This window comes from Scyliorhinus torazame, chromosome 8 (assembly GCF_047496885.1).
Source record: "Scyliorhinus torazame isolate Kashiwa2021f chromosome 8, sScyTor2.1, whole genome shotgun sequence".
Classification (NCBI taxonomy): Eukaryota; Metazoa; Chordata; class Chondrichthyes; order Carcharhiniformes; family Scyliorhinidae; genus Scyliorhinus; species Scyliorhinus torazame.
Genome location: NC_092714.1, coordinates 169506951 through 169620646, shown reverse-complemented (window position 1 = coordinate 169620646; position 113696 = coordinate 169506951). Strand labels below are relative to the sequence as shown.

General features: G+C 51.5%; 1 protein-coding gene across 3 annotated transcripts; it reads right to left on the bottom strand.

Annotated features, from left to right (window-relative positions):
* Nucleotides 1-7241: 7241 nt before the first annotated feature.
* On the bottom strand, nt 7242-111178 carry LOC140428244 (cytochrome c oxidase subunit 4 isoform 1, mitochondrial-like). 3 transcript variants are annotated; one of them, XM_072514502.1, is made up of 5 exons: nt 111038-111178; nt 36027-36117; nt 29773-29937; nt 28660-28791; nt 7242-7607 (listed from the first exon to the last, which is right to left on the bottom strand). In XM_072514502.1, the coding sequence occupies exons 1-5, from the start codon at nt 111050-111052 to the stop codon at nt 7471-7473; spliced, it is 540 nt and encodes a 179-aa protein (XP_072370603.1). In that variant the 5' UTR covers nt 111053-111178; the 3' UTR covers nt 7242-7470. The 3 variants fall into 3 exon arrangements, with proteins under 3 accessions (XP_072370603.1, XP_072370604.1, XP_072370602.1); XM_072514503.1 differs by having other exon boundaries at nt 111084-111162; XM_072514501.1 differs by lacking the exon at nt 111038-111178 and adding an exon at nt 110659-110996.
* Nucleotides 111179-113696: the final 2518 nt, after the last annotated feature.

Here is a 113696-nt window from a genome sequence, read left to right as displayed (position 1 = left end):
GGGGCACAAAGGTACACATTGTTTTCTTCTCTTTGAAGTTTTAGTGTGAGTCATCCTAAAGTCTGTATAAAAGACAGACAGAAAGCGCACATTAGTAAGCATTGCGCAGGTCAAGGACACACAGCCTGAGTGAGAGAGATACAGACTGAGTGAGAATTTGGTGCAGTGAGGTAACCAGGAAAGGTAAGTGGTTCATCTAATTTTGCTGTTTTTCAGTTAAAAGTGCAGTGTAGATTAGTGTCTGATTGGCTGAAGCTGCCCCCACCCTAATTGCTGAGAGGCAGTTATCTGGCAGTCACCTGAGGCCTGTTAAGGGGCACAAAGGTACACATTGTTTTCTTCTCTTTGAAGTTTTAGTGTGAGTCATCCTAAAGTCTGTATAAAAGACAGACAGAAAGCGCACATTAGTAAGCATTGCGCAGGTCAAGGACACACAGCCTGAGTGAGAGAGATACAGACCGAGTGAGAATTTGGTAACTTGGTGCAGTGAGGTAATTCGGTGAAGGGTGGGAGAAGGTGCTTTTTCCCTACGGTTTTGTTCTCTCTCTTTCTTCGGGCCTAATTTCGGGAGCCGTTCGGAGGAGGAGCAGTCTCTGTGAGTATAAAAACCTAACGGAAACTTCCAGTTTTCCAGTTTTTTCCCCCAAAAGTGACGTCAGAGGGAAGCTGTGATCTGAGTGGTTGATAGCAAATCTGCCCCAAATTTTTTAAAAAACACAGCTAAACTCATAAACTTAAATTAAACTAATTAATTAATTAGTGATGGCTGGTCAGGTGATGTGCTTGAGCTGCTTGATGTGGGAGCTGGCAGATCCCATTGCGAGCTGCAGCGACCACATCTGCAGTAAGTGTTGGCTGCTCGAAGAGCTCCGGCTCAGAGTTGATGAGCTGGAGTCTGAGCTTCAAACACTGAGGCACATCCGGGAGGGGGAGACTTACCTGGACACTGTGTTTCAGGAGGCAGTCACACCTGCCAGAGTAAGTAGTTTAAATCCTGCCAGTGGCCAGGGACAGCAGGGTGTGACTGCAAGTCAGGCAGGTAAAGGGAACCAGCAGTCAGGAACTCAGGAGCCTCAGCCCTTGACTCTGTCCAACAGGTATGAGGCACTTGCTCCCTGTGTGGATGGCGAACAGGGCTGCAGGAAGGATGAGTCAGCTGACCAAGGCACCATGGTTCAGCAGGCCATTCAAGGGGAGGGAGTAAATAGGCAAGTTGTAGGGGATTCTATTATCAGGGGGATAGATAGTATCCTTTGTGAGCAGGATAAAGAGTCCCGCATGGTATGTTGCCTGCCCGGTGCTAGGGTGCGGGACATCTCTGATCGGCTTGAAAGGATACTGGAGAGGGAGGGGGAGGATCCAGTTGTTGTGGTCCATGTCGGTACCAACAACATAGGCAAGTCTAGGAAAGAGGACCTGTTTAGAGATTATAAAGAGCTAGGATTCAAATTAAAAAAAACAGGTCCTCAAGGGTCATAATCTCCGGATTACGGCCCGAGCCACGTGCAAATTGGCATAGGGAGGCAAGAATAAGGGAAGTTAACACGTGGCTGAAAGAGTGGTGTGGGAAAGAGGGGTTCCTTTTCATGGGACACTGGCATCAGTTTTGGGACAGGGGGGACCTATACCGTTGGGATGGTCTCCACCTGAACCGAGCTGGGACCAGTGTTCTGGTGAAAAGAATAAATAGGGTGGTCAATAGGACTTTAAACTAAAGATTGGGGGGGGGGAAGGGAAAGTCAGGGAACCAAGAGGTGAAGTAATCAGTGGGAAGCGTAGCTGCTTAGGAATACAAAAAAGCACGAAAAGACAAAACTCAGGAGAGGTTACGATAGCCCCCATCCCACAAAATATGACAGTGTATGGAAAGGCTCAGTAAACCAAGGTCCACCACACTAAGAAAACAAAAAGGGACGGTCAATAGAGAATTAAAGGTGCTATATTTAAATGCGCGCAGTGTACGGAACAAGGTAGATGAGCTTGTGGCCCAGATTGTGACTGGCAGGTATGATGTGGTAGGCATCACAGAGACATGGTTGCAGGGGGTTCAGGACTGGCATTTAAACATCCAGGGATTCACAACCTATCGAAAAGACAGGGAGGTGGGCAGAGGGGGCGGGGTTGCCTTGTTAATTAGGAATGAAATTAAATCAAAAGCACTAAATGACATAGGGTCAGATGATGTGGAGTCTGTGTGGGTACAGTTGAGGAACCACAAAGGCAAAAAAACCATAATGGGAGTTATGTACAGGCCTCCTAACAGTGGTCAGGACCGGGGCCACAAAATGCACCACGAAATAGAAAGTGCATGTCAGAAAGGCAAGGTCACAGTGATCATGGGGGACTTCAATATGCAGGTGGACTGGGTAAATAATGCTGCCAGTGGACCCAAGGAAAGGGAATTCATTGAATGTTTACAGGAGGGCTTTTTGGAACAGCTTGTGATGGAGCCCACGAGGGAACAGGCCATTCTGGACTTAGTGTTATGTAATGAGCCAGACTTGATTAAAGATCTTAAAGTAAGGGAGCACTTAGGAGGCAGTGATCATAATATGGTAGAATTCAATCTCCAATTTGAAAGAAAGAAGGTAGAATCAGATGTAAAGGTGTTACAGTTAAATAAAGGTAACTACAGGGGCATGAGGGAGGAACTGATGAAAGTCGACTGGGAGCAGAGCCTAGTGGGAAAGACAGTAGAACAGCAATGGCAGGAGTTTCTGGGAGTAATTGAGGACACAGTGCAGAGGTTCATCCCAAAGAAAAGAAAGGTTATCAGAGGGGGGATTAGGCAGCCATGGCTGACAAAGGAAGTTAGGGAATGCATCAAAGCAAAAGAGAAAGCCTATAATGTGACAAAGAGTAGTGGGAAGTCAGAAGATTGGGAAGGCTACAAAAACAAACAGAGGATAACAAAGAGAGAAATAAGGAAAGAGAGGATCAAATATGAAGGTAGGCTAGCCAGTAACATTAGGAATGATAGTAAAAGTTTCTTTAAATACATTAAAAACAAACGGGAGGCAAAAGTTGACATTGGGCCGCTCCAAAATGACGCTGGTAATTTTGTGATGGGAGACTAGGAAATATCTGAGGAACTAAATAATTACTTTGCGTCAGTCTTCACAGTAGAAGACATGAGTAATATCCCACCAATTCCGGAGAGTCAGGGGGCAGAGTTGAATATGGTAGCCATCACAAAGGAGAAAATGCTAGAGAAACTAAGAGGTCTAAAAATTGATAAATCTCCGGGCCCAGATGGACGACATCCTAGAGTTCTAAAGGAGATAGCTGAAGAAATAGTGGAGGCGTTAGTTATGATCTTTCAAAAGTCACTGGAGTCCGGGAAAGTCCCAGAGGATTGGAAAATCGCTGTTGTAACCCCCCTGTTCAAGAAGGGAACAAGGAAAAAGATGGAAAATTATAGGCCAATTAGCCTAACCTCGGTTGTTGGCAAGATTCTAGAATCCATTGTTAAGGATGAGATTTCTAAATTCTTAGAAGTGCAGGGTCAGATTAGGACAAGTCAGCATGGATTTAGTAAGGGGAGGTCGTGCCTGACAAACCTGTTAGAGTTCTTTGAAGAGATAACAAATAGGTTAGACCAAGGAGAGCCAATGGATGTTATCTATCTTGACTTCCAAAAGGCCTTTGATAAGGTGCCTCATGGGAGACTGCTGAGTAAAATAAGGGCCCATGGTATTCGAGGCAAGGTACTAACATGGATTGACGATTGGCTGTCAGGCAGAAGGCAGAGAGTTGGGATAAAAGGTTCTTTTTCGGAATGGCAACCGGTGACGAGTGGTGTCCCGCAGGGTTCAGTGTTGGGGCCACAGCTGTTCTCTTTATATATTAACGATCTAGATGACGGGACTGGGGGCATTCTGGCTAAGTTTGCCGATGATACAAAGATAGGTGGAGGGGCAGGTAGTATGGAGGAGGTGGGGAGGCTGCAGAAAGATTTAGACAGTTTAGGAGAGTGGTCCAAGAAATGGCTGATGAAATTCAACGTGGGCAAGTGTGAGGTCTTGCACTTTGGAAAAAAGAATAGAGGCATGGACTATTTTCTAAACGGTGACAAAATTCATAATGCTGAAGTGCAAAGGGACTTGGGAGTCCTAGTCCAGGATTCTCTAAAGGTAAACTTGCAGGTTGAGTCCGTAATTAAGAAAGCAAATGCAATGTTGTCATTCATCTCAAGAGGCTTGGAATATAAAAGCAGGGATGTACTTCTGAAGCTTTATAAAGCATTAGTTAGGCCCCATTTAGAATACTGTGAGCAATTTTGGGCCCCACGCCTCAGGAAGGACATACTGGCACTGGAGCGGGTCCAGCGGAGATTCACACGGATGATCCCAGGAATGGTAGGCCTAACATACGATGAACGTCTGAGGATCCTGGGATTATATTCATTGGAGTTTCGGAGGTTGAGGGGAGATCTAATAGAAACTTACAAGATAATGAATGGCTTAGATAGGGTGCATGTAGGGAAGTTATTTCCATTAGCAGGGGAGACTAGGACCCGGAGGCACAGCCTTAGAATAAAAGGGAGTCACTTTAGAACAGAGATGAGGAGAAATTTCTTCAGCCAGAGAGTGGTGGGTCTGTGGAATTCATTGCCACAGAGGGCGGTGGAGGCCGGGACGTTGAGTGTCTTTAAGACAGAAGTTGATAAATTCTTGATTTCTCGAGGAATTAAGGGCTATGGCGAGAGAGCGGGTAAATGGAGTTGAAATCAGCCATGATTGAATGGCGGAGTGGACTCGATGGCCTTACTTCCACTCCTATGTCTTATGGTCTTATGCCCCATTTAATAAATCACAGTGATACAGCCGACAGGCCATTTGGTCACACGTAGTAGCTCTTTGAAATCAAGTCGGTGTCATTCCTCAACTGTTTTCCCACAGTACTGCAAATTTTCACTCTTCACAGACTTCAAATTCGCTTTTGGAAGTTACTGTTGATTCAGCTTCGCCCACACTATCAGTCAGTGCATTCAAGATCACAACTGAGTAAATAGTCCTGCTCATTTGGGGCGGGATTCTCCAATTCCACGGCAAAGTGTCCACGCCATTGCGTTTTACGACGGCGTGGATGGGCCGCTCCCACGACTAATTCTGGCCCCTACAGGGGGCCAGCCTGGTGCTGGAGCGGTTTGCAGCGCTCCAGCTGCAGATCCCGGTGCGAACAGTGCGCCGCGGAATCCGCGCATGCGCAGTTGCGCCTGTGCCAACGAGGGCATGCTCTGGCGCCGGCGCGCGCATGCGCAGTGGCCTCCTTCACGCCGAGGTCCCGCCGGCCCAGAGCAGGTTAGAACGGTGCCAGCGGGACTCTGCTCTTTTCTTATGGCCGTTCGGCCCATCCAGGCCAGAGAATCGGCGAGCTGGCTGCGTACAGCGCCCCACGACCGGCGCCGCACCTACCATGCCGGTGGCAATTCTCCGCATTGCGGCGAATCGCGTGTCGGCGTGGCCCATTCGCGGGGATTCTCCGGCCCGGCACAGGTCTGGGAGAATCCCGCCCCATGTGTCTAATTCTTTTGCCAATTTTACCTGAGATCAGCTGATTTAGCCAACAACAGGTTTTGAGCTGTTCACCTGAGTTGATATAATAGTGAATGGCACCTTTGTGGATTAGATGAGATTTGTGCTGAGAAATATGCCCTCTGCCCCATCTCCCGTCTACATTTGGGTTCTCCATGCTATAGATGAACAGCGCTATAGTTAGGCTTTGTTCCCGGTAGTGGAAAAGTGTGAGGTTATGCACTTTAGAAGGAGGAATTTAGGCATAGATTATTTTCTAAATGGGGAAATGCTTGGGAAACCAGAAGCACAAAGGGACTTGGGAGTCCTTGTTCACGATTCTCCTATGGTTAACGTGCAGGTTCAGTCAGCAGTTAAGAATGCAAATGCAATATTAGCATTCAAGTCAAGAGGGCTAGAATACAAGACCGGGGATGTACTTCTGAGGCTGTATAAGGCTCTGGTCAGACCCCATTTGGAGTATTGTGAGCAGTTTGGGGCCCCATTTCTAACGAAGGATGTGCTGGCCTTGGAAAGGGTCAAGTGGAGGTTCACAAGGATGATCCCTGGAATAAAGAGCTTGTTGTATGAGGAATGGTTGAGGTCTCTGGGTCTGTACTCGTTGGAGTTAAGGATGAGGGGGAATCTTATTGAAACTTACAGGATACTGTGAGGCCTGGATAGAGTGGACGTGGAGAGGATGTTTCCACTTGTAGGAAAAACTAGAACCAGAGGACACATTCTCAGATAAAAGGGACGATCCTTTAAAACAGAGATGTGGAGGAATTTCTTCAGCCAGAGGGTGGTGAATCTGTGGAACTCTTTGCCGCAGAAGGCTGTGGAGGCCAAATCATTGAGTGTTTTCAAGACCGAGATAAATAGGTTCTTCATTAATAAGGGGATCAGGGAGAAGGCAGGAGAATGGGGATGAGAAAATATCTGCCATGATTGAATGGTGGAACAGACCCAATGGTCTGAGTGACCTAATTCTGCTCCTAGGTCTTGTGGTGTAGTTTGTCAATGCAGCAGCACGGTGGTGCAAGTGGTTAGCATGGTTGCCTCACGGCGTCGCGGTCCCAGGTTCGATCCCGGCTCTGGGTCACTGTCCATGTGCAGTTTGCATATTCTCCCCCTGTGTGCGTGGGTTTCGCTCCCTCAACCCAAAAGATGTGTAGGGTAGGTGGATTGGCCACACTAAATTGCCCCTTAATTGGAAAAAATGAATTGGCTACTCGAAAAAAAAATTTTAAAAATAGTTTGTAAATGCTGAGCTGTTCAAATTCAGAGGTGTTTTCTCTTGGCCTGAGTACAAGGAAATGCATTCCAATAGTTGCACCTCATGGAAAGGATTCCACCTTCTAACACAAGCAGAACGCGGCAGATGCTGAAAATCTGAAATCTAAAAGCAAAGTGCTGGAAAGGTAGCACTTGTGAATAGAAATTGTTCTGATGAAGGATCAATGTGCTGAAACATTAATTCTGTTTCTCTCTCCACAGAGGCTGCTGCCAGACCTGCTGGGAGGGTTTCCAGAATTTCTGTTTTTAGTCCACCTTCTAATACTGGCGGAGATACACACTGGTGCAGAAGTGCAAGTTCGTGGATGCTTCCTTACCAAGAAGGAATTGCAGTTACTGTATTTTAACACTTTGTTCCCATTTATTTCCAGCAGTGAATTGTGCGCGGACATTTCCCAAACATACCAATGAGTACAGAGTTTAGAGAGCTTTATTATATGAGCAATCTTTATTATAAATTGCAATTTTTTACAATGATGTGGCTTATGCCAATGCTTCAAACTGCTGTGAAGGTGTATTTGTGGTCATTTTACAACTCAACAGAAACCTCAAGAGGTTTAGTATTAACATGATGGACCATTTTGAAGTTGCTGAGTCAGTTTCTATTAGAAAAGTCGAACACTGGATTAAAAGGAAAACATTTCTCTCAATAGGGACTTCACTTCTTCCATTCATTCTTCTCATAGTCCCACTTGGAGGCAAATCCTTCTATAGGGTTCATTTGCATATCCAGCATTCTTTTGGCCTGCTTTTCCTTCCACTCTTCATTGAAGGTATGTGGCTTGGGAGGATACACTAAAAAAAATGCATTGAAACACAATACCTTAGTCCATAGGTCGATAGACAGCAGGAATCCTAAGAACTAGGAGCAGGAGCAGGCAATACAGCCCCTCGGGCCCGCTCCGCCATTCAATACAATCGTGGCTGATCTCTTGGCCGCAACTCCACTTTCCTGTTCATTCTCCATAGCCCTCCACCCCATTAATTTTTAAAAAAATAATCTTTATTGTCATAAGTAGGCTTACATTAACACTGAATAAGGTTACTGTGAAAAGCCCCTAGTCGCCACATTCTGGCGCCTGGTCAGGTACACAGAGAATTCAGAATGTCCAATCCACCTAACTGCACGTCTTTCGGGACTTGTGGGAGGAAACCGGAGCACCTGGAGGAAACCCACGCAGACACCGCGAGAACGTGCAGCCTCCACGCAGACAAGCCGGAATAGAACCTGGGACTCTGGTGCTGTGAAGTAACAGTGTTAACCACTGTGCTGCCCTAATGAAAAATCTGCTGATCGCCTCAAATTTACTCCGGCCCCAGCATCCACTGCACTCTTGGGTAGTGAATTCCACAGATTTGAGAGAAGTAATTTCTCCTCAACTCTAAATAGTTCTCTGGGTTTTACCCATTGTACAAGTAGTATACGGTCAGCCTAAAGCTGGGGGTCCACTATCCGTAAATGAAACCTACTTTCATTGCCAGACGAACAGAAGCGGCTGCTCTGAGTGGTGAATGAAATCTTGTTTTGAAAACTTGAATTGTGACTAGTTTTCAAAAGGAAAGGAAAAGGTTGTGCAAGGAGGGAGTTTAGAGTGGTAGGCTGAGCATACAAACAGGAAAAAACCTGTTCGCTCCTTGAGCCTGCTTTGCCATTCAATGAGTTGATCTGTGACTTAATGATATACCCTGTATGTTAGTAAGTGTTATCTAACTTCACTGATGAAAAGTCTGGCTCTAATTTTTAAACTATAACACCTCGATTCTCCAGCCAGCGGAATTAGTTTCTATATATCCATCCTATTCCCCTTTCATACCTTAAATTTAAATTACATCACCCGTAACCGTATAAATTTATGGAAATATAATCCTAATTTGTGCAATCTTGCCTCATAATTTAACCCTTGCAGTCATCATTCTGGTAAATTAACCCTTGCAGTCATCATTCTGGTAAATCTACACTACAGTCCATTTAATGGTCTATGTAACTGGACCCAAGCCTCTTCAGATCTAAAAGTAAATTACTGCAGATGCTGGAGTCTGAACCAAAGCGTAAATGCTGGAAAATCTCAGCAGGTCTGGCCGCATCTGTAGGGAGACGTTAGCTCTTTTCTCTCACTACAGATGTTGCCAGACCTGAGATTTTCCAACAATTTCTCTTTGTCTTCAGATCTTCACAGTTTCTAGCTTTTCACTGTTTAGAACAAGTGATCTGGATACATTTCCATTTGCCACAATTTTGTCCATTCACTTAATCTATCAGTATCTTGTTAATAAATGAAGAATAGTTGAGGCCCCAACATGTCACATCCTGCCCTTTATAATAAAAATAATAATCGCTTATTGTCACAAGTAGGCTTCAGTGAAGTTACTGTGAAAAGCCCCTAGTCTCCGGCGCCTGTTCGGGGAGGCCAGTACAGGAATTCAACCTGCGCTGCTGCCTTCTGCATTACAAGCCAGCTGTTTAACCTACTGTGCTAAACCAGCCCCATTATCCTAATCTTTTCTGTCTCTTGCCATTCAGCCAGTTTCGTAACTAGGTCAATACTTGTATTCGACTTAATGTGTTTCAACTTTACCAAATATTCTCTTTTGAGGGAATTTATCAACTATCTTATGAAAATCTATCTAAATGACATCCACAGACATTTCCAGTCCACTGCTTTAGTCACTTCACACTAAATAATCATAGAATTTACAGTGCAGGAGGCCATTCAGCCCATTGAGTCTGCACTGGCCCTTGGAAAGATTACCCTCCCCAAGCCCACACCTCCACCCTATCCCTGTAACCCAGTAACACCACCTAACCTTTTTGGACACCAAGGGCAATTTAACTGTTGTTCATCAGACATGACCTACCCATTACAAATCAATATTGGCTCTCTGATCCGCTGAACATTTAAAGTGTGCAGTCACTCTCCAGAATTATAAACTCTAGCAATTTCCCAACCACAGAACCAACTAGGCAATGATTCCCTAGTTTTCCCCCTTTATTCAAAAGCAGAATGACATGCACAATTTTCAAGTATAAAGGAATGGTTCTTTTTTTTAAATATTTAGGGTACCCAATTATTTTTTTTTTCCAATTAAGGGGCAATTTAGCATAGCCAATCCACCTAGCCTGCGCATCTTTGGGTTTTGGGGGCAAAACCCACGCAAACATGGGGAGAATGTGCAAACTCCACACGGGTTTGCGTGGATTTTGCCCCCACAACCCAAAGATGTGCAGGGTAGGTGGATTGGCCACGCTAAATTGTCCCTTAATTGGAAAATTGAATTGGGTACTCTACTCAAAAAAAAAACACAACAATTTTTAAAATCCCGTTGCAATCCTAGATAACCTTCTTCACTGTCCACTATGCCACTAACCAACCTTGGTGTCATCCGCAAACCTACTAACCATGCCTCCTAAATTCTCATCTAAATCATTAATATAGCTAACAAATAACCATGAACCCAGCACTGATCCCTGAGGCACACCACTGGTCACAGGCCTCCAGTTTGAAAAACAACCCTCTGAGTATCAACTTCTAAATAGTGGGAGTGATTCTTTGTCAGCTGTGCAATGGAAAGAAACTGGAGCCTCCACCATCATCCGTAGCTCCAGGTTACAACATTCATGCCACAACAACATAGACTCCTTCTGGGGCTAATTATCTGAACAGCAAATGTGCATCAGATTGGTGGCAACAGCATTGGGCTTGATCCTCGTTCTGGCTGGGGTAGATTTGAGACCTGCCTTCTTGTCTTACCCATGGTGGAGGTTGTAGCACAGTGGGTCCAACCTGCCTTTGGGCAGAGACTGAAGAAAAATGATGAATGCATTTAATTTACCATTTATTGCGGCGGTACTTTTTGTTGTGCTGGTTATGTATGTTAAGTAATGGGTTAAGAGCAGCGAGGGAGATGGGGGGGGGTGAGAGATGAGGAGGGAGAGATGGAGCGGGGAGTGGAGAGAGTGAATGGAGTGTTCAAGGCATTTTATGAAAGATTATATGACGCTCAGCCCCCGGATGGGAAGTAGAGAATGATGTGCTTTCTGGATCAGCTGGAATTTCCTAAGGTGGAGGAGCAGGAGAGGGCGGGACTGGGAGCACAGATTGAGACGGAGGAAGTAGTGAAAGGGATTGGGAGCATGCAGGCGGGGAAGGCCCCGGGACCAGACGGATTCCCAGTTGAATTCTATAGGAAATATATGGACTTGCTGGCCCCGCTACTGATGAGAACCTTTAATGAGGCGAGGGAAAGGGGGCAGCTGCCCCCGACTATGTCAGAGGCAACGATATCGCTCCTCCTAAAGAAGGAAAAAGACCCGCTGCAATGCGGGTCCTATAGGCCTATTTCCCTCCTGAATGTGGACGCTAAGATTCTGGCCAAAGTAATGGCAACGAGTATAGAGGATTGTGTCCCGGGGGTGGTTCATGAGGACCAAACTGGGTTTGTGAAGGGGAGACAGCTGAATACAAATATACGGAGGCTGCTAGGGGTAATGATGATGCCCCCACCAGAGGGGGAAGCGGAGATAGTGGTGGCGATGGATGCCGAGAAAGCATTTGATAGAGTGGAGTGGGAGGTGCTGAGGAGATTTGGCTTTGGAGATGGGTATATCAGATGGGTACAGTTGCTGTATAGGGCCCCGATGGCGAGTGTGGTCACGAATGGACGGGGGTCTGAGTATTTTCGGCTCCATAGAGGGACGAGGCAGGGATGTCCTCTGTCCCCGTTATTGTTTGCACTGGCGATTGAGCCCCTGGCCATAGCATTGAGGGGTTCCAGGAAGTGGAGGGGAGTACTCGGGAGGAGAAGAACACCGGGTATCTCTGTATGCGGATGATTTGTTGCTATATGTGGCGGACCCGGCGGAGGGGATGCCAGAGATAATGCGGATACTTGGGGAGTTTGGGGATTTTTCAGGGTATAAACTGAACATGGGGAAAAGTGAGTTATTTGTGGTGCATCCAGGGGAGCAGAGCAGAGAAATAGAGGATTTACCGTTGAGGAAGGTAACAAGGGACTTTCGGTACTTGGGGATCCAGATAGCCAAGAATTGGGGTACATTACATAGGCTTAATTTAACGCGGTTGGTGGAACAGATGGAGGAGGACTTTAAGAGATGGGACATGGTGTCCCTGTCACTGGCAGGGAGGGTGCAGGCGGTTAAAATGGTGGTCCCCCCGAGATTCCTTTTTGTGTTCCAGTGCCTCCCGGTGGTGGTCACGAAGGCTTTTTTCAAATGAATTGAGAAGAGTATTATGAGTTTTGTGTGGGCCGGGAAGACCCCGAGAGTGAGGAGGGGATTTTTGCAGCGTAGTAGGGATAGGGGGGAGGCTGGCACTACCGAGCCTAAGTGAGTACTACTGGGCCGCCAATATTTCAATGGTGTGTAAGTGGATGGGAGAAGAGGAGGGAGTGGCGTGGAAGAGATTGGAGAGGGCGTCCTGCAGTGGGACTAGCCTACAAGCTATGGTGACGGCACCGTTGCCGTTCTCACCGAAGAAATACACCAAAAGCCCGGTGGTGGTGGCTACATTGAAAATTTGGGGGCAGTGGAGACGGCATAGGGGAAGGACGGGAGCCTCGGTGCGGTCCCCGATAAGAAATAACCATAGGTTTGTTCCGGGGAGAATGGATGGGGGATTTGGAGCATGGCAAAGAGCAGGGGTAGCACAATTGAGAGATCTGTTCGTAGATGGGACGTTTGCGAGTCTGGGAGCGCTGACGGAAAAATATGTGTTGCCCCAAGGGAATGCATTTCGGTATATGCAACTGAGGGGTTTTGCGAGGCAACAGGTGAGGGAATTCCCGCAGCTCCCGACGCAGGAGGTGCAGGATAGAGTGATCTCAGAGACATGGGTGGGGGATGGTAAGGTGTCGGACATATATAGGGAAATGAGGGACGAGGGGGAGATCATGGTAGATGAGCTGAAAGGGAAATGGGAAGAAGAGCTGGGGGAGGAGATTGAGGAGGGGCTGTGGGCTGATGCCCTACGTAGGGTAAACTCATCGTCCTCGTGTGCCAGGCTAAACCTGATACAATTTAAGGTGTTACACAGGGCGCATATTACTGGAGCACGGCTCAGTAAATTTTTTGGGGTAGAGGATAGGTGTGCGAGATGCTCGAGAAGCCCAGCGAATCATACCCACATGTTCTGGTCATGCCCGGCACTACAGGGGTTTTGGGTGGGGGTGGCAAGGGTGCTTTCGAAGGTGGTGGGGGTCCAGGTCGAACCCAGCTGGGGGCTGGCTATATTTGGGGTTGCAGAAGAGCCGGGAGTGCAGGAGGCGAGAGAGGCTGATGTTTTGGCCTTTGCGTCCCTAGTAGCCCGGCGCAGGATATTGTTAATGTGGAACGAAGCCAAACCCCCGGGTGTGGAGACCTGGATAAACGACATGGCCGGGTTTATAAAGTTAGAACGGATTAAGTTCGTACTAAGGGGTTCGGCTCAAGGGTTCACCAGGCGGTGGCAACCGTTCATCGACTACCTCACAGAAAGATAGAGGGAATGGAAAAGAAGAAGACAACAGCAGCAACCCAGGGGGGAGGGGGGGGGGAGGAATCGGACGGACTCTCAGGGATGTTATTGTATATGTATAGGCACTTGTTTTAGGTAATGTATATTGGACTGTTGGATTGTATCTTTGGAGAGTATTTATTTTTGACCAGGCAGTTGCCATTTAGTTTGATTTTTGTTTCTGTTCATATATTATTTATTTATTTGTTTAAAACTGGCCACTGTTATTTATATTGCTTTATTGTTGTGGAGAAGAAACACTACGTACTGTTATGTTTGGCCAAAAAATCTTGAATAAAATATATTTTTTAAAAAAGTAATGGGTTAAGAGACATTGCAATTAGTTGTCTCATTTATGTTAAGTATCCATTAATTGACACTGATATGTAAAGGGGCTTCAGGTGGCCTCTGTCAGGTGATGTATAGTTTGAGTTTTGTGCAAAGGCTGTTGGAATGAAATAAATGTGTGTTTGTCAAAAAGGAACGGAACTTTAGACTCTTCATATCACAGCAACTAAAACGTCTAACAATTGGTAGCAGAGGATGGTTGCTGTGTAAATGTGAAGGGTTGAAAGATACAACTTTTCCAGATCAAATCAAGGAGTTTGTGGAAAAAAAAGGGATATATGGCTGAACCGAGGATAAAGATGGCTGGATATGACTATCCTCCCTTATTTTCTGAAAGGGAATCGTACGACCAATGGAGAAGTGCAGTAGTTATGTGACTAAAGTAACTGCTTTGGGAAAGAGAAAACAAGGTATGGCATTGGCTCTTTCTCTACCATATGGCAGTAAAATCCGAAACAAAGTGCTTTCTGAGCTGGAATTGGAAGAGTTGGACTCAAAAGAAGGTCTGGAGACTTTATTACATTATATGGATAAGATTTATAAGAAAGATGACTTGTTAAGTGCGTATGAAGCACGGTCGGATTTTGATAAGTTCCGGAAAATGGAGGATATCGCCATGGAAGACTAATGGAATTTGGCAGACTATATAAAAGGCTGCAGAAACACAATTTATCCACAGCCTGTGTTGGCCTTTAAATTACTTGACTGTGCTAGAGTGAGTAACATGGATAGGCTCCTGGTTTTGACAGGAGTTCAGTTTACTGATAAGGATACCTTATTCGAACAGATGACAAAAGTTTTACAAAAGTTTCTGGGGAAACATTCGATTCCGATGGCTCTGATCTCCCAAATAGATAAGCCTGCAATAAGGCAGAATATGGAAGATACACTACTACACTACTAACAAGATGGCAAAATCGTATGGCTACGAACAGGGCTCAAGATTATAGAAGGAGACCGAGACAAGGAAATTATGAAGACAGAAACCCAGTTAGAACCTACAATAGGAAGATGAACCCCAGAAATGCACGGGGCATGATAAATCAATGTTTTCGATGTGACTCAATACCATTATGTTTTCAGCTGTCCAACTCGTTGTGATAGTGTTTGAAGCGACACATGACACGGAAGAGTCAGAAGAGGAAAAAGATTGTGACCGGAAAGAAGGCATTGTCCTATTGACAAGCAGTTTTACGCCAGTAATGAGGGTGTTGGTTGCAGAATCCTTCAACTGTGCTGTATTGGACAGTGGCTGCACATCTACTGTGTGTGGAATTGACTGGTTAAAATGTTACCTGGACTCTTTGAATGCTGAAAATCGTAACAAGGTTAAGGAATTTGAAAGTTCCACAAGTTTCCGGTTTGGGGATGATAATACTCTGAAGTCGCTGAAAAGAGTGGTGATCCCTTGCAATATTGCCGGAATGAATCATTTCATTAGCACGGATGTTGTATCAAGTGAGATACCTTTGCTTCTGAGCAGACCGTTGATGAAGAAAGCACACATGAAACTGGATATGGAACAGGATAAGGCAACAGTTTTTGGAAAGACGGTGGACTTACATTGTGACCATGGACCTTTAAGATCTGGGATAAAGCAAATAGAACACAGAACACAGAATACAGCGCAGTACAGGCCCTTCGGCCCACGATGTTGCACCGAAACAAAAGCCATCTAACCTACACTATGCCATTATCATCCATATGTTTATCCAATAAACTTTTAAATGCCCTCAATGTTGGCGAGTTCACTACTGTATCAGGTAGGGCATTCCACGGCCTCACTACTCTTTGCGTAAAGAACCTACCTCTGACCTCTGTCCTATATCTATTACCCCTCAGTTTAAAGTTATGTCCCCTCTTGCCAGCCATTTCCATCCGCGGGAGAAGGCTCTCACTGTCCACCCTATCCAACCCCCTGATCATTTTGTATGCCTCTATTAAGTCTCCTCTTAACCTTCTTCTCTCCAACGAAAACAACCTCAAGTCCATCAGCCTTTCCTCATAAGATTTTCCCTCCATACCAGGCAACATCCTGGTAAATCTCCTCTGCACCCGCTCCAAAGCCTCCACGTCCTTCCTATAATGCGGTGACCAGAACTGTACGCAATACTCCAAATGCGGCCGTACCAGAGTTCTGTACAGCTGCAACATGACCTCCCGACTCCGGAACTCAATCCCTCTACCAATAAAGGCCAACACTCCATAGGCCTTCTTCACAACCCTATCAACCTGGGTGGCAACTTTCAGGGATCTATGTACATGGACACCTAGATCCCTCTGCTCATCCACACTTTCAAGAACTTTACCATTAGCCAAATATTCCGCATTCCTGATATTCCTTCCAAAGTGAATCACCTCACACTTCTCTACATTAAACTCCATTTGCCACCTCTCAGCCCAGCTCTGCAGCTTATCTATATCCCTCTGTAACCTGCTACATCCTTCCACACTACCGACAACACCACCGACTTTAGTATCGTCTGCAAATTTACTCACCCACCCTTCTGCGCCTTCCTCTAGGTCATTGATAAAAATGACAAACAGCAACGGCCCCAGAACAGATCCTTGTGGTACTCCACTTGTGACTGTACTCCATTCTGAACATTTCCCATCAACCACCACCCTCTGTCTTCTTTCAGCTAGCCAATTTCTGATCCACATCTCTAAATCACCCTCAATCCCCAGCCTCCGTATTTTAAATATATAAATTTATTTTGCATTTTGTAGATTTAGCAACCAGATTTAGTCAATCAACGATTGTACGAAGTAAAGAAAAGAGAGTAATTCTGGATCAAATCGTGGAAAAATGGACAGGGACAGGAATGGGTCCACCGGCAAAATTCCTTACGGACAATGGGGGAGAATTTGCTAATGATGAGTTTAGGGATATGTGTGAAAACATGAATATCAGAGTTATGAATACGGCTGCAGAAAGCCCATTTAGTAATGGTGTCTGTGAAAGAAATGCTGTCATCGAAATGAAATGAAAATCCCTTATTGTCACAAGTAGGCTTCAAACGAAGTTACTGTGAAAAGCCCCTAGTCGCCACATTCCGGCACCTGTTCAGGGAGACTGGTACGGGAATTGAACCGTGCTGCTGGCCTGCCTTGGTCTGCTTTAAAAGCCAGCGATTTAGCCCAGTGTGCTAAACCAGCCCCTTGCTAAACCAGCCCCTTATGACTTGCTTCGGAACATTTTGGCAGATCGACCAAATTGCAGCCTAAATTCAGCTTTGGCATGGGCGGCGGTACATGCAAAAAATTCGTTGCAGATGGTTGGGGGCGATAGTCCCTATCAATTATTGTTTGGTAGAAATCCTAAAATTCCGTCCATTTTGGATGACCAGCCTCCAGCTTGGGAGGGGACTACAATTTGCTCTGGTTTTGCTGAACATTTAAATGCATTACATAGCAGTAGAAAAGCATTTTTGGAAGCAGAAGTCTCTGAAACAATTCGCAGAGCTTTAAGACCTAACGTATGGCCATCAAATGCCGTCTTTCAGCAAGGAGACATGGTATACTATAAGAGAGACAATTCTAATGAATGGAAAGGCCCAGGGAAGATCATAGGCATAGATGGCAAAACAACTTTTTTGCAACATGGTAATCAAACTGTTAGGTACATTCAACAAGGAAAATGGGTACAGATGACAAATTTTCAAATTTAGACAGAGCAGACATAGATGACGAGGAACCAGAGTCATCTGGTACGCATGTGTTACAGAACTATGAGGACCAGTTAACTTATATAGACAGGGTTTCTGTTGAGGAACACAACACTTCTGGTGAATTAGAACAGGCCATTTTTCTGAAAGGGCAACTGCCAAAAATTGGTACAAAAGTGACATATTTGCCTGAAGGATCTAGTCAATGGAAGCATGCATTCTGTTATTAGTAGAGCAGGAAAGGCCACTGGAAAGTATAAACATTGGTTGAATGTACAGCATTCAGGGGAAGGAGTCAAGACAATGGATTGGGAAAACGAAGTTCAAAAATGGAGGGCACAGAAATGCAGTGCCAGTTCAGATAGTACATCGGATAGTGAACAGGTCCGCAGGAAAAGGTCGAGAACTATTGAAAGGACATCCCATAGCAGAAGGGAAAGATCAAGCAGTAGCAGTACAGAACGACATACCTGGCGGGAGAGGGGACGTAGTTTATCAAGATCTCGGAACATGACTAAGACTACGAATACTAATAGGAGTAGAAGCCCACATGCAATGTGAGATTTTGGTGGCTTCAAATAAATTAGATGAAAAAGTTATCAAAGATGCTAAACAGCAAGAATTGCATAGTTGGAGTGAATTTGGGGTAAAATGTGTATACCCCAAATCCATCTGTGGGATAGAGCTCTTTGTCCCCTATCCGGTACTTACCGGATAGGGGACAAAGAGCTCTATCCCACAGATGGATTTGCATGGAAAAGGTTCTTCAGGATGGAACTTATAAGTCAAAGGCCAGGCGTGTGGGCAAGGGGATTTGAAGAAAACTTAGAAGATCGGGGTTTAAGGGTAGATTCACCTACAGCAGGAAAGGTTATTTTAAAGATGATCTTGGCTCTATTAGCCACAAAGGCATGGGAATGCAAATCTATAGATATAAAATCTGCCTTTTTTTTGCAAGGGCATTAGCTCCGGAGAGACATTTTTCTCCGTCCTCCTAAAGAAGCAGTTAACACAGAAGGGGTACTCTGGAAGTTGAGCAAATGTGTATATGGATTAAATGATGCATCTCGTGTCTGGTATTTTTAGGTAAGGTCAGTTTTGTTAAAGTTAGGCTGTTGCCAGTTGAAAGCAGATCCTACTGGCATTATAAAGGAAATCTTTCTGGCATGTCGATTTTTTGTGGGGTGGGACTAGTGATTTTGAAGCTATTGTAATCTCTGGTTTGAGGAAAGAATTCGGGGTTGGAAATCAGGCTTCCGGTGCATTTAAATATATTGGACTGGAAATTGGACAGACTAAGTTAGGGCAACTTTACGTCAGCAAACTTATTTGGAAAGCATCAGCCCAATAGCAATTAGTCGTGGCCAGGTTTCACAAAAACACACAATGGTTTCAAAGATGGAAAAAGAGCAACTGCGAAGTTTAATTGGGCAACTGAATTGGTTAGGTAGACAGAATGGACCGGACGTGAGTTTTGATGTCTTAGAGTTGAGTACAAAAATGAATGATCCCAAAGTGGAAGACATAATAAGAGCAAATAAAGCGTTGGCCAAACTAAAAATGTAGGAGTGTGTTTTGAAGTTCCCGGTTTTAGGTGACCTTTGGCACTTGAAACTCATAGTTTACAGTGATGCGTCCTACGCAAATTTATGTGATGGGGTTTCAAACGCAGGAGGTTTTATAATTTTACTTTTTGGGAACAATGGTAAACGTTGCCCGCTTGTGTGGGAAACAAAGAAAATAAGGAGAGTGGTAAAACGCACTTTGGCTGCTGAGACATTAAGCCTTGTAGAGGTGGTGGATATGGCCTTTTATATAAGTCAGATATTGACAGGAATTTGGGGATTAAGGGATTTGGGTAATATACCTATTGACTGTCACATTGACAATAAATCCCTGTGGGAAAATGTGCACTCTACAAAAAATGTCAATGAAAAGCGGTTACGGATTGAAATTAAAAATGAAATAAATCGCTTATTGTCACAAGTAGGCTTCAAATGAAGTTACTGTGAAAAGCCCCTAGTCGCCACATTCCGGCGCCTGTTCAGGGAGGCTGGTACGGGAATTGAACCATGCTGCCTTGGTCTGCTTTAAAATCCCGCGATTTAGCCCAGTGAGCTAAACCAGCCCCTGATAGACATCGCAAGTTTGAAGCAGATGTTGGACAGAGGGGAAATAACAAAAATTAAATGGGTCGACAGTAGCTATCAACTGTCAGACTGTTTTACGAAAAGAGGGGTGAGTTCACAGACACTTTTGGATATTGTTAATGAAGAGCGCTTGTTTCTGTGACTTTTTTTTTCTTCTCTTTCTCGGCCAAAAAAAAAACTGAAATAAAGGGGGGGGGGGGGAAATCATGTGTGTGTTTTTGAGTTTCTTGAAATTTTGTTTTCACCTAATTATTTTTTCTCCAAGGAAGGGGAGACTGTTAAGTAATGGGTTAAGAGGCATTACAATTAGTTGTCTCATTTATGTTAAGTATCCATTAATTGACATTGATATGTAAAGGGGCTTCAGGTGGCCTCTGTCAGGTGATGTGTAATTAGAGTTTTGTGCAAAGTCTGTTGGAATGAAATAAATGTGTGTTGGTGAAAAAGGAACCGAACTTTAGACTTCATATCACAGCAACTAAAACGTCTAACAATGTACAGCCATTTTGGCTGGTTTGGGGTTGTTTGTCCGTTATGTTAATATGTAAATGCCTCAATAAAATATTTTTCGAAAGAAAAATTTACCATTTATTTGCCCACAAAATTCCAGGCTATAATTTCTAGAGCCTCTGCTATTTCCACCCCCATTTCCTTCAACATCCTTGATGTCTTTGAACAGGGTATGGTACAATTTCTTTTTAATGTAACTAACTCCTCCAATGGTTTTGTGTATAATATCTCAACTTTTTAAAAATAAATTTAGAGTACCCAATCATTTTATTTTCATTTTTCGAATTAAGGGGCAATTTATCATGGCCAATCCATCTAACTAGCACATCTTTGGGTTGTGGGGGTGAAACCCACGCAGACACTGGGAGAATGTGTAAACTCCACACGGACAGTGACCCAGGGCTGGGATTCAAATCCGGGTCCTCAGCGCTGTGGTCCCAGTGCTATCCACTGCGCCATGTGCTGCCCTAATATCTCACCTTTTAACCAAGTCAGGATTTACCATGTTTTCAAAATCATTCTCTTTTGTGATCAGACAGGCAAAATATTCCCTGCCCCAATTTTTGATCATCTGCTCTTGTATATCCCAACTCGCACTTCATTGACTGCAGAGACAGTAGGTGGCAGTAGTTATAATCTCCAAAATTCTTTAGATTCTGAAGGGTCCCAGCAAACTGGGAAAATAGCGAGTGCGCTGGAATCCATTATTAAGGAGGTTATAGCAGGATAATTAGAAAATCATAATGGGATCAGGCAGAGTCAGCATGATTTATTTAAAAGGGAAATTGTGTTGACTAATTCATTAGAGTAATATGTGGAAGTAGCAAGCAAGGAAACCTGTAGCTGTGGCATACTTGAATTTCCAAAAGGTGCCATATCAAAGGTTCCTACAAAAAAGGAACATGTTAACATGGATAAAGAACTAAGTGGCTAATAAGAAGCAGATGAGTGCCCGAGGGATCATAGCAGCACAGTGGTTAGCACTATTGCTTCACAGCACCAGGGACCGGGATCAATCCCCGGTTTGAGCCACTGCAGTCTGCACGTTCACTCAGTATCTGCGTGGGTTTCCTCCAGGTGCTCCGGTTTCCTCCCACAAGTCCCGAACGACGTGCTTGTTAGGTGAATTGGACATTCTGAATTCTCCCTCAGTGTACACGACCTGGCACCGTAATGTGGTGACTTTTCACAGTAACTTTGCAGTGTTAATGTAAGTCTACTTGTGACACTAATAAATATTATTACTGGGGCCGTAACTATTTACTATATTAATGACTTGGATGTACGGACTTGCATGATTGGTAGTTAAATTTGCTGATGACACTAAAATAGAAAAAAATGTTGCAACGAGGAGGTAAAGAATCTTCAACGGGATAGGTTAAGTGAATAGACACATATCTGGCAGATGAGTATATGTGGGAAAATGTGAACTTGTCCACTTTGGCAGGAAGAATAGAAAAACATCTTAAATAGAGAGATTACAGAACTCCGTGTATATGGGTGAGGGCGCAGACAGGAAAATGGAGGTGAGACCACAACCAGATCAACCATGATCTTGTTGAATGATGGATCAGGCCCGAAGGGCTGAATTGTAGTCTCCTAATTCCAATGTTACTATAATGCGCTGTTTTAACTGATCCAAGTGGCATGGGAGTGTCCCTTTAAGAAATGTTTTTGTCTTATCACATGGCTTCAGTGATGTCATTGTGTGGGTGGAGCTGGGCTGTAGCTCGGGAGTTGGTTCTATTTTCGCTTTGAGTTTGAACTGGTTTTGTTCTGCACAGGTTGAAAGAAGATTTTTTTTATCTTATCTGCAATTACAAAGCTGTTTCCAGATTGCTTGATAACTTGAAAAGAAATAACTGTTTCCTGGAAGAAATTCAAACCTGCTGTTTTGGAAAGAAATCGGGAGCATCCTTACCAGATCTTGAGTGCCGTGTGCTGGGCCACACCTTTGAAAAGGATTTTCAGGTTTATGGGATCTTGTTATTGAATTGGAACAGCTAAAGGGTGAATTTATTAAGGGTGATACATAGATTACTGTAGCTGTGTGGGGTATTTTTAAAAAATATATTTTTTTTATTCTCCTTTTTCACTTATTCTTCTGTGTGGGATATTTTATGTTGGTAGCTGATTAAAAATGCTTACTGTGGGTGTTTATAAAAATGTTAACTAAATTTGCAGAATGAACTTTATTTTGGATTAAAAGTGCTTAAGGCCTCTGTTGAATAACACCTGAAAGGTAGGCCCTTGTGCTCATCGTAACCAAAATCAATAAAGTTGTAGGTCAAGTGAACTCCATGATGTACTTTGGAGTTTTCTAAACCCTGGCCCATAACACAAGTCATGGAATATTTACTTTTTAGTATTGAGGTTCTTTCTTTAAACTCGCCCCTGATCACTCCCTTAACTGCTTATTTTCTCTCTTCTTATTTTCAATTATCCCGTTTGATTTAAATTTCTTTTTTTATCTACAGCATTTTGAAATGTGATTTCAACATTTTGTTCTGTATCTGAAAGAAAAAGCTTTTCAGCACTTCGCTATTCACAGTCCCATTTCTTACAACTACCCACGCTATCATAAATTATGGTTCAAGTTCAACTGGTGAACTGGCCGAAACGGTCACATGCAATCTCAACAAGCAACAGTTAACCTCCACCGTTCCAGCGAGTTATGGATTTACAGAGGGACTCATGGCTCCATCTCAATCAATTCGAGATCAAGCTATTGAGCTTTGGAGGACCCCAACCACTCGCTGCGTGAAAAAGGTTTTTCCTTACATCACATTCTGCTTCTTTAGCAAATCACTTTAAATCTGTGCCTGCTTGTTTTTCATCCTTTTCTGAGGGGGAACAGTTTCTCCCTATCTACTCTGTCCAGCCCACTCATGATTCTGAATATCTCCATTTTACTCCCAAGCATCTCTTTCCGGTCGTTGTCTTCCAGGTTAAGCCTTTGCTTCAGTTCATCCTTGCGCCTAGTTGGCTAGATCACAATTTCACCAACCGATTGAACTTCCAGCTGCAATGGGCTCTGGTCAACTGGTGGATCGGCGTTCAAAGCTAACCCTTTCTCACTGTTAGTCAAACGTTGACATCTTTTTTGGATACAGAACATTGGACATTGCCTGTATCTGTTATTGCCAGATTTGTTCGGAGTTTGGACAGCTTGAGTTTGCTATATCTTTGACGATGGGTAAGCCCCGTACTCCCATACAGTGGCTGGGACCACATATAATTTCCTGAAATCTCACTCTCAGCATTAGAGAAGTGAAATTGCTGGAATCATCTTTTATTCACCTTGTGAACCACAGATCAGATTGTAACCACCCATTTCAGCACACGGATCACAGCAGGAAACTGTTCATCTGTTCAGTAAAATGTTCCTGATTTGTCACAAAGATTTCAACCGAGAAAAAGCTGCTCCCTGAATTAAGAGATGGTAGAAGTTATCACCGGGGCAAATGCAGTGAGTCCTTCCTGTTAATTGTATCAGTTGAGCTTAAATATATACAACTGGAGGGAATTGATTGGATAGTTGCCTCAGTTCATATAAAAAGAGAGAGATACTGATAGAAGGGAAGAGTGGGAATTAGGAGATATATACACTTGTAATGTTTCACTCTGAGAAGAATCTATTCCAAGTAAAGACTGACTTTGGATTCTTCCTTCAGATGTACTGCCACACATATTGATAAACTCACCACAATTAACATGATGCAATCCACACAGAAATCAGCCGGAAATACCTCAGTCACTTCACCAATGTTAACAGGCACGTCTTGTGTGTGTGAATGTTAATGCTTGAGTAAGATGGCAAAAAGGGGTGGCATAGTGGCACAGTGATTAGCACTGCTGCCTCATGGCCCCGAGTTCAATTACTGTCCGTGTGAAGTTTGCACATTCTCTGTCTGCGTGGGTCTCACCTCCACAAACCCAAAGATGTGCAGGATAGGTAGATTTGCCACGCTAAATTGCCCCTTAATTGGAAAAAAAATGGCAAAAAGGACCTTTGTTTTAATGTCATTGACATGTCAGCCTGGACTAGGGGCCCAAGTGTCTGGGTAGGATGTGAAGCTGCAACCTTCTGACTCACGTGAGCCACTGAATCAGAGCTAAAACCTCTGTATGATTTAGCTGCACGCTGATGGATAAAAAGGCAAAAGATTTCAACTGGAGGGGAAAGAATAAGGGAAAATAAACTAATAGCACAATATATCTCTTCCACGCTGTGAAATGGCAGCTGAGTTTTGGAGGCACTATCAAAGAAGTCTCCACACACACACATCTTGAATCAGCCACTGTGAATTGAGGAGACGGCACCAACCAAAGCCACGGCATCTGACCCAGAACTCAGCCAATCCCAAACTACCTGATGCGACCATCAATTCACTCGAGACGAGTAAAGGTAAACCGCGGCTTTAATCAACTTCGAACAGTGCCTGCCTGCGACTGATACAATACTGTCTGCCGCCTACAGGTCGACTGCTCTTTATACCCCCCCCCCTTCAAGGGGAGGAGCTATGTCCCAACATGTTCCCCTATGGATGATGCCATACAATGGCCCATAGGTCCCACAAGGACAACAACATAGCATAGATGCAAATACAAAGGCAAAGCATGGTACTCATACAGTGGTGGATTATTGGTATAATACATTCACCACATTCATCCCCTGTTAAAAAAAAATGAAGTCCGGCGGGGGTGACGGGTTCATCAGTTCAGCCGGTCCGGCGGACGTATCGTGCGCGGTGATCGCCGAAGCTCTGGCGTTGCTGCTGGCCTGGGTGTCGAGCTCATCCGTGCTGGCATCGGTAGTGCTGGCTGGTGCGGGCACAGACTTGGACTCCGGGAGCATCTCTTCTGGAGCTTCATTCCTGTGGATCGGTGAAGGGGGGAGGGCGGGAGGGAGCGCAGGAGCCATATAGGTCATGGTGGGTTGGGCGGGATATAGTGGGGGGGCAGCGGTGGTGGAACTGGCGGGCGCCAGGTCCCGGAGGGAGACCGTATCCTGTCGACCATCCTGTCGGCCATCGGGGTGATCGATATAAGCATATTGGGGGTTTGAGTGTAGGAGCTGGACCCTCTCTACCAGAGGATCGGCCTTATGGCTCCAGACGTGTTTTCTGAGTAGGACTAGCCCCGGTGTCTTCAGCCAGGATGGAAGCAAGGCCCCTGAGGTTGATCCCCTAGGGAAAACAAAAAGGGTGGTCATGAGGGGTCTCATTTGTGGCCGTGCAAAGTAGGGACCTAATAGAGTGGAGCGCATCGGGGAGGACCTCCTGCCAGTGAGAAACTGGGAGATTCCTGGACCACAGGGTCAGTAGGATGGTCTTCCAGATGGTCTTTTCACTCTCCACCTACCCGTTTCCCCTGCGGTTATAACTGGTAGTCCTGCTCGAGGCGATGCAGTTCTTGATTTTGCCCCGCTGCGTATTGTCGAACATGAAGGCTACCGATCGTTGGTCGGTGACGAGGGTAAACCTCCTACCAACGAGGTAGTGCCTCCAGACGGCTTCCACGATGGCTTGGGCTTCTTTTTCGACCAAGGAGTGTTGAATTTCAGAGGTGGTGAGGGTGCGCGAAAAAAACGCTACCGGTCTGCCTGCTTGATTGAGGGTAGCGGCGAGTGCGACCTCTGATGCGTCACTCTCCACCTGGAAGGGGACGGACTCGTCCACTGCGTGCATCGGTAGTGGGGGCGCCAGTGCGGGCACAGACGTGGCTTTGGCGATGTCCCCCTTGATGCAGCTGAAGGCCTGGCAGGCCTCAGTTGCCAGTGGAAAGATGGTGGCCTTGATTAGTGGGCAGGCTTTGTCCGCATAGCTGGGGACCCACTGGGCATAATATGAGAAGAACCCGAGGCACCTCTTCAGTGCCTTGGGGCAGTGAGGGAGGGGGAGTTGCAGGAGGGGGCGCATACGGTCAGGGTCGGGTCCTAGGACCCCATTCTCCACGACGTAGCCGAGGATGGCTAGTCTGGTCGTGCGGAAAACGCATTTATCCTTGTTGTAGTTGAGATTGAGGATTTGGGCGGTATGGAGAAATCGGTGGAGGTTGGCATTGTGGTCCTGCTGATCATGGCCGCAGATGGTGACATTGTCCAAGTACGGAAATGTGGCCCGCAGCCCGTACAGGACCACCATTCGGTAGATTGTTCTTTGGAACACCAAAACCCCGTTCATGACGCCAAAGGGGACCCGGAGAAGTGGAAAAGGCGGCCATCTGCCTCAAAAGCCATGTAGTGGCGGTCCTCCGGGCGGATTGGGAGCTGGTGGTATGCAGACTTCAGATCCACCGTGGAGAACACCTGGTAGTGTGCGATCTGGTTTACCATGTCTGCAATCCGGGGAAGGGGGTACACATCGAGTTGCGTGTACCGGTTTACGGTTTGGCTGTAATCAACAACCATCCGGAACTTTTCCCCTGTCTTGACGACCACCACCTGAGCTCTCCAGGGGCTATTGCTGGCCTCGATGACTCCCTCCCGCAAGAGACGCAGGACCTTGGACCTGATAAAAGTCCTGTCCTGTATGTTATACCGCCTGCTTCTGGTGGCGACTGGTTTGCAGTCGGCGGTGAGGTTCGCGAAGAGTGAGGGAGGGTCGACTTTTAGGGTCGCGAGGCTGCAGATGGTGAGTGGGAGCAGGGGCCTCCCGAACTTCAGCGTTAGGCTCCTGAGGTTGCATTGGAAATCTAGTCCCAATAGGAGAGGAGCGCAGAGGTCTGGGAGCACATATATTTTAAAATTTTCATACTCGGCGCCCTGTATTGCTAGGGTTGCGGTAGTGCACCCTTGGATTTGCACCGAGTGCGACCCAGAGGCGAGGGAGACGGTTTGGTGCGCCAGGAAAATTGGAAGCGAGCAGCGTCTTATCAAGTCCGGGTGAATGAAGCTCTCTGTGCTCCTGGAGTCGAAGAGGCAAGGTGTCTCGTACCCGTTTACCTGGACGGTCATCATGGAGCTCCGGAGGTGCTTGGGTCGTGACTGGTCCAGGGTGACCGTGCTGAGTTGCGGGTAGTCGGCGTGGTCGCAGGTGCTGGGGCGGCTCCACGATGGCTGCCCATGTTGATCGTACGCGTCGAGCGGTGTAGAAGATGGCGACCCCCGTTGGTCGAGCGTGGTGGGCGGCAAGGAAGATGGTATCCAAGATGGCGGCCCCCATGGATTGCACGTGGCCGGCCCCCATGAGTCGCACGTGCCATGAGGACTGGAAGATGGCTGCTCGCACTGATAGCACGAGGCTGATGAGGGGGGCGGAGTTGGCAGACAATTTGCTGGCCAGTGAGTCTGAGGATCGGGCCTGTGAGTTAGAGTTCTTAGACCTAGCCAGGCAGACTTTGGCAAAATGTCCTTTTCTCCCGCAGCTGCTGCAGTTCACATTACGGGCCGGGCAGTGCTGCCGGGGGGTGTTGGGACTGGCCGCAGAAATAGCAGGGTAGCCCCCCATGATGGGCGGGTGGCCGCGCGGCACAGGCCTGGGGTAGTCTGTGGTGGGGGTTCCACGAGGGGGTCGCGTGGTCAGCCGGGAACGCGGTAAGGCTCTGGGATGCTACTTCCAGAGAGGAGGCTAACTTTACCGTCTCATCCAGGTCCAGGGCCCCCTTTTTGAGTAGGCGTTGTCGCACATACTCCCGCCACGTAGACGTCTCGGATGTCGAGTTCCATATGCTGAGTGGCCATAACGGCCTGGTAATTGCAGTTGCGTGCGAGGGCTTTGAGGTCGCGTAGGTAGTCATCTAGCGACTCCCCCGGACTCTGGCGGTGAGGATGTGTCGCACGTAGACCTCGTTCACAGGCCTCGCATAGAGGCGTTCAGGCTTCGCGAGGGCATCTATAGGAGGAGGCTTCGTCGAGTTGAACAGAGATCCGATGGTTCACCCCTGCATGGAGGAGGCTCAGCCTCTGTTCGTCAGTGACGGAAGGCGTGGAGGTGGCTGCGAGATAAGCCTTGAAGCATTGAAGCCAGTGTGAAAAAATGTATTTCGCCTCCACGGCCTGCGGATCAAGTTCCAGTCGGTCAGGTTTGAGGGCCGATTCCATAGTTGCGTTTACGTTGATTAAATTGATGCGACCATCAATTCACTCGAGACAAGAGTAAAGGTAAACCGTGGCTTTAATCAACTTAGAACAGTGCCTGCCTGTGACTGACATAATACTGTGCGCCGTCTATAGGTCGACTGCTCTTTACACCCCCCTCCCCCCCCCTCCGCTCAAGGGGAGGAGCCATGGGCGGAGCCCATACATGTCCCAACATGTTCCCCTATGGATGATGCCATACAATGGCCCATAGGTGGAGCCCACAAGGGCAACAACATAGCACAGATGCAAATACAAAGGCAAAGCATGGTACTGATACATTGGTGGATTATTGGTATAATACATTCACCACACTACCGAGTCCCAAACTCCCACTGAGCAGCTAACACCAGTCACTGGTGTGTAGGTACTTGTCCCACTCCAAATCCCAGATTTTGTTAAACAATTTTCTGAGCTGTAATGATCCACATGAGGTTAGGAGTCACTGCAGGCCCAATCAATGACACAAGGAAGTATAAGATGTTCCCATTCTCACTACATATCTATCCATTTTCAGTTTGTCAGCGGTGTAACTCAAGTTTAAAGAAGGGGTAGGAAGGATAGGCACAGGGTGGGGCTCACCGTGAGCTGTCTGCCACCACACAATCAGGCCAGTGAATCCAATAAAGATGAAGGTTCCACCCATCACCGTCTTCCACTCACTGTTCGATTTGCACATGTCTGCGTAGCTCTGATGAAAAGCGATGCGATACACTAGGATAAACCAGAAGCACCAATTCAATGGGACAGTTCATAAATCCCCTCCCGTGCAGATGTGTCGCTCACCCACAGTGAATGGGATTCCTCTATCGTTCTCCATTAGGATTAGCTGCTGTCTAACATGAATCACACAGGGTAAGCTTCAGAATCCATTCTCCACAAGGTGGTGGCAAATATTGTAAACTACCGTCTCCCTTTGTACCTCAGTGACAACTGAGACTTGGCGAGAAATTCTGTTTGAAATTTTAGACACATCAGTTTTCTGAGCTGTGAACATCCAGCTGAGGTTAAGGGGTGCTGCACGTCAGGATTGTCTCTGATACTGAAATATAAAGTGACTGGGCTGGGATAGGAGCAGTGTAACTCAAACTAACTGGTGATCTTCAGTATAAACTGTTTGTCAATTTTTCCTCACCCGGGGCCATCTGTGATTTTATGGACAAGCCAAATGGGCAGTGAGCCCTGAGCACATTCAACTGGACAATGCAACAAAATAGAGTCATAGATGTTTACAGCATGAAAACAGGCCTTTTGGCCCAGCTTGTCCATGCCGCCCAGTTTACATCAATAAGCTAGTCCCACTTGCCCGAATTTGGCCGTATCTCTCAATGGCAATGGCTTTAAAAGCCCAGATTTTATCTGCTCCCTTTGTGATAGAATGAGCTTGCAGAGTTTGAGTCTAGTTCTCGGTGTGCGCTGACAACAAAATAAATGTTGATTACCATCAAATCGACAGTTTCAATAATACAGGTCACAGCAGAACAACTCCTGGGAGAGTGAAATGACAAAATTATCAAATAGGGGCACTCCTCAGCTTAAGGGATGAATAGAGACAGCTTCAGTCTATCTACTTCAGCCTGGAGCAGAACTAGGAGCAATTCACTGAAACACTGACTACCAGTAAGGCAAAGGGTTCTTTCCTCCAACATCCACTCAAAAAAAACAGTGGAACCAACAAGTCTCTGATACTCTTACATGCAATCTTCTCTTCATTGGTCAGATTCTTCCAAGATCCTTTCTCCTTTTCCTTCAGGGCTTCCTGTTCGGTATTCAGTTTCTGCACATAGGGTATGTCAGGGAGAGGTGAATCCTTCCGATCACAGTACATCGGTACTGACAGGTCCTCACCTTTAGCAACCTCTGGGGAAATACAAGCAGGACTGTCGGTATGTTCACCCCGCTCGTGTATATTCTGTCCCTCTCAATATAAGGGTAATTCTCAATTCTGCTTCTCTCATTTCTGCACATTTTTTTATTGCCCATTCAAATAATTCACAAGCAAACAGTAACTTTTATTTTTAACCCTTTTATTTTTTTTTTATATGGTTGCAGCCTTTTTTTTTTTACAAGTTCGGGGAGCCAAAGGGACCATTGGGGTCAAAGGGAGCCAAAACCATTTCCTCCATTTTTGTCAGCAACAAAAAAGGTAAGAGAAAATGGTGGGTCGCACAGGTCGGCCTGTGGTCGGCTGGCGTGGACCGCGAAGGTCGGCCGGCGTGGACCGCGAAGGTCGGCCGGCATGGGTGCCGAAGGTTGGCCGGTTGGTAAAAATGGGTCCCCAGAAAAAAAGGTTGACAAACACTGTTCTACTTCACACAAACCAACCTTAATCATTAGTTTCACTTAGAGATGACAGCTCGGGCTTGCAATGAAAAAAGTCACACCCCATAGAATTATTTTGGGAACACATTCTTGGGGCAATGTAGAGGAAGCTTTGCTCTGTATCATACCCTGTGCTGTATCTGTCCGGGATGGGGGCAGTGTGGAGTGACATTTACTCTGTATCTAACCCCGTGCTGTTCCTGCCCTGCGAGTGTTTGATGGGGACAGTATAGAGGGAGCTTTACTCTGTATCTAACCGCGTGTTGTACATGCCCTGGAAGTGTTTGATGGCGACAATATAGAGGGAGCTTTACTCTGTATCTAACCCTGTGTTGTTCCTGTCCTGGGAGTGTTTGATGGGGACAGTGTAGAGGGAGCTTTACTCTGTATCTAACCCTGTGCTGTACCTGTCTAAGGAATTTTTAAAGTTAGAGTACCCAATTATTTTTTTTCCAATTGAGGGGCAATCTTGTGTGGCCAATCCACCTAGCCTGCACATCTTTGGGTTGTGGGGGTGAAACCCACACAAACACGGGGAGAATGTGCAAACTCCACATGGATTCTTGCTCCCTCTGTGGACAGGAACGAGGACTGCAGGGAGGATTAGCAAACTGACCACAGCACCGTGGTACAGGGAGCTGTTCAAGTGGGGGGAGAAAAAATAAATTGGAGTAGTATAGTTTTGGGGCATTGACATTGATCCCGATTCTTCAGGAATGAGAATCCTGACGGTTGTGTTGCCTACCTGGTTCTCGGGTCTAGATATCTCATCTGGTCTGCAGAAAAACTTGGAGTGGGAGAGTAAAGATCCACTTGTCGTGGTCTACGTAGGTACCAACGACATAGGTAGAACAGGAACAGAGGTACTGCTAAGGGAGTATGAACAGCTAGGAGCTAAATTAAAAAGCAAAACTAAAAAGGTAATAATCTCTGGATTTCTACCTGAGCCATGAGCTAATTGGCACAGTATCAATAAGATTAAGGAGGTTCCGTGGCTCAAAGATTGGTGTGGGAGAAATGGGTTTGAATTCATGGGACATTGGCACCAGTACTGGGGAAGAGGCGACCTGTTCTGATGGGACAGTCTTAATGTATCACGCTGGGACCAGAGTCCTAGCGAATTAGTTAAATCGATGGCAAGAAGCGATATAGGATCAGAAGGCATAGAATCTCTGTGGGCAGAGCTGAGGAATCGCAACGGTAAAATGACCCTGATGGGAGTTATGTACAGGCCCCCTATCAGTAGTCAGGATGTGGGGCAGAAAATAAATCAGGAGATAGAAAAGGCATATAAAAAAGGCAATATTACAATAATCATGGGGGACTTCAATATGCAGGTGGACTGGGAAAATCGGGTTGTAGTGGATCCCAAGAAAAGGAATTTGTGGAATGTGTAAGAGATGTTTCTTTTGGAGCAGCTTGCGACAGAGCCCATTAGGGAACAGGCAATTCTGGATTTGGTGATCTGTAATGAGGCAGATTTGATTAGGGAACTTAAGGTGAAGGAACCCTTAGGGAGCAGTGACCACAATATGATAGAATTTACCCTGCAGTTTGAGGGGGAGAAGCTGGAATCAGATGTAACGGTGTAACAATTAAATGAGGGTAACTACAAAGACATGAGGGAGGAGCTGGCCAGAGTTGATTAGAAAGGGAGCGTAGCAGGGAAGACAGTGGAACAGCAATGGCAGGAGTTTTGGGGGGTTATTCAGGAGGCACAACAGAAATTCATCCCAAGGAGGAGGAAACATGCTGAGGGGAGGATGAGGCATCCATGGCTTGCGAGAGAAGTCAAGAACAGCATAAAAGCAAAGGAAAAGCATACAAAGTGACGAGAATTAGTGGGAAGCCAGAGGATTGGGAAGCCTTTAAAAGCGAGCAGAGGACAACAAAAACAACAATAAGGGGAGAGAAGGTGAAATATGAGTGTAAGCTAGCTAGTAATATAAAGGAAGATAGGAAGAGGTTCTTTCAATTTATAAAATGTAATAGAGAGGCAAAAATAGACTTTGGGCCACTGAAAAATGAGGCTGGATAAATAATAATAGGAAACAAAGAAATGGCAGAGGAACTGAATAGTTACTTTGCGACGGTCTTCGTGGTGGAAGACACCAGTGGGATGCCAGAGCTCCGTGAGAATCGGGGCACAGGTGAGTGTAGTGGCCATCATTCAGGAGAAGGTTCTGGGGAAACTGAAAGGTCTGAAGGTGGATAAATCACCTGGACCGAATGGACTGCACCCCAGGGTTCTGAAGGAGATAGCTGAGGAAATTGTGGGGGCATTGGTGGTGATCTTTCAGGAATCATTAGAGGCAGGGAGGGTCCCAGAGGACTGGAAAGTTTCTGATGTAACACCGGTATTAAGAAGGGAGGCAGGCAGAAGACGGGAAATTATAGACCGGTTAGCCTGACTTTGGTCATTGGCAAGATTTTAGAGTTCATCATTAAAGATGAGATCGCGGAGTACTTGGAAGTGCATGATAAAATAGGACTGAGTCAGCACGGCTTCGTCAAGGGGAGGTCATGTTTGACAAATCTATTAGAGTTCTTTGAGGAGGTAACAAGGAAGTTAGATAAAGGAGAACCAGTGGACGTGATGTATTTAGATTTCCAGAAGGCCTTTGACAAGGTGCCACATCGGAGACTGTTAAATACATTAAAAGCCCATGGTGTTAAGGGTAAGATCCTGGCATGGATAGAGGATTGGCTGACTGGCAGAAGGCAGAGAATGGGGAAATAACGGGTCTTTTTCAGGATGGCAGCCGGTGACTCGTGGTGTGCCTCAGGGGTCTGTGCTGGGACCACAACCTTTCACAATATACATTAACGATTTGGAAGAAGGAACTGAAGGCACTTTTGCTTAGTTTGCAGATGATGCAAAGATTAGTAGAGGGACAGGTAGTATTGAGGAAGCAGGGGGGCTGCAGAAGAACTTGGACAGGCTAGGAGAGTGGGCAAAGAAGTGGCAGATGGAATACAATGTGGAAAAATGTGAGGTTATGCACTTTGGAAGGAGGAATGGAGGCATAGACTATTTTCTAAATGTGGAAATGCTTCGCAAATCAAGCACAAAAGGACTTGGGAGTCAAAATAAAAGCAAATTACTGCAAATGCTAGAATCAGGGCGAAACAGCTGGCTTGTAATGCAGAACCATGCCAGCAGCGCGGGTTCAATTCCTGTACCAGCCTCCCCGAACAGGCGCTGGAATGTGGCGACGAGGGGCTTTTCACAGTAACTTCATTGAAGCCTACTTGTGACAATTAGCGATTATTATTATTATTATTATTATTATTATTATTATTATTATTATTATTATTATCCTCTGAAACCAAAGAGAAAATGCTGGAAAATCTCAGCTGGTCTGGCAGCATCTGTAGGGAGAGAAAAGAGCTAATGTTCGAGTCCAGATGACCCTTTGTCAAAGCCTTGGGACTTTGGAATCCTTGTTCACGATTCTCTTAAGGTTACCGTACAGGTTCAGTCAGCAGTTAGGAAGGCAAATGTCTTGTTAGCATTCATGTCGAGAGGACTAGAGTTCAAGAGCAGTGGTATAATTCTGAGGTTGTATAAGGCTCTGCTCAGACTCCATTTGGAGTATTGTGAGCAGTTTTAGAACATAGAACAGTACAGCATCTAAGGAAGGATGTGCTGGCCCTGGAAAGGATCCAGAGGAGGTCACAAGAATGATCCCTTGAATGAACAGCTTGTCGTATGAGGAACGGTTGAGGACTCTGGGTCTGTACTCGGAGTTTAGAAGGATGAAGGGGGATCTTATTGAAACTTACAGGATACTGTGAGGCCTGGATAGAGTGGACGTGGAGAGGATGATTCCACTACTAGGAAAAACTAGAACCAGAGAGCACAATCTCAGACTAAAGGGACGATCCTTTAAAACAGAGATGAGGAGGAATTTCTTCAGCCAGGGGATGGTGAATCTATGGAACTCATTGCCGCAGAAAGCTGTGGAGGCCAAATTACTGAGTGTCTTAAAGTCAGAGATAGATAGGTTCTTGATTAATAAGGAGGTCAGGGGTTATGGGGAGAAGGCAGGAGAATGGGAATGGGAAAAATATCAGCCGCTGTCGAGGTGACGGCGAATTGCGATTTGGCGTCAAATCGCCGCCCGCTGCGATTTGGCGTCGGAACCTATTCTCCGCCCAATTGCATTTCGCGATTTCAGCGTTGGCAAACGCAGAATCCCGTCTCCTTTCTTTTCTTAAGAAGGAGAACGTGGACAGAGCCTTGTTACATGAGACTCACTTGAAACACAAGGGGCACTTAAAAGTTAAGGTGGGATTGGGTGGGGAAGGCCTTTTTTGTTTTCTTCTCAACAAACTGCAGGGGTGTAGCAGTTTTGGTCAACAAGAATGTCCCTTTCAAGATGAAAAATTGTGTTCAGGATAAGGGAGGCAGGTATGTGATTATCAAGGTGTTAGTACACGGAGAAACTGTCTCAATAATAAATGTATATAGCCTGTTGAATTACTCCCCTGAATTTATCACTTAAGGCCTTTGAGGAGTTAGATCAGGGGTTATGGGGGCAAGGCAGGAGAATGGGGATGAGAAAAATAGCAGCTATGATTGAATGGTGGAGCAGACTCGATGGGCTGAGTGGCCTAATTCTGCTCCTATGTCTTATGGTCTTATGGACAGTGACCTGGGGCTGGGATCGAACCTGGGTCCTCAGTGCCATGAGACAGCAGTGCTAACCACTGCACCACCGTGCCACCCCAGTCCAATGAATCCTTGATGTGACCGTGTAGAGGGAGCTTTACTCTGTATCTAACCCTGTGCTGTACCTGTCGTGGGAGTGTTTGATGGACAGTGTAGAGGGAGCTTTAGTCTGTGTCTAATCCTGTGCTGTACCTGTTCTATGAGTGTTTGACGTTCACACTGTCGCGTTATCCAATACTGTGAGTAGCTCAAAGCTAAAGTAAAAGTAGAGAATTTGTTTTTAAACAATAATATAATGTATAAAGCACCTTGGTGATTTGGATTGACTTCAGTTACATCTTCCTCTTTCAAAGTCAGTTGAATAGCCAATAGTGATCACTACAAGTTGGGCCCAGCCATGATGGATATAGCATCACTACCAATGGCTGGGGGCCTCCTTCAGTTTTCCAGAAAAGGCTGGGTGACTTGGCAACAACATCACGTCAAGCGCTAAAGGGTTACACTAGTTGGTCTTTGATTCCTGCTCTCACCAACCAGCTTTTATTCTACTGTTTGCTTTCTCTCCTGTAGCCCCTTATTCTCCTGGGTTCATTAACTGCCAAGGGTGCTCTGATACTCTCTCAAGTGGCCATTCTTCATGGCTGAACCCAGAGGTGAATGTCAGCTGACTATTCAACCATAGGTTGCATCACAGCCGAGACCCATCTGTTTTTCACCAAATGGCTAGATGGATACACTGGCACAAGAGTCACTGGGCAATAACCAGGAGAAGGAACCCTGGCAGAATTTCCCACAGGCCTGGTCCTTTCTGCCCTGGTATAGTCTGTTATTACCCTGTATGATCAATTATAGTCAGGCATGTCCATTACACCGTGGTTATTCCATGTGAACCCATGGCAGGGATTCAGTGCGAGTACTTTGGATGCAAGGGTTTGTCCCTACAGAGACTTACCATGTCCATGTATTGCTCGAACACCAACGGCGGATAAAAGACCTCGAGCTCTCAAGAGATTAGTACCTCGAAACACAGAGAACCCCAACATCTGTGAAGGAACATCACGTGATTGAATTCACCCAGAAACACAAAATGATTCACTGAAAACAGGTCAGTCCATCACATCAAAACAGCAATGAAACAGGTGAACTGGAATGCAAGAGAAAATTATAATTGGTACAAAGTGTGACAGTAACACAGCGGTCGGTGCTAAAGAAGGTTCAATAGAAACATAACTGCTACTTGATCTGGACATTTCTGGTCTAGCCACTTCTGATTGCTTCCATTTCTAAAGCTGCCTCCAAGGAGCTCAGTTCCTGGAAGAAGCTGATATCTGTCCAGGATGTGTTAGCTGCTCATTATCTTCTAACCTCTCTTGCAACTGGGCAGGATGCAAAAACTCATCTGTCACCCGATAGACCGGAGATGTCCAACTTGTTGGGAGTATGCGTGGAATGGGAGCAAATGTTTACCATGATGTAATAGTGGAACATACATAAAAAGTCGATCTTGAAAAATGAAGTGTGAAACTCTACACAAAAAAACCATACAAGGACCTCCAACCTTCTTCATTCTCTAAATCATTGGAACCTATAAATCATAGGAACACAGATGTTTCTTTCACTCTTTCTATCTACATCTTCCTGTCCCATCACTTCTGCTTCTTTCTCTCTCTTCCCCTACCCAGCTACATTTTTAGAAATATTTTGTTATCTTCAGCAGTGGAGTCCCTGCTTCGAAACATGGGCCAGGATTTTTAATGGCGGGGTTTCCATTTTCCTGTATCTGAGGAATCAGTGGAGAACAAATCGCCACCAATACAAATTGGCTTCTAGACACTTATCGCTCCAACAAGTGTTAATTGGTTTAATTCCAGTTTTGGGTGACTGTGTGGAGTTTGCACGTTCTCCCCGTGTCTGCATAGGTTTCCACCGAGTGCTCCGTTTTCCTCCTACAGTCCAAATATGTGCAGATTAGGTGGATTGGCCATCATAAATTGCCCCTTAGCAGGTTAGGTGTGGCTACGGAGATAAGGCGGGAAGTAGGGCTGGGTAGGGTGCTCTATCAGAGGCTCGATGCAGACTTGATGGTCCGAATGATCTCCTTCTGCACTGTAGGAATTCTATGGTTTTAATTGGCTCGAGGCGCTATGTCCGCCCCTCATTCGGGAAGAAGTCCCGCTTCAGAGACCTAATGCCTGGCAAGCTGTCTCAGTCCCAGGAGTCCTGAAACAGGTCAGTGTGGGGGTCTGGGAGGTGTGGCCCAGGAGTGTGGGCAGAGGGGCGTGGGAGTATTGGGGGAGAGACCTGCCAGGGCCGGACCTTCTGTGGTGGGTTACTTGATGTTAAAAGGGGACTGCTGATGGAGGGAAAGAGTAAGGACCTTTATCAAGTTGGCAAGCTGTAACCAGTGGAGTACCTCAGGGATCAGTGGTGAGGGGTCTACTATTCACAAACTACATCAATGACTTGGATGAAGGTAGTGAATGTATGGTAATTAACTTTACCGGTGACACGAATATAGGCAGGAAAGAAGAGGTAGAGACGTCCGGTGGCGGCCATGGAGTGGTCGCACATTTGGTGGCTCCCACTCGAGATGGATTTTTTTCGGTCCTTGGGACATTTGAGGTCAAAAAGTGCATGAGTGCCCAGGGAATATAATACTCCTCTGGTGGGGCTGGTGTATGGCTCATCGGACGAGGAGTTCCACGAGAGAGAGAGAGCAGCTGGAGCAAGAAGGTTTTTGTGGTGCGACAGAAGATGGCAGAGAGCAAGGGGACAACATTGCCCTTCCAGTGGGCAGCACAGTAGCTAAGTGGTTAGCACTAAGACTTCACAGTGCCAGGGTCCCAGATTTGATTCCTGGCTTGGGTCACTGTGCGGAGTCTGCACATTCTCTCGGTGTCTGCGTGTGTTTCCCCGGGTGCTCCGATTTCCTCCCACAAGTCCTGAAAGACATGCTGTTAGATTGGACATTCTGAATTCTCCAGGCTTTTCACAATAACTTTATTGCATTGTTAATGCAAGCCTACTTGTGACAATAAAGAGTATTATTATTAGTCAACGGAGAAGCTGGTGGAATTCCTCAATGGCAATTCCTTGTAGCAGCAGAGTAAGGAGTCCTCAGTGGATTTGGCCAAGGTGATCGAGTCGCTTCGGGGGACAATTGAGTGGGTGGAGCAGAGGCAGGAGGTTCAGGCCTGATAATCCAAAGGGTAGAGGAGTAAGTGATGGAGCATGAGCATCGGTTGACCTCACTGGAGGCGGAGATGGGAAAAGGCTGAGGGAAAAGCTGAAGGACATTGAGAGCTGGTCCAGGAGGCAGAATCTGTGGATTGTGGGGATGCTCAATAGCATAGAAAGTGCAGAGGCTGTCAAGTATGCGGTGAGCATGCTGAAGAAGCTGCTGGGAGAGGGGCCCTTTGACCAGCCCCTCAAGTTGATCGAGTGCACAGGGCGCTGAGGAGGCTGCCAGCAAGAGAGCTGCTAAGGGCGATGGTGGTGAGGCTGCATTGGTTTTTGGACAAGAATATCCTGAGGTGGGCAAGGCAGACCAAGAAGTGTACCTGGGAGATGAGTGAGCTGCAGATTTACCAGGACCTGGGAACGGAGCTGGCCAAGTGGAGCACTGGCTGTAATTCGGATAAAGGCTGCCCTCTACAAGAAGAACATAAGAACTAGGAGCAGGAGTAGGCCATCTGGCCCCTCGAGCCTGCTCCGCCATTCAATGAGATCATGGCTGATCTTTTGTGGACTCAGCTCCACTTTCCGGCCCGAACACCATAACCCTTAATCCCTTTATTCTTCAAAAAACTATCTATCTTTATCTTAAAAACATTGAATGAAGGAGCCTCTACTGCTTCACTGGGCAAGGAATTCCATAGATTCACAACCCTTTGGGTGAAGAAGTTCTTCCTAAGCTCAGTCCTAAGTCTACTTCCCCTTATTTTGAGGCTATGCCCCCTAGTTCTGCTTTCATCCGCCAGTGGAAACAACCTGCCCGCAGAAGGAGATGAAGTTTGGAGTTTAGTACCCCGCCCACTTGTGGGTGACACGCCAAAAGCAAGAGTTTTATTTTGACTCGTCGGAGGAGGCAATGGAGTTTGTGAGACCATGTACTGGGAGGTGTATAAGGACACTGAACTTTGGAGAGGAGTTCTGTGTATAGTGTGGGGCACATTGGGTGGGTGGATTGCGACAGGGTTGATGGGGACGTGGTGTTGGTGAGTGTTACTTTTGTTTTTCTTAGTTGGCTGTTAGGCGGGATGGGGTGGAGGGGTAGATTGGAAGGGTAAGGCCTTGGCCAGCGGCTAGTTAATAGGAGTGAAATGGGGGTTGCCAAGAGGGTGCTGGGGAAACGATTGGTTCTTTGTTTGGGTGTAGGGGAGGGCGGGTTGTTGACATGGGTGTGGTTGGTGTGCCGCAATTGGGAAGGGATGGCAGCAGACATTTTGGGGTGGGTCTGGCAGAGTGCGTGATGCAGGTCGTGGGGGGGGGGGTTGCTGGCTTAAAAAGTAATATGGCTGGGTGGCATGGTGGCACAGTGGTTAGCATTGCTGTCTACGGCGCTGAGGACCCGGGTTCGAATCCTGGCTCTGGGTCCCTGTCTGTGTGGAGTTTGCACATTCTCCCCGTGTCTGCATGGGTTTCACCCCCACAACTTAAAAATGTGCATGTTAGGTGGATTGACCACGCTAAATTGCCCCTTTATTGGAAAAAAATCATTGTGTACTCTCAATTTCTTGATCAGCAGGAGAGAGGGGGGGGGGTGGGGATGGCGGGAGCACCCCTGGTCAGGCTGGTCACTTGGAACGTGCGAGGATTGAATGGGCCAGTTAAGCGATCGCGTGTTTTCGCGCACTTGAGGAGTTTGAAGGCGGACTTTGTGTTTTTGCAGGAGACACACTTGAAGTTGGGGGACCAGATGAGGTTGAGGCTGAGGAAGGATGGGTGGGGCAGACGTTCTACTCCGGGTTGGACATGAAGATGGAGGGGGTGGCGGTGTTGGTTAATAAGAAAATGGCATTTGAGGTGGGGAGTATGGTGGCCGATCCGGGGAATGGTACGTGATGGTCAGTGGGAAGCAGGTGTGGATGCCGGTAATCTTGGTGAATGTTTATGCCCAAAATTGGGACAACGTGGACTTTGAGACGGATGTTAGGGAAGGTCTCGGACCTGGACAGGCATAGGCTGATAATTGGCGCGATTTTAAAAAGGTTTGGGACCTGAGGAGGGTCTGGTCGATACCTAAGTCGTTGAAGGTGTCGGCAGTGACAAGGAAGCCGAGGGGGTTCATGAATCGTATGGGTGGGGTGGGGGGGGGCTGATGATGCAGGCAGGGAAGCACCCAGGGTCGGATGGGTTCCTGTAAAGACTTAATTACCTGCAAATGGTCGCATTCAAAGCATTGTCTTGCATCTTTGACTTTTGTCTATATATATGTTTCTGGAACATACCTCTTCATTCACCTGAGGAAGGAGCAGTGCTCCGAAAGCTAGTGTTTGAAACAAACCTGTTGGGCTTTAACCTGGTGTTGTAAGATTTTTTACTGTACACGAGGATTGTTTAGGAGTCTGTAACAGCAGGGAAGAAGCTGTTTTTGAGTCTGTTAGTGCACGTTCTCAGACTTCTGTATCTCCTGCCCGATAGAAGAAGTTGGAAGAGTGAGTTAGCCGGGTGGGAGGGGTCTTTAATTAAGCTGCCCGCTTTCCCAAGACAGCGAGAGGTGTAGACAGAGTGAATGGATGGGAGGCAGGTTTGTGTGATGGACTGGGCTGTGTTCACGACTCTGATGTTTCTTGCGGTCTTGGGCCGAGCAGTTGCCATACCAGGCTGTGAAGGGGTGGCAGTTGTCAGCGAATGTGCGCAGGCTGTTTAGTGTTATTACGATGCTCGCGGAGAGGCAGGAGGTAGAGGTAGTGGTGGCAATGGATGCGGACAGGCCTTCGATCGGGTGGAGTAGGCATATTTGTTGGAGGTGCTGGGTCAGTTTGGGTTTGGCCAAGTGTTCGTGGAGTGGGTTCGGCTGCTGTACAAGGTGCTGAGGGCTAATGTCCGTACGAACAGGACGAGTTTGGGGTACTTAGGGCTACACTGGGGATGCGGCTGGGGTGCCTACTCTCCCCGTTGCTTTTTGCCTTGGCAATAGAACCGCTGGCTCCCCTTAGGGAGTTGAGGGGTTGGAAAGGGATTGATTGGGGGGGTGTTTCTGAGCACAGAGTCTCGCTGTAGGCTAACGATCTGTTGTTATGTATTTCGGACCCTGTAGGCAGCTTCAAAAGGTTCATGGAGATCTTGAGAGAATTTGTCCAGTTCTCGGGGTATAAATTGAACATGGGGAAGAGCGAGGCCTTCCCCATCAATGCTAGAGGGCAGAAGAGGAGGTATGGGGAGTTGCCTTCCGGTTGTGAGGGGAGGGGGTGAAGTTTTCAGTCTCTAAGAATCCAGGTATCGCGGGGTTGGGCGCAGTTAAATAAATTGAATTTGGTGCAGCTGATGGAGGGACTGAAGGCGGATTTCAATATGTGGGATGTGCTGCCACCTTCACTGCCTGTGCGGTTAAAAGGACGGTGCTGCCCAGGTTCTTTGCTCCAGAACATCCCCATCTTTGCCCCCAAGACCTTATTTTAGGAAGGTGAATGGGAAAATCTTGGGGTATGTGTGGGTGGGGAAGACACCATGGGTGAGGAGAGTGTTTTTGGAGAGGGGGCTGAGACTGGCGCTACCAAGTTTGATAAGTTATTATGAGGCGGCACACTTAGCAATGGTGAGGAAATGGGCTGTGGAGGAGGAGTCAGTGTGGGACGGATGGAGGCGGTTTCTTGTAGGGGGACAAGTCTGAGGGCACTGTTGTTGGTGTCCCTTCAGTTCTCGCCGGTGTGGTACTCCTTGAGCCCAGTGGTGGTTCAAGCGTTGCGGGTGTGGAGCCAGTGTAGGATGCATTTTGGGTTAGAGGGCATGTCGTTGTGGGCACGAATATTTGATAATCACAGGTTTGTGCTGGCGAGACGATTTGCGAGGTTCCAGTGTTGGTGGCAGGTGGGGATAGAGTACTTTAGGGACTTAGTTTTTTAAAAATAAACATTTTATTGAGGTATTTTTTGGTTTTACGGTGACAACAAAATAAACAATATACATGAGTCTATAAACATAGTGCAAAAGCCGTCTTCCTCCCTTACAGGTCCCACCTTAATTAACCCCCTACTCAAAACTAAACTAACCCCCCCCCCCCCCCGCTTCTGCTGACGATTAATTTTCCACAAAAAAGTCGACGAACGGCTGCCACCTCCAGGCGAACCCTAACATTGACCCTCTCAAGGTGAACTTGATTTTCTCCAAACAGAGAAAGCTAGCCATGTCCGATAGCAAGGTCTCCGACTTCGGGGGCTTTGAGTCCCTCCAAGCTAACAATATCCGTCTCCGGGCTACCAGGGAAGCAAAGGCCAGAACGACTGCCTCTTTCTCCTCCTGGATTCCCGGATCTTCCGACACCCCGAAAATCACCACCTCTGGACTCGGTGCCACCCTTGTTTTTAACACCGTGGACATGACATCTGCAACCCCTGCCAGAATCCCCTAAGCTTTGGACATGTCCAGAACATGTGGACATGGTTCGCTGGCCCTCCCGCACACTTTGCACATCTATCTTCTGCCCCAAAGAACCTGCTCAACCGGGCCACTCATGTGAGCCCAGTGAACGACCTTGAATTGTATCAGGCTGAGCCTGGCACATGTTGTGGGCGCGTTGACTCTACTCAACACGTCCGCCCACAGACCATCCTCTACCTCTCCTCCCAACTCCTCTTCCCAGTCTGCGTCTCCTCTGACCCCATAAGTTCCTTGTAAATGTCAGAGACCCTCCCTTCTCCCACCCACCCTCTGGAAACTACCCTGTCCTGTATCTCCCTTGGTGGTAGGAGTGGGAAGGTTGAAACCTGCCTGCGTAGGAGGTCTCGCACCTGCAGGTACCTGAATTTGTTTCCCCTCGCCAATCCAAATTTCTTTTCCAGCTCCCTCAAGCTAGGAAAGCTCCCCTCTATAAACATATCCCCCATCCTCTCAATCCCTGCTCTCTGCCATCTCTGGAACCCCCCGTCCATCCTTCCCGGGGCAAGCCGGTGATTATTACAAATTGGAGATCAAACCGATGCTCCCTCTGCTCCCACATGCCTCCTCCATTGCCCCCAGACTCTCGGGGCCGCCACCACCACGAGGCTGGTGGAGTACCGTGCTGGCGGGAATGGCAGAGGCGCCGTTATCAACGCCCCTAAGCTGGTGCCCTTACATGAAGCCGCCTCCCTATGCTTTCATGCCGCCCCCTCCCCCACTTCCTGATCATGGCTATATTCGCCGCCCAATAGCAGTTACTGAAGTTTGGTAGCGCCAGCCCGCCCTCTCCACGACTCCGCTCAAGCATTACCTTCCTTACTCGTGGGGTCTTGCCTGCCCAGACGAAGCCCGTGATCACTTTGTTGACCCGTTTAAAAAAGGACCACGGAATAAAGATGGGGAGACACTGGAACACAAACAGTAATTTCGGGAGGACCGTCATCTTCACCGTCTGCACCTTCCCAGCCAGTGACAGCGGGAGCGCGTCCCACCTTCGAAAATCGTCCTTCATTTGATCTACTAGTCATTTAGCTTGTGCAGCCGTTCCCATTCCCGCGCCACTTGGATGCCTAGATACCTAAAGCCTCCCCCTACCACTCTAAACGGCAGTTCCCCCAGTCGCCTCTCCTGTCTCCTCGCCTGGACCGCAAACATCTCACTTTTCCCCATATTTAGTTTATACCCCGAAAACCGGCCAAATTCCCCCAGAATCCTCATGATTTCTTCCATCCCCTCTGTACAGGAGCAGGTCGTCTGTGTAAAGCGAGACTCTGTGCATACAGCAACCTGACCCAGTCAATAAAGCCCCGCCCAAATCCGAACCGTCCCAGTACCTCCCACAGGTATTCCCATTCTACTCGATCAAAGGCCTTCTCTGTGTCCATTGCGACCACTACCTCCATACGCTCCCATGCCGCCCCCTCCCCCACCACCCACTTCCTGATCATGGCTATATTCGCTGCCCAACAGCAGTTACTGAAGTTTGGTAGCGCCAGCCCGCCCTCTCCCCGGCTCCGCTCAAGCATCCCCCTCCTTACTCGCCCGCCCATACAAAGCCAGTAATCATTTTGTTGACCCGTTTAAAAAAGGACCACGGAATAAAGATGGGGAGACATTGGAACACAAACAGGAATTTCAGGAGGACGGTCATCTTCACCGTCTGCACCCTCCCAGCTAGTGACAGCGGGAGCACGTCTCATCTCCGAAAGTCGTCCTTCTGGGGGCATCATGATCACGTTTAATAGCCTTCTTACATTGGCCACCAACTGACTTCCCTTAACAAACCCCATCTGGTCCTCCCCGAGAATGTCCGGAACACAATCCTCAATCCTAGAGGACAAATGTTTGGCCACCAGTTTGGCTTCCACATTCAATAGGGATATTGGCCTGTAGGACCCACACAGCTCCGGGTTCTTGTCCCGCTTCAGGATCAGCGAAATCATGGCTTGTGACATCGTCGGGGCAGCACCCCTCTCTCCCTTGCCTCATTGAATGTCCTCATCAACAACGGCCCCAATATCCCAGAGAACCTTTTAAAGAACTCCATTGGATACCCATCTGGCCCCGGGGCTTTACCCGACTACATGGCCTTCAGACCCTCCCCCATCTCTTCCAACCCGATCGGGACCCCCAGCCCTTCTACCAGCTCCCCGTCCACCTTCGGGAAATTTAGCCTCCCTCAGAAGTGCCTCATCCCCTCTGGCCTCGGGGTTTTACAGTCAACTGTAAAACTACTTAAACGCCTTATTCACCCCTGTTGAGTCTCCAACCAGGTTCCCATCTCCATCCTTTACTTTCCCTATCTCCCTGGCTGCCTTCCTCTTTCTACGCTGCTGTGCAAGCATTCTGCTGGCCTTCTCTCCATGCTCATAAATTGCCTCCCTTGCCTTTCTCAGCTGCTCCACTTTAGGGACTTAGTTTATAGGGGGCAGGTTTACAGGTCTGGAGGAGTTGGAGAAAACGCATGAGTTGCCAAGAGGGAACGGTTTCAGGTACCTGTAGATGAGAAATTTTGTGAGGAGAGATGCCGTCCTTTCCGGGCATGCCACCTCCAGTGCTGCAAGACGAGCTGTTGGAAGATGATCTTAGGTAGAGGAGGGTGTTGGATATCTACAGTGAGTTGATGGAGAAGGATGGTGCTCCGGTGGAGGAAATTAAGTGTAAATGGGAGGAGGAGTTGAGCAGGGAGGTGTGGGTCAGAACATGGAAAGAGGCCTTGTGGAGTTTGAACGTGTCCTCGTCGTCTTCGAGGCATCCAGTTTAAGGTGGTGCATAGAGCCCACATGACTGTTGCGAGGATCACTCTGTTCTTTGCGGGGGTGGCGGATAGGTGTGGGCTGTGTGCGGGGAGCCCACGAATCTGGGGTGGTCCCGGCGGATTGGAAATTAGCAAACGTGGCACCACTGTTTAAAAAAGGAGGTAGGCAGAAAGCGGGTAATTATAGGCCAGTGAGCTTAACTTCGGTAGTAGGGAAGATGCTGGAATCTCGCTATTTCTTCATCAAGGAAGAAATAGCGAGGCATCTGGATGGAAATTGTCCCATTGGACAGACGCAGCATGGGTTCATAAAGGGCAGGTCGTGCCTAACTAATTTAGTGGAATTTTTTGAGGACATTAACAGTGCGGTAGATAACGGGGAGCCAATGGATGTGGTATATCTGGATTTCCAGAAAGCCTTTGACAAGGTGCCACACAAAAGGTTGTTGCATAAGATAAAGATGCATGGCATTAAGGGGAAAGTAGGAGCATGGATAGAGGATTGGTTAATTAATAGAAAGCAAAGAGTGGGGATTAATGGGTGTTTCTCTGGTTGGCAATCAGTAGCTAGTGGTGTCCCTCAGGGATCAGTGTTGGGCCCACAACTGTTCACAATTTACATAGATGATTTGGAGTTGGGGACCAAGGGCAATGTGTCCAAGTTTGCAGACGACACTAAGATAAGTGGTAAAGCAAAAAGTGCAGAGGATACTGGAAGTCTGCAGAGGGATTTGGACAGGCTAAGTGAATGGGCTAGGGTCTGGCAGATGGAATACAATGTTGGCAAATGTGAGGTTATCCATTTTGGTAAGAATAACGGCAAAAGGGATTATTATTTAAATGATAAAATATTAAAACATGCTGCTGTGCAGAGAGACCTGGGTGTGCTCGTGCATGAGTCGCAGAAAGTTGGTTTTCAGGTGCAACAGGTGATTAAGAAGGCAAATGGAATTTTGTCCTTCATTGCTAGAGGGATGGAGTTTAAGACTAGGGAGGTTATGCTGCAATTGTATAAGGTGTTGGTGAGGCCACACCTGGAGTATTGTGTTCAGTTTTGGTCTCCTTACTTGAGAAAGGACGTACTGGCACTGGAGGGTGTGCAGAGGAGGTTCACTAGGTTAATCCCAGAGCTGAAGGGGTTGGATTACGAGGAGAGGTTGAGTAGACTGGGACTGTACTCGTTGGAATTTAGAAGGATGAGGGGGGATCTTATAGAAACATATAAAATTATGAAGGGAATCGATAGGATCGATGCGGGCAGGTTGTTTCCACTGGAGGGTGAAAGCAGAACTAGGGGGCATAGCCTCAAAATAAGGGGAAGTAGATTTAGGACTGAGTTTAGGAGGAACTTCTTCACCCAAAGGGTTGTGAATCTATGGAATTCCTTGCCCAGTGAAGCAGTAGAGGCTCCTTCATTAAATGTTTTTAAGATAAAGATAGATAGTTTTTTGAAGAATAAAGGGATTAAGGGTTATGGTGTTCGGGCCGGAAAGTGGAGCTGAGTCCACAAAAGATCAGCCATGATCTCATTGAATGGCGGAGCAGGCTCGAGGGGCCAGATGGCCTACTCCTGCTCCTAGTTCTTATGTTCTTATGAATCACTGTTCTGGGCATGTCCGAGGTTGAGGTGGTCTGGCAGGGGTTCTCGGACGTGATGCCCGAGATTCTGGGTGTAGGGGTGGTCCCGAGTCCGGAGGTGGCAATTTTCGGTGTGTTGGAAGATCTGGGAGTCCAGGTGGGGAGAGAGGTCGACGTAATGGCCTTTGCCTTCCTGACAGCCCAGAAACGGATCTTGTTGGGCTGGCAGGACTCGGAGCCGCCATAGGCAGAATTCTTGCATTTGGTAGAAGGTCAAGTTTGCTTTGCTGTGGTCGAAGGAGGGTTCACCTGGAGGTGGAAACCGTTCATTGATTTCTTCAAGGTGGATTGAAGGGTCAGCGGGATGGGGGGGAATAAAGGGGAAATAGTAGGAAGGCCAGGTGTGGTGGGGTGTTGGTATCAGGGGAGTTGGGGGCTGGTGGTTTATGTGGATATTTGGTTTTCTGATATTTTCATGTATATATGTAAAATGATTTGAATTAAAATATTTTTTAAAAAAAGGAACGAGGAGGTAGAAAACGGTGCGGGATCCGTGATTGACATTCGAGAGGCTGACGCGGTGCAGCCGCATATACACATTACAAGGGCAAAGGAATTCCGGCAGGTTTAGTGAGTGGGCAAAAAACTTGGCAGATGGTACATGTGAACTTATCCACTTTGGCTAACAAAGGAGAATACAATTTAAATGGACAGAGATTGCAGAGCTCTGTGGTAAGGGGGCATCTGGGTGTCCTGGTACATGAATCACAAGGTGTTATTCTGCAGGAACAGTCAGTGAATAGGAAGGAAAATGGAATGTTGGTGTTTATTACACAGGGAATGGAAAATAAAAATAGGGGTCTGGATTCTCCATTCCTGAGACTCGTTGAAGCTGGGGCAGGATTCGTGGACTTGCACAACAGCATAACTGGTGCCGAAGCTGGACTGATTCAGCGACTGTGGGGAGGGGCTAGCACTGGCACCACGTGGAACACCAAGGATTCCAATGAAAAACGGTGCGGAATTTGCGGGGTCCGTGATTGACACTCGAGAGGCTGACAAGGTGCAGCTGCATATACACATTACAATCCCCATACACACTCATCCCAGCCAACAACTAACTTGATAGAGTTTTTCGAGGAGGTCACAAAGATGATTGATACAGGTAGGGCAGTGGATGTTATCTATATGGACTTCAGGAAGGCCTTTGACAAGGTCCCTCATGGCAGACATGTACAAAAGGTGAAGTCACACGGGATCAGAGATGAGCTGGCAAGGTGGATACAGAACTGGCTAAGTCATTGAAGGCAAAGTGTAGCAATGGAAGAGTGCTTTTCTGATTGGAGGGCTAGTGGTGTTCCAGAGGGATCAGTGCTGGGACCTTTGCTGTTCGTAGTATACACAAATGATTTGGAGGAAAATGTAACTGGTCTGATTAGTAAGTTTGCGGAAGACACAAAGGTTGGTGGAATTGCAGATAGCAATGAGGACTGTCAAGAGGATACAGCAGGATTTAGATTGTTTGGAGACTTGGGCGGAGAGATGGCAGATGGAGTTTAATCCGGACAAATGTGAGGTAATGCATTTTGGAAGGTCTAAGACAGGTATGGAATTTACAGTGAATGGTAGAACCCTCGAGTATTGACAGTCAGAGAGATCTAGGTGTATAGGTCCACAGGTCACTGAAAGGGGCAATACAGGTGGAGAAGGTAGTCAAGAAGGCATACGGCATGCTTGCCTTCATTGGCCAGGGCATTGAGTATAAAAATTGGCAAGTCATGTTGCAGCTGTATAGAACCTTAGTTAGGCCACACTTGGAGTATAGTGTTCAATTCTGGTCGCCACACTACCAGAAGGATGTGGAGGCTTTAGAGAGGGTGCAGAAGAGATTTACCAAGATGTTGCCTGGTATAGAGGGCATTAGCTATGATGAGAGGTTGAATAAACTTGTTTTTTCTCACTGGAACAACGGAGGTTGAGGGGCGACCTGATAGAGGTGTACAAAATAATGAGGGGCATAGATAGAGTGGATAGTCAGAGACTTTTTCCCAGGGTAGAGGGGTTAATTACTAGGGGGCATAGGTTTAAGGTGCGAGGGGGCAAGATTTAGAGGAGATGTATGAGGGAAGTTTTTTTTACACAGAGGGTAGTGGGTGCCTGGAACTTGCTGCAGGAGGGGGTGGTGGAAGCAGGGACGATCGTGACGTTTAAGGGGCATCTTGGCAAATACATGAATAGGATGGGAATAGAGGGATACGGACCCCGGAAGTGTAGAAGATTGTAGTTTAGTCGGGCAGCATGGTCGGCGCAGGCTTGGAGGGCCGAAGGGCCTGTTCCTGTGCTGTACTTTTCTTTGTTCTTCGTTCTAACAAGATGGCATTGATCTGTGTAGCGATTTCACATTCTCCCAGTGTCTGTGTGGGTTTCCTCCGGGTGCTCCGGTTTCCTCCCACAGTCCAAAGATGTGCAGGTTAAGTTGATTGGCCATGATAAATTGCCCCTCAATGTCCAACAGTTAGTTGGGGATTTGGGGGTAGGGCAGATGGAGTACTCCTTCGGAGGGTCGATGCAGACTTGATGGGCCGAATGGCCTTCTTCTGCACTGTAGGAATTCTATGATTATATGAAAGGGTGCGAGCGATAGTCCGCTGAAGAGCTTGGTAGTGAGTTTAGTGGGAGGAAAGATGGTGTGAGCAAGCTTGCGAGCTGGAACGGCACCCATAACCAGTGGATAAGCTGGCCAAAGTGATGGCGGGAAGTTTGAGCAGTTGTTTCCCAAGCACTTCCAACAGGTATCAAGAGGCGATGAAGCCTCACTCAAGGAGTCGGTGGATGAGACTCTTGTCCCGATAAAGGAGGCTGTGGCTAAGACATCGACGGAGGTGTGGGTGCAAGGAATGGGGTGGAGGAGGAATTGGTGCAGCACAAAGACCAGTTCTCCTTAATGGATGAGGAACCGCGGAGGGTGGTGGAGAGTAACAAAGGGCTGAGAGCCAAAGTGGAAGACCTGGCAAACAGGCTTCAAAGGCAGAATGTGAGGATCGTGGGACTGCCTGAGAGGATGGAGGGCCAGAGGCCAATGAAGTATTTTGTCATGTTGTTGGGGGGAGGGGGAGGACCCCTCCCTCTACAAGCTGGAGAGGGCTCACTGGTCGCCCTGGCCGAAACCAAAGGCAAATGAACCACCAAGAGCTGAGATGGTACACTTTCACAGCTATCAGGTGATGGAAAAGGTGTTGAGATGGGCGAAGCTGGATCAAGGGCCTGGTTTAGCACAGTGGGCTAAATCGCTGGCTTGTAATGCAGAACAATGCAAACCGCGGTTCAATTCCTGTACCAGCCTCCCCGAACAGGCGCCCGAATGTGGCGACTCGGGGCTTTTCACAGTAACTTCATTGAAGCCCACTTGTGACAATAAGCGATTATTATTATTATATTATTATTATAATTAAGAGATGAGGTGGGAAGTCGGTGGTATTCGTATATACCAGGATCTCACGGCAGAGTAGGCGAAAAGGCGATTATTATAATATTATATAATATTTGGACGGTCAAAGGCGATGTTGCTTTTATACCACATGAGGTTTGGGGTGGTCTACCCGGCGAAGCTGAGGGTCAAACAACTCCAGTGACTGATACTTTTGAAAAGGTGGAGGCATTTGTGAAGGCTGAAGGACTGGGACTGAATTGAGTTTGGACTTTGTATCTTTTTTCCTTCTTTCAGGTTATGGGGAACTGGAGCAGGTGAACAAAGCATTTGAGGAGTTGTATAGAAAGTTGTATAGGTCGGAGCCTCTGGAGGATGAGACAGACATGAGAGAGCTTTTGGAGTGCTTGGAGTGTCCTAAAGAACAATATAGCACAGGAACAGGCCCTTCGGCCCTCCAAGCCTGTATCGGTCATGATATAACACTTAGCCAAAACTCTCAACACTTCCTAGTGCCGTAACCCTCAATACCCATCCTATCCATGTGTTTATCAAGATGCCTTTTGAACGCCGTTAATGTATCTGCTTCCACAACCTCCCCTGGCAACGCATTCCAGGCACACTCCACCCTCTGTGTAAAAAAACCTGCCTCGCACATCTCCTCTAAACTTTGCCCCACGGACCGTAAACCTCCGTCCCCTGGTGACTGACCCCTCTACCTGGGAAAGATTGCCTGCCCATCCACTCTATCCATGCCCCTTATAATCTTGTAGACCTCCATCGGGTCACCCCTCAACATGCGTCATTCTAATGAAAAAAAAAGTAGGAGTGGAGAGTGCTGGGTTGGAAGAGCCAGTGGGGTTGGAAGAGCTGCGGGGGGCGGTAGGGAAGATGCAGTTGGGTAAGGCACCAATGGAGTTTTATAAAAGGATTTTGGATAAGCTGACGCCGCTATTGGTGGGGATTTTTCAGGATGTGGTGGCTAAGAGACGATGAGACAGACATTCATTTCATTGCTGCTAATAAAGGATAAGAACCCAGTGGAGTGTGGGTTGTATAGGCCAATATCTCTGTTGGATGTGGATACCAAGATTTTGGCTTGGGTGCTGGCGCTTAGATTGGAGTAATGCCTCCTGAAGGTGATTGGGGAGGATCAGACACGGTTCGTAAAGGGCAGACAATTCTCGCTGAACCAGCGGCGTCTGTTGGATGTGGTGCTTTCTCCAGCAGAAAGGTGGGTGTAGGTGGTGGCGCTGGATGCACAGAAGGCCTTTGATCCTGTGGAGTAGAGCTATTTATTTGTGGTGTTGGAGAGATTTGGGATTGGGCCCAAGTTTGTGACATGGATTAAATTACTGTATAATAATAATAATATTTATTAGTGTTAGAAGTAGGCTCACATTAACACTGCAATGGAGTTACTGTGAAAATACCCTAGTTGCCACACTCTGGCGCCTGTTCGCATACACTGAGGGAGAATTCAGCATGTCTAATTCTCCTAACAAGCATGTCTTTCGCGCCTTGTGGGAGGAAACCGGAGCACCCGGAGGAAACCCACAGACACGTGGAGAAGGTGCAGACTCTGAACAGACAGTGACCCAAGCTGGGAATCAAACCTGGGACCCTGGTGCTGTGAAGCAACAGTGCTAACCACTGTGCGACTGTGCCGCACATACAAACTGAAGGCGAGTGTGCACACGAATGAGGTAAATTCAGGGTACTTTCATATGGGAACGAGGCAGGGATGCCCCAAGTCCTCCCTCCTGTTCATGCTAGCAATAGAGCCCTCAAGTGCTCGGAATAATGGGAGGGGTGGAGCATGGGTCTGTCTGTTAATGATCTGTTGTTGTATATCTCCAACCTGGCGGGATGGGGGATATAATGGGCCTGCTTAGGACATTTGGGGCTTTTTAAGGCTATAAGTTAAATTTGGAAAAGAGCGAGTGTGTTGTGGTGTCTTCAGGGGTAGGATCGGATTTGGGCCTGGCTCCATAAGTAGAATTTTACACACCTGGTGGGTAGGGTCAAGGCGGATTTATTGAGATGGGATAGCCTTCCACTATCGTTGGCAGGCCTTTTCAGGCGGTTAAGATGAACATTCTAGGGTGGCACAATGGCGCAATGGTTAGCACAAGGACCCAGCTTCGATCCCGGCCCTAGGTCACTGTCTGTGTGGAGTTTGTACTTTTGCCCCGTGTCTGCGTGGGTCTCATCCCCACAACCCAAAGATATGCAGGGTAGGCGCATTGACCACGCTAAATTGCCCCTTAATTGGAATTTTTTTTTTTTTAAATGAACATTCTGCCACGGTTTTTACTTTTTTTTCAGTGACTTCTGGGGCGAAATTCTCCCCAAACGGCGCGATGTCTGCTGACTGGCGCCCAAAACGGCGCCAATCAGACGGGCATCGCGCTGCCCCAAAGGTGCGGAATGTTCCGCATCTTTGGGGGCCGAGCCCCAACATTGAGGGGCTAGGCCGACGCCGGAGGGATTTCCGCCCTGCCAGCTGGCGGAAACGGCCTTTGTTGCCCCGCCAGCTGGCGCGGAAATGACATATCGGGGCGGCGCATGCGCGGGAGCGTCAGCGGCCGCTGACAGCTTCCCACGCATGCGCAGTGGAGGGAGTCTCTTCCGCCTCCGCCATGGTGGAGACCATGGCGGAGGCGGAAGGGAAAAAGTGCCCCCGCGGCACAGGCCCGCCCGTGGATCGGTGGGCCCCGATCGCGAGCCAGGCCACCGTGGGGGCACCCCCCGGGGCCAGATCGCCCCGCGCCCCCCCCAGGACCCCGCCCACGCTGCCTTGACCCGCCGGTAAGAAAGGTACTTTAATTTACGCCGGCGGGACAGGCAATTTATCGGTGGGACTTCGGCCCATCCGGGCCGGAGAATCGAGCGGGGGGGCCCCGCCAACCGGCGTGGCCCGATTCCCGCCCCACACCGAATATCCGGTACCGGAGACTTCGGCAACCGGCGGGAGCGGGTTTCACGGCAGCCCCCGGCGATTCTCCAACCCGGCGGGGGGTCGGAGAATGACGCCCCTGGTCTTTTTGCTGAAAATGTTTTTTAAGGGAGTGGAACAGCTGATTTTGTCATTAGTGTGGGCAGGAAAGGTGGCAAGGATTAGGAAGACGGTGCTTCGGAGAGGGCAACAGTAAGGGGGCCTGGTCCGTCCGAACCTGACGTATTATTAATGGGCGGCGTACATGAAGATGATGCGGGGCTGGAGCAGGGAGCCGAAGGCTTTGTGGGTGAGGATTGTAGATCATAGAATTTACAGTGCAGAAGGAGGCCATTCTGCCATCGAGTCGGCACCGGCTCTTGGAAAGAGCACCCCACCGTACCATTTTGGACACCAAGGGCAATTTAGCATGGCCAATCCACCTAACTTGCACATCTTTGGACTGTGGGAGGAAACCGGTGTTAAGTAATGGGTTAAGCAGATGTTGGACAGAGGGGAAATAGCAAAAATTAGATGGGTCGACAGTAGCTATCAATTATCAGACTGTTTTACAAAAAGAGGGGTGAGTACACAGAAACTTTGGGATATTGTTAATGAAGGGCGCCTGTTTCTGTGACTGTTTTTTTTCTTCCACAAATGAAAAAAGGGGGAAATTGCGTGTGTGTTTTTGAGTTTCTTGTAATTTTGTTTTCACCTAATTATTATTTTTTCTCCAAGGAAGGGGAGACTGTTAAGTAATGGGTTAAGGGACATTCCAATTAGTTGTCTCATTTATGTTAAGTATCCAATAATTGTCACTGATATGTAAAGGGGCTTCAGGTGGCCTTTGTGTCAGGTGATGTGATAGAGTTTTGTGCAGAGTCTGTTAAAGTGAAATCAAGCTGTTTGTGAAAGGAGCAGAACCTTTGACTCTTTATACAACAGCAGCTAAACGTCTAACAAATGGTAGCAGAAGATAGTTGCTGTGCAAATGTGAAGGGTTGAACAATACAACTTTTCCAGACCAAACCAAGGAGTGAGTGAGAAGAAAAAAAAGATATATGGCTGAACCTAGGATAAAGATGGCCGGATATGACTACCCCCCCCCCCCTTATTTTCTGAAAGGGGATCGTACGACCAATGGAGAAGTGCAGTAGTTATGTGGACTAAGGTTCTGCCTTGGGAAAGAGAAAACAAGGTATGGCATTGGCTCTTTCTCTACCATATGGCAGTAAAATCTGAAGCAAAGTGCTTTCTGAGCTGGAATTGGAAGAGTTAGACTCAGAAGAAGGTCTGGAGACTCTATTACGTTATATGGATAAGATTTATAAAAAGGATGACTTGTTAAGTGCGTATGAAGCATGGTCGGATTTTGATAGGTTCTGAAAAATAGAGGATTTCTCCATTGAAGACTATATAATGGACTATATAAAAGGCTGCAGAAACACAACCTGGAATTTCCACCGTCTGTGTTGGCCATTAAATTACTTGACTGTGCTAGAGTGAGCAACATGGATAGGCTCCTGGTTTTGACAGGAGTTCAGTTTGCGGATAAGGATGCCTTATTCGATCAGATGACAGAAACTTTAAAAAGGTTTCTGGGGAAACATTTGATTCTGATGGCTCTGATGACCCAAATAGGTCAGTCTGCAATAAAGCAGAATATGGAAGATACACTATTAACAGGATGGCGAAATCATACGGCTACGAACAGGTTTCAAGACTATAGAAGGCGATCGGGACCCAGAAATTATGAAGACAGAAACCCAGTTAGAACCTACAATCTGAAGATGAACCCCAGAAATGCACGGGGTATGATAAATCAATGTTTTCGCTGTGACTCGCAATACCATTATGCTTTCAACTGTCCAACACGTTATGATAGAGTGTTTGAAGCGACACATGACACGGAAGAGTCAGAAGAGGAAAAAGATAGTGACCAGAAAGAAGGAATTGTCCTATTAACAAGCAGTTTTACGCCGGTAATGAGAGTGTTGGTTGCATAATCCTTCAACTGTACTGTATTGGACAGTGGCTGTACATCTACTGTGTGTGGAATTGACTGGTTAAAATGTTACCTGGACTCCTTGAATGCTGAAAATCGTAACAAGGTTAAGGAATTTGAAAGTTCCACAAGTTTCAGGTTTGGGGATGATAATACTCTGAAGTCGCTGAAAAGAGTGGTGATCCCTTGCAATATTGCCGGAGTGAATCATTTCATTAGCACGGATGTTGTATCAAGTGAGATACCTTTGCTTCTGAGCAGACCGTCGATGAAGAAAGCACACATGAAACTGGATAAGGCAACAGTTTTTGGGAAGACGGTGGACTTACAATTTACAGAGTCGGGTCACTATTGTATTCCATTACTGACAAATAATATTTCAAGTACAGTTGTTAAGGATGTGTTAATGGCAGTTGAAAATGGGACTTTAGCTGATAAAAACTTGTTGTATTAAAACTGCATAAGCAATTTGCGCATCCGTCTCCACGGAGGCTGAAAAATTTACTAAAGGATGAAAGGGTAAGGGATGAAGACTATACTAAACTGATAGAACAGGTTAGTGATCGTTGTGAAGTTTGTAGGAAGTACAGACGGACTCCAGCATGACCGATAGTAACCCTACCTTTGGCCAGGGATTTTAACGGCATTGTGGCCATGGACCTTAAGATTTGGGATAAAGCCAATAATATATTTATTTTTTAGATTTAGCAACCAGATTTAGTCAATCAACGATTGTACGAAGTAAAGAAAAGAGAGTAATTCTGGATTAAAGCGTGGAAAAATGTATTGGGACAGGAATGGGCCCACCGGCAAAATTCCTTATGCACAATGGGGGAGAATTTGCTAATGGTGAGTTCAGGGATATGTGTGAAAACGTGAATATCACAGTTATGAATACGGCTGCGGAAAGCTCATTTAGTAATGGTGTCTGTGATAGAAACCATGCGGTAATAGATAACATGCTCTGGAAAATTTTGGCAGATAGACCAAACTGCAAGCTAAATTCAGCTTTAACATGGGCAGTACATGCAAAGAATTCATTGCAGATGGTTGGGGGCTATAGTCCCTATCAATTAGTGTTTGGTAAAAATCCTAAAATTCCGTCCATTTTGGATGACCAGCCTCCAGCTTGGGAAGGGACTACAATTAGCTCTGCTTTTGCTGAGCATTTAAATGCTTTACATAGCAGTAGAAAAGCTTTTTTGGAAGCAGAAGTCTCTGAAAGAATTCGCAGAGTTTTAAGGCATAATGTACGGCCATCAAATACCGTTTTTCAGCAAGGAGACATAGTATACTATAAGAGACAATTTTAGTGAATGAAAAGGCCCAGGGAAGATCATAGGCATAGATGGCAGAACAATTATTTTACAACATGGCAACCAAACTGTTAGGGTACATTCATCAAGGACAATGGGTAAAGATTACAAATTTGAAAATTTAGACAGAGCAGACATATATGACGAGGAACCAGGGTCATCTGGTATGCACATGTTACAGAACTATGAAGACCAGTTAACTGATATAGACAGGGTTTCTGTAGAGGAAAACAACACGTCTGATGAATTAGAACAGGCCATTTTTCTGAAGGGACAACTGCCAAAAATTGGTACAAAAGTGAAATACTTGCCTGAAAGGTCTCGTCAATGAAAGGATGCAACTGTTATTAGTAGAGCAGGGAAGATCACTGGAAAGTATAAACATTGGCTGAATGTACAGCATTCAGGGGAGGGAATCAAGACAATGGATTGGGAAAACGAAGTTCAAAAATGGAGGACACAGAAACGCAGTGCAGATAATACATCGGAAAGTGAACAGGTCTGCAGGAAAAGGTCGAGAGCTATTGAAAGGACATCCCATAGCAAAAGGGAAAGATCAAGCAGTAGCAGTACAGAACGAGATACCACGCGGGAGAGGGGACGTAGTTTATCAAGGTCTCGGAACATGAGTAAGACTACGAATACTAATAGTAGAAGCCCACATGCACGTGAGATTTTGGTGGCTTCCAATAAATTAGATTAAAAAGTTATCAAAGATGCCAAACAGCAAAAACTGCATAGTTGGAGTGAATTTGGGGTATACACGTAAGTACCTGATGGGGATAAAGAGCTCTATCACACAGATGGATTTGCATGGAAAAGGTTCTTCCGGATGGAACTTATAAGGCAAAGGCCAAGCTTGTGGCAAGGGGATTTGAAGAAAACGTAGAAGATCAGGATTTAAGGGTAGATTCACCTACAGCAGGAAAGGTTATTTTAAAGATCTTCTTGGCTTTATTAGCCATAAAGACATGGGAATGCAAATCCATAGATATAAAATCTGCCTTTTTGTAGGTGCATCAGCTCCAGAGAGACATTTTTCTCCGTCCTCCTAAAGAAGCAGCTATCACAGAAGGAGTACTCTGGAAGTTGAACAAATGTGTATATGGATTAAATGATGCGTCTAGAGTCTGGTATTTTTCAGTAAGGTCAGTTTTGTTAAAGTTAGGCTGTTGCCAGTTGAAAGCAGATCCGGCAATGTTTTACTGGCACTATAAAGGACATCTTTGTGGCATCTTTATGAGGCATGTCGATGGTTTTTTGTGTGGTTGGACTAGTGATTTTGAAGTTATTGTAATCTCTGGTTTGAGGAAAGAATTCAGGGTTGGAAGTCAGGCTTCCAGTGCAATTAAATATATTGGACTGGAAATCGGACAGGCTAAGTTAGGGGCAACTTTACGCCAGCAAACTTATTTGGAAAGCATCAGCCCAATAGCAATTAGGTTTCACAAAAAGACGCAATGGTTTCAAAGATGGAAAAAGAGCAACTGCGAAGTTTAATTGGGCAACTGAATTGGTTAGGCAGACAGAATAGACCGGATGTGGGTTTTGATGTCTTAGAGTTGAGTACAAAAATGAATGATCCCAAAGTGGAAGACATAATAAGAGCAAATAAAGCGTTGGTCAAACTAAAAATGCAGGAGTGTGTTTTGAGGTTCCCGGTTTTAGGTGACTGTAGGCACTTGAAACTCATTGGGCGGGATTCTCCCATCAGGCGGCTAAGTGTTGACCCTGACGTAAAAACGGGAGTGTTTCACTCCAGCGTCAACAGGCCTTTTGGCGCCCGATTCTCCAGCCCACAGGGGGCCAGCATGGCGCTGGAGCGGCCCACGCCGCTTCAGCTGCTGACCCCGGCATCAACTGGGCACCGCGGGGTTGAGGCCCCCCCCCCCCCAGGGTCGGACCCCCCCTTCTCCCCCACTGGCCGCCTCCAGACCCTTCAACGCCGAGGTCCCGCCGGCTCAGAGCATGTTAGAACGGTGCCGGTGGGACTTGGGTATCTTGCTACGGCCGCTCGGTCCATCCGGGCCGAAGAATCGGTGGGGGGGGGGGCGCATAGAGCGCCCCCCGACCGGCGCCGCGCCGACCACGCCAGCGCCAATACTCCGCTCTGCGGAGAATCACGTCCAGGCGTCGGAGCAGCGTGGTGCAAATCACGCGATGCACCGGGGATTCTCCGACCCAGCGGGGGGTCGGAGAATCCCGCCCCTAGTTTATAGTGATGCGTCCTATGCAAATTTATGTGATGGGGTTTCAAGCGCAGGAGGTTTTATAATTTTCCTTTTAGGGAACAATGGTAAATGTTGCCCTCTTGTGTGGGAAACAAAGAAATTAAGGGAGTGGTCAAAAGCACTTTGGCTGCTAAGACGTTAAGCCTTGTAGAGGGGGTCGATATGGCCTTTTATATATCGCAGATATTGACAGAAACTTTGGGATTATGGGATTTGGGTGATATACCTATTGAATATCACATTGACAATAAATCTATAAGTGTCAATGAAAAAAGGTTAAGGATAGACATCGCAAGTTTGAAGCAGATGTTGGACAGAGGGGAAATAGCAAAAATTAGATGGGTCGACAGTAGCTATCAATTGTCAGACTGTTTTACAAAAAGAGGGGCGAGTACACAGAAACTTTGGGATATTGTTAATGAAGGGCGCCTGTTTCTGTGACTTTTTTTTCTTCCACAAATGAAAAAAGGGGGAAATTGCGTGTGTGTTTTTGAGTTTCTTGTAATTTTGTTTTCACCTAATTATTTATTTACTCCAAGGAAGGAGAGATTGTTAAGTAATGGGTTAAGAGACATTCCAATTAGTTGTCTCATTTATGTTAAGTATCCAATAATTGACACTGATATGTAAAGAGGCTTCAGGTGGGCTTTGTGTCAGGTGATGTGGTAATAGAGTTTTGTGCAGAGTCTGTTAAAGTGAAATCAAGGTGTTTGTGAAAGGAGCAGAACCTTTGACTCTTTATACAACAGCAGCTAAACGTCTAACAACTGGAGCACCCGGAGGAAACCCACAGACATGGGGAGGAAGTCCAAACTCTGCAGAGACAGTAACCCAAGCCGGGAATCGAACCTGGGATTCTGGAGCTGTGAAGCAACTGTGCTAATCACTGTGCTACCGTGCCCCCCGTGGATGCAGGTGTCAGGGTTGGGGGCACAGGCAATGGCGCCGCTCCTATTTGCCCCAGGGAAATATTTGGGGAGTCCAGTGGTAGTGGCCATGTTCAAGATATGGAGGCAATTAGGCAACATTTTAGTTTAGGAGCGGGGTTGAAGTTGATACCGATCCGAGGGAACTATGTGTTTGAGCCGGTGAGGTTGGATGCTAGGTTTCGGGGATGGGAGGAGCGGGGCTGATTGTAAATGAAGGATCTTTTCCTAGAAGGGCAGTTTGCAAGGTTGGAGGAGTTGGGGAAGATGTCTGGAATCCTGTGAGGGGATGTTTTCAGGTATATCCCGGTGCGGGAGTTTTTGTACCTGGAAAAAGTGAAATTTTCTTGAGGTAGGAATGAGTGGTTTCACAAGAGATAGGGTTTGTTTGCACTATATTTCAAGGAGTTGGTTACCATCAGCTGTTACGGGTAGGGTGGCAAAGTGGGGTGTTTGGTTGAGGTTACTCAGGGCGGGCCTGGGGTGTTTCTGTTTTCTTTGCAATGATATGTGATTTGAAATGTTAAAATATCAAAAATGTGAATAAAAATAAAAATTTTTAAAAAGCAGTTCAGAGAATATACACTCTACTCATTCCTCGGCTGAGGCGCTTAATCCATGAAGAAAAGTTGAATAGGTTGGGCCTCTATCCATTGGAGTTCAGAAGATTGAGAAGTGATTTTCGGCGGCGTGAGAGCAGCTGGTTAGTCAGTTTCAGCGGGAGCATTGCGGAAGGAGGGTGCTGGGAGGTAAGTCAACCTTTAAAAGCACTTCTCTTTGCAGGGGCAGGCCAGTCGATCTCGGTGGCGTGAGAGCAGCTGGTTAGTCAGTTTCAGCGGGAGCATTGCGGAAGGAGGGTGCTGGGAGGTAAGTCAACCTTTAAAAGCACTTCTCTTTGCAGGGGCAGGCCAGTCGATTTCGGCGGCGTGAGAGCAGCTGGTTAGTCAGTTTCAGCGGGAGCATTGCGGAAGGAGGGTGCTGGGAGGTAAGTCAACCTTTAAAAGCACTTCTCTTTGCAGGGGCAGGCCAGTCGATTTCGGCGGCGTGAGAGCAGCTGGTTAGTCAGTTTCAGCGGGAGCATTGCGGAAGGAGGGTGCTGGGAGGTAAGTCAACCTTTAAAAGCACTTCTCTTTGCAGGGGCAGGCCAGTCGATCTCGGTGGCGTGAGAGCAGCTGGTTAGTCAGTTTCAGCGGGAGCATTGCGGAAGGAGGGTGCTGGGAGGTAAGTCAACCTTTAAAAGCACTTCTCTTTGCAGGGGCAGGCCAGTCGATTTCGGTGGCGTGAGAGCAGCTGGTTAGTCAGTTTCAGCGGGAGCATTGCGGAAGGAGGGTGCTGGGAGGTAAGTCAACCTTTAAAAGCACTTCTCTTTGCAGGGGCAGGCCAGTCGATTTCGGCGGCGTGAGAGCAGCTGGTTAGTCAGTTTCAGCGGGAGCATTGCGGAAGGAGGGTGCTGGGAGGTAAGTCAACCTTTAAAAGCACTTCTCTTTGCAGGGGCAGGCCAGTCGATTTCGGCGGCGTGAGAGCAGCTGGTTAGTCAGTTTCAGCGGGAGCATTGCGGAAGGAGGGTGCTGGGAGGTAAGTCAACCTTTAAAAGCACTTCTCTTTGCAGGGGCAGGCCAGTCGATTTCGGTGGCGTGAGAGCAGCTGGTTAGTCAGTTTCAGCGGGAGCATTGCGGAAGGAGGGTGCTGGGAGGTAAGTCAACCTTTAAAAGCACTTCTCTTTGCAGGGGCAGGCCAGTCGATTTCGGCGGCGTGAGAGCAGCTGGTTAGTCAGTTTCAGCGGGAGCATTGCGGAAGGAGGGTGCTGGGAGGTAAGTCAACCTTTAAAAGCACTTCTCTTTGCAGGGGCAGGCCAGTCGATCTCGGTGGCGTGAGAGCAGCTGGTTAGTCAGTTTCAGCGGGAGCATTGCGGAAGGAGGGTGCTGGGAGGTAAGTCAACCTTTAAAAGCACTTCTCTTTGCAGGGGCAGGCCAGTCGATTTCGGCGGCGTGAGAGCAGCTGGTTAGTCAGTTTCAGCGGGAGCATTGCGGAAGGAGGGTGCTGGGAGGTAAGTCAACCTTTAAAAGCACTTCTCTTTGCAGGGGCAGGCCAGTCGATCTCGGTGGCGTGAGAGCAGCTGGTTAGTCAGTTTCAGCGGGAGCATTGCGGAAGGAGGGTGCTGGGAGGTAAGTCAACCTTTAAAAGCACTTCTCTTTGCAGGGGCAGGCCAGTCGATTTCGGCGGCGTGAGAGCAGCTGGTTAGTCAGTTTCAGCGGGAGCATTGCGGAAGGAGGGTGCTGGGAGGTAAGTCAACCTTTAAAAGCACTTCTCTTTGCAGGGGCAGGCCAGTCGATTTCGGCGGCGTGAGAGCAGCTGGTTAGTCAGTTTCAGCGGGAGCATTGCGGAAGGAGGGTGCTGGGAGGTAAGTCAACCTTTAAAAGCACTTCTCTTTGCAGGGGCAGGCCAGTCGATTTCGGTGGCGTGAGAGCAGCTGGTTAGTCAGTTTCAGCGGGAGCATTGCGGAAGGAGGGTGCTGGGAGGTAAGTCAACCTTTAAAAGCACTTCTCTTTGCAGGGGCAGGCCAGTCGATTTCGGCGGCGTGAGAGCAGCTGGTTAGTCAGTTTCAGCGGGAGCATTGCGGAAGGAGGGTGCTGGGAGGTAAGTCAACCTTTAAAAGCACTTCTCTTTGCAGGGGCAGGCCAGTCGATCTCGGTGGCGTGAGAGCAGCTGGTTAGTCAGTTTCAGCGGGAGCATTGCGGAAGGAGGGTGCTGGGAGGTAAGTCAACCTTTAAAAGCACTTCTCTTTGCAGGGGCAGGCCAGTCGATTTCGGCGGCGTGAGAGCAGCTGGTTAGTCAGTTTCAGCGGGAGCATTGCGGAAGGAGGGTGCTGGGAGGTAAGTCAACCTTTAAAAGCACTTCTCTTTGCAGGGGCAGGCCAGTCGATTTCGGCGGCGTGAGAGCAGCTGGTTAGTCAGTTTCAGCGGGAGCATTGCGGAAGGAGGGTGCTGGGAGGTAAGTCAACCTTTAAAAGCACTTCTCTTTGCAGGGGCAGGCCAGTCGATTTCGGCGGCGTGAGAGCAGCTGGTTAGTCAGTTTCAGCGGGAGCATTGCGGAAGGAGGGTGCTGGGAGGTAAGTCAACCTTTAAAAGCACTTCTCTTTGCAGGGGCAGGCCAGTCGATTTCGGTGGCGTGAGAGCAGCTGGTTAGTCAGTTTCAGCGGGAGCATTGCGGAAGGAGGGTGCTGGGAGGTAAGTCAACCTTTAAAAGCACTTCTCTTTGCAGGGGCAGGCCAGTCGATTTCGGCGGCGTGAGAGCAGCTGGTTAGTCAGTTTCAGCGGGAGCATTGCGGAAGGAGGGTGCTGGGAGGTAAGTCAACCTTTAAAAGCACTTCTCTTTGCAGGGGCAGGCCAGTCGATCTCGGTGGCGTGAGAGCAGCTGGTTAGTCAGTTTCAGCGGGAGCATTGCGGAAGGAGGGTGCTGGGAGGTAAGTCAACCTTTAAAAGCACTTCTCTTTGCAGGGGCAGGCCAGTCGATTTCGGCGGCGTGAGAGCAGCTGGTTAGTCAGTTTCAGCGGGAGCATTGCGGAAGGAGGGTGCTGGGAGGTAAGTCAACCTTTAAAAGCACTTCTCTTTGCAGGGGCAGGCCAGTCGATTTCGGTGGCGTGACAGCAGCTGGTTAGTCAGTTTCAGCGGGAGCATTGCGGAAGGAGGGTGCTGGGAGGTAAGTCAACCTTTAAAAGCACTTCTCTTTGCAGGGGCAGGCCAGTCGATTTCGGCGGCGTGAGAGCAGCTGGTTAGTCAGTTTCAGCGGGAGCATTGCGGAAGGAGGGTGCTGGGAGGTAAGTCAACCTTTAAAAGCACTTCTCTTTGCAGGGGCAGGCCAGTCGATTTCGGCGGCGTGAGAGCAGCTGGTTAGTCAGTTTCAGCGGGAGCATTGCGGAAGGAGGGTGCTGGGAGGTAAGTCAACCTTTAAAAGCACTTCTCTTTGCAGGGGCAGGCCAGTCGATTTCGGCGGCGTGAGAGCAGCTGGTGAGTGGTGAGTCAGTTTCAGCAGGAGCTGAGACTTTTTCTCTTTTCTTTAAATTAGTTTTTTAGGCGGGATCAGGAAGTCGACCCGCGGACGTCTGGGAAGACCCTCACCAATAAATTCTGGTGGAGAGGAAACCCGAGACACTACACGTGTAGTGTCTCCCACCCGCCCTCCTCCTCTAACCTAATAATAAAACCCATTGGTCTGAGGTAAGTACCATATTTTTATTATATTATTATTTTTTATAAAAATTTAATTTAGTTGTTAGCTAGATCTTGGTAGAAAGTTAGAGGAATGGCAGGGAAGGGAGTACAATGTTCCTCCTGCAGGATGTTTGAGGTGAGGGATGCAGTTAGTGTCCCTGCTGATTTTACCTGCAGGAAGTGCTGCCATCTCCAGCTCCTCCAAGACCGAGTTAGGGAACTGGAGCTGGAGTTGGAAGAACTTCGGATCATTCGGGAGGCAGAAGGGGTCATAGATAGCAGCTTCAGGGAATTAGTTACACCAAAGATTGGAGATAGGTGGGTAACTGTAAGAGGGACTGGGAAAAAACAGTCAGTGCAGGGATCCCCTGCGGTCGTTCCCCTGAGAAACAAGTATACCGCTTTGGATACTTGTGGGGGGGACGACTTACCAGGGGTAAGCCATGGGGTACGGGCCTCTGGCACGGAGTCTGTCCCTGTTGCTCAGAAGGGAAGGGGGGAGAGGAGCAGAGCATTAGTAATTGGGGACTCTATAGTCAGGGGCACAGATAGGAGATTTTGTGGGAGCGTGAGAGACTCACGTTTGGTATGTTGCCTCCCAGGTGCAAGGGTACGTGATGTCTCGGATCGTGTTTTCCGGGTCCTTAGGGGGGAGGGGGAGCAGCCCCAAGTCGTGGTCCACATTGGCACCAACGACATAGGTAGGAAAGGGGACAAGGATGTCAGGCAGGCTTTCAGGGAGCTAGGATGGAAGCTCAGAACTAGAACAAACAGAGTTGTTATCTCTGGGTTGTTGCCCGTGCCACGTGATAGTGAGATGAGGAATAGGGAGAGAGAGCATTTAAACACGTGGCTACAGGGATGGTGCAGGCGGGAGGGTTTCAGATTTTTGGATAACTGGGGCTCTTTCTGGGGAAGGTGGGACCTCTACAGACAGGATGGTCTACATCTGAACCTGAGGGGCACAAATATCCTGGGGGGGAGATTTGTTAGTGCTCTTTGGGGGGGTTTAAACTAATGCAGCAGGGGCATGGGAACCTGGATTGTAGTTTTAGGGTAAGGGAGAATGAGAGTATAGAGGTCAGGAGCACAGATTTGACGTCGCAGGAGGGGGCCAGCGTTCAGGTAGGTGGTTTGAAGTGTGTCTACTTCAATGCCAGGAGTATACGAAACAAGGTAGGGGAACTGGCAGCGTGGGTTGGTACCTGGGACTTCGATGTTGTGGCCATTTCGGAGACATGGATAGAGCAGGGACAGGAATGGATGTTGCAGGTTCCGGGGTTTAGGTGTTTTAGTAAGCTCAGAGAAGGAGGCAAAAGAGGGGGAGGTGTGGCGCTGCTAGTCAAGAGCAGTATTACGGTGGCGGAGAGGATGCTAGATGGGGACTCTTCTTCCGAGGTAGTATTGGCTGAAGTTAGAAACAGGAAAGGAGAGGTCACCCTGTTGGGAGTTTTTTATAGGCCTCCTAATAGTTCTAGGGATGTAGAGGAAAGGATGGCGAAGATGATTCTGGATATGAGCGAAAGTAACAGGGTAGTTATTATGGGAGACTTTAACTTTCCAAATATTGACTGGAAAAGATATAGTTCGAGTACAATAGATGGGTCGTTTTTTGTACAGTGTGTGCAGGAGGGTTTCCTGAAACAATATGTTGACAGGCCAACAAGAGGCGAGGCCACGTTGGATTTGGTTTTGGGTAATGAACCAGGCCAGGTGTTGGATTTGGAGGTAGGAGAGCACTTTGGGGACAGTGACCACAATTCGGTGACGTTTACGTTAATGATGGAAAGGGATAAGTATACACCGCAGGGCAAGAGTTATAGCTGGGGGAAGGGCAATTATGATGCCATTAGACGTGACTTGGGGGGCATAAGGTGGAGAAGTAGGCTGCAAGTGTTGGGCACACTGGATAAGTGGGGCTTGTTCAAGGATCAGCTACTGCGTATTCTTGATAAGTATGTACCGGTCAGACAGGGAGGAAGGCGTCGAGTGAGGGAACCGTGGTTTACCAGGGAAGTGGAATCTCTTGTTAAGAGGAAGAAGGAGGCCTATGTGAAGATGAAGTGTGAAGTTTCGGTTGGGGCGATGGATAGTTACAAGGTAGCGAGGAAGGATCCAAAGAGAGAGCTAAGACGAGCAAGGAGGGGACATGAGAAGTATTTGGCAGGAAGGATCAAGGAAAACCCAAAAGCTTTCTATAGGTATGTCAGGAATAAGCGAATGACTAGGGAAAGAGTAGGACCAGTCAAGGACAGGGATGGGAAATTGTGTGTGGAGTCTGAAGAGATAGGCGAGATACTAAATGAATATTTTTCGTCAGTATTCACTCAGGAAAAAGATAATGTTGTGGAGGAGAATGCTGAGCCCCAGGCTAATAGAATAGATGGCATTGAGGTACGTAGGGAAGAGGTGTTGGCAATTCTGGACAGGCTGAAAATAGATAAGTCCCCGGGACCTGATGGGATTTATCCTAGGATTCTATGGGAGGCCAGGGAAGAGATTGCTGGACCTTTGGCTTTGATTTTTATGTCATCATTGGCTACAGGAATAGTGCCAGAGGACTGGAGGACAGCAAATGTGGTCCCTTTGTTCAAAAAGGGGAGCAGAGACAACCCCGGCAACTATAGACCGGTGAGCCTCACGTCTGTAGTGGGTAAAGTCTTGGAGGGGATTATAAGGGACAAGATTTATAATCATCTAGATAGGAATGATATGATCAGGGATAGTCAGCATGGCTTTGTGAAGGGTAGGTCATGCCTCACAAACCTTATTGAGTTCTTTGAGAAGGTGACTGAACAGGTAGACGAGGGTAGAGCAGTTGATGTGGTGTATATGGATTTCAGCAAAGCGTTTGATAAGGTTCCCCACGGTAGGCTATTGCAAAAAATACGGAGGCTGGGGATTAAGGGTGATTTAGAGATGTGGATCAGAAATTGGCTAGCTGAAAGAAGACAGAGGGTGGTGGTTGATGGGAAATGTTCAGAATGGAGTATAGTCACAAGTGGAGTACCACAAGGATCTGTTCTGGGGCCGTTGCTGTTTGTCATTTTTATCAATGACCTAGAGGAAGGCACAGAAGGGTGGGTGAGTAAATTTGCAGATGATACTAAAGTCGGTGGTGTTGTCGATAGTGTGGAAGGATGTAGCAGGTTACAGAGGGATATAGATAAGCTGCAGAGCTGGGCTGAGAGGTGGCAAATGGAGTTTAATGTAGAGAAGTGTGAGGTGATTCACTTTGGAAGGAATAACAGGAATGCGGAATATTTGGCTAATGGTAAAGTTCTTGAAAGTGTGGCTGAGCAGAGGGATCTAGGTGTCCATGTACATAGATCCCTGAAAGTTGCCACCCAGGTTGATAGGGTTGTGAAGAAGGCCTATGGAGTGTTGGCCTTTATTGGTAGAGGGATTGAGTTCCGGAGTCGGGAGGTCATGTTGCAGCTGTACAGAACTCTGGTCCGGCCGCATTTGGAGTATTGCGTACAGTTCTGGTCACCGCATTATAGGAAGGACGTGGAGGCTTTGGAGCGGGTGCAGAGGAGATTTACCAGGATGTTGCCTGGTATGGAGGGAAAATCTTATGAGGAAAGGCTGATGGACTTGAGGTTGTTTTCGTTGGAGAGAAGAAGGTTAAGAGGAGACTTAATAGAGGCATACAAAATGATCAGGGGGTTGGATAGGGTGGACAGTGAGAGCCTTCTCCCGCGGATGGATATGGCTGGCACGAGGGGACATAACTTTAAACTGAGGGGTAATAGATATAGGACAGAGGTCAGAGGTAGGTTCTTTACGCAAAGAGTAGTGAGGCCGTGGAATGCCCTACCTGCTACAGTAGTGAACTCGCCAACATTGAGGGCATTTAAAAGTTTATTGGATAAACATATGGATGATAATGGCATAGTGTAGGTTAGATGGCTTTTGTTTCGGTGCAACATCGTGGGCCGAAGGGCCTGTACTGCGCTGTATCGTTCTATGTTCTATGTTCTATGATTTTATCGAGGTGTACAAGATCCTGAGGAGACCTGATAGGATGGATAATCAGAGGACGTTTCCACTTCTGGGGGAAGACTAGAAATAGGGGATATAGTTTAAAAATAAGAGATAAGGACAGAGATAAGGAGAAACCTTTTCTCCCAAAGGGCCTATGGTGTGAGAAATTCCCTTCTTCAGAGAGTTGTGGAGGTGAGGTCTTATTCAAGGCAGAGCAGACAGATGTTAGTTAGACAAGCGAGTCGAGGGTTATGGGGGACAGACAGGAAAGTGGAGCTCAGGCCACAATCAGCCATGATCTTATTGAATGGTGATGCAGGCCTGAGGGGCCGAAATGCCTAATCCTATGTTTATAAACATCCCAGGAAGAAGGGAGCGTGTTAGCACTGAAAAAGCTGCTTCTTGATTGTAGGAATCTAATATATGTAAGAAATTGTTATATTTTATATTTTGTTGTGGTGATGTTATTAAGAACCCTGGGCTCAAATACATACAGGCTGTGATGCCTGCTAAAGCTGTGATTAAGGAATCATAAAGTTGAGGTAATAATTGATTTTAATAAGTTAAAAAAATGTTTTAATACAAATTTAAGAGTACCCAATTATTATTTTTCCAATTAAGGGGCAATTTAACGTGGCCAATCCACCTACCCTGCACATCTTTGGGTTGTGGGGGTGAAACCCACGCAGACATGGGGAGAATGTAGAAACGCCACACGGACAGAGACCCAGGGCCGGGATTCAAACCCGGGTCCTCAGCACCACCGTCCTGGTGCTAACCACTGCTCCACATGCCGCCCCAATTTTAATAATTTACTTGTTTACAGAGAGATGGCTGGGCGGCACGGTTGTTAGCACTGCTGCCTATGGTGCTGAGGACCCATGTTCGATCCTGGGTCACTGTCCGTGTGGAATTTGCACATTGTCCCCGTGTCTGCATGGGTTCTACCCCCACAACCCAAAGATGTGCAGGTTGGGTGGATTGGTCACGCTAAATTGCTCCTTAATTGGAAAAAGATAAATTGGGTACTCTAAATTAAAAAGAAAGAAAGATGGCTAATGGAATATTGTTTTCAGAAAGGAGATTCTCTGGAGTGTTGATAATTTATGAGGGAGTAGTGATTAGTCCGAGCTAAGCAGGTCATGGAACATCTTAGTGGGATACACGTGTTGTAATTAACGGGGTAAACCAGGTCTGTGTAGTTTTGGCAGTTTTGCCATAGGATTCGAGTCTGACAAGAGCGAAGATTTTCAGGTTGTGCCTGAAAGAGTCTCTCTGCAAAGGTAAGCACAGAGAACCGCAAGTAACCCTGATTGCTAACTTTACTTATGAGTGGGTTGCTTGGTTGGAATATATATAATGAAGGTGGAAGCCATAAGTTAAAGTTTTTCTTTTATTTAAGAACTGTTTAGCTGATCATTGCAAAGCAAGTTCTTTAATGTTAATGTGGCTAATTTTGTGTTTAAAGTTTGTTTTAACATATCAGATACCTGTTGGTCAGAGTCATCACTCATAGTTTTACAAATTGCAAACTGTTTGGGGTTTCTCATCCGGTATCAGAACAAAAATTGAGGTCTGGTCTGGTATCCTAACAAATCCAACAGGCTCCAGGTGAAAGGGGCTGGTCATTGTTGCTCACAATTTCTCAGGTCTGATCAAAGGTGCTCACAGTTGAATTTGGCCCATGGCTTGGACTCTATCTGACAGTTAATCGCCCTCTCCAGGTCTCATTGGAACACCAGAAATAGGAGTTGGCAAAGGCTAAATAAATAGCCCATGAGCCTCATCTGGCACTCAGTAAAATCATGACTGATTTTGAACCTCAATTCCACCTTCATGCCCTATCTCCACATCCCTTAATTCACTTCTAGAGAAATAGAATTAAAGAACATGTTATGTTAGACTGTATTAAATCTCGGTTAGACCACCTTTGGGATACTGTACATAACTCTGCATAGTTCCTGCAATGGCATTGGAGGGTGAAAGTAGAACAGAGAGGTTCTAAGTATCAAGGGCAGCACGGTGGCACAGTGGTTAGCACTGCTGCCAAACTGTGCCAGGAACCATGGTTCAATTCTGGCCTCGGTTGACTGTGTGGAATTTGCATGTTCTCCCCGTGTCTGCATGCGTTTTTTCTGGGTGCTCCGGTTTCCTCCCACAGCCCAAAGACCTGCAGGTTAGGTTATGGGGATAGGGTGCTCTTTCAAAGATTCGGTGCAAACTCGATGGATCGAATGGCCTCCATTCACACTGTAGGGATTCAAAAGCTGAACAGACCAGGATTCTTTTTTCTGGAAAAAAGACTGAGAGGAACCTGATAAATGTATTTTAAAATGAGGAATGGTAGCCATTATGATGACACTTGTGGAAAAGTCCAAACCAGGGATCATCGTTTCAAGATGGTCATTAAATCCAACAGGAAATTCAGGAGGAACATTTTATCGAGCAGGTGGTGAATCGTTCAGGCAAATAGCAGAGATACCTTTAAGAGAAAACTGGGGAATAGAATGATATGTTGAAGTGGTTGATCAGCTGAGAAGAGTCTCGGGTGCAGCAGAAACACAGGTACAGACTGGGTGAGCTGAATGGCCTGTTTGTGTTAAAATTCAATTTAATTCTGTTTACAATCTTCAGAGTTTTAAAACCCAATCTCGGGACCACCTAATCTTTACCTCAATCACCTCCCCTTGTGCCAGGGCCCCCAGGTTCACTGACTGGGGGGAACACTGCCAGGAATGTGGACACTGTATCACCCCCCCCCCCCCCCCCCCCCCACTCCAACCCTCCCTCCCCTGCGATACATACCTGCCGCACTACAGGATGGGTTGGCAGTTATAGCGGGTCTGGTCCATGGGATGGAGGATGATGGCACCCCGCTCTGCGATAAGCTCGGGTGCTCCACAACATATGCCAATGTCTGACCCCTGCCCATGGTCACTTTTTCCACCGTCCACCTGGGTGATCCCTGCATGCGAGCTGGCCATTCCATCACACTGTGGTGGGGGTGTTTGGGGGGAGCACAGGCCACTCCCAACATCTGGCCATTGCCTCCCCTCTTCCCCCCACCACACCCCCTCTCTGGCCAGCCCAGACCAGATCACCTCTCAGCCCCACCTGAGCACTGAGGCAGGCGTAACTGTTTTTTAAAATATTCTCCTCCTTTTTCACATTTTCTCCCAAATTTACACCCACCAACAGTAAACAATAATCAGTAACAAATATGTCAATCCCCACATCAATAACAACGATTCCATCCTCCCACCAAACCCCAAACATTAGCCCGCATGTTCACATAAACAAATGACAAAAGGGAATCAGGAATCACCCATAGCCACCCTTAATACACACAGCCCCCCTCCCCCAACCCTCCCACCCATCCCCCCCAACTAATGTTCGATGTTATCCAGTTCTTGAAGTGCATAATGAATAATGCCCATGAATTGTAGAACCCCTCCATCCTTCCCCTCAGTTCTTAACCTTCTCAAGAGTCAAGAATTCCAACAGGTCCCCCCGCCAATCCAGGGCACAGGGTGGAGAGGTTGCTCTCCATCCCATCAGGATCCGCCTTCGGGCGATCAACGAGGCGAAGGCTACGATATCTGCCTCCGCACTAATTTCCAACCCTGGCTGGTCCGACACCCCGAATATGGCCTCTCGGGGGCCCGGGTCCAGTTTCACGGGCACCACTTTATAAATTACCCTAAAAACCTCCTTCCAGTAATAGCTTTGGACATGACCAAAACAGATGAACGTGATTAGCGCCCCCCCCCCCCCCCCCCCCCCCCCCCAACCCCCGCAACGTTCACACACATCTTCTACTCCTTCAAAGAATCGGCTCATCCGGTATTATTACCGGACTCCCTGAGTACTTCCCCGAGGCTATCGGGCGCGGCGCTGTTGCTAGTGCTTTCAATCCCGACCCCCTGCACAAACTCTCCTCCATTCTAACCCACTGGGAATCAACCCCTCTTACCCAGCTCCGCACCTTCTCCACATTCGCCGCCCAGTAATAATACATCAGGTTCGGAAGAACCAAACCCCCTGCCTGCCTTCCCCTGTGTAGTAGCACCTTTCTAACTCTGGCCACCTTCCCTCCCCATATGAACAACGTAATCCTTCCCTCAATCTTTTTGAAAAAAGCCTTTGGCAGGAAAATCGGTAGGCATTGAAAAATAAACAGAAATCGCGGAACACATTAGGTGTAACAGTGTTAACTGGTGTTTAATGTGACAACATATATTCAGGTTTGTGCCCTGCACCGGCCCATCACCAGTTAGACTGATGTCTAACTGCCTGGCCTTACATCTGGGTGGGTCCCCAGATGGTACAGCAGGAGTGGAGGTGGCCTGTTGTGATTCCTGCCCTGCAACCTGGGACCCCATTGCCGGCCGTCTTCTGGGGCGACTGGGTCTGGGTGGGCCCGGCTGCTGCTCGGGTGTCCCAGGTGGGTGGTACCGCCCTGTTCTGCCCACTGCCCACCAGATGCGTCAGGGACAGGAGGGAGAGAGTCCGAGGTGCTGCAGTATTCCGGCACCTTCTCTGCGGTAGTCATCGGCATCGGCCCCATCATTACCTCCTCCCTCGGGATGCCCGATGGCCCCAGGCTACACCATGGGATGGGGGTGTGAGCTGAGCTATCCCTGAGGCTCTCCCGTCACCTGGCGCTGCCGCTCCTGGAGGCCCACTCTGGTCTCGACCAGGGCCTGCATGCTCACGGCCATAGAGCACGGGGAATGGACCATCCGCATCTGGGACTAGGCTATCTCCCTCTGTGTCTGCGCTACGTCGGCCAACGCCTGGGCTATACTGCCGACGTTCACAGCCATGGCCCGCTGTTACTGGGCCACGCTCAGGAGCGGCGCTACGATTTCCAGGTGGCTCTGGTACATGGCTGCCTGTGAGAGAGTAGCCCTGTCCTGGGCCTCAGCCACAGCCTGCACAGAATGCCCCAGGCCTTGGACATGCTAATCCATAGCCAAAACCGTCGCACCAATGTCTCCACCCAGGCGGTGTTGGCCTGGGTGGCACCACCTCCTACTCCTGCACATAGTTGGACTTCTCCAACTGTGCCTCCAGGTACTGGATGCTCGCCGACAACCCATCATGTTGACCCTGTCACTGCGACAGCATCTGCACTATCATGTGTTGGGACTGCTGGGTGTGCGAGGACTTCGTTTACCAGAGCAGTGAGAAAGACAGGCTACCAACATTTGTAGAAGTACAACTCTATTTTATTTAGCTATGAGCTGTTAAACATACTTGCACTGTGGGTTGACACTAGGTTAGGTTGACTGGAGACCCGAGGCTAACCTGACCAGACTACACTGCTAGCACATGGTAGGTGTTTGTGTTACTGATCACAGGCTCTGGCTGTCTCAGAGGCTGCATCCCGAATGAGCGGGAAAACTAGTGCCCTCTGGTTATATAGTGGCCGTGTACTGTCTGGTGATTGGCTGCTGTGTTCTGTCTGTTGATTGGTCTTCCAGTGTGTCAGTCAGTGTCTGTCTCTGCACCATCATATACTTGTGTGTATATTATGACTTCTCCCCCTTTTTGAAAAAAAATGTGGTCGTGGCAATAAATAGTGTGGTATGTGAATGTTCCTGACTATGTGGAGAATATGTGAGCATATTTACAGGACTATATACAAAAATTCTAACATAGTTACACAGGAAGGTGTCTAGTGCAGATAGACAGTATGTAACAAAACACGGGACATGAATAACAGTATGTACAAACTAGCGAACAAATAACCAGGGTAACGAAACAATCAGTCCATGAGTTTAGAGAGTTCATAAATTCAGGCAGTTCATAAATTCAGTCTCTGTAGTGGGCGACGAATTCTGGTTGACAAGGGTGGGCCAGGGGCTGCCTGCTCTGGAACGGGCAGGACTGTGTCAGTCGCAGAGGGTGGCAACAGAAGAGGCTGTTCTGCGAGCTCTTGGACGGGCTTGTCCTGAGGGCGAGGCAGGGCATCACAATCTGGCGGAGAGCGTGGAAGGAGCCGCAGTGCCCGCCTATTTTGGCGAAGAAAAGTGCCAACCTGCGTACGAACCAGGAACGACCTGGGGGCCACTTGCTTGATTACCACCGCGGCGGCAGACCAGCCACCTTCAGGAAGTTGTACACGAACCTGGTCATCAGGAACGAGAGCAGGGAGATCTGTGGCACGGGCGTCGTACGCCGACATTTGTTGGGCCCGAGACAGTTGCACTCGACACAGGACTGGAAAGTTGTCCAAGTCTGGGGCGTGTATTGCAGGTACCGTCGTTCGTAATGTGCGGTTCATTAGCAATTGAGCTGGTGACAGGCCAGTGGACAATGGAGTTGACCTGTAGGCAAGTAGTGCGAGGTAAAAGTCGGATCCCTCATCGGCTGCTTTGCACAGGAGCCGTTTGTCATTCGACTGGGGGTAGTGAGGGCTTTTTTTTCCTTCTTTTTAAAATAAATTTAGAGTACCCAATTCATTTTTTTCCAATTAAGGGGCAATCCACCTGCCCTGCACATCTTTGGGTTGTGGGGGCGAAACCCACGCAAACACGGGGAGAATGTGCAAATTCCACACGGACAGTGACCCAGAGCCGGGATCGAACCTGGGACCTCAGCGCCGTGAGGCTGCAGGGCTAACCCACTGCGCCATCGTGCTGCCCCGGGTAGTGGGGACTTGAGGTGACGTGCCATTCGACTGGGGGTAGTGGGGACTTGAGGTGACGTGTGTGAAATTATACCACCGAGCAAAGTTGGGCCACTCCTGACTAGCAAAACACGGGCCATTATCAGACATGACCGTGAGTGGGATGCCATGGCGAGCAAAAGTCTCCTTGTACGCACGGATGACCGCTGTCGACGTGAGGTCATGCTGCCAAGTAGTCCACTATGAGGACATAGTCCCGGCCTAGTGCATGGAAAAGGTCAATGCCAACCTTGGTCCAGAGGGATGACACCAGTTCATGTGGCTGCAAGGTCTCTTTTGGCTGAGCTGGCTGGAACCGTTGGCATGTCGGGCAGTTGAGAATGGCGTTGGCGATGTCATGGTTGATGCCAGGCCAGTACACTGCCTCACGGACCCGCCGTCGGCACTTCTCCACCCCCAGGTGACCCTCATGGAGCTGCTCAAGGACGAGCTCCCGCATACTGTGCGGGATGACGATCCTGTCCAACTTTAGCAGAATTCCATCTACCACTGCCAGGTCATCTTTGATGTTGTAGATTTGCGGGCATTGGCCCTTGAGCCATCCATCTGAAAGATGGCACATGACGCGTTGGAGCAAAGGATCATTGGCAGTTTCACGACGAATCTGGATGAGTCGTTCGTCCATGGCGGGCAAGTTAGATGGGCAGAACTCAACATGAGCATCAATTTGGCACTCGAAGCCCGATGGCTCGCAGGGAGTAGTGACAGAACGGGAGAGTGCATCGGCGACGATGAGCTCCTTACCCGGGGTGTAGACTAGTTTGAAGTCATACTGCCTGAGTTTAAGGAGGATGCGTTGCAGGCGCGGCGTCATATCGTTAAGGTCCTTCTGTATAATGTTGACCAATGGCCTGTGGTCCGTTTCGACCGTAAATTTGGAGAGTCCATAGATGTGGTCGTGGAATTTGACAATTCCCTTGAGGAGGCCCAGGCACTCTTTTTCGATTTGCGCATAGCGTTGCTCGGTGGGTGTCATTGCACGCAATGCATATGCGATTGGAGCCCATGAGGAGGCGTTGTCACGTTGGAGGAGCACTGCTCCAATGCCGGACTGGCTCGCATCAGTGGAGATCTTTGTCTCCTTGGCAGGGTCGAAGAATGCCAAAACCGGGGCCTTGGTGAGTTTCGCCCGGAGTTCACGCCACTCTTGCCCGTGGGCGGGGAGCCATTGGAATTCGGTTGTCTTCTTCACCAAATTGCGGAGAGCCGTGGTGTGGGATGCGAGGTTGGGGATGAACTTCCCCAGGAAGTTGACCATGCCCAGAAAGTGGAGGACCGCCTTCTTGTCCTCCGGTGTCTTCATGGCATTGATTGCCGACACCTTGTCTGCATCCGGCTGCACCCAAACTGTGATATGTGGTCGCCGAGGAATTTTAGTTGTTTGACCAAAGGAGCATTTGGCTCTGTTGAGTCGGAGGCCATGCTCAAGGATTCTCCGGAAGACACGTGAAGGCGATCAATGTGTTCCTGCGGAGTGGTAGACCAGACTATGATGTCGTCTACATATACCCGCACTCTTTCGATGCCCTCCATCATCTGCTGCATTATTCGGTGGAACACCTCCGAGGCTGAGATGATGCCAAACAGCATCCGGTTGTAACAAAACCGGCCAAATGGGGTGTTAAAGGTGCAGAGCTTCCGACTGGATGCGCCAAGTTGTATCTGCCAGAACCCCTTGGATGGGTCCAGCTTTGTGAAAAATTTGGCGCGAGCCATCTCGCAGGTGAGTTCTTCGCGCTTTGGAATAGGGTAGTGTTCCCTCATGATGTTCCGGTTCAGATCTTTGGGGTCGATGCAGATGCGCAGTTCTCCAGATGGCTTCTTAACACACACCATGGAGCTGACCCAGTCGGCTGGTTCTGTTACTTTAGATACGACGCCCTGGTTCTGGAGGACCTGCAGCTGCTGCTTGAGGCGGTCCTTGAGGGGCGCCGGTACCCGGCGAGGTGCATGAACCACAGGCGTGGCATTTGGTTTTAAAAGAATTCTGTACGTGCATGGGAGTGTGCCCATGCCCTCAAACGCTGTGGTATCGAGTGATGATGTTCTTCAGTTGTGTTTGAAAGTCGGCGTCCGGTGATGCTGAAGCCTCAGCGGGTGACATGGAGTGAACCCTTTGGACGAGGTTTAGGATCTTGCACGCCTGAGCACCGAGCAGGGAAGCTTTAGTGGCCCCTACAATCTCGAAGGGCAGGGTGGCCTTTAAGGAACGGTGCGACACCACAAGCTGGCATGAGCCGCTGGCACCAATGGCATTGCTATTGTAGTCGAGAAGCTGGCAGGCAGATGGAAGGATGGTCAGCTTAACATGGAGGCTGTCCAGGTCAGACCGCGCAGGCTGTCCAGGTCAGACCGCCCAATGAGGTTGGCTGAAGCGCTGGTGTCCAGCCTGAATCGGATGCGAGATTTGTTGACCGTAAGGGTGGCACACCACTCATCGTCCGGATCAATGCTCGTCGCTGGGAAGGGCTTGGCCTTTTTCTTTTGAAGCACCGTGTGCTTGGTGACGATGCCCACCCGGAATGGGGATTTGAGATCCTCGGTGTCAGGGTCTGGAACCATGTCGGAATCGGTGACCGGTTGTTGTACGGTTCGGACGTCCCTGCGCTACTGGTGGGGACGACGGGAGGCAGGCGCTTGCCACACTGGAGACAGCGTCGATATTTCGCGGGACATTACCGCTTTAAGTGGGAGGAGCCACAGTTGTCGCACATCGCGAGGTCAGAACGCTCAGTGCGCCACCGCGCATGCGTGGTGCGTTCGTACGTAGTGCGCGCCTGAGCAGTTCGGTCTTCGGTCTCGCCGTCCCCTCGGTCGTTGCGTGCATGCGCGGGAGCCCGGGAAAAGCATGCGAAGAGGCCGCCCTCATCCAGGCTTAGGCCCTGGAGCTGTTTTACAGCCTGCACCCGCTCTGCTTCGTGGGGGCCTTGCCGCGCCGCCTCTTGAATGTGCGAGTATCGGTTAGTGGCGTGCTCATGCAGGATGCAGGTCTCGATGGTTATAGCAAGGGTGAGCTGTTTAACTTTGAGGAGCTGCTGGCGTAGGGGGTCCGAGTGCACACCAAAAACGATCTGGTCACGGATCATTGAATCGGAGGTGGAGCCGTAATTGCAGAATTGCGCGAGGATGCGAAGATGGGTGAGGAAAGATTGAAAAGGTTCATCCTTACCCTGCAGACGCTGTTGAAAGACGAAGCGTTCAAAACTTTTGTTGACTTCGATGTCACAGTGGTTGTCGAATTTGAGCAGGACTGTCTTGAACTTGTCCTCACCTTCAGCGAATGTGTGGGAGTTGTCCTCACCTTCAGCGAATGTGTGGGAGTTGTCCTCACCTTCAGCGAATGTGAGGGAGTTCAAAATATGGATTTTGTGGTCCCCGGCCGTGGGGAGAAAGAGAGCAATCTTTCTGGAGTCTGAGGGAGCTTCCAGGTCGGTAGCTTCGAGGTACAGTTGAAACTTTTGTTTCAAAATCTTCCAGTTCGCACCGAGGTTGCCGGTGTTGCGGAGTGGTGGGGGAGGGCGGACGCTGTCCATACTACCGGATGGCTGATCGCTGGTCGAAGGCAGATTATTTCAGGGTAGGTCCATCAAACTCTAACATCACGTACTGGTACCATGATGTGTTGGGTATGTTGGGTCTGCGAGGACTGCGTTTACCAGAGCAGTGAGAGAGACAGGCTACCAACACTTGTAGAAGTACAACTCTATGCGCTGTTAAACATACTTGCACTGTGGGTTGACACTATGTTAGGTTGACTGGAGACCTGAGGCTAACCTGACCAGACTATACTGCTAGCACATGGTAGATGTTCGTGTTACAGATCACAGGCTCTGGCTGTCTCAGAGGCTGCATCCCGAATGAGCGGGAAAACTAGTGCCCTCTGGCTATATAGTGGCCGAGTCCTGTCTGGTGATTGGCTGCTGTGTTCTGTGTGTTGATTGGTCTTTCAGTGTGTCAGTCAGTGTTTGTCTCTGCACCATCATATACTTGTGTGTATATCATAGAACATATAGAACATTACAGGGATGACACAGTATAGATGGGAGTGTCTATTCCAGAAGCCCTAAACCCTTCTGGACGGCAATTAGTTCCTTGAGTCGGTGTGCCCCCCCGACCGGCTGCCCCCTCGGGTGTTCCTACCTCCATCTGCATGTGGTGTGCAGCAAATAGTGTCCCAGGGGTCTCTTCACTAAGGTGAAAGTGCCTGGATGGTGGGGGTGAGGGTGGTGTAGGGTGAGGTGAGGTGAGGGTGGTGTTGTGGTGTGGGGGTTTGCACACGAATCACAGGAACTGCAACTCAGCAGGGTTTCACTTCCTTGCCCGCAGCCGAACTCCACCGTGGCGACCTCCCTTTCCTCCGGGCCGCTAACCACGCCCAGGGTCCTCTGCTCTACCATGGTCAAGAGTCGCTGACCTGGCTGTCCCGCTTTTCTCCCACTCCCTGCGGTTATGGGCGGCCTTCTCAGTGGGTGGGCGCAAACGGAAAACAAGTGTTAAACAGTCCAACGTGTGCAGCCCAGGGGGTGGATGTCTGGTGGCCTCAGTGGCCAGGGCATCGGCCATGGTGGCCGGTATGGGTACCGCCACGTGTTGCAGGGTGGGGGTTCAGCTGCAGCGACGAATGGCGGTGGCTAGCAGCCTCTTTCCCAGGCCGGGATACAGGGTGGCTTGCCTCTCTTTCACCGCATCCAGGAGGGTCTCCAGCTCGACGTTGGTGAAGCGTGGAGTTGCACTCCTTGCTGCCATCTTGTTGGCTGGGATGGGTGTGTGCGTGGGGAGTGAAGTGTGTATATGCAGCTGCAGCTTGTCAGCCTGAGTGTCAATTGCGCAGGCGTCAAAACTTAGTCTCAGAAATGGAGAATCCAATTCCTTATGTCTTGTGATAATGTGAGCGTGCCAGAGTGATCACAGGATGACAAATGTAGACTCGTGTCCGTTGGCAGATGACTATAAAGCTCGATTCAACATTGCTATCACACCAGAAAACAGCTGGTGTGTGAGTGAAGCCTTTGTTGTTCCAGGTCTGCAATTTAGTTCTTCCCAAACAGGACAGATCACAGGACTGTTCAACAGCAAAACCCTGCACATTAAATCACTCATTCTTCACACACTCCACCACCATGCCCTCACTAGACTTTCTCTCTCTCCAAACCATTATTCTTCCAAACTTTGTACCCACTCTACAGATTATTTTTGATCATTCTCATTCTCACTCCCTACACTCCTCATTCCCCATATTTCTCATCCCCCTCCCTCACTCCCTCTCTCTTCATCTCCTCCCAGGCGCTCTCTCTCTCTCTTTCTCCCCGGCGCTCTCTCTCTCTACATTCTCCCCGGCGCTCTCTCTCTCCACATTCTCCCCGCCTCGCTCTCACTCTCTCTCCTCATTCTCCCCCGTCTCTCTCTCCACATTCTCCCCGGCTCTCTCTCTCTCTCATTCTCCCCCGGCTCGCTCTCTCTCTCTCTCTCTCCACATTCTCCCCGGCACTCTCTTTCTCTCTCTCTCTCATAGATCATAGAATTTACAGTGCAGAAGGAGGCCATTCGACCCATCGAGTCTGCACCGGCTCTTAGAAAGAGCACCCCACCCAAGGTCAATATCTCCACCCTAACCCCACTAAGGGCAATTTTGGACACTAAGGGCAATTTATCATGGCCAATCCACCTAACCCGCACATCTTTGGACTGTGGGAGGAAACCGGAGCACCCGGAGGAAACCCACGCACACACGGGGAGGATGTGCAGACTCCGCACGGACAGTGACCCAAGCCGGGAATCGAACCTGGGACCCTGGAGCTGTGAAGCAATTGTGCTATCCACAATGCTACCGTGCTGCCCATTCTCCCCGGCGCACTCTTTCTCTCACTCTCCACATTCTCCCCGGCGCCCTCTCTCTCTCTCTCTTTCTCATTCTCCCCGCCTCTCCCTCTCTCTCTCTCTCTCCACATTCTCTCCGGCGCTCTCTCTCTCTCTTTCTCATTCTCCCCGCCTCTCTCTCTCTCTCTCCACATTCTCCCCGGCGCCCTCTCTCTCTCTCTCTCTCTCTCTCTCCCTCTCTCTCCACATTCTCTCTGCCGCTCTCCCTCTCGCTCTCTCCACATTCTCCCTGCCGCTCTCTCTCTCTCTCCACATTCTCTCCGGCGCTCTCTCTCTCTCTCTCCACATTCTCCCCGGCGCCCTCTCTCTCTCTCTCCACATTCTCTCCGGCGCTCTCTCTCTCTCTCCACATTCTCCCTGGCGCTCTCCCTCTCTCTCCACATTCTCTCCGGCGCTCTCTCTCTCTCTTTCTCATTCTCCCCGCCTCTCTCTCTCTCTCCACATTCTCCCCGGCGCCCTCTCTCTCTCTCTCTCTCCACATTCTCCCTGCCGCTCTCCCTCTCTCTCTCTCCACATTCTCCCTGCCGCTCTCTCTCTCTCTCCACATTCTCCCCAGCTCTCTCTCTCTCTCTCCACATTCTCCCCGGCGCCCTCTCTCTCTCTCTCTCTCTCTCTCTCCCTCTCTCTCTCTCTCTCTCCACATTCTCCCTGCCGCTCTCCCTCTCTCTCTCTCCACATTCTCCCTGCCGCTCTCTCTCTCTCTCCACATTCTCTCCGGCGCTCTCTCTCTCTCTCTCCACATTCTCCCCGGCGCCCTCTCTCTCTCTCTCCACATTCTCTCCGGCGCTCTCTCTCTCTCTCCACATTCTCCCTGGCGCTCTCCCTCTCTCTCCACATTCTCTCCGGCGCTCTCTCTCTCTCTTTCTCATTCTCCCCGCCTCTCTCTCTCTCTCCACATTCTCCCCGGCGCCCTCTCTCTCTCTCTCTCTCCACATTCTCCCTGCCGCTCTCCCTCTCTCTCCACATTCTCCCTGCCGCTCTCTCTCTCTCTCCACATTCTCCCCAGCTCTCTCTCTCTCTCTACATTCTCCCCGGCGCCCTCTCTCTCTCTCTCCACATTCTCCCCGGCTCTCTCTCTCTCTCTCTCTCCACATTCTCCCCGGCTCTCTCTCTCTCCCTCTCTCTACACATTCTCCCCGGCTCTCTCTCTCTCTCCACATTCTCCCCGGCTCTCTCTCTCCACGTTCTCCCCGGCTCTCTCTCTCTCTCTCTCCACATTCTCCCCGGCTCTCTCTCTCTCTCTCTCCACATTCTCCCCGGGTCCCTCTCTCTCTCTCTCTCTCTCCACATTCTCCCCGGCTCTCTCTCTCTCTCTCCACATTCTCCCCAGCGCTCTCTCTCTCTCTCTCTCTCTCCACATTCTCCCCGGCTCTCTCTCTCTCTCTCCACATTCTCCCCGGCTCTCTCTCTCTCTCTCTCTCCACATTCTCCCCGGCTCTCTCTCTCTCTCTCTCTCTCCACATTCTCCCCGGCTCTCTCTCTCTCTCTCCACATTCTCCCCGGCTCTCTCTCTCTCTCTCTCTCTCACCACATTCTCCCCGGCACTCACTCTCTCCACATTCTCCCCGGCGCTCTCCCTCTCTCTCTCCACATTCTCCCCGGCTCTCTCCCCACATTCTCCCCGGCACTCACTCTCTCCACATTCTCCCCGGCGCTCTCTCTCTCTCTCTCCACATTCTCCCCGGCTCTCTCTCTCTCTCTCCACATTCTCCCCGGCTCTCTCTCTCTCTCTCTCCACATTCTCCCCGGCTCTCTCTCTCTCTCTCTCTCCACATTCTCCCCGGCACTCACTCTCTCCACATTCTCCCCGGCTCTCTCTCTCTCTCTCCACATTCTCCCCGGCTCTCTCTCTCTCTCTCTCCACATTCTCCCCGGCTCTCTCTCTCTCTCTCTCCACATTCTCCCCGGCACTCACTCTCTCCCCATTCTCCCCAGCTCTCTCTCTCTCTCTCCACATTCTCCTCGGCTCTCTCTCTCTCTCTCTCTCTCTCCACATTCTCCCCGGCTCTCTCTCTCTCTCTCCACATTCTCCCCGGCACTCACTCTCTCCACATTCTCCCCGACTCTCTCTCTCTCTCTCTCCACATTCTCCCCGGCTCTCTCTGTCTCTCTCTCTCTCCACATTCTCCTCAGCGCTTTCTCTCTCTCTCCACATTCTCCCCGGCTCTCTCTCTCTCTCCACATTCTCCTCAGCGCTTTCTCTCTCTCTCCACATTCTCCCCGGCTCTCTCTCTCTCTCCACATTCTCCCCAGCTCTCTCTCTCTCTCTCCACATTCTCCCCGGCACTCACTCTCTCCACATTCTCCCCGGCGCTCTCCCTCTCTCTCTCCACATTCTCCTCGGCACTCACTCTCTCCACATTCTCCCCAGCGCTCTCCCTCTCTCTCTCCACATTCTCCCCGGCTCTCTCTCTATCTCTCTCCACATTCTCCCCGGCTCTCTCTCTCTCTCTCTCTCTCCACATTCTCCCCGGCTCTCTCTCTCTCTCTCTCTCTCCACATTCTCCCCGGCTCTCTCTCTCCCTCTCTCTCTCCACATTCTCCCTGGCACTCACTCTCTCCACATTCTCCCCGGCTCTCTCTCTCCACATTCTCCCCGGCTCTCACTCTCTCTCTCCACATTCTCCCCAGCGCTCTCTCTCTCTCTCCACATTCTCCACGGCTCTCTCTCTCTCTCTCCACATTCTCCCCAGCGCTCTCTCTCTCTCTCCACATTCTCCACGGCTCTATCTCTCTCTCTCTCTCTCCACATTCTCCCCGGCTCTCGCTCTCTCCACATTCTCCCCGGCTCTCTCTCTCTCTCTCTCCACATTCTCTCCGGCGCTCTCTCTCTCCACATTCTCCCCGGCTCTCACTCTCTCTCCACATTCTCCCCGGCTCTCACTCTCTCTCTCTCTATCCACATTCTCCCCGGCACTCACTCTCTCTCTCACTCTCTCCACATTCCCCCCGGCTCTCTCTCTCTCTCCACATTCTCCCCGGCTCTCACTCTCTCTCTCTCTATCCACATTCTCCCCGGCACTCACTCTCTCTCTCTCTCTCTCCACATTCTCCCCGGCATTCACTCTCTCCACATTCTCCCCGGCGCTCTCCCTCTCTCTCTCCACATTCTCCCCGGCTCTCTCTTTCTCTCCACATTCTCCCCGGCTCTCTCTCTCTCTCTCTCTCTCTCTCCACATTCTCCCCGGCTCTCTCTTTCTCTCCACATTCTCCCCGGCTCTCTCTCTCTCTCCCTCTCTCTCTCCACATTCTCCCCGGCTCTCTCTCTCTCCACATTCTCCCCGGCTCTCTCTCTCTCTCTCCACATTCTCTCCGGCGCTCTCTCTCTCTCTCCACAATCTCCCCGGCACTCACTCTCTCCACATTCTCCCCAGCTCTCTCTCTCTCTCTCCACATTCTCCACGGCTCTCTCTCTCTCTCCACATTCTCCCCGGCACTCACTCTCTCCACATTCTCCCCGGCTCTCTCTCTCTCTCTCCACATTCTCCACGGCTCTCTCTCTCTCTCCACATTCTCCCCGGCACTCACTCTCTCCACATTCTCCCCGGCTCTCTCTCTCTCTCTCTCCACATTCTCCCCGGCTCTCTCTCTCTCTCTCTCTCTCTCTCTCCACATTCTCCCCGGCTCTCTCTCTCTCTCTCCACATTCTCCCCAGCGCTCTCTCTCTCTCTCTCTCTCCACATTCTCCCCGGCTCTCTCTCTCTCTCTCCACATTCTCCCCGGCTCTCTGTCTCTCTCTCTCTCTCCACATTCTCCCCAGCGCTCTCTCTCTCTCTCTCTCTCCACATTTTCCCCGGCTCTCTCTCTCTCTCTCCACATTCTCCCCGGCTCTCTCTCTCTCTCTCCACATTCTCCCCAGCGCTCTCTCTCTCTCTCTCTCTCCACATTCTCCCCGGCTCTCTCTCTCTCTCCACATTCTCCCCGGCTCTCTCTCTCTCTCTCTCTCTCTCCACATTCTCCCCGGCGCTCTCCCTCTCTCCACATTTTCCCCGGCTCTCTCTCTCTCTCTCCACATTCTCTCCAGCGCTCTCTCTCTCTCTCTCTCCACATTCTCCCCGGCTCTCTCTCTCTCCACATTCTCCCCGGCTCTCTCTCTCTCTCTCCACATTCTCCCCGGCGCTCTCCCTCTCTCTCTCCACATTCTCCCCGGCTCTCTCTCTCTCTCTTTCTCATTCTCCCCGCCTCTCTCTCTCTCTCCACATTCTCCCCGGCGCCCTCTCTCTCTCTCTCTCTCCACATTCTCCCTGCCGCTCTAACTCTCTCTCTCTCCACATTCTCCCTGCCGCTCTCTCTCTCTCTCCACATTCTCTCCGGCGCTCTCTCTCTCTCTCTCCACATTCTCCCCGGCGCCCTCTCTCTCTCTCTCCACATTCTCTCCGGCGTTGTCTCTCTCTCTCCACATTCTCCCTGGCGCTCTCCCTCTCTCTCCACATTCTCCCCGGCTCTCTCTCTCTCTCTCTCTCCACATTCTCCCCGGCGCCCTCTCTCTCTCTCTCTCTCCACATTCTCCCTGCCGCTCTCCCTCTCTCTCTCTCCACATTCTCCCTGCCGCTCTCTCTCTCTCTCCACATTCTCCCCAGCTCTCTCTCTCTCTCCACATTCTCCCCGGCGCCCTCTCTCTCTCTCTCCACATTCTCCCCGGCTCTCTCTCTCTCTCTCTCTCCACATTCTCCCCCGCTCTCTCTCTCTCCCTCTCTCTCCACATTCTCCCCGGCTCTCTCTCTCTCTCCACATTCTCCCCGGCTCTCTCTCTCCACGTTCTCCCCGTCTCTCTCTCTCTCTCTCTCTCTCTCTCTCTCCACATTCTCCCCGGCTCTCTCTCTCTCTCTCTCCACATTCTCCCCGGGTCCCTCTCTCTCTCTCTCTCTCCACATTCTCCCCGGCTCTCTCTCTCTCTCTCCACATTCTCCCCGGCACTCACTCTCTCCACATTCTCCCCGGCTCTCTCTCTCTCTCTCTCCACATTCTCCCCGGCTCTCTCTGTCTCTCTCTCTCTCCACATTCTCCTCAGCGCTCTCTCTCTCTCTCCACATTCTCCCCGGCTCTCTCTCTCTCTCTCTCCACATTCTCCCCGGCACTCACTCTCTCCACATTCTCCCCGGCGCTCTCTCTCTCTCCACATTCTCCCCAGCTCTCTCTCTCTCTCTCCACATTCTCCACGGCTCTCTCTCTCTCTCCACATTCTCCCCGGCTCTCTCTCTCTCTCTCCACATTCTCCCCGGCACTCACTCTCTCCACATTCTCCCCGGCGCTCTCCCTCTCTCTCTCCACATTCTCCTCGGCACTCACTCTCTCCACGTTCTCCCCGGCTCTCTCTCTCTCTCTCTCTCTCTCTCCACATTCTCCCCGGCTCTCTCTCTCTCTCTCTCCACATTCTCCCCGGGACCCTCTCTCTCTCTCTCTCTCCACATTCTCCCCGGCTCTCTCTCTCTCTCTCCACATTCTCCCCGGCACTCACTCTCTCCACATTCTCCCCGGCTCTCTCTCTCTCTCTCTCCACATTCTCCCCGGCTCTCTCTGTCTCTCTCTCTCTCCACATTCTCCTCAGCGCTCTCTCTCTCTCTCCACATTCTCCCCGGCTCTCTCTCTCTCTCTCTCCACATTCTCCCCGGCACTCACTCTCTCCACATTCTCCCCGGCGCTCTCTCTCTCTCCACATTCTCCCCGGCACTCACTCTCTCCACATTCTCCCCGGCGCTCTCCCTCTCTCCACATTCTCCCCGGCTCTCTCTCTCTCTCTCCACATTCTCCTCGGCACTCACTCTCTCCACATTCTCCCCGGCGCTCTCTCTCTCTCTCTCTCTCTCCACATTCTCCCCGGCGCTCTCCCTCTCTCTCTCCACATTCTCCCCGGCTCTCTCTCTATCTCTCTCCACATTCTCCCCGGCTCTCTCTCTCTCTCTCTCTCTCTCTCCACATTCTCCCCGGCGCTCTCCCTCTCTCTCTCCACATTCTCCCTGGCACTCACTCTCTCCACATTCTCCCCGGCTCTCTCTCTCCACATTCTCCCCGGCTCTCTCTCTCTCTCTCTCTCTCCACATTCTCCACGGCTCTCTCTCTCTCTCTCCACATTCTCCCCGGCTCTCGCTCTCTCCACATTCTCCCCGGCTCTCTCTCTCTCTCTCTCCACATTCTCTCCGGCGCTCTCTCTCTCCACATTCTCCCCGGCTCTCACTCTCTCTCTCTCTATCCACATTCTCCCCGGCACTCACTCTCTCTCTCTCTCTCTCCGCATTCTCCCCGGCACTCACTCTCTCCACATTCTCCCCGGCTCTCTCTCTCTCCCTCTCTCTCTCCACATTCTCCCCGGCTCTCTCTCTCTCCACATTCTCCCCGGCTCTCTCTCTCTCTCTCCACATTCTCTCCGGCGCGCTCTCTCTCTCTCTCCACAATCTCCCCGGCACTCACTCTCTCCACATTTTCCCCAGCTCTCTCTCTCTCTCTCCACATTCTCCCCGGCTCTCTCTCTCTCTCTCCACATTCTCCCCGGCTCTCTCTCTCTCTCTCTCTCTCTCCACATTCTCCCCTGCTCTCTCTCTCTCTCTCCACATTCTCCCCAGCGCTCTCTCTCTCTCTCTCTCTCCACATTCTCCCCGGGTCCCTCTCTCTCTCTCTCTCTCCACATTCTCCCCGGCTCTCTCTCTCTCTCTCCACATTCTCCCCGGCACTCACTCTCTCCACATTCTCCCCGGCTCTCTCTCTCTCTCTCTCCACATTCTCCCCGGCTCTCTCTGTCTCTCTCTCTCTCCACATTCTCCTCAGCGCTCTCTCTCTCTCTCCACATTCTCCCCGGCTCTCTCTCTCTCTCTCTCCACATTCTCCCCGGCACTCACTCTCTCCACATTCTCCCCGGCGCTCTCTCTCTCTCTCCACATTCTCCCCGGCTCTCTCTGTCTCTCTCTCTCTCCACATTCTCCTCAGCGCTCTCTCTCTCTCTCCACATTCTCCCCGGCTCTCTCTCTCTCTCCACATTCTCCCCGGCTCTCTCTCTCTCTCCACATTCTCCCCGGCACTCACTCTCTCCACATTCTCCCCGGCGCTCTCCCTCTCTCCACATTCTCCCCGGCTCTCTCTCTCTCTCCACATTCTCCCCGGCCCTCTCTCTCTCTCTCCACATTCTCCCCGGCACTCACTCTCTCCACATTCTCCCCGGCGCTCTCCCTCTCTCTCTCCACATTCTCCTCGGCACTCACTCTCTCCACATTCTCCCCGGCGCTCTCTCTCTCTCTCCACATTCTCCCCGGCGCTCTCCCTCTCTCTCTCCACATTCTCCCCGGCTCTCTCTCTATCTCTCTCCACATTCTCCCCGGCTCTCTCTCTCTCTCTCTCTCTCTCCACATTCTCCCCGGCGCTCTCCCTCTCTCTCTCCACATTCTCCCTGGCACTCACTCTCTCCACATTCTCCCCGGCTCTCTCTCTCCACATTCTCCCCGGCTCTCTCTCTCTCTCTCTCTCTCTCCACATTCTCCACGGCTCTCTCTCTCTCTCTCCACATTCTCCCCGGCTCTCGCTCTCTCCACATTCTCCCCGGCTCTCTCTCTCTCTCTCCACATTCTCTCCGGCGCTCTCTCTCTCCACATTCTCCCCGGCTCTCACTCTCTCTCTCTCTATCCACATTCTCCCCGGCACTCACTCTCTCTCTCTCTCTCTCCACATTCTCCCCGGCACTCACTCTCTCCACATTCTCCCCGGCTCTCTCTCTCTCCCTCTCTCTCTCTCTCCACATTCTCCCCGGCTCTCTCTCTCTCCACATTCTCCCCGGCTCTCTCTCTCTCTCTCCACATTCTCTCCGGCGCTCTCTCTCTCTCTCCACAATCTCCCCGGCACTCACTCTCTCCACATTCTCCCCAGCTCTCTCTCTCTCTCTCCACATTCTCCCCGGCTCTCTCTCTCTCTCTCCACATTCTCCCCGGCTCTCTCTCTCTCTCTCCACATTCTCCCCTGCTCTCTCTCTCTCTCTCCACATTCTCCCCAGCGCTCTCTCTCTCTCTCTCTCTCCACATTCTCCCCGGCTCTCTCTCTCTCTCCACATTCTCCCCGGCTCTCTCTCTCTCACTCTCTCCACATTCTCCCCGGCGCTCTCCCTCTCTCTCTCCACATTTTCCCCGGCTCTCTCTCTCTCTCTCCACATTCTCTCCAGCGCTCTCTCTCTCTCTCCACATTCTCCCCGGCTCTCTCTCTCTCCACATTCTCCCCGGCTCTCTCTCTCTCTCTCTCCACATTCTCCCCGGCGCTCTCCCTCTCTCTCTCCACATTCTCCCCGGCTCTCTCTCTCTCTCTCTCTCTCCACATTCTCCCCGGCGCTCTCCCTCTCTCTCTCCACATTCTCCCCAGCACTCAGTCTCTCCACATTCTCCCCGGCGCTCTCCCTCTCTCTCTCCACATTCTCCCCGGCTCTCTCTCGCTCTCTCCACATTCTCCCCGGCTCTCTCTCTCTCCACATTCTCCCCGGCACTCACTCTCTCCACATTCTCCCCGGCGCTCTCCCTCTCTCTCTCCACATTCTCCCCGGCACTCTCTCTCTCCACATTCTCCCCAGCACTCACTCTCTCCACATTCTCCCCGGCGCTCTCCCTCTCTCTCTCCACATTCTCCCCGGCTCTCTCTCTCTCTCTCTCCACATTCTCCCCGGCACTCACTCTCTCCACATTCTCCCCGGCGCTCTCTCTCTCTCTCCACATTCTCCCCGGCTCTCTCTCTCTCTCTCCACATTCTCCCCGGCTCTCTCTCTCTCTCCACATTCTCCCCGGCTCTCTCTCTCCACATTCTCCCCAGCGCTCTCTCTCTCTCTCTCTCTCTCCACATTCTCCGCGGCTCTCTCTCTCTCTCTCTCTCTCTCCACATTCTCCCCGGCTCTCTCTCTCTCTCCACATTCTCCCTGGCGCTCTCCCTCTCTCTCTCCACATTTTCCCCGGCTCTCTCTCTCTCTCTCCACATTCTCTCCAGCGCTCTCTCTCTCTCTCCACATTCTCCCCGGTTCTCTCTCTCTCCACATTCTCCCCGGCTCTCTCTCTCTCTCTCTCCACATTCTCCCCGGCGCTCTCCCTCTCTCTCTCCACATTCTCCCCGGCTCTCTCTCTCTCTCTCTCCACATTCTCCCCGGCGCTCTCCCTCTCTCTCTCCACATTCTCCCCAGCACTCAGTCTCTCCACATTCTCCCCGGCGCTCTCCCTCTCTCTCTCTCTCTCCACATTCTCCCCGGCTCTCTCTCGCTCTCTCAACATTCTCCCCGGCGCTCTCACTCTCTCTCTCCACATTCTCCCCGGCTCTCTCTCTCTCTCCCCACATTCTCCCCGGCACTCACTCTCTCCACATTCCCTCCGGCTCTCTCTCTCTCTCTCCACATTCTCCCCGGCTCTCTGTCTCTCTCTCCACATTCTCCCCGGCTCTCTCTCTCTCTGTCTCTCTCCACATTCTTCCCGGCTCTCTCTCTCTCCACATTCTCCCCGGCTCTCTCTCTCTCTCTCCACATTCTCCCTGGCTCTCTCTCTCTCTCTCCACATTCTCCCTGGCTCTCTCTCTCTCTCTCCACATTCTCCCCGGCGCTCTCACTCTCTCTCTCCACATTCTCCCCGGCTCTCTCTCTCTCTCTCCACATTCTCCCTGGCTCTCTCTCTCTCTCTCCACATTCTCCCTGGCTCTCTCTCTCTCTCTCCACAATCTCCCCGGCACTCACTCTCTCCACATTCTCCCCTGCTCTCTCTCTCTCTCTCCACATTCTCCCCGGCTCTCTCTCTCTCTCTCCACATTCTCCCCGGCTCTCTCTCTCTCTCTCTCTCTCTCCACATTCTCCCCTGCTCTCTCTCTCTCTCTCCACATTCTCCCCAGCGCTCTCTCTCTCTCTCTCTCTCCACATTCTCCCCGGCTCTCTCTCTCTCTCCACATTCTCCCCGGCTCTCTCTCTCTCACTCTCTCCACATTCTCCCCGGCGCTCTCCCTCTCTCTCTCCACATTTTCCCCGGCTCTCTCTCTCTCTCTCCACATTCTCTCCAGCGCTCTCTCTCTCTCTCCACATTCTCCCCGGCTCTCTCTCTCTCCACATTCTCCCCGGCTCTCTCTCTCTCTCTCTCCACATTCTCCCCGGCGCTCTCCCTCTCTCTCTCCACATTCTCCCCGGCTCTCTCTCTCTCTCTCTCTCTCCACATTCTCCCCGGCGCTCTCCCTCTCTCTCTCCACATTCTCCCCAGCACTCAGTCTCTCCACATTCTCCCTGGCGCTCTCCCTCTCTCTCTCCACATTCTCCCCGGCTCTCTCTCGCTCTCTCCACATTCTCCCCGGCTCTCTCTCTCTCCACATTCTCCCCGGCACTCACTCTCTCCACATTCTCCCCGGCGCTCTCCCTCTCTCTCTCTCCACATTCTCCCCGGCACTCTCTCTCTCCACATTCTCCCCAGCACTCACTCTCTCCACATTCTCCCCGGCGCTCTCCCTCTCTCTCTCCACATTCTCCCCGGCTCACTCTCCACATTCTCCCCGGCACTCACTCTCTCCACATTCTCCCCGGCGCTCTCTCTCTCTCTCCACATTCTCCCCGGCTCTCTCTCTCTCTCTCCACATTCTCCCCGGCTCTCTCTCTCTCTCCACATTCTCCCCGGCTCTCTCTCTCCACATTCTCCCCAGCGCTCTCTCTCTCTCTCTCTCTCTCCACATTCTCCCCGGCTCTCTCTCTCTCTCTCTCTCTCCACATTCTCCCCGGCTCTCTCTCTCTCTCTCTCTCTCTCTCTCCACATTCTCCCTGGCGCTCTCCCTCTCTCTCTCCACATTTTCCCCGGCTCTCTCTCTCTCTCTCCACATTCTCTCCAGCGCTCTCTCTCTCTCTCCACATTCTCCCCGGTTCTCTCTCTCTCCACATTCTCCCCGGCTCTCTCTCTCTCTCTCTCTCCACATTCTCCCCGGCGCTCTCCCTCTCTCTCTCCACATTCTCCCCGGCTCTCTCTCTCTCTCTCTCCACATTCTCCCCGGCGCTCTCCCTCTCTCTCTCCACATTCTCCCCAGCACTCAGTCTCTCCACATTCTCCCCGGCGCTCTCCCTCTCTCTCTCTCTCTCCACATTCTCCCCGGCTCTCTCTCGCTCTCTCAACATTCTCCCCGGCGCTCTCACTCTCTCTCTCCACATTCTCCCCGGCTCTCTCTCTCTCTCCCCACATTCTCACCGGCACTCACTCTCTCCACATTCCCTCCGGCTCTCTCTCTCTCTCTCCACATTCTCCCCGGCTCTCTGTCTCTCTCTCCACATTCTCCCCGGCTCTCTCTCTCTCTGTCTCTCTCCACATTCTTCCCGGCTCTCTCTCTCTCCACATTCTCCCCGGCTCTCTCTCTCTCTCTCCACATTCTCCCTGGCTCTCTCTCTCTCTCTCCACATTCTCCCTGGCTCTCTCTCTCTCTCTCCACATTCTCCCCGGCGCTCTCACTCTCTCTCTCCACATTCTCCCCGGCTCTCTCTCTCTCTCCCCACATTCTCCCCGGCACTCACTCTCTCCACATTCCCTCCGGCTCTCTCTCTCTCTCTCCACATTCTCCCCGGCTCTCTGTCTCTCTCTCCACATTCTCCCCGGCTCTCTCTCTCTCTGTCACTCTCCACATTCTTCCCGGCTCTCTCTCTCTCCACATTCTCCCCGGCTCTCTCTCTCTCTCTCCACATTCTCCCTGGCTCTCTCTCTCTCTCTCCACATTCTCCCCGGCACTCACTCTCTCCACATTCTCCCCGGCTCTCTCTCTCTCTCTCCACATTCTCCCCGGCTCTCTCTCTCTCTCTCCACATTCTCCCCGGCACTCACTCTCTCCACATTCTCCCCGGCGCTCTCTCTCTCTCTCTCCACATTCTCCCCGGCACTCACTCTCTCCACATTCTCGCCGGCGCTCTCCCTCTCTCTCTCCACATTCTCCCCGGCACTCTCTCTCTCCACATTCTCCCCAGCACTCACTCTCTCCACATTCTCCCCGGCGCTCTCCCTCTCTCTCTCCACATTCTCCCCGGCTCTCTCTCTCTCTCTCTCTCTCTCCACATTCTCCCCGGCACTCACTCTCTCCACATTCTCCCCGGCGCTCTCCCTCTCTCTCTCCACATTCTCCCCGGCTCTCTCTCTCTCCACATTCTCCCCGGCTCTCTCTCTCTCTCTCCACATTCTCCCCGGCTCTCTCTCTCTCTCCACATTCTCCCCGGCGTTCTCCCTCTCTCTCTCCACATTCTCCCCGGCTCTCTCTCTCTCCACATTCTCCCCGGCTCTCTCTCTCTCCACATTCTCCCCGGCTCTCTCTCTCTCTCTCCACATTCTCCCCGGCTCTCTCTCGCTCTCTCTCTCTCAACATTCTCCCCGGCGCTCTCACTCTCTCTCTCCACATTCTCCCCGCCTCTCTCTCTCTCTCCCCACATTCTCCCCGGCACTCACTCTCTCCACATTCCCTCCGGCTCTCTGTCTCTCTCTCCACATTCTCCCCGGCTCTCTGTCTCTCTCTCCACATTCTCCCCGGCGCTCTCTCTCTCTCTCTGTCTCTCTCCACATTCTTCCCGGCTCTCTCTCTCTCCACATTCTCCCCGGCTCTCTCTCTCTCTCTCCACATTCTCCCTGGCTCTCTCTCTCTCTCTCCACATTCTCCCCGGCTCTCTCTCTCCACATTCTCCCCGGCTCTCTCTCTCTCTCTCCACATTCTCCCCGGCGCTCTCTCTCTCTCCACATTCTCCCCAGCGCTCTCTCTCTCTCTCCACATTCTCCCCGGCTCTCCCTCTCTCTCTCCACATTCTCCCCGGCACTCACTCTCTCCACATTCTCCCCGGCGCTCTCCCTCTCTCTCTCCACATTCTCCCCGGCACTCACTCTCTCCACATTCTCCCCGGCGCTCTCCCTCTCTCTCTCTCTCTCTCTCTCCACATTCTCCCCGATGCTCTCTCTCTCCACATTCTCCCCAGCTCTCTCTCTCTCCAAATTCTCCCCGGCTCTCTCTCTCTCTCCACATTCTCCACGGCACTCACTCTCGCCACATTCTCCCCGGCTCTCTCTCTCTCTCTCCACATTCTCCCCGGCGCTCTCTCTCTCTCCACATTCTCCCCGGCGCTCTCCCTCCCTCTCTCCACATTCTCCCCGGCTCTCTCTCTCTCTCTCTCTCTCTCTCCACATTCTCCCCGGCTCTCTCTCTCTCTCTACATTCTCCCCGGCGCTCTCCCTCTCTCTCTCCACATTCTCCCCGGCACTCACTCTCTCCACATTCTCCCCGGCTCTCTCTCTCTCTCCACATTCTCCCCGGCTCTCTCTCTCCACATTCTCCCCGGCTCTCTCTCTCTCTCTCTCCACATTCTCCCCGGCGCTCTCTCTCTCTCTCTCTCCACATTCTCCCCAGCGCTCTCTCTCTCTCCACATTCTGCCCGGCTCTCCCTCTCTCTCTCCACATTCTCCCCGGCTCTCTCCACATTCTCCCCGGCCCTCACTCTCTCCACATTCTCCCCGGCGCTCTCCCTCTCTCTCCACATTCTCCCCGGCACTCACTCTCTCCACATTCTCCCTGGCGCTCTCCCTCTCTCCACATTCTCCCCGGCGCTCTCTCTCTCCACATTCTCCCCGGCTCTCTCTCCACATTCTCCCCGGCACTCACTCTCTCCACATTCTCCCCGGCGCTCTCCCTCTCTCTCTCCCCGGCACTCTCTCTCTCCACATTCTCCCCGGCTCTCTCTCTCTCTCCACATTCTCCCCGGCACTCACTCTCTCCACATTCTCCCCGACTCTCTCTCTCTCTCTCCACATTCTCCCCAGCGCTCTCCCTCTCTCTCTCCACATTCTCCCCGGCTCTCTCTCTCTCTCTCCACATTCTCCCCGGCACTCACTCTCTCTCCACATTCTCCCCAGCGCTCTCTCTCTCTCTCCACATTCTCCCCAGCGCTCTCTCTCTCCACATTCTCCCCGCCTCTCTCTCTCTCTCTTTCTCCCTCTCCCTACATCATCCCTCCTCTCTCTACTTCCTCATCCTCCCCTGTCTACACCCTCATCCCCGCTCTCTACCTCATCTCTCCACTCTCTACCCTCTCATCCCCTTTCTCTACCTCCTCAACCCCCTCTCTTTTCTCCTCAACCTCCCCAGCTCTGTCATCCTCACCACTCTGCTCTCCTCACGCCCTCGCTCTTCTCCCCACGATCTCCCGCTCTCCTCAACCCCCCCCGCTCACTCCTCAACCCGCATCCCTCCTTCCTCCTCGTCCTGCTCTCCTCAACCCCCTCGTTTTTTGACCCTCTCATTTTCTCTTTGTCCCTCTCGTTCTCTCTACTTGTCCCTCTCATGTTCTCTCCTTATCCCTCTTTTTGTCTATTTGTCCCTCTCTTTTGCTCTCCTTGTCCCTCTCTCTCTTCCCATGTGTGTCCCTCTCTCTCCTTGTGTGTGCCTCTCTCTCCTTGTGTCCTTCTCTCTCCACTCTTTCCTGGTGTGTCTCTCTCTCTCCTTGCATGTGTCTCTCTCTCCTTGTGTGTCCCTCTCTCTCCACTCTTTCCTGGTGTGTCTCTCTCTCCCTCTCCTCTCTTTCCTGGTGTGTCTCTCTCCTTGTGTGTGTCTCTCTCCCTCTCCTTGTGTGTCCCCTTCTCTCTCCTTGTGTGTCCCTCTCTCTCTCTCCTTGTGTGTCCCTCTCTCTCTCCTCTCTTTCCTGGTGTGTCTCTCTCCTTGTGGGTGTCTCTCTTTCCTTGTGGGTCCCTCTCTCTCCCTCCACTCTTTCCTTGTGCGTCCGTCTCTCTCCGTGTCCCTCTCTCCTTGCATTCCTCTCTATCTCCTCGCGTCCCTCTCCCCTCGTGTGTCCCTCTCTCCCCTCGTGGGTCATTCTCTCTCCCCTCGTGTGTCCCTCTCTCCCCCCTCATGTGTCCCTCTCCCCCCCTCATGTGTCCCTCTCTCCCCCCTCGTGTGTCCCTCTCTCCCCCCTCGTGTGTCCCTCTCTCCCCCTCGTGTGTCCCTCTCTCCCCCTCGTGTGTCCCTCTCTATTCTCGTGTCCCTCTCTCCCCTCGTGTGTCCCTCTCTCTCCCCTCGTGTGTCCCTCTCTCCCCTCGTGTGTCCCTCTCTCTCCCCTCGTGTGACCCTCTCCCTCCCCTAGTGTGTCCCTCTCTCTCCCCTCGTGTGTCCCTCTCTCTCCCCTCGTGTGTCCCTCTCTCTCCCCTCGTGTGTCCCTCTCTCTCCCCTCGTGTGTCCCCCTCTCTCCCCTCGTGTGTCCCTCTCTCCCCTCGTGTGTCCCTCTCTCCCCTCATGTGTCCCTCTCTCTCCCCTCGTATGACCCTCTCTCCCCCCTCGTGTGACCCTCTCTCTCCCCTCGTGTGACCCTCTCTCTCCCCTCGTGTGTCCCTCTCTCTCCCCTAGTGTGTCCATCTCTCTCCCCTAGTGAGTCCCTCTCTCTCCCCTCGTGTGTCCCTCTCTCCCCTCGTGTGTCCCTCTCTCCCCTCGTGTGTCCCTCTCTCTCCCCTCGTGTGTCCCTCTCTCTCCCCTCGTGTGTCCCTCTCTCTCCCCTCATGTGTCCCTCTCTCTCCCCTCGTGTGTCCCTCTCTCCCCTCATGTGTCCCCCCCCCCCCCCGGTGTCCCTCTCTCCCCTCGTGTGTCCCTCTCCCCTCGTGTGTCCCTCTCTCTCCCCTCGTGTGTCCCTCTCTCTCCCCTCGTGTGTCCCTCTCTCTCCCCTCGTGTGTCCCTCTCTCCCCTCGTGTGTCCCTCTCTCTCCCCTCGTGTGTCCCTCTCTCCCCTCGTGTGTCCCTCTCTCTCCCCTCGTGTGTCCCTCTCTCTCCCCTCGTGTGTCCCTCTCTCCCCTCGTGTGTCCCTCTCTCTCCCCTCGTGTGTCCCTCTCTCTCCCCTCGTGAGTTCCTCTCTCTCCCCTCGTGTGTCCCTCTCCCCCCCTGGTGTCCCTCTCTCTCCCCTGATGTGTCCCTCTATCTCTCCTCGTGCTCTCCCCTCGTGTTACCCTCTCTCTCATGTCCCACTCTCCCCTCGTGTCCCACTCTCCCCTCGTGTGTCCCTCTCTCCCCTCGTGTGTCCCTCTCTCCCCTCGTGTGTCCCTCGCTCCCCTCGTGTGTCCCTCGCTCCCCTCGTGTGTCCCTCGCTCCCCTCGTGTGTCCCTCGCTCCCCTCGTGTGTCCCTCGCTCTCCTCGTGTGTCCCTCGCTCTCCTCATGTGTCCCTCGCTCTCCTCGTGTGTCCCTCGCTCTCCTCGTGTGTCCCTCTCGCTCTCCTCGTGTGTCCCTCTCTCTCCTCGTGTGTCCCTCTCTCTCTCCTCGTGTGTCCCTCTCTCTCTCCTCGTGTGTCCCTCTCTCTCTCTCCTCGTGTGTCCCTCTCTCTCTCCCCTCGTGTGTCCCTCTCTCTCCCCTCGTGTGTCCCTCTCTCTCCCCTCGAGTGTCCCTCTCCCCCCCCCCCCCGGTGTCCCTCTCGCCCCTCATGTGTCCCTCTCTCTCCCCTCGTGAGTCCCTCTCTCTCCCCTCGTGTGTCCCTCTCTCTCCCCTCATGTGTCCCTCTCTCTCCCCTCTCTCCCCTCGTGTGTCCCTCTCTCCCCTCGTGTGTCCCTCTCTCTCCCCTCATGTGTCCCTCTCTCTCCCCTTGTGTGTCCCTCTCTCTCCCCTCGTGTGTCCCTCTCTCTCCCCTCGTGTGTCCCTCTCTCTCCACTCGTGTGTTCCTCTCTCTCCCCTCGTGAGTTCCTCTCTCTCCCCTCATGTGTCCCTCTCTCCCCTCGTGTGTCCCTCTCCCCCCCTGGTGTCCCTCTCTCTTCCCTCCTTGTGTGTACCTCTCTCCCCCTTGTGTCCCTCTCTCTTCCCTCCTTGTGTGTCACTCTCTCTCCCCTCGTGTGTCACTCTCTCTCCCCTCGTGTGTCCCTCTCTCTCCCCTCGTGAGTTCCTCTCTCTCCCCTCGTGTGTCCCTCTCCCCCCCCTGGTGTCCGTCTCTCTTCCCTCCTTGTGTGTACCTCTCTCTCCCCCTTGTGACCCTCTCTCTTCCCTCCTTGTGTGGCCCTCTCTCTCCCCTGATGTGTCCCTCTATCTCTCCTCGTGCTCTCCCCTCGTGTTACCCTCTCTCTCGTGTCCCACTCTCCCCTCGTGTCCCACACTCTCCCCTCGTGTCCCACACTCTCCCCTCGTGTCCCACACTCTCCCCTCGTGTCCCACACTCTCCCCTCGTGGGTCCCTCTCTCTCCCCTCGTGTGTCCCTCTCTCTCCCCTCGTGTGTCCCTCTCTCTCCCCTAGTGAGTCCCTCTCTCTCCCCTCGTGTGTCCCTCTCTCTCCCCTCGTGTGTCCCTCTCTCTCCCCTCGTGAGTTCCTCTCTCCCCTCGTTTGTCCCTCTCTCTCTCTCTCTCGTCGTATGTCCCTCTCTCTCTCTCTCCTCGTGTGTCCCTCTCTCTCTCTCCTCGTGTGTCCCTCTCTCTCTCTCCTCGTGTGTCCCACTCTCTCTCTCCTCGTGTCCCTCTCTCTCTCTCCTCGTGTGTCCCTCTCTCTCTCTCCTCGTGTGTCCCTCTCTCTCTCTCGCGTGTCCCTCTCACCCCCCTCGTGTGTCCCTCTCTCCCCTCGTGTGTCCCTCTCCCCCCCTGGTGTCCCTCTCTCTTCCCTCCTTGTGTGTACCTCTCTCTCCCCCTTGTGTCCCTCTCTCTTCCCTCCTTGTGTGGCCCTCTCTCTCCCCTGATGTGTCCCTCTCTCTCTCCTCGTGCTCTCCCCTCGTGTTACCCTCTCTCTCGTGTCCCACTCTCCCCTCGTGTCCCACTCTCCCCTCGTGTGTCCCACTCTCCCCTCGTGTGTCCCACTCTCCCCTCGTGTGTCCCTCTCTCCCCTCGTGTGTCCCTCGCTCTCCTCGTGTGTCCCTCGCTCTCCTCGTGCCCCCCTCTCGCTCTCGTGTGTCCCTCGCTCTCGTGTGTCCCTCTCTCTCTCCTCGTGTCCCTCTCTCTCTCCTCGTGTGTCCCTCTCTCTCTCTCCTCGTGTGTCCCTCTCTCTCTCTCCTCGTGTGTCCCTCTCTCTCTCTCCTCGTGTGCCCCTCTCTCTCTCCTCGTGTGTCCCTCTCTCTCTCTCCTCGTGTGTCCCTCTCTCTCTCTCCTCGTGTGTCCCTCTCTCTCTCTCGTGTGTCCCTCTCTCTCTCTCCTCGTGTGTCCCACTCTCCTCGTGTGTCCCTCTCTCTCTCTCCTCGTGTGTCCCTCTCTCTCTCTCCTCGTGTGTCCCTCTCTCTCTCTCCTCGTGTGTCCCTCTCTCTCTCCTCGTGTGTCCCTCTCTCTCTCTCCTCGTGTGTCCCTCTCTCTCCCCTCGTGTGTCCCTCTCTCCCCTCGTGTGTGTCCCCCCCCCCCCCCGGTGTCCCTCTCGCCCCTCATGTGTCCCTCTCTCTCCCCTCGTGTGTCCCTCTCTCTCCCCTCGTGTGTCCCTCTCTCTCCCCTCGTGTGTCCCTCTCTCTCCGCTCGTGTGTCCCTCTCTCTCCCCTCGTGTGTCCCTCTCTCTCCCCTCGTGTGTCCCTCTCTCTCCCCTCGTGTGTCCCTCTCTCTCCCCTCGTGTGTCCCTCTCTCTCCCCTCGTGTGTCCCTCTCTCTCCCCTCGTGTGTCCCACTCTCTCCCCTCGTGTGTCCCTCTCTCTCCCCTCGTGTGTCCCTCTCTCTCCCCTCGTGTGTTCCTCTCTCTCCCCTCGTGAGTTCCTCTCTCTCCCCTCGTGTGTCCCTCTCCCCCCCTGGTGTCCCTCTCTCTTCCCTCCTTGTGTGTACCTCTCTCTCCCCCTTGTGTCCCTCTCTCTTCCCTCCTTGTGTGTCCCTCTCTCTCCCCTTCGTGTGACCCTCTCTCTCCCCTCGTGTGTCCCTCTCTCTCCCCTCGTGAGTTCCTCTCTCTCCCCTTGTGTGTCCCTCCCCCCCCTGGTGTCCCTCTCTCTTCCCTCCTTGTGTGTACCTCTCTCTCCTCCTTGTGTCCCTCTCTCTTCCCTCCTTGTGTGGCCCTCTCTCTCCCCTCCTTGTGTGGCCCTCTCTCTCCCCTGATGTGTCCCTCTATCTCTCCTCGTGCTCTCCCCTCGTGTTACCCTCTCTCTCGTGTCCCACTCTCCCCTCGTGTGTCCCACTCTCCCCTCGTGTGTCCCACTCTCCCCTCGTGTGTCCCTCCCTCCCCTCGTGTGTCCCTCTCTCCCCTCGTGCGTCCCTCTCTCCCCTCGTGTGTCCCTCTCTCCCCTCGTGTGTCCCTCTCTCCCCTCGCTCTCCTCGTGTGTCCCTCGCTCTCCTCGTGTGTCCCTCGCTCTCCTCGTGTGTCACTCGCGCTCCTCGTGTGTCACTCGCGCTCCTCGTGTGTCCCTCGCTCTCCTCGTGTGTCCCTCGCTCTCGTGTGTCCCTCGCTCTCCTCGTGTGTCCCTCGCTCTCCTCGTGTGTCCCTCGCTCTCCTCGTGTGTCCCTCGCTCTCTCTCCTCGTGTCCCTCTCTCTCTCTCCTCGTGTGTCCCTCTCTCTCTCCTCGTGTGTCCCTCTCTCTCTCTCTCTCCTCGTGTGTCCCTCTCTCTCTCCTCGTGTGTCCCTCTCTCTCTCTCCTCGTGTGTCTCTCTCTCTCCTCGTGTGTCCCTCTCTCTCTCCTCGTGTGTCCCTCTCTCTCTCCTCGTGTGTTCCTCTCTCTCTCCTCGTGTGTCCCTCTCTCTCTCCTCGTGTGTCCCTCTCTCTCTCTTCGTGTGTCCCTCTCTCTCTCCTCGTGTGTCCCTCTCTCTCCTCATGTGTCCCTCTCTCTCTCCTCCTGTGTCCCTCTCTCTCTCCTCGTGTCCCTCTCTCTCTCGTGTCCCTCTCTCTCTCATCGTGTCCCTCTCTCTCTCCTCGTGTCCCTCTCTCTCTCCTCGTGTGTCCCTCTCTCTCTCCTCGTGTGTCCCTCTCTCTCCTCGTGTGTCCCTCTCTCTCTCGTGTGTCCCTCTTTCTCTCGTGTGTCCCTCTCTCTCTCGTGTGTCCCTCTCTCTCTCCTCGTGTGTCCCTCTCTCTCCTCGTGTGTCCCTCTCTCTCTCCTCGTGTGTCCCTCTCTCTCTCTTCGTGTGTCCCTCTCTCTCTCCTCGTGTGTCCCTCTCTCTCTCCTCGTGTCCCTCTCTCTCTCCTCGTGTCCCTCTCTCTCTCATCGTGTCCCTCTCTCTCTCCTCGTGTCCCTCTCTCTCTCCTCGTGTGTCCCTCTCTCTCCTCGTGTGTCCCTCTCTCTCCTCGTGTGTCCCTCTCTCTCTCGTGTGTCCCTCTTTCTCTCGTGTGTCCCTCTCTCTCTCGTGTGTCCCTCTCTCTCTCCTCGTGTGTCCCTCTCTCTCTCCTCGTGTGTCCCTCTCTCTCTCCTCGTGTGTCCCTCTCTCTCTCCTCGTGTGTCCCTCTCTCTCTCCTCGTGTGTCCCTCTCTCTTTCCTCGTGTGTCCCTCTCTCTTTCCTCGTGTGTCCCTCTCTCTTTCCTCGTGTGTCCCTCTCTCTTTCCTCGTGTGTCCCTTTCTCTTTCCTCGTGTCCCTCTCTCTCTCCTCGTGTCCCTCTCTCTCACCTCGTGTCCCTCTCTCTCTCCTCGTGTGTCCCTCTCTCTCTCCTCGTGTGTCCCTCTCTCTCTCCTCGTGTGTCCCTCTCTCTCTCCTCGTGTGTCCCTCTCTCTCTCCTCGTGTGTCGCTCTCTCTCCTCGTGTGTCGCTCTCTCTCTCGTGTGTCGCTCTCTCTCTCCTCGTGTGTCCCTCTCTCGCTCCTCGTGTGTCCCTCTCTCGCTCCTCGTGTGTCCCTCTCTCGCTCCTCGTGTGTCCCTCTCTCGCTCCTCGTGTGTCCCTCTCTCTCCTCGTGTGTGTCTCTCTCTCGTGTGTCCCACTCTCTCGTGTGTCCCTATCTCTCTCGTGTGTCCCTCTCTCTCTCCTCGTGTGTCCCTCTCTCTCTCCTCGTGTGTCCCTCTCTCTCTCCTCGTGTGTCTCTCTCTCGTGTGTCCCACTCTCCCGTGTGTCCCTATCTCTCTCGTGTGTCCCACTCTCCCGTGTGTCCCTCTCTCTCTCGTGTGTCCCTCTCTCTCTCGTGTGTCCCTCTCTCTCTCGTGTGTCCCTCTCTCTCTCGTGTGTCCCTCTCTCTCTCCTCGTGTCCCTCTCTCTCTCCTCGTGTCCCTCTCTCTCCTCGTGTGTCCCTCTCTCTCTCCTCTTGTGTCCCTCTCTCTCTCCTCGTGTGTCCCTCTCTCTCTCCTCGTGTGTACCTCTCTCTCACCTCGTGTGTCCCTCTCTCCCTCGTGTGTCTCTCTCTCCCTCGTGTGTCTCTCTCTCTCCTCGTGTCCCTCTCTCTGTCCACGTGTGTCCCTCTCTCTCTCCTCGTGTGTCCCTCTCTCGCCTCGTGACCCCCTCTCTCTCCTTGTGTGTCCCCCTCTCTCCTCGTGTGTCCCTCTCTCTCCTCGTGTGTCCCTCTCCCTCTCCTCGTGTGTCCCTCACTCGCTCCTCGTGTGTCCCTCACTCGCTCCTCGTGTCCCTCTCTCGCTCCTCGTGTCCCTCTCTCGCTCCTCGTGTCCCTCTCTCGCTCCTCGTGTGTCCCTCTCTCGCTCCTCGTGTGTCCCTCTCTCTCCTCGTGTGTCCCTCTCTCCCTCGTGTGTCTCTCTCTCCCTCGTGTGTCTCTCTCCTCGTGTGTGTCTCTCTCTCCCTCGTTTGTGTCTCTCTCACTCTCCCTCGTGTGTGTGTGTGTCTCTCTCCCTCGTGTGTGACTCTCTCCCTCGTGTGTGTCTCTCTCCCTCGTGTCTCTCTCTCTCCCTCGTGTGTCTCTCTCTCTCTCTCTCCCTCGTGTGTCTCTCGCTCTCCCTCGTGTCTCTCTCTCCCTCGTGTGTCTCTCTCCCTCGTTTGTGCCTCTCTCTCTCCCCTCGTGTGTGTGTCTCTCTCCCTCGTGTGTGTGTCTCTCTCCCTCGTGTGTGTCTCTCTCCCTCGTGTGTGTGTCTCTCTCACTCGTGTGTGTGTGTCTCTCTCCCTCGTGTGTGTGTCTCTCTCTTCCTCGTTTGTGTGTCTCTCTCTCCCTCGTGTGTGTGCGTCTCTCTCCCTCGTGTGTGTCTCTCTCCCTCGTGTGTCTCTCTCTCTCTCCCTCGTGTGTGTGTCTCTCTCCCTCGTGTGTGTGTGTCTCTCTCCCTCGTGTGTGTCTCTCTCCCTCGTGTGTGTCTCTCTCCCTCGTGTGTGTCTCTCTCCCTCGTGTGTGTCTCTCTCCCTCGTGTGTGTCTCTCTCCCTCGTGTGTGTCTCTCTCTCTCCCTCGTGTGTGTCTCTCTCTCCCTCCTCGTGTCCCTCTCTCTCCTCGTGTCCCTCTCTCTCTCCTCGTGTACCTCTCTCTCACCTCGTGTCCCCCTCTCTCTCCTCGTGTCCCTCTCTCTCCCCTCGTGTCCCTCTCTCTCTCCTCGTGTCCCTCTCTCTCTCCACGTGTGTCCCTCTCTCTCTCCTCGTGTGTCCCTCTCTCGCCTCGTGACCCCCTCTCTCTCCTTGTGTGTCCCCCTCTCTCCTCGTGTGTCCCTCTCTCTCCTCGTGTGTCCCTCTCCCTCTCCTCGTGTGTCCCTCACTCGCTCCTCGTGTGTCCCTCACTCGCTCCTCGTGTCCCTCTCTCGCTCCTCGTGTCCCTCTCTCGCTCCTCGTGTCCCTCTCTCGCTCCTCGTGTCCCTCTCTCGCTCCTCGTGTGTCCCTCTCTCGCTCCTCGTGTGTCCCTCTCTCTCTCCTCGTGTGTCCCTCTCTCCCTCGTGTGTCTCTCTCTCCCTCGTGTGTCTCTCTCCTCGTGTGTGTCTCTCTCTCTCCCTCGTTTGTGTCTCTCTCACTCTCCCTCGTGTGTGTGTGTGTCTCTCTCCCTCGTGTGTGACTCTCTCCCTCGTGTGTGTCTCTCTCCCTCGTGTGTGTCTCTCTCCCTCGTGTCTCTCTCTCTCCCTCGTGTGTCTCTCTCTCTCTCCCTCGTGTGTCTCTCGCTCTCCCTCGTGTCTCTCTCTCCCTCGTGTGTCTCTCTCCCTCGTTTGTGCCTCTCTCTCTCCCCTCGTGTGTGTGTCTCTCTCCCTCGTGTGTGTGTCTCTCTCCCTCGTGTGTGTCTCTCTCCCTCGTGTGTGTGTGTCTCTCTCCCTCGTGTGTGTGTCTCTCTCTCCCTCGTGTGTGTGTCTCTCTCTTCCTCGTTTGTGTGTCTCTCTCTCCCTCGTGTGTGTGCGTCTCTCTCCCTCGTGTGTGTCTCTCTCCCTCGTGTGTCTCTCTCTCTCTCCCTCGTGTGTGTGTCTCTCTCCCTCGTGTGTGTCTCTCTCCCTCGTGTGTGTCTCTCTCCCTCGTGTGTGTCTCTCTCCCTCGTGTGTGTCTCTCTCCCTCGTGTGTCTCTCTCTCTCCCTCGTGTGTCTCTCTCTCTCCCTCGTGTGTGTCTCTCTCTCTCCCTCGTGTCTCTCTCTCTCTCCCTCGTGTCTCTCTCTCCCTCGTGTGTGTCTCTCTCTCTCCCTCGTGTGTGTCGCTCTCCCTCGTGTGTGTGTCTCTCTCCCTCGTGTGTGTGTCTCTCTCTCCCTCGTGTGCGTGTCTCTCTCTCCCTCCCTCGTGTGTATCTCTCTCCTCCTCTCTTTCCCTGTCCCACTCTCTCACACTCTCTCCTTGTCCCTCTCGTTCCCGCCCGCCGCCCCACCCTTGGGCAGTTTCTTGGCAGGAGTTGTTGGCATTGTGACACTCAAGAGTTTTATTTTTAATGGGGAACCTCAGCACAGTGAGAGCGAGGAAACAGAGTGTGTCCGAACTGACCATCCAGAGTGGAAGCAGAGACTCAGCCCCTCATCACTCCCCTCTCCGCCCCAAATCACTCCCCTCTGTCTCCCCATCACTCCCCTCGGTCTCCCCATCACTCCCCTCTCTCTCCCCCCCCATCACTCCCCTCTCTCTTCCCCCCCCCCCATCAATCCCCTCTCTCCCCCCATCACTCCCCATCACTCCCCTCTCTCTCCCCATCACTCCCCTCTCTCTCCCCCCCCCCCATCACTCCCATCTCTCTCCCCTCCCCCCATCACTCCCCTCTCTCTCCCCCCCATCTCCCCCCATCTCTCCCCTCTCTCCCCCCCATCTCTCCCCTCTCCCCCCATCACTCCCCTCTCTCTCCCCCCATCACTCCCCTCTCCCCCCCATCACTCCCCTCTCCCCCCCATCACTCCCCTCTCTCTCCCCATCACTCCCCTCTCTCTCCCCATCACTCCCCTCTCTCTCCCCCCCATCACTCCCCTCTCCCCCCCATCACTCCCCTCTCTCTCCCCATCACTCCCCTCTCTCTCCCCATCACTCCCCTCTCCCCCCCCCATCACTCTCCTCTCCCCCCCCCATCACTCTCCTCTCCCCCCATCACTCCCCTCTCCCCCCCATCACTCCCCTCTCTCTCCCCCCCCATCACTCCCCTCTCTCTCCCCCCCCCCATCACTCCCCTCTCTCTCCCCCCCCAATCACTCCCATCTCTCTCCCCTCCCCCCATCACTCCCATCTCTCTCCCCCCCCATCACTCCCCTCTTCCCCCCCCCCCCCATCACTCCCCTCTCTCCCCCCCCATCACTCCCCTCTCTCCCCCCCCATTACTCCCCTCTCTCTCCCCCCCATCACTCCCCTCTCCCCCCCCATCACTCCCCTCTCTCTCCCCCATCACTCCCCCCTCCCCCCACCCATCACTCCCCTCTCCCCCCATCACTCCCCTCTCCCCCCATCACTCCCCTCTCTCCCCCCCACCACTCCCCTTTCTTCCCCCCCATCACTCCCCTCTCTCTTCCCCCCCCATCACTCCCCTCTCCCCCCCATCACTCCCCTCTCTCCCCCCCATCACTCCCCTCTCTCCCCCCCACCACTCCCCTCTCTCTTCCCCCCATCACTCCCCTCTCTCTTCCCTCCCCATCACTCCCCTCTCTCTCCCCCCCATCACTCCCCTCTCCCCCATCACTCCCCTCCCCCCATCACCCCCCTCCCCCCCATCACTCCCCTCTCTCTCCCCCCATCACTCCCCTCTCTCCCCCCATCACTCCCCTCTCTCCCCCCATCACTCCCCTCTCTCTCCCCCCATCACTCCCCTCTCTCTCCCCCCATCACTCCCCTCTCCCCCCATCACTCCCCTCCCCCCCATCACTCCCCTCTCTCCCCCCCCCACCACTCCCCTCTCCCCCCCTATCACTCCCCTCTCTCCTACCCACCACTCCCCCCTAATCACACCCCTCTCCCCCCAATCACTACCCTCTCCCCCCATCACTCCTCTCCCCCCTCATCACTGCCCTCTCCCCCCTCATCACTGCCCACTCCCCCCCCAATCACTCCCCTCTCCCCCCCCAATCACTCCCCTCTCTCCCCCAATCACTCCCCTCTCCCCCCCATCACTCCCCTCTCCCCCCCATCACTCCCCTCTCCCCCCCATCACTCCCCTCTCCCTCCCCATCACTCACCTCTCCCACACCCCACCCCTCTCTCCCCCCACCACTCCTCTCTCTCGTCCACCCACCACTCCCCTCTCTCGTCCACCCACCACTCCCCGCTCTCTCCCCTCACCACTCCGCTCTCTCCCCTCTCCCACCACTTCCCGCTCTCTCCCCTTCCCCTCTCATTCACCCCCTCCTCTTCAGCACACACCCCCTCCCCCCACACCAACCTCTCATCCCCCCCTCCCTCCCTCCCCACACCCTTTCCCCCCTCCACCCCACCCTCTCCCCCCTCCACCCCACCCTCTTCTCCCCTCACCACCCTCTTCCCCCCTCTCCACCGCACCCTCTTCCCCCCTCTCCATCCCACCCTCTTCCCCCCTCTCCACCCCACCCTCTTCCCCGTCCACCACACCCTCTTCCCCCCTCCACCCCACCCTCTTCCCCCACACACCCCTCTCTCCCCCCTCCCCCACACCCCTCTCCCCCCCTCCCCCCCACCTCCCTTCTCCTCACCCTCATCACCCCTCCCCCCCTCTCCCCAACCCCCCATCTCCCCAACCCCCCCCTCTCCCCAACCCCCCCCTCTCCCCAACCCCCCCCTCTCCCCAACCCCCCCCCTCTCCCCAACCCCCCCCCTCTCCCCAACCCCCCCCCTCTCCCCAACCCCCCCCCCTCTCCCCAACCCCCCCCTCTCCCCACCCCCCACCCTCTCCCCAACCCCCCCCCCCTCTCCCCAACCCCCCCCCTCTCCCCAACCCCCCCCCCCTCTCCCCAACCCCCCCCTGGCTCTTGGGCAGTTTCTTGGCAGTAGTTGTTGGAATTGTGCCACTCCGAGTTTTATTTTTAAATGGGGATACGCGCAGAGAGCGAGGAAACAGACTGTGTCCGACCTGACCTTCCAGAGTGGAATCGGACTCTATCTCACCCCACCCTCCGTCTTCCCCTCCTCTTTGCCTCCACCCCCCTGTCTGTCTTCTCCCCCCCCCCTCTCTGTCTGTCTTCTCCCCCCCTCTCTGTCTGTCTTCTCCCCCCCCTCTCGGTCTGTCTTCTCCCCCCCCTCTCGGTCTGTCTTCTCCCCCCCTCTCGGTCTGTCTTCTCCCCCCCTCTCGGTCTGTCTTCTCCCCCCCCTCTCGGTCTGTCTTCTCCCCCCCCTCTCGGTCTGTCTTCTACCCACCCCTCGGTCTGTCTTCTACCCACCCCCCTGTCTGTCTTCTCCCCCCCCCCTCTCTGTCTGTCTTCTCCCCCCCTCTCTGTCTGTCTTCTCCCCCCCCTCTCGGTCTGTCTTCTCCCCCCCCTCTCGGTCTGTCTTCTCCCCCCCCTCTCGGTCTGTCTTCTCCCCCCCTCTCGGTCTGTCTTCTCCCCCCCCTCTCGGTCTGTCTTCTCCCCCCCCTCTCGGTCTGTCTTCTACCCACCCCTCGGTCTGTCTTCTACCCACCCCTCGGTCTGTCTTCTACCCACCCCTCGGTCTGTCTTCTACCCACCCCTCGGTCTGTCTTCTACCCACCCCTCGGTCTGTCTTCTACCCACCCCTCGGTCTGTCTTCTACCCACCTCTCGGTCTGTCTTCTCCCCCCCTCTCGGTCTGTCTTCTCTCTCCCTCGTGTGTCTCTCTCTCCCTCGTGTGTGTGTGTCTCGCTCTCTCCCTCGTGTGTCCCTCTCTCTCTCCTCGTGTCCTTCTCTCTCTCCTTGTGTGTCCCTCTCTCGCTCCTCGTGTGTCCCTCTCTCGCTCCTCGTGTCCCTCTCTCGCTCCTCGTGTGTCTCTCTCTTTCCTCGTGTCTCTCTCTTTCCTCGTGTCTCCCTCGTGTGTGTCTCTCTCTCCCTCGTGTGTGTATCTCTCTCGTGTGTGTCTCTCTCTCTCTCCCGTGTCTGTCTCTCTCTCTCCCTCGTGTGTGTCTCTCTCCCTCGTGTGTCTCTCTCCCTCGTGTGTGTGTCTCTCTCTCCCTCGTTTGTGTGTCTCTCTCTCCCTCGTGTGTGTGTCTCTCTCCCTCGTGTGTCTCTCTCTCTCTCTCTCTCCCTCGTGTGTGTGTCTCTCTCCCTCGTGTGTGTCTCTCTCCCTCGTGTGTGTGTCTCTCTCCCTCGTGTGTGTGTCTCTCTCCCTCGTGTGTGTGTCTCTCTCCCTCGTGTGTGTGTCTCTCTCCCTCGTGTGTGTGTCTCTCTCCCTCGTGTGTGTGTCTCTCTCCCTCGTGTGTGTCTCTCTCTCTCCCTCGTGTGTCTCTCTCTCTCCCTCGTGTGTCTCTCCCTCTCCCTCGTGTGTGTCTCTCTCTCTCCCTCGTGTGTGTCTCTCTCTCTCCCTCGTGTGTGTCTCTCTCTCTCCCTCGTGTGTGTCTCTCTCTCCCTCGTGTGTGTCTCTCTCCCTCGTGTGTGTCTCTCTCCCTCCCTCGTGTGTGTCTCTCTCCCTCCCTCGTGTGTGTCTCTCTCCCTCCCTCGTGCATGTCTCTCTCTCTCCCTCGTGTGTGTGTCTCTCTCCCTCGTGTGTGTGTCTCTCTCTCCCTCGTGTGCGTGTCTCTCTCTCCCCCTCTCTTTCCCTGTCCCACTCTCTCCTTGTCCCCCCCCATCACTCCCCTCTCTCCCCCCCATCACTCCCCTCTCCCCCCCCCCCATCACTCCCCTCTCCCCCCCCCCCCATCACTCCCCTCTCTCTTCTCCCCCCCCCCATCAATCCCCTCTCTCCCCCCCATCACTCCCCTCTCTCTCCCCCCCATCACTCCCCTCTCTCTCCCCACCATCACTCCCCTCATCCCCCCCCATCACTCCCGTCTCTCCCCCCCATCACTCCCCTCTCTCCCCCCCATCACTCCCCTCTCTCCCCCCCACCACTCCCCTCTCTCTTCCCCCCCATCCCTCCCCTCTCTCTTCCCCCCCATCACTCCCCTCTCTCTTCCCCCCCATCACTCCCCTCTCTCTTCCCCCTCATCACTCCCCTCTTCCCCCCCCATCACTCCCCTCTTCCCCACCCATCACTCCCCTCTTCCCCCCTCTTGGTCTGTCTTCTCCCCCCCCTCTCGGTCTGTCTTCTACCCCCCCCTCTCGGTCTGTCTTCTCCCCCCCTCTCGGTCTGTCTTCTACCCCCCCTCTTGGTCTGTCTTCTCCCCCCCCTCTCGGTCTGTCTTCTCCCCCCACTCTCGGTCTGTCTTCTCCCCCCCTCTCGGTCTGTCTTCTACCCCCCCTCTTGGTCTGTCTTCTCCCCCCCTCTCGGTCTGTCTTCTACCCCCCCTCTCGGTCTGTCTTCTACCCACCTCTCGGTCTGTCTTCTACCCCCCCTCTCGGTCTGTCTTCTCCCCCCCTCTCGGTCTCTCTTCTACCCCCCTCTCGGTCTCTCTTCTACCCCCCCTCTCGATCTGTCTTCTACCCCCCCTCTCGGTCTGTCTTCTCCCCCCCTCTCGGTCTGTCTTCTCCCCACCTCTCGGTCTGTCTTCTACCCACCTCTCGGTCTGTCTTCTACCCACCTCTCGGTCTGTCTTCTCCCCACCTCTCGGTCTGTCTTCTCCCCCCCTCTCGGTCTATCTTCTCCCCCCCTCTCGGTCTCTCTTCTACCCACCTCTCGGTCTGTCTTCTCCCCACCTCTCGGTCTATCTTCTTCCCCCCCTCTCGGTCTGTCTTCTCCCCCCCCTCTCGGTCTGTCTTCTCCCCCCCTCTCGGTCTGTCTTCTCCCCCCCTCTCGGTCTGTCTTCTCCTCCCCTCTCGGTCTGTCTTCTACCCACCTCTCGGTCTGTCTTCTCCCCCCCTCTCGGTCTGTCTTCTCCTCCCCTCTCGGTCTGTCTTCTACCCACCTCTCGGTCTATCTTCTCCCCACCTCTCGGTCTATCTTCTCCCCCCCTCTCGGTCTGTCTTCTTCCCCCCCTCTCGGTCTGTCTTCTTCCCCCCCTCTCGGTCTGTCTTCTTCCCCCCCTCTCGGTCTGTCTTCTTCCCCCCCTCTCGGTCTGTCTTCTCCCCCCCTCTCGGTCTGTCTTCTCCTCCCCTCTCGGTCTGTCCTCTACCCACCTCTCGGTCTGTCCTCTACCCACCTCTCGGTCTGTCCTCTACCCACCTCTCGGTCTGTCCTCTACCCACCTCTCGGTCTGTCCTCTACCCACCTCTCGGTCTGTCCTCTACCCACCTCTCGGTCTGTCTTCTACCCACCTCTTGGTCTTCTTCCCTCTCCCGTACCGGCCTCCCCAAACAGGCGCCGGAATGTGGCGACTAGGGGCCTTTCACAGTAACTTCATTGAAGCCTACTTGTGACAATAAGTGATTATCATCTGTCTTCTCACCCCCCCCTCTGCCTTCTCCCACCACTACTGTCTGTCTTCTCCCCCTATGTGTCTTCCCTCCACTCCTCTCTGTCTTCGCCTTTGCTGTCTTCCCCACCCTCTGTCTTCCCTCCACTCCTCTGTGTCTTCCCTCCACGCCTCTTGTCTGTCTTCACCCCCCCCTCTTCTCTCTCTCTCCCCCCCCCCCCCGTGACTTCTCTTCCCCCCCCCCCCCCCCCTCGCGTGTCTTCTCTCCTCCCTCTGTCTTCTCTCTATCTTTCTTCCCTCCACTCCTTTGTCTGTCTTTCCCCCTCGCTGTCTTCCCGCCCCTCTCTTCTCCCCCCTTTCGTCTTCCCCCTTAATCCCGGTTCTTGGACAGTTTCCTGGCTGTCGTTGTTGGAATTGTGCCACTCGAGTTTTATTTTAAAATGGGGAACCTCAGCGCAGAGAGAGCGAGGAAACAGACTGTGTCCGACCTGAGCTGACCTTCCCTACTCTGGGAACTGGGGCAGTTTGTCAGGAATCAGAGACCCGTCCCGGGTCCGCCCCTCTTACCGTGCCGTGTCCGCCGAGCCGTGCCGAGCTGTGCCGTCCTCTGTCTGCTCTCACAAACAAGTGGCTGGTGCCAAGACTGAATGTGGAATCATGGGAGCAGCCAGTACTAAACTTTCCCAAAACTTTTCCCTGCCGCCGGCTCCGGGGCTCGGAGTTGCCGGGAAGTTTCCCAGTTAGTGGGGAAGGCAGTGGCTGGGATTCGGGGTAGGCAGTGGCTGGGATTCGGGGTCTCCACTCCACTCTTCCCCCCCCTCCCAAGGTCTGCTCCGTCTGGCTTCTCGCCAACTTGGCCCCAATAGAGGAAAAACCTGTAAACTGGGCGGGAACCCACATAAACACAGCCATCATTTCACATTTATGATGTACAAACATTGCAAACCTGAGCAAGCAGCATGAGATCTTCTCAATGTAATACTGAGTCTTACTTTAAAAACTATCAGAATTCGAAGAGACCCTCAAACTGTAGTAATCACCACTGTTGTATATATTAGATGTGTGGTAAGGCCCCGTACTACAGGTACGGGGTAGTTCCCTGTCCGCTGGCTCTGCCCAGTAGGCGGAGTATAAATATGTGTACTCTTAGTACAGCAGCCATTTCGCCAGCTGCTGTAGGAGGCCACACATCTTAGTGTAATAAAGCCTCAGTTGTACCCAACTCAAGTTATTGTGCAATTGATCGTGCATCAATTTATTGCTCTAGGATTTTCAGAAGATGGACCTCCGCATCAAGCCGGATCACCTGCAGCTCGATCCACAATCAAGCGACGCCAAAAAGGACTTTCAACTGGCTTGCTTGTTTCGAAGCTTACATCAGGTCTGCACCAGACCCAATCCCGTAAGCTCAGAAGATCCAGATACTCTACTTGCGGCTGAACTCCAACGTCTTTCCTCTTATCCAGGACGCGCCGACCTATGATGAAGCCATGGCGCTACTGAAAGAGAGTTACGCCCAGCAGACGAACACGCTCTTCGCCAGACACGTACTCTCTACTCACAGTCAACTCCCTGGTGAGTCCGTAGAAGATTTCTGACGTGCTTTAATTCCCCTGGTCAGGGACTGTGACTGTCAGGCCCTCACGGCCACGGAACATTCAAACCTCCTCATGCCTTCGTTACGGGGATAGGGTCAGACCTCATACGCCAGCGACGTTTAGAGGGGTCCACGCTCGACCTCGCAGCAACAAAAAAACTGGCGCTATCGATGACGGTCGCCTCGCGCAATATTCAGGCCTACACCCCCAGCCGCACGGCCCACCCCTCCTACACATCGTGGACTCTGCAGACGGCCGCCCCACCGGGGGCCTCACCCAGTCAATACGCCTGTGCCACGTGCCAGCCAGCCAACCCCAGGGGCCCCCGATGTTACTTCTGCAGGCAACAGAAGGACTCCCCGCCAACGCTGCCCGGCCCGCACTGCCCTTTGCAAGGCCTGCGGCAAGAAGGGGCACTTCGCTGCGGTGTGCCAGGCCTGCACAGTCGCCGCTATTGCCCCGACCCCCTTCGCGTACGGACAATGGGCGCCGCCATCTTCTCCCCCTCAGACCACGCGTGGCCAGTGGGTGCCACCATCTTCTCCCCCCTCAGACCACACACAGCCAGTAGGTGCCGCCATCTTCCCCTTCTCGGACAACGTGCGGCCCATGGGCGCAGCCATCTTTTCCAACCCCCGCCACGTGCGGCCCGTGGGCACCGCCATCTTGTCCACCTCAGGATCTCCAGGCGCCGTCATCTTGTCTTCCCCACGGCACATGGGCACCACCATTGTTCCAGGACCCGTGCCCCCCGTGCAGCCCATCGTTCGGCACCAGCAACGACCAGTGATGACTCGCCTCGGTCAGGATCGACCAGTCTCGCCCGCACAATCTAGCCACCGCCTCGACAAGCGTGAAGGAAGACGGGCACGAGATCTCTTGCCTGCTCGACTCCAGGAGCACCGAAAGCTTCATCCATCCAGGTACGGTAAGGCGCTGCTCCCTTGCGGTACACCCCGCCAATCAAAGAATCTCCCTGGCCTCCGGATCCCACTCCGTGGCGATCCGGGGGTACTGTATAGTCACACTCACGGTCCAGGGCGTAGAATTCAGCGGCTTCCGCCTCTACATTCTCCCTAACCTCCGCTGCCCTGCTACTCGGCCTGGACTTCCAGTGTAACCTCCAGAACCTAACCTTGAAATTCGGCGGGCCCCTACCACCCCTTACTGTATGCGGCCTCGCGACCCTAAAGGTTGACCAACCTTCCCTATTCGCAAACCTAACCCCGGATTGCAAACCCGTCGCCACCAGGAGCAGACGGTACAGCACCCAGGACAGGACCTTCATCAGGTCCGAGGTCCAGCGGCTGCTTCGGGAAGGCATCATCCCCTGGAGAGCCCAAGTGGTAGTGGTGAAAACTGGGGAGAAACACAGAATGGTCGTGGACTACAGCCAGACCATCAATAAGTACATGCAGCTCGACGTGTACCCCCTCCCACGCATATCTGATATGGTTAACCAGATTGCGCAGTACCGGGTCTTCTCAACTGTAGACCTCAAATCCGCCTACCACCAGCTCCCCATCCGTAAGGCGGACCGCCCATACACTGCCTTCGAGGCAGATGGCCGCCTCTACCATTTTCTCAGGGTTCCCTTCGGCGTCACCAACGGGGTCTCGGTTTTCCAAAGGGAGATGGACCGAATGGTCGACCGGTACAGGTTGCGGGCCACCTTCCCGTCCCTAGACAATGTCACCATCTGCGGCCACAATCAGCAGGACCACGATGCCAACCGTGCCAAATTTCACCACACCGCCACTCTCCTAAACCTCACCTATAACAAGAAGAAGTGCGTGTTCAGCATGAACCGCTTAACCATCCTCGGCTATGTGGTCCAGAACGGAGTTCTGGGGCCTGATCCCGACCGCATGTGCCCCCTCATGGAGCTCCCCCATCCCCATGGCCCTCAAAAGCTGCCTGGGGTTCTTTTCATACTACGCCCAGTGGGTCCCATACTACGCGGACAAGGCCCGCCCACTCATCCAGTCCACTCTTTTCCCCCTGACG

Bases quoted from the DNA above. Each gene is read 5' to 3' on its own strand.
- LOC140428244 (XM_072514501.1), bottom strand. From the start codon at position 110,991: ATGTGGGTTCCCGCCCAGTTTACAGGTTTTTCCTCTATTGGGGCCAAG. The intron at 36,118-110,658 runs GTAAGAGGGGCG...GTTCCTTCACAG, and splicing joins GGCTCGGCGGACACGGCACG to ATGTTGGGGTTCTCTGTGTT. The intron at 28,792-29,772 runs GTAAGAGTATCA...GGTTTATCCTAG, and splicing joins CAATGAAGAGAAGATTGCAT to TGTATCGCATCGCTTTTCAT.